General features: G+C 56.1%; 3 protein-coding genes across 8 annotated transcripts; 2 read left to right on the forward strand and 1 right to left on the reverse strand.

Moving 5' to 3' along the window:
• The first annotated feature begins 1,553 nt into the window (after positions 1–1,553).
• Positions 1,554–22,078, forward strand: GTF3C5 (general transcription factor IIIC subunit 5). Of its 5 annotated transcripts, none has more exons than XM_052648316.1 (12): positions 1,554–1,932; positions 9,957–10,176; positions 11,370–11,568; positions 15,479–15,674; positions 16,494–16,598; positions 17,796–17,910; positions 18,123–18,182; positions 18,355–18,435; positions 18,604–18,725; positions 19,701–19,783; positions 20,576–20,718; positions 21,500–22,078. In XM_052648316.1, the coding sequence occupies exons 1-12, from the start codon at positions 1,774–1,776 to the stop codon at positions 21,658–21,660; spliced, it is 1,644 nt and encodes a 547-aa protein (XP_052504276.1). In that variant the 5' UTR covers positions 1,554–1,773; the 3' UTR covers positions 21,661–22,078. The 5 variants fall into 5 exon arrangements, with proteins under 5 accessions (XP_052504276.1, XP_052504277.1, XP_052504280.1 ...); XM_052648317.1 differs by having other exon boundaries at positions 18,628–18,725; XM_052648320.1 differs by lacking the exon at positions 18,355–18,435 and having other exon boundaries at positions 18,628–18,725.
• Positions 22,079–24,490: 2,412 nt separating this feature from the next.
• Positions 24,491–34,009, forward strand: CEL (carboxyl ester lipase). Its single transcript, XM_052649605.1, has 11 exons — positions 24,491–24,835; positions 26,795–26,945; positions 27,023–27,145; positions 27,356–27,553; positions 28,096–28,226; positions 28,382–28,489; positions 28,590–28,707; positions 31,106–31,292; positions 31,783–31,986; positions 33,202–33,399; positions 33,694–34,009. Exons 1-11 carry the CDS (start codon positions 24,491–24,493, stop codon positions 34,007–34,009), a joined length of 2,079 nt encoding a protein of 692 aa, XP_052505565.1.
• A 21,485-nt stretch (positions 34,010–55,494) lies between these two features.
• On the reverse strand, positions 55,495–79,888 carry RALGDS (ral guanine nucleotide dissociation stimulator). 2 transcript variants are annotated; one of them, XM_052647463.1, is made up of 18 exons: positions 79,706–79,888; positions 69,798–69,908; positions 68,374–68,567; positions 67,499–67,558; positions 65,958–66,151; positions 65,444–65,742; positions 64,296–64,511; positions 63,971–64,074; positions 63,432–63,516; positions 62,152–62,220; positions 61,653–61,739; positions 61,166–61,198; positions 60,710–60,831; positions 60,426–60,521; positions 59,957–60,158; positions 59,570–59,812; positions 58,295–58,409; positions 55,495–56,338 (listed from the first exon to the last, which is right to left on the reverse strand). In XM_052647463.1, the coding sequence occupies exons 1-18, from the start codon at positions 79,886–79,888 to the stop codon at positions 56,163–56,165; spliced, it is 2,589 nt and encodes an 862-aa protein (XP_052503423.1). In that variant the 3' UTR covers positions 55,495–56,162. The 2 variants fall into 2 exon arrangements, with proteins under 2 accessions (XP_052503423.1, XP_052503422.1); XM_052647462.1 differs by having other exon boundaries at positions 67,499–67,594.
• Between the last annotated feature and the right edge of the window lie 23,524 nt (positions 79,889–103,412).

A 103,412-nucleotide genomic window follows, 5' to 3' on the forward strand; every position in this document is an offset into this window, starting at 1 on the left:
TGCAATGCAGGAGACCCCAGTTCCATTCCTGGGTTGAGAAGATCCTCTGGAGAAGGGATAGGGTACCCACTTCAGTATTCTTGGGCTTCCCTTGTGGCTCTGCTGGTAAAGAATCTGCCTGCAATGCGGGAGACCTGAGTTTGATCCCTGGGTCAGGAAGATCCTCTGGAGAAGGGAAAGGCTACCCACACCAGTATTCTGGCTCGGAGAATGGACTGATCACAAAGAGCTGTTCGTTAGTTTATCTGAATCCACTTTTGCTTTTTCTGGTCTATTCTCTACACAGCAGCCATAGTCTTTTATAGGCGTATGTCAGATTCTGGTATGTCCTGCATAAAAGCCCTCAAGGGTTCTCCATCGCACTCAGAAAAAGCCAATCTGTTATTACATCCTCTTCTGGATCTGTCTGGCCTATGTCTACCTCTGACCCTTCGTCTCCCCACCACACACACTTTTCTCCCTATAGTTTTTGTCCTTGTAATTCTCTAGAATGGCCCCTGGCCCCTTGGTTCGGGTTCTTCCACACAGCTGCTCACTTAACGCTTCACAACCGGCGCTAAATAACTCTTAAGAAACAAAGGACAGACGCCTGCATTCTGCCCCAGCTTGGGGGTGAGTGGGGGGCACTTCCAGGTTTTCCCTGTGTGGAGGTGGACGAGCACTCAAGGCGCAATTCCCGGGAGTTCCCTGGAGATCGAGTGGCGATCTTAGGCTTCTTCTGGGCTTTCACATGAATATTGAGATCCTGAAAGGCGCGCAGAATGGCAAAAAAAAAAAAACAAAAAAACTAAAGCACAATTCTCTGGCTCTCGCCATTTCCAGATTGAACTCCTCGTGGCCTCTGTCTTCGGAGGGCCATCAGGAGTGGGGTAGGGTTGGGGATGAGGGGTGGGGGTGAGGGTCCCAGCCCCTCAAGAAACCTCTTGAGGTGAACGTCTGGAAACCAATTCATTACTGGGACCTGCCCGCCAAAGACGGAGAAGGCGACGGCACCCCAAGGACAGAGGAGCTGGTAGGCTGCGGTCCATGGGGTCGCGAAGAGTCGGACACGACAGAGCGACTTCCCTTTCACTTTTCACTTTCATGCATTGGAGAAGGCAATGGCAACCCACTCCAGTATTCTTGCCTGGAGAATCCCAGGGACGGGGGAGCCTGGTGGGCTGCCGTCTATGGGGTCACACAGAGTCGGACACAACTGAAGCGACTTAGCAGCAGCAGCAGCAGCAGCAGCAGCCCGCCAAGGAAGACACACAGGAAGTCCGCCTGAACCCGCCCTCGAGCTGTCAGTGGGCGGAATTCGAGGAAGGGGCGGGAACCCGCCTACGAGTGGTTTGTTATTGGCGGAAAGGAAACCGGAAGGAGGGGGGTCGGAACCCGGCTTCCTCTCGACTCCTCATTGGCTAAAAGACTGGGGCCCTCGGGTTCTCATTGGTTAAAGACTCACTGGGCGAATCTTACACGTCCTCCGGGTCCCTCGCGGGTTGGTTGATGAGATTGGCCTCTACCCCGCCCCTCGGTCGCCTCAGCTTATTATTTTACACACAGAGGTAGGGTTCGCGCGGTCGTTTGCCGCCCAGCCTCGGGCATTCTGCTTAACGCCGTCCTGCTCGAAGCCTCCGAGCCTGAGGGAACTCAGGGATATAGACTACACGCGAGCGGAGAAGGGACCCCGGAACGATTCCTTCCCGGAACCATTGAGACGAGGCTTCCAGGAGCGTGTGGAGGGGACGTTCTCCCCTCACACCCCCGGTGGGCCTGACTGGACTGGCAGGGATGGCGGCGGCGGCGGTGGCGGTAGACGCTCGGCCGGGCGCCGCCATCCCGGTGGAGCTGCGGCGCGAGAGGCGCATGGTGTGTGTGGAGTACCCGGGCGTGGTGCGCGACGTGTCCAAGATGCTGCGGACCCTGGGCGGCGAGGAAGGCGTCTCCCGGGTGAGGAGCGGGGAGTCCCCAGGGGAACACTGAGTCGCGGGACTGCGGCTGAGGGGCGAGACCAGCCCGGGAGGGATCTGAGGTTGCCTTGGCAACGGAGCTCCGGTCGGTTCTGGAGCGGCCAGGGGCCGGGGGTCTGATTTCGGGGCTGCCGGGCGTAGATTGATTTCCCCTAGTATCTGAGGGTAGAGGGGCTTCCTTGGTGGCCCAGTGGCAAAGAATCCGCCTGCAGAGCAGGAGACGCGCCTTTCGAAGATCTCTGGAGAAGGAAATGGCAACCCACTCCAGTGTTCTTGCCTGGAAAGTCCCTGGAACAGAGGAGCCCGGAGGGCTGCAGTCCATGGGGGTCGCACCGACTCTTTGGAGTCGGACCGAACGAGCGACACAACAACAGACCTACATGAGGAGGGGAAGAAGGATTATGTTACTAGAGTTAAAGAGTAGTAATGTATGTGTGTTAGGCACACAGTCGTGTCCGACTCTTTGCGACCTCACGGACTGTAGCCCGCCAGGCTACTCTTATGTCCATGGAATTCTCCAGGCAAGAATACTGTAGTGGATTGCCATTCCCTTCTCCAGAGAACTTTCCAACCCAGGGATTGAACCCTGGTCTCCTGCAAATTTGTTCTGCACCAGCTATATTTCTAGGTTCTTTACCTACATTAGCATCGCATCAGAACCCTGCCAGGTAGGGACTGGGGTTGTCCAGATTTTACAGGAAAACTGAAAAACAGCTTGTTCAAGTTCACCCAGCAAACAGTGGAGCTGGGATGAATTCTTTACCTGGTGCAAAGCTGTATGTCAGTGACTTAAATGCACCAGGTCTTGAAGTGTCTCTGTTTTAGAGAGTCCTTCCCTGACTGCCCTTACTAAAGTGGCTGCTAGCAGTTCACCTGCTAATTCCAATCTGAAGTTGTGTTTTAGAGTCTTTATTGTCTGTCTTGGACCCTTGGTTCTGAGATGATCAGCTCTTGTGGGTCCTGGTCTCTCTTGATCACTCTTATAATCTGAACATCCCTAATTGTGCCTGCTTCCAAAATATTGTTTGAATGCATGATTGAATCTTCACAACCATCTAGTGAATTCAGTTCAGTTCAGTCGCTCAGTCGTGTCTGACTCTTTGTGAACCACACAGTCAAACCCTTTGGCAGTCAATAAAGCAGAAGTAGATGTTTTTCTGGAACTCGCTTTTTTGATGATCCACCGAACGATGGCAATTTGATCTCTGGTTCCTCTGACTTTTCTAAATCCAGCTTGAGCATCTGGAAGTTCACGGTTCACGTACTGTTGAAGCCTGGCTTGGAGAATTTTGAGCATTACTTTACTAGCATGTGAAATGAGTGCAATTGTGCGGTAGTTTGAGCATTCTTTGGCATGGACTTTCTTTGGGATTGGAATGAAAACTGACCTTTTCCAGTCCTGTAGCAACTGCTGAGTTTTCCAAATTTGCTGGCATATTGAGTGCAGCACTTTCACAGCATCATCTTTCAGGATTTGAAATAGCTCAACTGGAATGCCATCACCTCCACTAGCTTTGTTTGTAGTGATGCTTCCTAAGGCCCACTTGACTTCACATTCCAGGATGTCTGGCTCTAGGTGAGTGATCATACCATCATGATTATCTGGGTCGCGAAGATCTTTTTTGTATCGTTCTTCTATGTATTCTTGCCACCTCTTAATATCTTCTGCTTCTGTTAGGTCCATACTATTTCTGTCCTTTATTGTGCCTGTCTTTGCATGACATGTTCCCTTGGTATCTTTAATTTTCTTGAAGAGATCTCTAGTCTTTCCCATTCTATTGTTTTCCTCCATTTCTTTGCATTGATCGCTGAGGAAGGCTTTCTTATCTCTCCTTGCTATACTTTGGAACTCTGCATTCAAATGGGTGTTTCTTTCCTTTTCCCCTCTCTTCTTTTCACAGCTATTTGTAAGGCCTCCCCAGACAGCCACTTTGCTTTTTTGCATTTCTTTTCCATGGGGATGGTCTTGATCCCTGTCTCCTGTACAATGTCACAAACCTCTGTCCGTACTTCTTCAAGGCACTCTATCAGATCTAATCCCTTGAATCTGTTTTTCACTTCCACTGTATAATTGCAAGGGATTTGATTTAGGATTTGATTTAGGTCATACCTGAATGGTCTAGTGGTTTTCCCTACTTTCTTCATTTTAAGTCTGAATTTGGCAATAAGGAGCTCATGATCTGAGCCACAGTCAGCTCCCGGTCTTGTTTTTGCTGACTGTATAGAGCTTCTCCATCTTGGCTGCGAAGAATATAATCAATCTGATTTTGGTGTTGACCATCTGGTGATGTCCATGTGTAGAGTCTTCTCTTGTGTTGTTGGAAGAGGGTGTTTGCTATGACCAGTGCCTTCTCTTGGCAACTCTATTAGCCTTTGCCTTGCTTCATTCTATGCGCCAAGGCCAAATTTGCCTGTTACTCCAGGTATTTCTTGACTTCCTACTTTTGCATTCCAGTCCCCTATAATGAAAAGGACATCTTTTTTGGTTGTTAGTTCTAAAAGGTCTTGTAGGTCTTCATAGAACCGTTCAACTTCAGCTTCAACTTCAGCCTTACAGGTCGGGGCATAGACTTGGATTACTGGGATACTGGATGGTTTGCCTTGGAAATGAACAGAGAATCATTCTGTCGTTTCTGAGATTGCATCCAAGTACTGCATTTTGGACTCTTTTGTTGACTATGATGGTTACCCCATTTCTTCTAAGGGATTCTTGCCCACAGTAGTAGATATAACAGTCATCTGAGTTAAATTCATCCATTCCAGTCCATTCTAGTTCACTGATTCCTAGAATGTCAGCATTCACTCTTGCCATCTCCTGTTGGACCACTTCCAGTTTGCCTTGATTCATGGACCTGACATTCCAGGTTCCTGTGCAATACTGCTCTACAGCATCGGACCTTGCTTCTATCACCAGTCACATCCACAGCTGGGTGTTGTTTTTGCTTTGGCTCCATCTCTTCATTCTTTCTGGAGTTATTTCTCCTCTGATCTCCAGTAGCATATTGGGCACCTACTGACCTGTGGAATTTATCTTTCAGTGGAATTTATCTTTTTGCCTTTTCATATTGTTCATACTGTGGTGTTGGAGAAGACTCTCGAGAGTCCTTTGGACAGCAAGGAGATCCAACCAGTCCATGCTAAAGGAGATCGGTCCTGACTGTTCATTGGAAGGAATGATGTTGAAGCTGAAACTCCAGTACTGTAGCCACCTGTTGTGAAGATCTGACTCATTTGAAAAGACCCTGATGCTAGGAAAGATTGAAGGCAGGAGGAGAAGGGGGCAACAGAGGATGAGATGGTTGGATGGCATCACTGACTCAATGGACATGAGTTTGGGTAAACTCTGGGAGTTGGTGATGGACAAGGAGGCCTGGCATGCTGTGGTCCATGGGGTTGCAGAAAGTCGGACATGACTGAGCAACTGAACTGAACTGAACTGCTCATGGGGTTCTCAAGGCAAGAATACTGAAGTGCTTTGCCATTCCCTTCTCCAGTGGACTACATTTTGTCAGAACTCTCCACAATGACCTGTCCATCTTGGGTGGCCTACGCAGCATGGGTCATAGTTTCATTGAGTTACACAAGGCTGTGGTCCATGTGATCAGATTGGTTAGTTTTCTGTGATTGTGATTTTCACTCTGTCTGCCCTCTGATGGAGAAGTGTAAGAGGCTTATGGAAGCTTCCTGATGGGAGAGACTGTCTGAGGGGAAAACTGGGTCTTGTTCTGATGGGTGGGGCCATGCTCAGTTCAGTTCAGTTCAGTTCAGTCGCTCAGGCGTGTCTGACTCTGCGACCCCATGAACTGCAGCACGCCAGGCCTCCCTGTCCATCACCATCTTCCGGAGTTCACTCAGACTCGCGTCCATCGAGTCTGTGATGCCATCCAGCCATCTCATCCTCGGCCGTCCCCTTCTCCTCCTGCCCCCAATGCCTCCCAGCATCAGGGTCTTTTCCAATGAGTCAACTCTTCACATGAGGTGGCCAAAGTACTGGAGCTTCAGCTTTAGCATCAGTCCTTCCAAAGAAATCCCAGGGCTGATCTCCTTCAGAATGGACTGGTTGGATCTCCTTGCAGTCCAAGGGACTCTCAAGAGTCTTCTCCAACATCACAGTTCAAAAGCATCAATTCTTCGGTTCTCAGCCTTCTTCACAGTCCAACTTTCACATCCATACATGACCACTGGAAAAAACATAGCCTTGACTAGATGGACCTTAGTCAGCAAAGTAATGTCTCTGCTTTTGAATATACTATCTAGGTTGGTCATAACTTTTCTTCCAAGGAATAAGTGTCTTTTAATTTCATGGCTGCAGTCACCAGCTACAGTGATTTTGGAGCCCCCCAAAATAAAGTCTGACACTGTTTCCACTGTTTCCCCATCTATTTCCCATGAAGTGATGGGACTAGATGCCATGATCTTTGTTTTCTGAATGTTGAACTTTAAGCCAACTTTTTCGCTCTCCTCTTTCACTTTCATCAAGAGGCTTTTTAGTTCCTCTTCACTCTCTGCCATAAGGGTGGTGTCATCTGCATATCTGAGGTTATTGATATTTCTCCCGGCAATCTTGATTCCAGCTTGTGTTTCTTCCAGTCCAGCGTTTCTCATGATGTACTCTGCATAGAAGTTAAATAAGCAGGATGACAATATACAGCCTTGACGTACTCCTTTTCCTATTTGGAACCAGTCTGTTGTTCCATGTCCAGATCTAACTGTTGCTTCCTGACCTGCGTACAGATTTTTCAAGAGGCAGGTCAGGTGGTCTGGTATTCCCATCTCTTTCAGAATTTTCCACAGTTTATTGTGATCCACACAGTCAAAGGCTTTGGCATAGTCAATAAAGCAGAAATAGATGTTTTTCTGGAACTCTCTTGCTTTTTCCATGATCCAGTGGATGTTGGCAATTTTATCTCTGGTTCCTCTGCCTTTTCTAAAACCAGCTTGAACATCAGGGAGTTCATGGTTCACGTATTGCTGAAGCCTGGCTTGGAGAATTTTGAGTATTACTTTACTAGCATGTGAGATGAGTGCAATTGTGCGGTAGTTTGAGCATTCTTTGGCATGGACTTTCTTTGGGATTGGAATGAAAACTGACCTTTTCCAGTCCTGTGGCCACTGTTGAGTTTTCCAAATTTGCTGGCATATTGAGTGCAGCACTTTCACAGCATCATCTTTCAGGATTTGAAACAGTTCAACTGGAATTGCATCACCTCCGCTAGCTTTGTTCGTAGTGATGCTTTCTAAGGCCCAGTTATAGAGTTTTGCCAAGAAAATGCACTGGTCTTAGCAAACACCCTCGTCCAACAACACAAGAGAAGACTCTATACATGGACATCACCAGATGGTCAACACTGAAATCAGATTGATTATATTCTACGCAGCCAAAGATGGAGAAGCTCTATACAGTCAACAAAAACAAGACCAGGAGCTGACTGTGGCTCAGATCATGAACTCCTTATTGCCAAATTCAGACTTAAATTGAAGAAAGTAGGGAAAACTGCTAGACCATTCAGGTATGACCTGAATCAAATCCCTTATGATTCTACAGTGGAAGTGAGAAATAGATTTAAGGGCCTAGATCTGATAGATAGAGTGCCTGATGGACTATGGACTGAGGTTCGTGACATTGTACAGGAGACAGGGATCAAGACCATCCCCATGGAAAAGAAATGCAAAAAAGCAAAGTGGTTGTCTGGGGAGGCCTTACAAATAGCTGTGAAAAGAAGAGAGGTGAAAAGCCAAGGAGAAAAGGAAAGATATAAGCATCTGAATGCAGAGTTCCAAAGAATAGCAAGAAGAGATAAGAAAGCCTTCTTCAGTGATCAATGCAAAGAAATAGAGGAAAAGAGCAGAATGGGAAAGACTAGAAATCTCTTTAAGAAAATTAGAGATACCAAGGGAACATTTCCTGCAAAGATGGGCTCGATAAAGGACAGAAATGGTATGGACCTAACAGAAGCAGAAGATATTAAGAAGAGGTGGCAAGAATACACCGAAGAACTGTACAAAAAAGATCTTCACGACCCAGATAATCATGATGATATGATCACTAATCTAGAGCCAGACATCTTGGAATGTGAAGTCAAGTGGGGCCTTGCTCAGTAAATCTTTAATCCAGTTTTCTGTTGATGGGCAGGGCTGTGTTCCCCCCCGTTGTTGACCTGCGGCCAAACTATGGTGCAGGTGATGAAGATGATGGCGACCTCCTTCCAAAGGTGCCGTGCACGCACTGCCACACTCAGTGCCCCGACCCTGCAGCAGGCCGCCCCCGATCCACGCCTCCCCGGAGACTCCTGGACACTCCCGGGCGAGTCTGGGTTGGTCTCTCGTGGGGTCATGGCTCCTTTCTCCTGGGTCCTGGTGCACAAGGTTCTGTCTGTGCCGTCCCAGTCTGTTTCCCAGTCCTGGGTAAGTTCTCATGGCTCTATGGTGGGGTTAATGGCGACCTCCTCCAAGAGGGCTTATGCCGCACCCAGGTCTGCGGCACCCAGAGCCCCTGCCCCTGCGGCAGGCCACTGCTGACCCGGATCTCCTCAGGAGACACCCAAACACAGTTCTGTGAGTTAGGTACCTCTATTATGCCCATTTTTTTGGTAAAGACACAGGAAGAAAAGTTGGGTCAAACAAGCCCGTACATAGTACAGAGGGAATTTAAACACATACATGCCTCCCTCTGAAGTCTGAACTCTTAATTCTGTTTCCTCATCCTTTATGAATATTGAAAAGCCTTGAACCTGTCATTGAGCACAGGAGGCTCGTAGAGGCCCAGTCATTCACGTCTTGTTCTTTTACCCTGACTTACTGACTTTACTGTGGCTTTGACAGGATCTGTACTGCTGCTAACCCCAGGGATGTTTGTACCCAGGTACAGGGTGAGCCCTTTGGGGAAAAGACTGGTCAGTCATTCATTCCATTCCTGCTTCTTGTGTACCTATTGTGAGCCAGGCCCACATTTAGGGCCATTTCCGGCACAGCAGTCTAATAGACCTGTTCCCTGGTGATAGGGGCTCTTTTTAACCTTCTGTCCCTAGACGCTTCCTGGATGCCTGCTAAGGGCCAGGTTGTGTCCTGGGTGTCAGGGCGCCAGCAGGTAGGTGACCTTGGCCTAGGGGACGTTGCTCGTGCTTTCACATGCACACAGCTGACACTGTTCCTTCTTAGCCTGTGTGGGACAGGCTCCTGCATGGATGACACAGGTAGTGTGTTTGCCATGCCTTACGAGCCAGGCTAAGCGCCTTGTGTATATGTTCTCTTAGTCATAAGAATCTGATCAATGGGTCCTCCTATTACCATTTTAAGGAGAAGGAGCCAAGGCCTGGACAGGAGGAGTCACACGAGTCAGGGCCAGGTGCTTGTTACTGATTTCATCTCCTTCGGACCTTGAAACATTTGTAAATGAGGCTGAATACTAGGACCTTTTTGGGGCGGGTAACCGTAGACAAGTCGTGCGGCTCCCACTCAGACTCTCCATGGCAGACGCGGGGGTAACACCACCACAAACTACTGCCGGAAGAACGGCGGTTCCCTGTACTGACCAGGCTTTGCTTAACTGGCAGTTATTGTCTCCAACTTTGCTACTTTATAACCTTTTAGAAGAAAGAAAGTGTTAGTCCTACAGTCGTGTCCAAATCTTTGCAACCCCATGGATAGTAGCCCACCAGACTTCTCAGTCCATGAGAGCTCCAGGCAAGAATACTGGAGTGGGTAGCCATTCCCTTCTCTAGGGGATCTTCCCGACTCAGGAATGAACCCCGGTCTCCCACATTGCGGGCAGACTCTTTACCATCTGAGCCACCAGGGAAGCTTTAGAAAGGAAGAGGCTGTCCTCATGTTCTCTACCAGATAAAAGCTGAGATCCTTGGGTTTGGAAAATGAGTCTTTGGGAATTAAAAGCCTAGAACACAAAACAGAAAAAGCCTCCTGGGTCCCCAGCGGGCCTGCACTGAGGGAGGAGCTGCCGCTGCTCGGCTGACCTCCGTGTCACTCTCTCCTTTGGCCTCACCGCAGATCTACGCAGATGCCACCAAGAGGCTGGAGCTTTACTTCCGGCCCAAGGACCCCTACTGCCACCCCGTGTGTGCCAACCGCTTCAGTACCAATAGCCTGCTGCTCCGGATCAAGCGGAAGACCAGGCGACAGAGTGGGGCGCTGGGGCCTGAGGCTCGCCCTCAGGTCACGTACGACATAGAGAGCCTTGGAGTCGTCTCCACCGTCTTCAAATTTCAAGGTAACTGCGAAATGCATTCTTCCTGTGCTGGGTCATTTCCGGGCCCGTGTCCCTCGTGCCTGCAGGGGCTACGTGGATCATCCGCCTGTGAAGGGGCCTGGGCTGTGCCCAGGCGTGAGGGGAGGGCAGAGCGTGGGCTCTGTCCAGGAGGCAGGGTGCCCTCACTCCAGCCAGCAGCTCCCTGTGGGCTCTGGGCTCTTGGCCGCTGGAGTTCTCTGAGACATCTCATGTTTAAAGCCATTTTGCAGGGCCAAAGGAAAAAGTCCACAGGCCTCCAATTTTCAACCCCACCCCCTCCCTCTTATTTTGGGACCTGTGAATCTTGACCGTTGCTGGTCTTGTCTCCCGTCTGAATCCTTCCCTGATCACCTCAACCCCTTGGAACCTCATGTCTTTTGACCTCTCAGCCAACTAGATGTCTCCTGCGGGGTCCTCACAGGGGTGAGGCGTGGGGTAGGGAGGGGAGTCATGCCTGCCTGAGCCTCCCTGGGTCTGCTTGTCTGACAGTGGGGGCCCTGAGCCCCGTGGCCCCCCATGGGGATTCGGGAGATGGTGCTCTTAAAGAGCCGATCCATGCGCACGGGAAGCACTTGGCAGATAACTAATAAGTCTGGAGCGTGTCTGTGGAAGCCGCTGCAGGTTTAAGGCAGAAACTGAAAAAACGAAAGGCTGGAAATGAAGAATAAAAAGTGAGCGAAGACTGAAACAGGCCTTGGGATCCCCACACGGTGGGTGTTCTGAACGTCCGTCGCTGGTGGAATGTGTCTTCACCAGAGAGGGCTGTCCTTCCCGGGACGGGGCCCTCCCCGTGATGCGTTTTCCCCTCTAACTGGGCCGGCAGTTCCCCGCTCAGTGTGTGTCCTGGACTGGCAGCATCAGCCTCACCTGCGGCATGTCTCAGCACGCGCACGGTGCAGCTCATACATTCCCAACCTGGCCTCCATCCTCAGTGTCATGAACCGCCCCCGCCCCCGCCCCGGCAAATAACGTCTCTCCAGATGACTCGGAGCACCCGGGGCCGAGCTCCCAGAAGTGACTCAAGGGGGTTGGTTTCAGCTCCTGCCACTCTTGCCCGGCAGCCTCTCCTGCGAGGCCCCCTCAGCGCCCCTAAGCAGATGTGGGCCTTGTGTGGCAGCTGCCAGCGCCTGGGCGGTGTTAAAGGGCATCTGCCGCCGGTCTGCCTCTCTCCCCAGGGATGTCCGATTTCCAGTACCTGGCGGTGCACACAGAGGCGGACGGCAGGCAGGTGTCCATGTACGACAAGGTGCTCATGCTCAAGCCCCAGAAGGAGAGCTTCTTCCACCAGGACCTGCCACTCTACATCCCCCCGCCCATCTTCTCCAGGCTGGACACGCCGGTAGACTACTACTACCGCCCAGAGACACAGCACCGGTGAGCGCCCCCTCGGCCGCCGCCCCGCAGCATCGGGATCGGGGGGGGGGCCTGTGCTCAGAAGGCTGGACTCTGCCCCCCATGGGTCAGGGGGCCAGGGCAGCCGGCTCTGCTCAGGCCCATGGCCCCAGTGCCTCCAAAAGCAGAGCAGCTGGTGACCAGGGGAGTCAGGAGCCTGCCCTGGTCCCTGCATCCCACCCAGAGCCCTTGCTTGGAGCTGTCCCCACACCATGGAATGTCGATCAAGATGTTGCCTCAGGACTGGAGGGCATTGCCAAAAGTGTGTATGTGAAAGTGTGGAGAGACAGACACCTCCTAACTGGGGGCACTGAGAACGAGGTTGGTTGACTTCTTTGGAGAGCCATCTGGCAGGATTTATTACAGTTTTGTTTTAAGTTTGGCCATACCACGTGGCTTAGGGGATCTTAGTTCCCTGACCAGGGATCAAACCCATGTTCCCTGTAGTGGAAGTACGGAGTCCTAACCACTAGACCACCAGGGAATTCCCCTGCTATGGTGTTAAATGTTCTTTCCAGTTGACCGAGTGGTTCCTCCTGTAGGAATTTATCCCATAGTGATTCCCACCTCAGTGCTCAAAGATACACTGACAAGAGCGTTTCCTGGCTGGTTGTGGGCAGGAAGCTAGGAGAACCTGGTGTAATGGGAGAGCCCGGGCCGGCAGGGGCCTGTGTTCAGGTTCTGGGCCTGTGATCCCACAAGAGCGCCGACCTCCTGCTCCAGCCTGTCCACCTGGTAGCAATAGTGACAGTCCCGTGTCTCTGCATCGTTAGAGAACTGCATGCCTAAAGCCCCTAGGAATACTCAGCACAGTGCGTGCTGGCAGAGTGGTACAGTGGATAAGCAGGTGGCGACCAGTCCGTGAATAGGTGCCATGCAGTTACCTAAATGATGGCCTGTCTGTGCCAGGGAAGACCACACCGCCTGTACCAGAGCCCGGCTCCATGGGCCGACGTGGCTCATGTCCAGAGAACCTCACTAGAGCAGACTGCACGCTGTAAAAATAAACTGAGCGATGACAGAAGCCTGGGAAAACCGGGAAGATTGGGCCCAGGCAGTCATCTCTGGAGGGGCGGAAGGATGAGAACCTTCTTTTCCCTCATCAAATATTTGCATCAACAAGCACTGTCCGCCTGGCAGGGCCCAGGCCTCCCCTTGGAGCTGGGGTTGGAGGGGGCATGACAGGTGGCTCTCTGTGGGCCCATCTGGGGATCTGGCAGGGCACGTGGGGTGAGTAAGTGGGCGGCGGGGGCCAGTGGGCAGGCGTGTGTCTTAAAGGAGACAAGTGGGGACTGGGCTGTTGTGGACCGTGAGTGGGGCATAGAGAGGACTCTTGGGGGTGTGACCTTTGAAACAGGTGAAGGGCAGGTGAAGGTCCGGGGAGGGAGGGCGTACCAGACCCGGGTGCTGCTGCTGGCACGTGCAGAGGACGGGTCTAGGGGATTGTCCCTGAAGCCGAGAGACTGGTGGGTGAGGGTCCTGCAGACCCCGTGGAGGAGCTTAGATTCTGCCCTGAAGAGAGAGGGGAATTGTTCTCTTCCTTTAAAAAATGCATTCTGAGGTGTTCCAAAAGGAGAGGGGGCTGTCTGGATCCCCCACCCACGTCACCAGCTTCAGCCATTAGCAGCCTTCCGCTGCTGGCTTCCTCTCCCCTCCGCCACCCCGGCATCACAGCACACCCTCCAGAAACAAGTCGGTGTGCATCTGCGCCGGAAGAGCTAAGGCAGCCACGGCACCGGCCGCAGATCGAGCGAATGCAACAGCGTCCTTACGTCATCCCGGCCCAGGATGTCTGCCCCGTTGTCTCCAAGGCGACTTGAGAGCCAGGGGGCATCGCCAACTCTCAGGCCTATTGAGCCCATCATCCCACCCCCTCACCCTTTTTTCTGATCACAGGAGTAAACTGTGCTTGTTAGAAAAGACCAAACCTTATAGATGTGTTTAACTAAAAAGAATCAAGTCCATCCCTTCCTGCCGAAAACTCTAGCCTGTGCAGTGACAGTTTTCTGTGCGTATATTATACTAGATGCAAGAGTTTTAATTTTTAAAATGTGCACATCCCTAAGATGTTTTAATTATTTTCCTCCCACAAACACTTTACCCCTGAGTCAGAAACAGACATAAATATGTCCAGGAAGAAACGAGAGCGCGCCCTCCCCTCCCCCGACACTGCTGGCCCTGGCGCTGGCTGGCAGCAGTGACTGCAGTCACTCCCCTGTCCCCGCGCCTCTGGGAGGGGGCCTGGGGTGGGAAGCCAGCTGCCCTGGGACCCACGGGCCCTGTTTTTCTCCTGTGTGGTTTATTGATTTTCCGGCACATGGAAAGAGCCTGCCCGGTCTCCCAGGGCTGCAATTGATTTTTCTGCTCTGCTGACCTTCCTGGATACCGAGGACTGGCTGAGGAGGCCTGGTGTCCGCCTCACTGGCCTGCCCTGGTCCAGGGAGGTTCAACTTCCTAGATGACCTGTGGACCCTTCTCCTTGAGGCAGTTGAGGTGGGGGGAGCCAGCAGAGACAGCCAGGCAGGGCCCGCCTCCCTGCAGCTGCCGCTGGGCCCGGAGGGGCCGCCAGGGGCTCTCCTGCTCGGGTGTCTGGGGCTTCAGGGATGTGTCTTTAAAACTGGACAAATTCGGGGGGTTTCAGATGGAGTCATGCTTTTGAAAAAAGCTACAGCTTCGATCCCGTCTTTATAATTCTGTTTCCCAATGTGAAAAATCACTTTGTTGTTCTTTGTAAATATGCAGATGGTGTGTACTCATGGAAAATGAAGGTGAAATGGAAACAAGATTTAAAAGGGAATAATCCCCTGTGTGACATCCAGGATGTACTTTGAAAAGTACTTCAAAATAATAGAGTGGGTTGGGGTGGAGCCTGGATGGTGTGGAAGTGGCCATGTGATGGCAGTTGTGGGAGCTGATGGGGGGCGTCTGGGGGTCCCTGGGGCTGCTCCCCTGCTTCAGCAAGGCCGGACGCTCCGACTCCCACCACAGAGGGAAGCACTCGGAGCCTCCTGGGAAGTGTTGGCCCCTGTGTTCGGTGCTCATAAAGGTTGCCGGCAGCAGAGCGCTTTTTCTACGTTGTTTGTAGTTGAAGGATAGTTGCTTTACAATATTGTCTTGGTTTCTGCTATAAAAACGGAGCCCTTTTTTAAAAACCTATTTTTATTCTTGGCCGCGCCACGTGGTTTGCGGGGTCTTAGTTCCCCAACCAGAGATGGGACCTGTGTCCCCTGCAGTGGAAGCAGAGTCCTGTTAGCCTCTGTGCTCTGTGGTGAGACTGTTCGGTAGTATCCAGCCTCCCTTCACTGCAGTATCGTTGAGATGCTTCAAGTCAGGGACTCAAGCTCCATTGCAGGCGGCCAGATAGTAGTCGGCGCCATCACCACCTGCCCCCAGACCCCCGCCCAGCCTCCCTGGGCTGGGATCCCAGCTCTGTCACCTCGAGCTCTGGCCCAAGCAGGTCTCCAACCCCCGTGGCCTCAGGGACTTGTGGAAGTTGGGCCCTTGTTATGGGAAGATGGAAGGACCGTTTTGAGGGCTAGATGAGTGATCTGTGATGTCAGTAAGCACAGCCGGCAGAGGATCCGTGGTTCCTGTGCAGCCGCACCTTGGCTGATTCCCCCGCTACGCCTGACAGATGCTGGGCTGTTCCCGGCTTCTCGCTGGCTGGACAGCGCCATGATAGCTCCATGCGGCTGTGAGGTCCCCAGCCTCTGGGACGTTGGGCCCAGCTTCAGAGCCTCCCTGAGCTCTCTGACTCGCTGCCCCTTCGCCCCCGGCGGCACCGAGGTCCTTCCCTCTCCCAGCTTCCAGGGGAAGCACCCAAACGTGGGCCGCCAGTGTCCAGCTGGGCCCACGCCTGGCGCGCTGCCCTCAGCCCTCTCTCTGCCCCCAGGGAAGGCTACAACAACCCTGCCGTCTCGGGCGAGAACCTGATCGGCCTGAGCAGGGCCCGGCGCCCCCACAACGCCATCTTTGTCAACTTTGAGGGGGACGAGGTGCCCGAGCGGCCGATGGAGGCCGCAGTCCAGACATGGAAGAAGGTCTGCACCAACCCCGTGGACCACAAAGTGGAGGAGGAGCTGAGGAAGGTGTGCCTTGCCCCTTGGCCACTCCCTGTTCACCTGCTGGACCCCGTGCTTGTCTCAGACTTGTTTATTAACTCGCGGGAACCATCACCTCCAGATGCCATGTCTAAAGCTCTGCCAGCGCACACCCTACCTTCCCAAGGCTGAAAGTGTTCTTCAGCCTCCTCTGAGGTTCCCAGGGGGTCAGCGCGGTCCAGGCGTGACTGCAGCCCGGAATTCCGGGGTCCCAGAAACTTCCTTCCTCCAGTCGTTGGCCAGGGCACACATCAGCTGGGGCACCTGCTGTGTGCCAGGCCCGGCCCTTCCTCCCCGTTAGAGTCGGCTGGCCAGGCGGCCCTGGGAGGAAGAAGCCTTCTGCCTGGCCCGAGTCACTGGGTCAGGGGACATGGGGCCACTCTTCGGCGCGCAGCCCAGCCTCCCCGTGGCTTGGGGCCACTCCTGCCCTGGCCCTCCTCCACCCCCTAGCCTTCCACAGCCCTCCCCTGGGCTGGGCCGTCCCCAGGGCCTCCTCACGTCCCAGCTCAGGCCTCTGCCCTCTGGGGCTGCTCAGGGTCCTGGAGCTCTGGCCTGGCCCCACTCTGGCCTTTGGCCCTCTGCCTCCCCCGTTACCCTTTGACGGTGCCCCTCGTGGTCCTTCCAGGACACCCAGGCCCAGCTGCACTGGCACATGCTGGGTGCTCAGGCCACTTGCAAGGGAGGGATGAGCTAGCACGCGGCAGCTCCCCGCGGCTGCCCCTCCTCTGGGGCCGGACCCTGCAGGGGGCCCTGGGGCTGGCGGGCAAGCTGCCTGCCCTCCTCTCAGCCTCTGCTTTGACCCTCCAGCTGTTTGACATCCGTCCTATCTGGTCACGCAACGCCCTCAAGGCCAACATCAGTGTCCACCCCGACAAGCTCAAGATCTTGCTGCCCTTCGTGGCCTATTACATGGTAAGGGTCTGCCTGCTGCCCCCCTGGGTTCCCACCAGGGTTGTCCTGATCCCAGCACCCGCTGGACGGCTCGTTACCGCCCCTGCAGAGGCCCTCCTCAGCCTCCGCGGTCACATGTCAGCCACATTGGGGTGACTGTGGGATTCAAGACTGATTACGTAACTTGCAAATAAAGGGATTGTACCTTTTTTAACAGCCTTGAGCTGAGAGCTTTCCAGGACCAGGGGCTGGGGTAAGTGCTGTGTGCACAGCCTCTTCTCTGCTGGCGCAGCAGCAGGGGCGTTGCTCTGGTGAGGATGCTAGGCTCGGCCTGGGGGCTCAACGTGCCAGCGTCCTGCAGCCAGCATGTGGCAGAGCTCCTGGGGGCCCTGACCACGGTGCCACCTGCATTCACTCGTTCTCCCCAGGTCGAGTGGTCTTCAGTGCGCAGCAGACATACCTCAGACTGAGTCCAAGAGGGAATGGAGATGGGGGTGTCATTGTTAAGATTCCCCAGGGGGCCACGAGGAGGCACTCCTGCTGGCCAGGGGTTGAACGTGGGGCCCTGGGGGGCAGGCAGACGATGTGACTGTGATGGCAGGTGGGGTGGGGGGCCTAGACCCGGCCTCACGGCGCTGCCTTTCAGCCTGGGCGCTCTGGACACGGGGCCTCAGAGCCTCCCGCCTGTCAGGACAGTTGTGACGGTTCTCAGGCTCTTCCTCTGTGCCAGGCGCTGTGCCAAGGGCGCCAGGGTCCCCGTCTCCTGTCATTGCTGCTCAGTCGCTCAGTCGCGTCCGACTGTTTGCAGCCCCACGGACCGCAGCACACCAGGCTTCCCTGTACTTTACCATCCCCCAGAGCTTGCTCAGACTCGTGTCCATTGAGTCAGTGATGCCCTCCAACCATCTCATCCTCTGTCTTCCCCTTCTCCTGCCTTCAATCTTTCCCAGCATCAGGGTCTTTTCCAATGAGTCGGCTTTTCGCATCAGGTGGACAAAGTATTGGAGCTTCAGCTTTAATACTCCTTTAATCCTCCCCAGAATGCCCTCTGATTGGAAGACCAAGGTTTGGAAGGGTCAAGTGACCCATCCCAGGAGACAGAGCCACATGTGCGAGCTTGCGGGGCAGGGGCTGCAGAGCCCCACCTGGGCCTGCATCTCAGGGGAGCTGAGAATCAGCCTGAACCTCACTTCGTACCTCCACCCTTTCTGTCTCCAGATAACAGGCCCCTGGAGAAGCCTGTGGATTCGATTTGGATATGACCCCCGAAAACGCCCAGAGGCCAAGATTTATCAAGTGCTTGACTTCCGAATCCGATGTGGAATGAAATACGGTAAACAGTTACTAAAACCCTGGCTTTCCTTTTCCCTTCCTAGCTTTGCATTTGCAGCATTCTCTGGGTAATGAGAGTAGATCCTCACGGAGAGGGTAAACGCCTTCGGCCCTCAGCGGGCTTGTTGGAGACAGGCTAGCGCAGACCCAAGGACCCGAGCTCCCGTCCTGGCCCCGTGGTGCCGCTCTAGTGGTCCTTCTGTTCTTCCACAGTTACTTGCGGCTCCTGCCGTGCAGGCCAGGCATCCGGTCAGTGTCCGTCCCCCGCCTGCGGTGAGTCCCCCGCACACCAAGCAGCAAGACACGGCGGCTCCTGTCTGTCCAGCTCGGGGCCCTGTGCCCTCTCTCAGGAGCCGCCCCTGGGAGCCCTGGTGCACCTGTGGTGCAGGCCGCGCTGTCAGGGGCTCTGCACCCCCTAGCCTGATGTGCCCGCCCTCTCCGGCAGGTTACGCCCCCAGCGACATGCCCGTCAAGGCCAAGCGCAGCACCTACAACTACAGCCTCCCCATCACCGTCAAAAAGACCAGTAAGGGCCTCGGGCTCCCTTGCAGAGCAGGCGCCGGGAAAGAGGGGCATCCAGACTGTGGGAGGGCAGGGGCCTCCCGAAGGGTCACTCCAGGGCCCTGCTGGCCAGCGCACCCCAGGGTGGGAGGGGGCGGTCGGGGGGCAGGAGAAATACCCCCCTGTATTCCAGACCCCTGCCGTGGTCCCCTCGCAGCCAGCCAGCTCGTCACCATGCATGACCTGAAGCAAGGCCTGGGCCCCTCAGGGTCGGCCACTGCACAGAAGTCGAGTCCCAACAAGTACAAGCTCAAGGTGGGCGTCCGCGGGCAGCCTGTCCAGGCAAGAGTGAGGGGTGGGTGGAGCAGCGGCCCCTCCCCTGGGCAGGCCGGGCCCCGCTACCCACGCTGGGCCTCGCCTGTGACATGGGGAGGCTCTGATGGAGGCTGCCCTGCCCTTCCAGTCCCTTCACCCTACTCCCACTTCCCAGCACTGCCTCCAAACACAACTCAGGATGCTAGCCCCCAGGGCGAGGGTATTGACCACCAGGGCACGTCCGTCTCAGGGAGGGTCTTAGAAACCAACAGCCGCGTGCACTGCCCTCTGAGTCAGGCCCTGAGGCCCCTGTGGCCCCCCAGGCAGGGTGAGACTGAGGGCTGTGAGCCCAGAGCCACAGCAGACCACCTGCACCCAGGCCTGGGCCTCCTTAGCACAGCCACTCAGCAGGGCAGCGACGTCCCAAGGCCTGACGTGAGCTGCTCCAGGCCTGGGCAGGAGTCCCCGGCCACAGAGGGCTGGGGCCAGCTATATGCCTGCAGGGTCCATCTCCTCTCTCCTCAGGGTGGAAAGCCGCATCCTCGCCCGAGTGGCCATCCGCCTTTAGGAACCTCATTTTAGGCCGTAGGCTCCACCTCTGGAACTGGTCTGCAGCTCTCCCTAAGATGACCAGTTAGGAGAAGTGAGGAGGCCTCCCTTCAGGGAGGCGCCGAGGCAGAGCCCGACCCCAGTGGGGCCTCCCCACTCGACGTGCCTGGCTGGTCTTGTGGGCAGCTCTAGGGTCCCGGGAGGCCTGGCTGCTTCCACGCCTATCAGCACCGGGGGAATCACAGGTTCTGTCCTACTGACCTGCCCCAGCCTCTGACCCATCCGCCCGCCTGAATCCAGAGAGGAGAGCCAAGCCTTCCAGGTCTCAGAGCTAGCACAGGCCACTGCCCTGAAAGAGCCCCGGGGAGCTGCCCACCCTGGGCCGCTCCCCTGACCCTCCCGGCTCGTCTCGGCCCTCCTTTCCAGGACTCGGTCTACATCTTCCAAGAGGGGGCCTTGCCGCCGTACCGACAGATGTTCTACCAGTTCTGTGACCTGAACGTGGAGGAGTACGTACCTGAGGGGTGCCGAGGCGGGGACCGGGGCACTCGGGTGCAGAGCAGAGGGACTGCCAGGGACCAAAGTGTGCCCTGCCTCTCCTCCCTCTCATGTCCGCCGTGACGCCTCGGGACGGCTGGCCCCTGGGAGCGAGTGCTGCCGGCCCTCCTCGCCCGGGTTCCTGTGGCACCCAGCAGCGGCTTCCTGGGTCCCCTGTGGGCCACCCTGCCCCCAAGCAGCCAGCCGTGCTGGGCGCAGAGCATGGCGCTGGGCTGGGGTCTTTGTCTTCCTCCTCTGTGGCCCGCACTGGGGTTCCTGACATGGTTCCCAGTCCCCAGAGCCGACAGAATCTCAGACATTTTTAACCCAGCTGTTCCCAGTGATGTTTAGAAAGCTGGGGGAAGGGTGCTGGGCTGGAGGGGCAGCTTACCCCAGGTTGGAGTCCGGCGAGTGGCTTTCGAGGAGGCCCTTTGCGACCGTGCTTATATGCAGGACAGCGCTCTGAGTGCTGTTTTTCTGAGCACGCCAGCTCTGCCGAAACCGCTTACTGGCACCTGTGAGCAGAGACACCCCCCCCCCCCCCACCGCCCACCCCGGACCTTTGAGCAGAGACACCCCCGCCCAGGACTTTGAGCAGAGACCCACACCCCAGACCTTTGAGCAGAGACTCCCCCCCAACCTTTGAGCAGAGGACACCCCCCCCAGAACTTTGAGCAGAGACCCACACCCCAGACCTTTGAGCAGAGACTCCCCCTCAACCTTTGAGCAGAGACCCACCCCCAACCTTTGTCTCCGACACCCAGGCTGCAGAGAGTCATTCACCGCAATGACGGGGCGGAGAGCTCATGCACTGAGCGGGACGGCTGGTGCCTCCCCAAGACCACAGACGAGCTGAGGGACACCATGTCCCTCATGATCCGGCAGACCATCCGCTCCAAGAGGCCTGGTGAGAGCCGCTCACCCCGCGTGCTATGGGTGCCCCCAGGCCAGAGCAGGCATCCCTCAAGGACCTGCTCCACAGGAAACCTCACCTGGTGGGAGCCAGGAGCCAGCATCCCCCCCACCCCTGCCCCCGGCGGTTCCCTGAGGCGCTCAGCCCTGGGGGTCCAGGTAGGAGCCGGGCCCAGAAGAGGGGCTGGGGCTGCCCTTGGGGCTGCCACTTCATGCCCAGACCGCGTCCTGCGGCCACGTGTGGGCAGGTTGCTCCTGTCTCTCCTGGGGGGCAGGGGCCCTGTCGCCATGCCCTGCCCGCCCCTCCCCCGGGCATGGGGCGGGGGGTGAGCCCTGTGCTGCCCTGCGGCTCTGACGGAGCTGGGGGAGAGTAAGGGAAAGGACCCCTCCCTGGGGTTCCTTCCAGGCTTGGGGTGGGGGCATCCCAGACCACCGACCCCCACAGAGCTGCCGGGTGCCGGGGCTCTCAGCTTCTCCCAGGATGCGGGCCCCTCTGAGCACCCAGTCGGGGAAAGGCAGCTTGGGCCCACTCCTGCGGGGTCCCCTGGACTCCCGAGCTGCCCGGGGCTGCTCCGGGGAGGTTCCCAGGGCCCTGGGCATCAGTGTTGCTCTGAGGGTGCTGGTTAAATGAGTCCAGGTCCACCAGCCATCTTACTTCCTGGAGCAGCTTCGGACTGGAGCCCCAGCCCCTGAATTTGTAGACAGGCCCCCCGGGGCGGAGCCCAGGGACGGCCGGGCCGTCGTCGGGACACACCCGGCCTGGTCTGTGGGCCCAGCTCTCTTCTCCAGCCCGACCAAAGCGGACAGTGGGAAAGAGCAGCTGACCGGTGAGTCCGGGGAAGACGACGAGGAGGAGGAAGACGAGGAGGAGGAGGAGTTCAAGCCGTCTGACGGGAGCGAGAACGAGATGGAGACGGAGATCCTGGACTACGTGTAACGCAGCCCTGGGCCCTCGGCCGGGCCCCCCGCCCAGGCCCGAAGAGGGGGCCGGGACGCGCCAGGCACCCCAGCGCTGCCTGCAGCAGCCAGCACGGCCCTAGGCAGCCTGTCTGAGGAGAGCAGCTGGGTGCGCTGCCCCTGGTCCTGCCCAGGCTGCCCCCTGGCCCCGGGTGCCTGTGCCTGGCCTCACCAGCCCAGCACCCTGCCCTGCCTGTGGCTGAGACGAGCGGGAGCTGGCGGTGGGGATGGTTCGGCCCGGGAGGGGCTGGCCCGGCTGGGGTCAGACTGGAGGTGAGGGCGGGGCAAGGACCCTGGTCCAGGTCACGGTGGCGAAGACTGTCCTTAGGGTTAGACCCCATCTGTTGGGGTGACCTGGCAAAGGGCAGGCCAAGCTGGAACTGTCCTCATTAAAGACATTTCCCCAAGGAGTCTCAGTGTCTCAGTGTGGGTGTCAGAACCCGAGAGGGGTTTTCTCTGGCCTCGGGGCTTGGGCTCCAGCTGGACGTCATTTGTCCCTTCAGTTGCTTGTTGGTGCCCTGATGCTGGTGATTCTGGGGTGGCTGAGAACAGGCCAGGTGCCCCTCAGCAGGTGGGCCAGGTGAGAGCAGCCTTGGAGGGCACTCCAGCCGCATGCTCACCCTTCCTGTTCCACAAGGATGTGTTGCAGAGGGGTTCCTGGGGATGACACCGTGGTCTCAGCACTGCCTGGTGGGAAACCAGAGGGCAAGCAGGTCCCTGGGTGGGGCTGAACCTACGCTCCTGCGGGGCACACCCCACACGCTGCCCCAGCCAGAGGGGAGCCCGTCACCCTGCCTCAGCCAGAAGACCAGAAGCAGCTCTTCCCAAGGGCTGGCCGGGCTGCTCCCCGCCCCTTACCTCTGCAAGCTTTCCCTCAGGCCTCGGTCCCAGCCGGTGGATCTCAGCTGGGACTCTCGTCCCACCTCTCCTGAGCCATGCTGCCAAGCTCAGACCTCAGGGGAGAGGGTCTGGGTTCTGGCCCCCCACCCAGAAGCCGCCTCAGTTCCTGTGCAGAGCTGAGAAAGGCATGCCTGGGGCAGGCAAGCACCGTGCCTCTGCAGCTCAGCCCCACGGTTCCCAGAGCCTGCCTGCCGTGTGCCGGACTGCACGGCCTTGCCAGGTCCTCGACAAATGCTCAGTGGTTCTCAGCTTAGAAACCTGCATGCCTACGCCACCACCACCACCCACCCCCCCCCCCCCGCCCGCCCTGTAAAGAAGCGTTTTATTTATGGAGAAGAGCAAATACACATGAAAATGCTGCATCTTGTATAAGAAGCCCAGTCACCCTCCACCAGATCTGTTGCATCCACTCCTGATTTCAAAGCCCGCATTTCCAGCTTCGCTGCGCCGTGGCTTTGTTGTGGCACGTGGCTTCTTTCGGTTGCAGCATGCAGGATCTTTAGTGGTGGCATGCGGCGCCTGGTTTCCTGACCCCAGGCTCCCAGCATTGGGAGCATGGAATCAGCCACTGGACCACCAGGGCAATCCCTCTCAGTGTTTCTGTTCTATTTCGTGTTTGTGTTTTGCCGGAACTGTTATAAGGAAATTGGTACTTAAGTGTATGTTTCTAACACATCAAGGTTTTTGTTTTAAAAACACAGTGATGGTGTCATCACACCTAACAACAGCAATTCTGCCTCAGACGTGCCTGTGCAGTTGGGAGACCCCAGTGTCTGCTGGGCCCCTTCAGAGACACGAGTACTGATTGACCGGCAGGTTGGGGTGCAGTCCCCCTCGTCCCCCGGCCTCATTTCTGGCCCTAGTGATGACCAGAAGGACCTGTTTAGCTTGGCGATGATTTGTTTCAACCAATCGCAGTCTTGCTTTTTGCTGCCCAGCTCGTCTCATCTCTGGCCTGAAAACAGCCCCAGGCTGGCTGCTGTGTCCTCTGACATACCATCTGGTCTTCCCAGCCTTCTTGCTTCTGGGCACTGTGATGGTCCAGGCTCCTCCACCTCACTTCCTGTCTTAGACCCAGGCCACCGTTTGCTTTCGGGTGCCCCCGCCTTCCTTGGTTTTTACTGCCACTGAACTTCAAGCACAGGAGGCTTCCCCTCCTCCATAATCAGAGTCACTTCCTTTAGAGCAGATTCTTAGAACTGGAGGGGCTGGGCAAAGGTGTGAGCCAACAAGCTCATCTGTCACTGCCGGCATCCTTCAAACCTCTGCGGCCCAGCCCAGCCTGCACCGTTCCTCTTCCTGGCATCCTAACTCCTGGCTCCCACCTGCAGCCACCCACCCCTCCCACATTTCTCCAGCTTCTCTCCACTCTGCATCACAAAAGATCTGGGTGCTGGAAATGATAGGTGGACAGGCAGATGGACCAACTGTGTTTCTGCAGGTCTCGGTCCTGGCCACAGGCTGGTGGACCCGGGGTCTTTGCTTGGGTCGTCTGTGTGGCTGGAAAGCCCTGCCCTTCCTTTTCCTTGGGGAAAGCCTCCAGGCTGGACTGGAGTCTCGTCCCCAACTCCCACTGTCCTGCCTGGTGACGACCTGGCGCTGCTTCAGCCCTCACCCCCACCTCACACCGTACAGACACCCAGCGCACCCTGGGTGCCAGCCGGGGGCCACACCAGTTGCCTGGTAGCCCGTGGCCAGCTCTGTCCCAGAAGTCACAGACCCAGACCCTGTAAACAGCCTCTGCTGAACTGCAGTCAGGGTACGGGGTCACAGGGAGCCCATTTCTCCGAGGGCAAAAGCAAGGCCTTTGTCGGCACTGTGCACCCAGCCAAGCCCCAGTCCTTGAGCCCCTGCCCTCCCCACTGCCCTGCCATCTGCCTGGGCTCCCAGGTAGGCAGTCACCTGCACAGATGCCCCGTGGGGACCAGGTCACGCGGGAGCAGCGGACCCTGGGAAAGACAGACCATGCCCACACGTGTGTGCGTGTGACCTTGTCCCAGTCCGAGCCCTGCTGGAAACAGCAGCTGTCCCCTGGCCCCAGGTACGCCACCTGGAGTGCGGCCAGCCTGGAGGAAGGACCAATGCCAGGAGGAGGGGAAGGGTCCCTCCGCAGGTGGCTCTGGGCTGGCTCCAGCCCCATAAATACCTGCAGGCCCCGAGGGCAGGTGTCACAGAGGCAGCCGCACACCATGGGGCGCTGGGAGCTAGTCGTCTTGGGCCTCGCCTGCTGCTTGGCAGTCGCGAGTGCGGCGAAGGTAAGCGAGAGCCCAGCTGAGGGGTTAGCCATGGGAGGGAGCCCCCTCTCACCTTCGCTAAGCCAGACCTGGAACCTGGGGACAGGGACCAGCAGGGGGAAGACAGACAGCCACTGGCAGAACCCGACCACCATTGTTAACAGCATGGATGCCTCAGGCTGCCAAATACAGAGTATCTAATTCAATGGGAATTTCACATAAACCACGAGTCAATTTTGGTGTACGTTTCACCCAATGATTAGGACATACACTTAAAAAAATATATATCATTGTTTATTTGAAATTCAAGTGTAACTGGTCAACCTTGCTGAGTCAACCAACTGACCCACAACCCCCCTCTGGCTCTGTTGTCTCTCTAGAGACATCAGTGTGGTCCCCCTTTCCCAGAAGGGGTGACGGGGCCCCAGAGCAGACGAGCGATTTGCCCAACATCACACAGCCACTGTAGCCGAGCAGGAATCTGGAATCCACGTTAGTCCAACCCTGGAGTCCAGTTCCTGGTGTAACCTCCATCTCCTGCTCCTCCAGCACCTGCTTGCTACAGCTTCTCTGCCCAGACACAAGTCAGGAGGCCCAGCCAACCCTCCTGGGGCAGCCAACCCTGCCCACCCTCACTGACCTCTTGCGGGTATGAGCACCCAGGCAGGGAGACATTTCCAGGACGGAGCCAATAGCCACATGCAGATGGTGTGGGTGCTCCAGCAGGGCTCCGGTCGAGGGCCCAAGCGCCCCCCAGGCTGGTCCTTCCACCCCTCAGCCTGCTCTTCGGACCCCTGCTGCCCAGAGCTTCAGGCCTGGTCCTGGGTGCCCTTTGCCACTCTCCTTCTTCTGGGGGCTTCTTTCCTAGGGGCTGAGGGGGACCGGGTTTCCTCTGTGCTGTTCCAGCAGCCAGCGACACCCCTCCCCACACTGCCACCATGGCCAGGGGCCCCACGCCCTGTCCACCATGAGGGGCCTTCAGGCCGGTCTCAGTCACACAAAGCTGTCAACCCCGAGCCCCCCACTGCCCTCTCCCAGCAGCCAGGGAGGCTGTTCAGGAAGAAACGCCTGGAGCGGGGAGGGATGGGAGAGACAGGGGCCCAGCTCCCAGGGCATCTGGCAGGGCTTGCTCCCGGCTTCTTCCTCTGAAGTTCTAGCCCGGCCTGGTACTTTGATCCCCCTGCCCCAGCGAGGCAGGGAGCCCCTCCCAGCCCAGACTTAGATCAGAGGGCGGCTGGGATCTGGGCAGGCCTGGGATGTGAGGCTGGCCCACTCTCACCCCGCTGGAACCTAGCTCAGGAGAGATCCAGAAAGCCCGGACCTGCTTTCCCCCCAGATCAGCGGGGCAAAGCTCTGGGAGAGAAGGGCCCAGCTGGCGCCAGCTCAGTGGGAGTTCTGGCAACCTTGGGTGAGCAGGGGTCTGTCCTGGCTTGGAGCACAGGGGTTGTGAGGATTTGAGGGGACTCAGTCAAGGGGGAGATGGGGGGAGGAGGAAGAAGGGCCTGCTGATCAGGGAGCTCACTGCTGGGCGTGAACAATTCGGCGTCCCTCAGGCGCCAACCACTGCCTGCAGCTGGGCAAGCCAACAGGTCACGAGGGGGATAGTGTTGTCACCCATCTTACAGGCAGGTAAACTGAGGCTCAAGGTCACGGGCAGCCATGGTGAGAAGCCAAACCTCCACCCCACCTGTCCCAGCCTTCTTGGAATGCTTCCCTGAGTGCGGACACATGGCTTGAACCAGCCCCCTCTGAGATTCAGGGAGCAGGACACCCTGGGGGTACAGGTGGGGTGGGATGGGGATTGAACCAGCTCCTCCAGGGATATGAGCAGGTGGCAGGGGTCTCGGTCCCAGATGCAGGTGGGCCCTTCCTTGGAGCTGTCTCGGGGGAACCTCTGGGAACCCGGAGCCTGCAGGGGGGCTCTCCTCCTCCGGGGGCCCACCAGCCAGAGCCCCCCTGAACTCTTCCCTCCCTGCCCAGCTGGGCTCCGTGTATACGGAAGGTGGCTTCGTGGAGGGCGTCAACAAGAAGCTGAGCCTCTTTGGAGACTCTGTCGACATCTTCAAGGGCATCCCCTTCGCCGCCGCCCCCAAGGCCCTGGAGAAGCCCGAGCGACACCCCGGCTGGCAAGGTGGGAGCAGGTGAGGGTGGGCCAGGCCCCGAGGCTGGGGGGCCCACACTCACGCCAGCTCTTCCGGCCGCCCACAGGGATCCTGAAGGCCAAGAACTTCAAGAAACGGTGCCTGCAGGCCACGCTCACCCAGGACAGCACCTACGGAAATGAGGATTGCCTCTACCTCAACATCTGGGTCCCCCAGGGCGGGAAGGAAGGTCTGTTTTCCCCCCCCGACGCCCTCCAGCTCCCCAAACAGCCAGAGGCCTGGCTCCGGCCCCTGGGTTTTGTCTGGGGACCCCAGAGCTGAACTTCCTGACATCAGCACAGATTGGAAGGGGTGGGGGGGATGGGCAGGACATGGGGGGGGTGTGGGCATGTCGGAGGGGTGTATCTGGCATCACGGAGCCTGCTCCCCTCCCCCTCAGTCTCCCACAACCTGCCCGTCATGATCTGGATCTACGGAGGTGCCTTCCTCATGGGGTCCGGCCAGGGGGCCAACTTCCTCAGCAACTACCTCTACGACGGGGAGGAGATCGCCACGCGGGGCAACGTCATCGTGGTCACTTTCAACTACCGCGTTGGGCCCCTGGGCTTTCTCAGCACTGGGGACTCCAACCTGCCAGGTCTGCCGGGGGCACCAGGGGGGGGGAGCCAGTGTGCCGGGCCCCTGAGCGTCCCTCATCCCCAGATAGCTCCCTACAGCCCCCCAGAAAGGGCCCAGCCTCCCATCTGCTAAATGAGGGGGGCTGGAGCTGGACCGTGAGACACAGGAGCCGCTTGGCAGCTGAAGCGAAAGAGAAGAGGCTGCCGGCCAGCTGGCCAGACCCCAAGAGACGTGGGGGTGGGAGCCACTGAGAGACACAGGAGCTGGCACACCCAGGCGGCACCTCGGGGCGGGGCGGGGAAGGACACAGAAGTCCCTGGACAGGCAGGAGGGACTCTGGCCAGGAGACAGCTGAGCCCAGGGCCTCCAGGTCCCCTTCCCCCAGCCTGAGATGCCCCTGCCCCAGCACCCGCCCACCCAGCCTCCTGGGGACACACCACGCACCACCCTGGGCCTGGACAGGGTCTCCACGCCGTCAGGGACAATCTCATCCCACTCACATGGACTGTGTGCCTAATGTGGGCCAAGCCCCCTGAGGAAGCCCCCTCACCCCGCCCACAGGTAACTATGGCCTTTGGGATCAGCACATGGCCATTGCCTGGGTGAAGAGGAATATTGAGGCCTTCGGAGGAGACCCCAGCAACATCACCCTCTTTGGGGAGTCGGCCGGAGGTGCCAGCGTCTCTCTGCAGGTCTGGGGGCCCCTAAAGGGGTTGCTCAGAGGAGTGGGAGGCAGTCAGTGGTGATGGGGAGAAGCAAGGCTGACAGGCGCCGCCGTGGGGGTGTCCCTGGCCGAGCCCTGCGGGCGGGCGGGCGCAGGGGGTGACTGGACCTCTCCGTATTGCAGACCCTCTCTCCCTACAACAAGGGCCTCATCAAGCGAGCCATCAGCCAGAGTGGTGTGGGTCTGTGCCCATGGGCCATCCAGGAGAATCCCCTTTTCTGGGCTAAAAAGGTAAGGGGGGGCTCTGGGGGAGGGGCCTCCCTCCTTTTCACTCTCTTCTGGACCCTGTGTCTGACACCCTGAGCACTGCCTCTCTGTCCCCAACCCCCAGATTGCAGAGAAGGTGGGCTGCCCCGTGGACGACACCAGCAAGATGGCTGGGTGTCTGAAGATCACCGACCCCCGTGCCCTGACGCTGGCCTATAAGCTGCCCCTGGGAAGCACGGAATGTGAGTAGGGGCTGCTGGGGGCTGGGGACCCCGGGGCTCCCCACTGGGCGCTGGATCTCATCCTGGCTCTGTCGCCAGCTCGCTGGCATCCCCGGGCAGCTCGTTGCCACCCCTGCCCTGGCAGCCCTCTGTGGCCACAGCTGGAAGTGGGAGAGGCGTCTTTCCTCTTGTCTTCGGTGGGTCATGACCCCTTGGAGAACAGTTTGGCCCCATCCCCAACCACGCACACATAGGCGATCATTCGTACATGATTTTCAGCAGATTTATGGACCCCAGATCAAGAAAGCCTCTGCATATAGATAAGCATTCATTCTTTCCTCCGCTCATGAGTTCAGCAAACATCTCCTGAACACCTGCTGCAGCGTTCTCCTTCTAGCTCTGCTGCTCTGTATCCCAGGAAGGCCAGGGGGCCCAGTGGCAGAATCCTGCAAGTGTCAATTTCATCAATGCAGGAAGCTGTCATTCTCTCTCCCTCCTTCTAAGGCAAAGTGCAATGCAAACGCCATCGTTTGCATCTGGACCTAATGTGAAGTAAATCATAAGTGCTACGTAAACATCTTGGCCCAAGACGCAGACCAACTTCATATCTGAGAGTTCTGCATGTGGGGAGTCGAGCAACTGCAGATAGAAAACATTAAAAAAAAAATTCCAGGAAGTTCCAAAAAGCAAAATTTGAATTGGCTTCCCGCCCTCCCCGCAACCCCCTGCCCACCCCCAACCCCACTGCAGGGCTTCCCTGATAGCTCAGTAAAGAATCCGCCTGCAGTGCAGGAGATCCTGCTTCGATTCCTGGGTCAGGAAGACCTGATGGGGAAGGGATCGACTGCCCACTCCAGTATTCTTGGGCTTCCCTGGTGGCTCAGCTGGTAAAGAATCTGCCCGTGATGTGGGAGCCCTGGGTTCGATCCCTGAGTTGGGCAGATCCGCTGGAGAAGGGAACGGCTACCCACTCCAGTATTCTGGCCTGGAGAATTCCATGGACTGTATAGTCCATGGGGTCGCAAAGAGTCAGGCACGCAGAGTCGTACACAACTGAGAGACTTTCACTTTCACTACCCTAGCTGCTAAGCTGCTAAGTCACTTCAGTCTTGTCCAACTCGGTGCGACCCCATAGACGGCAGCCCACCAGGCTCCCCCATCCCTGGGATTCTCCGGGCAAGAACACTGGAGTGGGTTGCCATTTCCTTCTCCAATGCAGGAAAATGAAAAGTGAAAGTGAAGTCGCTTAGTCATGCCTGACCCTCAGTGACCCCATGGACTGCAGCCTTCCAGGCTCCTCCGTCCATGGGATTTCCCAGGCAAGAGTACTGGGGTGGGGTGCCATACTCTTCTCCATCACTATCCTAGAATGCCCTGTAACTATTTACATAATGTTTGCATAGCATTTACAATTATTTACATAGCATTTATTTTGCACTACGTATTAAAAGTCATCTAGAAATGATTTAAAGTATATGGGAGGATGGAGGTTTCCCAGGTAGCTCACTGGTAAAGAATCTGTGTGCCAATGCAGGAGACAGGGGTTCAATCCCTGGGTTAGGAAGATCCCCTAGAGAAGGAAATAGCAACCCACTCCAGTATTCCTGCCTGGAGAATCCCATGGACAGAGGAGCCACACACGCATATGTATATGGGGAGATGTCGGTAGATTGTATGCAAATAGTGCACCATTTTATATAAGAGATTTGAGCACTTGGATGTTGGTGTCCTGGTAGCAACAGTCACGGATTTGCAGAAATGTGACTGTGTTTTGTTTTGAGCTGAATTGGAGGGGAAATGGGACACGCCTAATGGGGGCAGGGCATACGGTCCTTTGGGGCCAGTTCAGGGGTCTCACGCCATTTCTGGCTGACACACTGGAATCCGCCACAGAGGTGGGTTCCAGTGCCCCCCAACAGAGAGGGGGCACCTCTTTCTCCAACGGTCCCCTCCAGGATTTCTAGACTTTCCTCCTTCTTGATTTAAGAGAGCAAGAGAACAGGGACCAAAAAACAGAAAGAGAGAGAGAACAGGGAGAGGGCATCAGGTTGCAGAGAGGGAGCAGGTCTGGCGCCTGGACCAGTTCTTCTCGTCCTGGGTGATTTTGTGCCCAGGGAATGCGTGGCAGAGCCTGCAGGCGGTTCTAGTGGTTGCAGTCGGGGACGGGGCACCACTGGAGTCTAGTGGGTCGAGGTCAGGGAGGCTGCTAACACTATACACTGCGCAGGATGGCACCCCCACGACATAGCATAAAGGGGTCAGAAGGTCAATAATGCTGAAGCCGAGGAACCTCGCTCTCCATTAAAGGAGGTGCAGCTCCTTGGTGGCCTCAGGATGGAGTCAGCTCCTGCCCCGGAGGTCTGGGGGAGGCGCAGGTGGGTACCATAAGGTTTGAGAACATGCTGCTGTTCGCCCCCAGACCCCAAGCTGCACTATCTGTCCTTTGTCCCCGTCATCGATGGAGACTTCATCCCTGATGACCCCGTCAACCTGTACGCCAACGCTGCGGACATCGACTACATAGCTGGCACCAACGACATGGACGGCCACCTCTTCGTCGGGCTGGATGTGCCAGCCATCAACAGCAACAAACGGGACGTCACGGAGTAAGCTGGGGAAGTGGAGGGGGTGCGGAGGGGGTGGCATCAGCCGAATGAGGAAGTCGGCGCCATGACGGCGGTGAGGGGCCGTCCGTGACCCTCTGTTGCATCGGTGTTACTGGTGCTCGGTTGCTCGGCCACGTCTGACTCTTTGCAACCCCATGGACTGCTGCACGCCAGGCTTCCCTGTCCTTCACCATCTCCCAGAGCTTGCTCAAATGCATGTCCATCGCGTCGGTGATGCCATCCAATCATCTCATCCTCTGTCGCTGCCTTCTCCTCCTGCTCTCGATCTGTCCCAGCATCAGGGTCTTTTCCAGTGAGTCGGCTCTTCACCTCAGGTGGCCAAAGTACTGGAGCTTCAGCTTCAGCATCAGTCCTTCCAGTGAATATTCAGGGTTGATTTCCTGACTGGTTTGATCTTGCAGTCACAGGGCGGCAGATACCCTCCTGTGGGCAGGGGGTGGAGGGTCCAGTGCCCGTTTGGTGTCTGCAGGGAAGACTTCTATAAGCTGGTCAGTGGGCTCACTGTCACCAAGGGGCTCAGAGGTGCCAATGCCACATATGAGGTGTACACCGAGCCCTGGGCCCAGGACTCATCCCAGGAGACCAGGAAGAAGACCATGGTGGACCTGGAAACTGATATCCTCTTCCTGATCCCCACGAAGATCGCCGTGGCCCAGCACAAGAGCCATGCCAAGTGAGGAGGGTGGGCGGGGGTGGCCCACCAGGGATCCCAAACACCTTCCCAGTGAGGCCTCGAGGCAGGCAGCTCCCAGGAGTCCAGGAGGCCCGGGAAAGCCAGGCTCAGTTCCCACCTGTGCCTGCGCTGTCTGCCAGGCCTGATGGGCCTTGAGAGGGCCCGTCCTCCCAGCCTCAGCTCGGGGGCTTTACTGAACCCTCCTGTGACTCCCGGCCCAGGCCAGGCCTGCACGCTCTCCCACACCCCTCGGCCCTCCCTGTCAGAAAGTCCTTGAGTTGGCCTGGTATCCGCAAGCTGTCTGGAAGGCGGCACCACTGGGTGATATTCTCTGCAGTGGGTTTCAAATTTGACAACTTTCAGAACAAGCCTGCGGCCAATTTTAAACCTTCCATGTGATAATAGCCAACGAAAATGAAAAATAAACGAGGGATGCTTAAAACGTAGGAAGATAAAATTTCACCTAGAACCCAGGTGGCAGAGTGGTAAAGAATCTCCCTGCCAATACAGGAGACACAGATTCGATCCCTGGGTCGGGAAGATCCCCGGGAGGAGAGAATGGCAACCCTCTCCAGCATTCTTGCCTGCAGAATCCCCATGGACAGAGGAGTCCGTGGGGTCACAGAGTCAGACATGACTGAGCACACACGCAGAAATCTAGGATGAAAATTCGGCAATAAATTTGGTTGGAGCTTCCTGTCAGTCGAGGCCAAAAGGAAATAACTGAGGATGCATACTACCTTGCCCCATCAAATCAAGAATACAGATTCATGTGCAGAGAAAAAGAATCTCTCTTGATACTGAATTATGAAGGAAGATGCCTCTATACCATTGGTGGAGGCCAAGTGTAAATGCACTTGAAATTGTAGAATCCATGAAGTCAAAAATTTGGCCACAGTTTTCCTTCTCCTGGGTGAAAAGATCCAGATCCTTCCTGAGTCTTTTTTGTTTTATTTTTTTTAATGTATTTATTTTGAACTTGCTGCATAGTTTGTGGGATTCAGTTCCCCAACCAGGTATTGAACCTGTGCCCTTTGTAGTGAAAGCACTGATTCCCAACCACTGGGCTGCCAGGGAATTCCCCTTCCTGAGTCTTGTGGGAATTGCCCAGACCCTTCCCTACGCCCTCATGGCCTTCCCCTGGGGCCCATCTCTGGGGTGGGCAGCCCCAGGTGGGCGCCCTGCCAACCTGGGCGGTCTTCCCTCCCTCCTCAGGAGTGCCAACACCTACACCTACCTGTTCTCCCAACCGTCCCGGATGCCCCTTTACCCCAAGTGGATGGGGGCTGACCATGCCGATGACCTCCAGTATGTCTTTGGGAAGCCCTTCGCCACCCCCCTGGGCTACCGGGCCCAAGACAGGACTGTCTCCAAGGCCATGATTGCCTACTGGACCAACTTTGCTAGAACTGGGTAAGACAGGGGTGGGGACGGCCTCTGTCCACATCACCCTGCAGGCTGGGGGTTCAGTCCCTGTTCCCTTAAACACTTACCCTCCCTGAGCCTGGGTACTCCGTCCGTGTGAGGCCAAGGGCTCCCGGCTGGGCCCTAGGATGTTCATGTGCCCAACCAGTGCCTGGGAGACGTGGAAGTGCCTACGGGGCAGAGGGTGGAAGACTGCTCAGGTGAGCAGGGGATGGGGGTCTCCAGCCTCCTGTGAGCCCCCTGGCCCCACCTAGCCACCCAGCCTTTTTTCTCACTCTGCAGGGACCCTAACACGGGCCACTCGACAGTGCCCACAAACTGGGATCCCTACACCCTGGAAGACGGTAACTACCTGGAAATCAACAAGCAGATGGATAGCAACTCTATGAAGCTGCACCTGAGGACCAACTACCTGCAGTTCTGGACCCAGACCTACCAGGCACTGCCCACGGTGACCGGCGAGGGGGCCAGCTCGGTGCCCCCCGTGGACAACTCTGAGGCCAGCCCCGTGCCCCCGGTGGACAACTCTGAGGCCACCACCGAACCCTCTGCGGGTGACTCTGAGGTGGCTCAGATGCCTGTCGTCATTGGCTTCTAATGTCCTTGGCCTCCAGGGGCCACAGGAGACCCCAGGACCCACCTTCCCTCCCAAGTGCCTCCTGAATAAAGCCTCAACCATCTCTCTCTGGGGTCTCTTTTTGCTCCCAAGACCCAGCTGGAGGAAAAAGGGGTCTTCAGTTATCACGAGCCCCAGGCGCCCGGCCCAAGGTGTTTCCCTCCATCCGTCAGCCCTCAAGCCCAGGAAGCCATCAGGACCATCCTCTTTAAAGAGGAGGAAACAGGTCCCTAGAAGTGAAGCGTCAGGCTAGGACTGGGACTCAGGTGTGGACCCCCCCATGAAAGGCCATCGTCTCCCAGGTGCTGGGCTCTGCTACCGAGGGTGGGCGGGGCCGCAGCCAAGAGAGAAACTGGGTTCTGCAGGGGGCGGCCGCCTCTGGACCCCGGGAGCCCAGCCACGCCCAGGTCCTCTGGGGCGTGGGGAGAGACCACTGTTCTAACTACAGTCTGGGGGAGAGAATCGGATTCTGCCTCCAGGCAGCTCCACGTCCACAAGGACAGAGCATCGCACTGCAAGGACAGGAGCAAAGGGTGCAAGAGGAGCGCACGTGGGGCTGTGCCCCGTGAGGGCGCGAGAGGCAGAGGGCAGGGGCAGGGCCGTCCCCGCCGCTGGGAATCCGGCCTGGGTACGTGCCCGAGGACATCAGAGCAAGAGTCACACCCAGAGACTCCAAAGCCAGTGCTTGCAACAAGGCCGGGGGCTCCCTCTCTCCCCTCCCCTCGACCATTCTGTGGTCACTGTGGGGTGGGGGTGAGGGGCCAGCGGTCTAGGGTCCTGGGTGGGTGCGTGGGGCAGCAGGACCAGCTGCCAGCCCCAGGCTCCTTCCCTGGTGAGTTCTGCCCCCAAGGCCACAGGTGCGACACCTTGTATCGAGGCCACAGAAGCGGAGCCCAGGACCAAGATCAGCTCTGAAGCCGACTGAGCTAACAAGCTTCTTCCTGGCTCCCCCTTAGGCAAAGATGCCCTCTCCGGTGAGAGCCCTTTAGTGCCGGAACCAATCACCTAATGCCAACCTTCCTGCAGGAATTTTGTCTTGAGGCTCTAAGAATTGGCTATTAACTCTGGAAAGCTGTCGAGTCTTCCCTGATCTGTCAGGAGGTCACTGCACTCACTGTGCCCACTTGATCTCTGCTCCTCGTTCTTAATAAATCCACTCCCTTCGGAAATGCTCTGTGATGGGAAATTCTTTTCCAACCCGCACTCAGACCGCCTCAACACTCGCCAGCCACAGACGGCGGGCTGAGCCTGGGCTGTGAGTCCTGTGGCCCCAGGCAGCAGAGCTGAACAAGGGGCAAACCTGGCCCCCCGAGGAGCAGGGGGCACACCAGCCTGGCCTGTGACCACCTTGTCTGCACTGGGCTCCCTGGTCAGTCCAGGGCTTTCAGGTATGAAAGACTGAGATGCCCCCAGCGTGGGCTCTCCTGAGGCCCGTCCCTACTCTCGGCCGATGGAGCCAAGGATGCCATCTACCTGCCCTCTGCCACAAACGAAGTGTTTGTACCTGCGGGGTGTGTTCTCAGGAGCCTCGTCGGGCTCCTGGGACGTGGCACTTCCCTCCCTCGCTAGGGGACAGCTCAGCTGTGCCTGTTGTGCAGGAACTCATGTCCCCGGAGGGCTGGGCCACATCAGGGTGTGTGCTCAGCCCCCGCGCTGCGCAGACATGGCCAGGCAGAAGCGAGCCTGGCCGTGTGTCTGGGTGACACGCCTGCAGCTGTGGGGACACCTTGTAATTCATCGTGCTCTTGCCTTCCAGGCCTTCTCCAGGCCGTGAAGCAGAAAATACCTACCGAGGTGCAGGCTAGAGGCCAGTCCAGGGTCCTGGAGTCTCCCTGCTGGGCCAAGAGATGACCCTTTAGCTCCTATTAGGGTGAAGCCTGGAAGGGACACGCGGGGGAGCTCCGGTCAGAGCCTGTGCACCACCCTGATGAGACGTGGTGCTTCGATATTTCATGGGCAAGGCTGTTCCCGAGCGTGCCTGTGTGTTGGCAGTCTTGGGGGCATCCCCTGCCCCCTATGCCTCATCTTTCAGTCTTCCCCACAGAAAAGGGTCAAGCCTCCCATCTCCCCATGACATAACCACAACATAGACTTGGACAAAGAACGCAGCCATCCTAGGGGCTGCAGCTTGAAGGGCTTCAGTCCAACTGCCCTTCAGGATAAAGTTGGTATCAACACGATTGCATTTGTAACTGGTGATTGTGCGAGACGGTGGACCTCTGAACAACACGGTCTCTGACTCTATATCAGCCAGAGAAGGGCAGTGCAGGGGTCCTTCACTGGCAGGAATGAGCCCCATTATCCTTGAGAACCGGCGCTCACCCGGGATTTGTCAGATGACAGCCTTGATGAGTGGCCCCCACGTGCCTGACATGGAGAGGCACGTGGCCTCCTAGCGAGATCCTAGGTGAAAACAATTGTCTGAAGAGTTGCAGAGGACATACGCACACCTATGGTTAATTCATGGTGATGTATGGCAGAAATCAAAGCAATATTGTAAAGCAACTATCCTTCAATTAAAAATAAATAAAAAAAATTTTAAGTTGCAGAAACCCTAGAGTTGCTGGAAATCCCAGCTCACAAGGAGACAAAATGCTTAAGGAATAAGGTCCAGCTGTGGCTTTAAGAGCTGCATCAAAAATACTTGCCCCAGATGTGAAGTGAGCAGGGAAAGGAATTCCAAGGTGAGAGACAGGGATTCCAGGAGGTCAAGGGTCAATCATGGGGCCCCAGAATTGGGTGAGTGCAGATCTCCCCCTGTCCATATTCCCTGGCTGATTATCGACCCCCTGGCCTGCTTCCTCTCACTTTTTGATGTTTACAATTTCTCCCCACTTAGTGCTGATGGAATTCCAGACTTAGACCTTGAAATCTACGTGGTTTCCATTGTTCTGGTTCAGTCACTAAGTCTTGTCTGACTCTTTGCAACCCCATGGACTGCAGCACACCAGGCCTCCCTGTCCATCACCAACTCCCGGAGTTCACTCAGACTCACCTACATCAAGTCAGTGATGCCATCCAGGCATCTCATCCTCTGTCGTCCCCTTCTCCTCCTGCCCCCAATGCCTCCCAGCATCAGAGTCGTTTCCAATGAGTCAACTCTTCACATGAGGTGGCCAAAGTATTGGAGTTTCAGCTTTAGCATCATTCCTTTCAAAGAACCCCCAGGACTGATCTCCTTTAGAATGGACTGGTTGTGTCTCCTTGCAGTCCAAGGGACTCTCAAGAGTCTTCTCCAACACCACAGTTCAAAAGCATCAATTCTTCGGTGCTCAGCCTTCTTCACAGTCCAACTCTCACATCCATACATAACCACTGGAAAAACCTTAGCCTTGACTAGACAGACCTTTGCTGGCAAAGTAATGTCTCTGCTTTTCAATATGCTGTCTAGGTTGGTCATAACTTTCCTTCCAAGGAGTAAGCGTCTTTTAATTTCATGGCTGCAATCACCATCTGCAGTGATTTTGGAGCCCCCAGAAATAAAGTCTGACACTGTTTCCACTGTTTCCCCATCTATTTCCCATGAAGTGATGGGACCGGATGCCATGATCTTCGTTTTCTGAATGTTGAGCTTTAAGCCAACTTTTTGACTCTCTTCTTTCACTTTCATCAAGAGGCTTTTTAGTTCCTCTTCACTTTCTGCCATAAGGGTGGTGTCATCTGCATATCTGAGGTTATTGATATTTCTCCCAGCAATCTTGATTCCAGCTGTGTTTCTTCCAGCCCAGTGTTTCTCATGATATACTTTGCATATAAGTTAAATAAGCAGGGTGACAAGATACAGCCTTGATACACTCCTTTTCCTATTTGGAACCAGTCTGTTGTTCCATGTCCGGTTCTAACTGTTGATTCCTGATCTGCATATAGGTTTCTCAAGAGGCAGGTCAGGTGGTCTGGTATTCCCATTTCGTGAAGAATTTTCCACAGTTTATTGTGATCCACACAGTCAAATGCTTTGGCATAGTCAATAAAGCAGAAATAGATGTTTTTCTGGAACTCTCTTGCTTTTACCATGATTCAGCGGATGTTGGCAATTTGATCTCTGGCTCCTCTGCCTTTTCTAAAACCAGCTTGAACATCAGGAAGTTCACAGTTCATGTATTGCTGAAGCCTGGCTTGGAGAATTTTGAGTATTACTTTACTAGCATGTGAGATGAGTGCAATTGTGCGGTAGTTTGAGCATTCTTTGTCATTCCCTTTCTTTGGAATTGGAATGAGAACTGACCTTTTCCAGTCCTGTGGCCACTGCTGAGTCTTCCAAATTTGCTGACATATTGAGTGCAGCACTTTCACAGCATCATCTTTCAGGATTTGAAACAGCTCAACTGGAATTCCATCACCTCCACTAGCTTTGTTCGTAGTGATGCTTTCTAAGGCCCGCTTGACTTCACATTCCAGGATGTCTGGCTCTAGATGAGTGAGCATGCACTTGTGATTATCTGGGTCGTGAAGATCTTTTTGTACAATTCTTCTGTGTATTCTTGCCACCTCTTCTTAATATCTTCTGCTTCTGTTAGGTCCATACTATTTCTGTCCTTTATCGAGCCCATCTTTGCATGAAATGTTCCTTTGGTATCTCTAATTTTCTTGAGGAGATCTCTAGTCTTTCCCATTCTGTTCTTTTCCTCTATTTCTTTGCATTGATTGCTGAGGAAGTGTTTCTTATCTCTTCTTGCTATTCTTTGGAACTCTGCATTCAAATGGGTGTATCTTTCCTTTTCTCCTTTGCTTTTCGCCTCTCTTCTTTTCACAGCTATTTGTAAGGCCTCCCCAGACAGCCATTTTGCTTTTTTGCATTTCTTTTCCATGGGGATGGTCTTGATCCCTGTCTCCTGTACAACGTCATGAACCTCAGTCCAAAGTTCATCAGGCACTCTATCTATCAGATCTAGGCCCTTAAATCTATTTCTCACTTCCACTGTAGAATCATAAGGGATTTGATTTAGGTTATACCTGAATGGTCTAGTGGTTTCCCCTACTTTCTTCAATTTAAGTCTGAATTTGGCAATAAAGAGTTCATAGTCTGAGCCACAGTTAGCTCCTGGTCTTGCTTCTGCTGACTGTATAGAGCTTCTCCATCTTTGGCTGCAAAGAATATAATCAATCTGATTTCAGTGTTGACCATCTGGTGAAGTTCATGTGTAGAGTCTTCTCTTGTGTTGTTGGAAGAGGGTGTTTGCTATGACCAGTGCCTTTTCTTGGCAAAACTCTATTAGTCTTTGCCCTGCTTCATTCCGCATTCCAAGGCCAAATTTGCCTGTTATTCCAGGTGTTTCTTGACTTCCTACTTTTGCATGCCAGTCCCCTATCATGAAAAAGACATCTTTTTTGGGTGTTAGTTCTAAAAGGTCTTGTAGGTCTTCATAGACCCGTTCAACTTCAGCTTCTTCAGCGTTACTGGTTGGGGCATAGACTTGGATTACCGTGATATTGAATGTTTTGCCTTGGAGACAAACAGAGATCATTCTGTCGTTTTTGAGATTGCGTCCAAGTACTGCATTTCGGACTCTTTTGTTGACCATGATGGCTACTCCATTTCTTCTGAGGGATTCCTGCCCGCAGTAGTAGATATAATGGTCATCTGAGTTAAATTCACCCATTCCAGTCCATTTTAGTTCGCTGATTCCTAGAATGTCGACGTTCACCCTTGCCATCTCCTGTTTGACCACTTCCAGTTTGCCTTGATTCATGGACCTGACATTCCAGGATCCTATGCAATATTGCTCTTTACAGCATCGGACCTTGCTTCTATCACCAGTCACATCCACAGCTGGGTATTGTTTTTGCTTTGGCTCCATCCCTTCATTCTTTCTGGAGTTATTTCTCTACTGATCTCCAGTAGCATATTGGGCACCTACTGACGTGGGGAGTTCCTCTTTCAGAATCCCATCATCTTGCCTTTTCCTACTGTTCATGGGGTTCTCAAGGCAAGAATACTGAAGTGGCTTGCCATTTCCTTTATGACCCACCCATCTTGGGTTGCCCCGCGGGCATGGCTTAGTTTCATTGAGTTAGACAAAGCTGTGATTAGATTGACTAGTCTTCTGTGAGTATGGTTTCAGTGTGTCTGCCCTCTGATGCCCTCTTGCAACACCTACCATCTTACTTGGGTTTCTCTTACCTTGGACGTGGGGTATCTCTTCACAGCTGCTCCAGCAAAGCACACCCGCTGCTCCTTACCTTGGACAAGGGGTATCTCCTCACCACCACCCGTTCTGACCTTGAACGTGGGATGGCTCCTCTAGGCCCTCCTGTGCCCACGCAGCCACCACTCCTTGGACGTGGGGTAGCTCCTCCTGGCCACCGACCCTGGCCTCGGGCAGTGGGTAGCTCCTCCCAGCCGCCGGCCCTGATCTCGGGTGGGGGGTAGCTCCTCTTGGCTGCTCCTGTGCTGTTGCAGCCTGGCACTCTTGGCTGCCACCCCTGACCTCAGACGCAGGGTAGCTCCTCCCGGCCGCTGCAGCCAAGTGGAGCTACCCCACATCCGAGGTCAGGGGCAGAAGCCGGGAGGACCCCATGCCCGAAGGGAGCTGTGATGGTGCAGGAACGGCCAAGAGGAGCTACCCCACGTCCTGGTGGTCTAGGGGCTAGGATTCGTCACTTTCACCACTGCGGCCCAGGTTCGATTCCCAGTCAGGGAAGGTATGGTTTTGTGACTTCCCTGGTGGCTCAGATGGTAAAGCGTCTGCCTACAATGTGGGAGACCTGGGTTCAGTCCCTGGGTCGGGAAGATCTCCTGGAGAAGGAAATGGCAACCCACTCCAGTATTTGTTCCTGGAAAATCCCATGGATGGAGGAGCCTGTACGCTACAGTCCATGGGGTCGCAAGGAGTCGGACACGGCTGAACGACTTCACTTTCATGACATAAAATGCTAATTTTATAAACATTTATTGAAATATTAATTAGATAATAAATCAATGTTATATTTTTAAAAGGATGATTCAGTGCCATTAATTCCACTCACACTGTTGAGCAACCATCACCCCAAACAGAAACTTCATACTCATTAAGCATTAACTCCCCATCTTCCCTCCGCCCCCACCCTTGGTAATCTATTCTCATTTCTGTTCCAATCAATTTGCTTATTCCAGATGTTTCTTACAAGTGGAACCTGTGTTTTCAAGGCCATCCATGTTGTAGCATGAGTCAGAACTCCATTCCTTTTTACGCTGAATAATATTCCCATGCATATTGTTGGCATACAATTGTGCGTGGTATTCTTTTTTCAAGTCTTTCTTCTTTAAAGATTTATTGATTATATTTGGCTGTGCTGGGTCTTCTGTTGCTGCATGTGGGCTCTCTCTAGTTGCAGAGAGCAGGGGCTACTCTCCAGCTGTGGTGGGTGGGTTTCTCATTGCGGTGTCTTCTCTTGTTGCCAAACACAGGCTCTAGGCACACCTGGCTTCAGCAGTTGCAGCACGTGGGCTCCGAAGTTGCAGCTTGTGTGCTCTGGAGCTCAGGCTCAGCAGTGGTGGAGCACAAAAACTTAAGTTGCCCCGCGGCATGTGGGATCTTCCTGGACCGAGGATCGAACCTATGTCCCCGGCATTGGCAGGCAGATTCTTAACCACTGGACTGCCAGGCAAGTCCTAGTATTCTCTTATAACCCTTATTTCTGTAACGTCAGTGATGATACTTCCACTTTCATTTCAGATTTTAGTAATTTGAATGCCGATTTTGTCAATTTTTCCCCCAAAGAATCAAGGTTTGGTTTTGTTGACTTTTCTCTATTTTCCTATGTTCCGTTTTGTTTCTCTCCACTGTCATTTTATCATTTTCTTCCTTCAGTTAGCTTGGAGTTTCGTTTGCTCTTTTTCTAATTCTTTAAATGTATAGTCAGGTTACTGATCTGAAGACTTATTTTTTAATGTGGGTGTGGAAAGCTGTAAAATCCCCTCTTTGCACTACTTTTTCTGTATCCTGTAAGTTTTGTTATGCTTTGCTCTTGTTTTCATTTGTCTCAAGGCATTTTCTTTCTTTTTTAAAAAATATTTGTTTCTTTGGCTGCGCCAGGTCTTGGCTGCAGCCCTCAGATTCTTTGATCTTCCCTTGAGATGTGTGGGAGCTAACTCCCTGACCAGGGATCAAACCTGGACCCCCTGCATTGCGAGCCTGGAGTCTTAACCACTGGACCACCAGGAAAGTCTCTGAATTTGCATTTTAAGTCACACAGGGAAAAAAGGTACAAACAAAAGTGCAACAATAGCGGCTTTTAGAATTCCCAATCGGTTACTTCTCCTAGCGTTCTTTACTTTTTCACATGGCTTTGAGTTACCGTCGAGGGCTTTTTCATTTGGCCTAAAGGGCTCCCTTCAGAATTTCTTGTAGGCACAACTATTCATAACAGACTCCCTTAACTTTGTTATCTGGCAACATCTTGATTTCCTTTCATCCTTAAAGGATAGTTTACTGGATATAGAATTCTTTTTCTTCCAACATTTGAAATATGTTATGTTATGTCAGGGAATGTTTAACAGGAGGATTCCTATGTGCTGTTTCTCAAAAACTCTCTGTTCCTTATCAGTTCCTATTCCAAGAACAAGTAGAGCTGCACGCAGCTCTCAGGACTGAGATCATGAGAAACGGTATCTGCGTGGATTCCTTTCAGTAACTCCCTTCAATGACTCTTTTCAGCGTCAGCGACCTTGTATGTATTACACTATCCATATTGTGGCTATTGATAAAATTTCATCCTGTGTAATAGCTGAGTAATCATCTTACTAAAGATATATAAGCCTGCATTTCTGCTAATAAAATACCTTTGCTCCATCAGAGCTTGGGTCCCCATGCCTTTCTTTCTCTCTCTCTCTTTCTTTCTTTCTCTCTCTCTCTTTCACTTTCTTATTGTCGACTCCGGACCGCCAGGTTCCGGTCCATTAAAGGACCCCAACAAGTGGCACCCAGAAACAGGGACCCTGGCATACGTGGCATTTTGGCCGGAGTGACTCACGGACCTATTGAGGTCGTTAAGTACTAAGACACGGGTCAAACGGCTGAAAAGCCCCATCATTTCTCTACTTTACTTCACATTTGTTTAAAGCTCAGGGACTCTTGGTTTTGTGCCAATGACTAGAGACTTGCTTTCAAACAGTGGTCAATTTTGATTTAGAAATTTGGCACCGGGTCAAAGGAAACGTTGAACGAGCCACCAAACAGGGAAAAAATATTCCAGTTGATTTCTGGCCCCTATGGGCTCTCATTAAAGCTGTAATTCTGCCATTTCAAGGTAAATTCTAACCCTCTCAATATTCAACAACAGATAGAACACCTATTACATGAATATAATTTAAATGATAAAACTTTACAAAAAGCCCAATTAAAACAACATAAAATATTTCAAAATTTTCTCACTAATCCTATCCTGGCTACTCCAAATTCTCCTCCTCTGCCAACAAGCACAACTCCAAAAGTCTCTCCTTTGCTAGAACCTAATAGTTCTGATAACAACTCTCCTGAGACACCTTTTGACACCAAAACCGGCAATACTTTTTAGATAACAGTAAGTCCTCAACACAGACTCATATTTGCCAAAAAATCAGCACTTACTCACGCTCCTCCACGGCAGAGGCTCTCTGAATTACTGGCTTTGCAATCACAAATCTCTGAAGTCGATGGTTTCTCTGCCTTTCCAGTTTTAAGAAATCCTGATGCTCAAGGACACATAATACCTCAATATGACAGTATTAATCTTCTTTACATGCAACAAATGAAACGGGCTATAATTATGTATGGCCCACATTTGCCTTTTACTAAAGAGCTTCTAAATGTTGTGGCATCTTCTACTGGAAACTTTACTCCCTATGATTGGCGAACTTTAATAAAAGCTCCCCTTAAGCCAGGAGAATATCTTCAGTGGACCATGTGGTTTCATGATAAAGCCAGAGATCATGCTAACAAGAATGCTCGAGCTGGCACTCCCCAAAACCAAATTACTTTTGAAATGTTAACTGGCGCCAAGCAATTTGATACCAAAGAAGCTCAAATACAATGCCCTCCCTTATTATATGAACAATTAAAAACAGTGGCCCTTCAAGCTTGGGATCAAATTACTCCTCAAGGAGAGCCTACAGGTAGCTACACTAAAATATCACAAAGACCCAACGAAAGTTATGCTGGTTTTCACTTTCATGCATTGGAGAAGGAAATGGCAACCCACTCCAGTGTTCTTGCCTGGAGAATCCCAGGGACGGCGGAGCCTGGTGGGCTGCAGTCCATGGGGTCGCACAGAGTCAGACACGACTGAAGCGACTTAGCAGCAGCAGCAGCAGCAATAAAAGTTATGTTGGTTTTTTAGCTAGACTAGAAACTGCTATTTCCCGTACTGTAATCGGAGAAGAAGCCAAAAAACAGCTAGAGAAATTACTTGCTTATGAGAAGGCAAATCAGGGATGTCAAAGAGCTATGCTCCAATTTGTGAGACTGGGACTATTATTGATTATTTGAAGGCTTGTCGCAATCTAGGATCAGAATCTCAAAAGATGCAAATGCTAGCTGAGACAATGGCTATTGCCTTTAGAAAGGGAAATGAAGGATGCTTTACATGTGGAGATAAAAACCATTTAAGAAGGCTAATAAAAAACCTCCAAGAATGTGCCCTCACTGACGTAGAGGAATGCATTGGGCCAAAGATTGTAAATCTAAATTTGATATTGAAGGAAAACCTATTCCAGGAAACTCCAAACAGGGGACACCCCCAGGAACCCTACAACAAAAACCGGGGGCAAATTCTATCTTTTCCTTCAAACCCTCAACATCCGGTAGTGCTGCTGTCGATATACCAGCCCTAAATGATTTTTTCCTTTACCCTCAAGCAGTCCGTTCTAGAATACCTACCGGACTTTTGGGGCCCCTGACCCCACAAACCATCGGTCTTTTACTTGGCCAATCTATTTTGACCTCTAAAGAAATTGCTGTTCACCCTGAAGTAATTAATACAGATTATAAAGGAAAGATTCAAATCATGATGTCATCTCAGATTCTATGGCAATTCAGAAAGGGGGACAAAATTGCTCAGTGACTTCTTTCGCCTTACATTTCTATTAACTCCTCTAATGATGTACACACAGGCAGATTCAGCAGTACAGATCAAAAACAATCCTTAGGGACATCATTGGTATCTGAATATGCCCGACCAAATATAAATATCAAAATTAATGGTAAAAGATTTTCTGGTCTCCTCGACACTGCATCTAATATTACTATTATTTCCAAACATTTATGGCCCAAATCCTGGCCTATACAAAAAATCTCTTGCCAAATTGCAGAAATTTCTCAAACCAAAGTACAAGAAATTTATCAAAATGTTCAAATCTATCCATATGAAGGACCAAAAGGCCAGCCTACAACATTAAGACTTTATGTGATAGATGCACCCCTTAATTTAACAGTAAGGACTTACTATGCAATGGCAAACTCAGATATACACTCCACATTTTTCTAGGGGCCACTGCTCATTTAGCAAACAAAGCATCGATTAAAATAACTTAGAAGAATGACGAGCCTATTTAGACAGAGCAATGGCCCCTTATGAAAGAAAAATTACAGGCTACTAAAGAACATCTGGTCCCATCACTTCATGGCAAATAGATGGGGAAACAGTGGAAACAGTGTCAGACTTTATTTTGGGGGGCTCCAAAATCACTGCAGACGGTGATTGCAGCCATGAAATTAAAAGATGCTTACTCTTTGGAAGGAAAGTTATGACCAACCTAAATAGCATGTTCAAAAGCAGAGACATTACTTTGCCAGCAAAGGTCCGTCTAGTCAAGGCTATGGTTTTTCCTGTGGTCATGTATGGATGTGAGAGTTGGACTGCGAAGAAAGCTGAGCACCAAAGAACTGATGCTTTTGAACTGTGGTGTTGGAGAAGACTCATGAGAGTCCCTTGGACTGCAAGGAGACCCAACCAGTCCATTCTAAAGGAGATCACTCCTGGGTGTTCTTTGAAAGGACCGATGCTAAAGCTGAAACTCCAATACTTTAGCCACCTCATGCAAAGAGTTGACTCACTGAAAAAGACCCTGATGCTGGGAGGGATTGGGGGCAGGAGGAGAAGGGGCGGACAGAGGATGAGATGGCTGGATGGCATCACCGACTCGATGCACTTGAATTTGAGTAAACTCTGGGAGTTGGTGATGGACAGGGAGGCCTGGCATGCTGCGATTCATGGGGTTGCAGAGTTAGACACGACTGAGTGACTGAACTGAACTGAAAGAACTTATAGACACACAATTAGAATTAAAATATATTGAGGAATCTTGCTCTCCTTGGAACTCTATTTGTGTTGTAAAAAGAAATCTAACAAATAGCATCTCTTAACAGACCTTAGAAAAATTAACACATCTATGAAACCCATGGGTGCATTACAACCAGGGATCCCATCACCTACTACTATTCCTCAAAATCGGCACATTATTATTAATGATTTACAAGATTGCTTTTTAAATATACCTTTATACCCTTTAGCCATGAAATTAAAAGATGCTTACTCTTTGGAAGGAAAGTTATGACCAACCTAGACAGCATATTGAAAAGCAGAGACATTACTTTGCCAACAAAGGTCCATCTAGTCAAGGCTATGGTTTTTCCAGTGGTCATGTGTGGATGCGAGAGTTGGACTGCGAAGAAAGCTGAGCACCAAAGAATTGATGCTTTTGAACTGTGGTGTTGGAGAAGACTCTTGAGAGTCCCTTGGACTGCAAGGAGATCCAACCAGTCCATCCGAAAGGAGATCAATCCTGGGTGTTCTTTGGAAGGAATGATGCTAAAGCTGAAACTCTAATACTTTGACCACCTCATGTGAAGAGTTGACTCATTGGAAAAGACTCTGATGCTGGGAGGGGTTGGGGGCAGGAGGAGAAGGGGCGGACAGAGGATGAGATGGCTGGATGGCATCACCGACTCGATGCACATGAGTTTGAGTAAACTCTGGGAGTTGGTGATGGACAGGGTGGCCTGGCGTGCTGCGATTCACGGGGTTGCAAAGAGTCGGACACGACTGAGTGACTGAACTGAACCGAACACCCTTTAGACTGGGAGAGATTCACTTTCTCTCTCCCTTTTCTTAATCATATCGGGCCTCATAAAAGATTTCAATAGACTATGTTACCTCAAGGTATGCTTAACAGTCCTACTCTTTGTCAGAATTTTGTAGCCAAGGCTTTACATCCAATGTGACGGCAATTCCCTTATGCATGTATCATTAACAATATACTGTGACTACAAATAGGAGGAATGATATTTTTGACCCTGAATGGCCATGATATTCTTTAGACTCCAGAGAAAACTGATCAAAATAAAATCTTTTTTGAAATTGCAAAACCGGTTCTTCTTCACATGCAGTTAGGAAAAGGTTAACTTGTTAAAATACTTTTTTGGAGCTCCAATTCTCCCTGGGAAACAAAAACAGGTCTAAGAAAAAAACCTAAAGTTAACTCTTATCATGTCCTTGGGATACACAGCCCACTGTATCTGGGACTCCAGCCTTAAACAAATCGGTGGAACTCCAAAAAAAAAGGCAAAAAGATATTGTAAATTTCAAGCGGAAAACTGTGCCTATCTAAATTTATCTATGTCTCAATGTCTGTCTTTGTTTTTGAATAATGTGAAATTAATGAGCTCTATTGAAATTCAGGTCACGTGAACTGAAAAATATTCAATATTAAATATAATGTTTCAGTTCAGTTCAGTTCAGTCGCTCAGTCGTGTCCAACTCTTTGCGACCCCATGAATCGCAGCATGCCACACCTCCCCGTCCATCACCAGCTCCCAGAGTTCACTCAGACTCACGTCCATCGAGTCGGTGATGCCATCCAGCCATCTCATCCTCTGTCGTCCCCTTCTCCTCCTGCCCCCAATCCCTCCCAGCATCAGAGTCTTTTCCAATGAGTCAACTCTTCACGTGAGGTGGCCAAAGTACTGGAGTTTCAGCTTTAGCATATTTATTTAAATATAAATATATTTAAATATAATTGTTTACTAATCTAATTAAGACATGTCTTAAGTCATCAATATTATGTAATACTTTTATTATGCCTAGGTTTAAGGTAAACTTAAGGCTTCCATGGTGGCTCAGGTGGTAAAGCATCTGCCTACAATGTGGGAGACCCGGGTTTGATCCCTGGGTTGGGAAGATCCTCTGGAGAAGGAAATGGCAACCCACTCCAGTACTCTTGCCTGGAAAATCCCATGGACGGAGGAGCCTGGTAGGCTACAATCTATGGGGTCGCAAAGAGTCAGACACGACTGAGCGACTTCACCTATTCACCTAAGGTAAACTAAATTTGTCAACAAAAGGGTAACTCTTTATATATAAACATATAAATGAGATGAAAACTTTAGATAAACTCTATTAAAATAATTATATTTTAATAAAATAATCTATTATTATAATCTATTATTATAATCTAAAATAATCTCTTAGGTTTGGGGTAACTTAAATTTTTAGACTTGTACTAAACTAAATAATAAAAGTTTATTAAATAGCTAGGTCATTTCCAAATAAAATAAGATTTTAAAACATTAATTACTGAACATTAACTTCCTCTTACAGAAAGTTTTTCTTACAGAGATTTTAGACTATTAATAAATATATTATATATATTTTATATAAATATGTTTATTAAAATAAATATATAATAAACATATTCACCAATCTATAAAATGCTAATATACAAGACACTTCATGGTTGCTAAAGAAAAATAAGATGTATATTTTTAATATAAAGGTATAAGGTATAACAAATAAAATGATAAATACAAAAATATAAAAAAGGTTTATAACAAATGAGAGAGAATTTTATGGCACATGGATGTAACTCATTGCCCTGAATTTTCTTCCTCTTCCTTCTTACATGTCGATACAAATTCTTCTTGTAAATGGGCCACACCTCTCCGAGGTGAAACTACACGATATGTTATAACCCACCTGTTAGCTTACTTTGCAATAAAGAGAACACCTAATTCTATAAAAACAGACAATGGCGCTGCCTATATTTCTAAGCAGTTCAAAAAATTTTTATATTCATTCTCTATTAAACAGATTATAGACATTCCTTATAATCCATAAACACAAGACATAATTAAGCAAACACGTTACACACTGAAACTACAAATAAAAAATTAAATATGGGGGAAAGCCCAGGAATATGTTTATCTTCCTTACCCAGAGCAGATTTACTAGATTCCAACACAATATATTTTTTAAGCCTATAACTATTGTTTTTTTTTTTTTAATCTCAGTACAATTTTATTTAGGTTGTATTAGATAAAATTATCTTAGAGTATACTAGATGGTGAAGGACACGGAGGCCTGGCACGCTGCACTCCATGGGGTCACAAAGAGACACAAGTGGGCACCTGAACAATACTAGAAGCAGGGCTTCCTCGGCGGCGCTAGCGGTAAAGAACCCGACTGCTAATGCGGGAGACTTGCTGCTGCTGCTGCTAAGTCGCTTCGGTCGTGTCTGACTCTGTGCGACCCCACAGACGGCAGCCCACCAGGCTCCTCTGTCCCTGGGATTCTCCAGGCAAGAATACTGGAGTGGGCTGCCACTTCCTTCTCCATATAACTATTGTTAATATAGCTTTATTTGTTTTAAATTTTTTAAACGTCCCGCAAGGAGATATTTTGACAAAAGCAGAAAAACATTTCAAGACAATGCAGGACACCTCCCTTCCTTTGCCCATTTGGTATCAAGACAGGTTAACTAATCAATGGAAATCTAGGAAACTAATCTTTCAGGGAAAGGGGTATGCTTGTATTTCTCCAGGTGGAACCAACGGACTCACATGGCTTCCTCTTTGGAAGATTTGACCTCAGGGGGCCCCCGGCGTTCAAACTAGAGACGAAACAACAAAAACCCCAAGAGGAAGAAATTCCAATATGAGCCGTGGCGACTTTAAAAATTTCCCAAAACCGCCGCACTCAATGTCCTCGACCTTATGATCTCCCTACTTGGGGACAGATAAAAACCCTTACTCATCAAGCCGAAAATCTGATTTCTCAACAGGGAATGCCTCAGAATCCTGAAAATATTTTTGTCGCTACGCTTGCTTTGCTTGTTTTTGCCTCCCCCGCTCAGGCTGATGTGATTGATCACACTTATTGGGCTTATATACCTAACCCCCCTCCCTTTTATTGCAGGTTATAGAATGGACAGATAGACGACCAATCATATCCACTAATGACTCAACATATATACCCGCTCCTTGGAGCTTGGAGGGCCCCTCTCATCCTGAGGAAGAAGGAAGACTAATTAACATTTCTGTAGGCTATGAAATCCTTCCTTTATGCATGGGTCCAACAAAATGATGTATTAATGTCAGTCGACAAACATGGGCTTTCGTCCTGCCTCCAAAAAGGAACCTCCACACATTGCTTGGATTATCTATTGCCCTTTCTTTGTCCGTGAACCATGTTTATACTACTGAAACTTTAGGGAAAGAACACTATGCAGAGGGTTTACCAATGAGACCTTTAAATATACTCCTGTTCTTTGGGACAAATGTCAGGCCAAATCAGGAAAATTAATGTTTGTGGCTAATCATACAGTTGTCGATTGGGAACCCCATGGTATGTGGTTATCTAACTGCTCAGATGATATTAACAGCACTGTGTGTGATTATGCTACTCAAATAGCGTAGAAGGTTGCTAACACTACAATGGAGCATTACCGTGACAGAGGACTTCTTGGGTGGCTTGATGGTGGAATGGCCCCCCTCATCCTCGAATCGTCCTTGATAAACAGATTGGGCCTGAACAATGGGACACCTGGAAACTTGCTGCAAGCACCGAAGAACTTGGGATTTGGCCCGGACATTTCACAGGGACCAATCGTCGTCATTATTTCTTTCGCTATAATCAATCATATTTTATACATGCCTATGTTCCACTTTCTTTTGTTCTAGCTATAGGAAGTTTACGATTCAATAAGACTGTACATTCTGTAACTTGTATAAATTGCAAATTAGATACTTAACTCTTCTGTTTCCTTAAGAAATGAATCCCTTTTGATTCTTCGATCTCGACATAGTCTGTGGTTACCAATAAATCTCCAGCGGCCCTGGGAAGAAGGCCCCACGGCTGGACTTGCTTCCGAGTTACTTACTAAACTGCTCCGGTGATCTAAACGATTCGTTGCATGGCTGGTTCTTGGCATTTTGGGATTAATAACTGCACCACTGCTGCCGTCACTGGCGTTGCTTTACAAACCTAAATCCAAACACGTAATTTTATCCAAAATTGGACGAAAGATGCTCATACTATGTGGGCCTCTCAGGCTCTAATACATGAGGGTATTCAAGATGAAATACAGGAACTAAAAACAGCCATCAAATGGGTTGGAGATCAATTAATAGATGTACAAAAACAGGTGATGTAAAATGTGATTGGAGTTCGACTCAATTTTGTGTTACTCCTGTTCAATTCAATAACAGTGCCTACAGCTGGGAAGAAATCAAATCTCATTTACAAAACATACATGATAATGCCTCTCAATGTACAATGATTACAAAAAAAATATCTGAAACCTTTTCTAAAAATCTGTCCTCTTCCACTAATTTGAAAACTTTAGCTGAACAACTAGCTGATCAATTATCTAGGCTAGACCCATGCGGATGGTTTCAAAACATTACTCATAGCATCGGGTCTGGACTATAATTTTGGTGATTGTCTTGACAATTATATTTGTCATTTACCATTGCCTTCATGCAAAGATTGTTAAAACTAAACAAACTCAAATGGTCAGAACTGTTTTTTACAATTATAAATAAATAAGGGGGAACTGTCAGGGAATGTTTAACAGGAGGATTCCTATGTGCTGTTTCTTATAAATTCTCTGTTCCTTATCAGTTCCTATTCCAAGAACAAGTAGAGCTGCACGCAGCTCTCAGGACTGAGATCATGAGAAACAGTATCTACTTGGATTCCTTTCAGTAACTCCCTTCAATGACTCTTTTCAGCATCAGCTACCTTGTATATATTAGACTATCCATATTGTGGCTATAGATAAAATTTCATCCTGTGTAACAGCTGAGTAATCATCTTACTAAAGATATATGCCTGCATTTCTGCTAATAAAATACCTCTGCTCCATCAGAGCTTGGGTCCCCGTGTCTTTCTTTCTCTCTCTCTTTCACTTTCTTACCATTGACTCCGGACCGCCAGGTTCCAGTCCATTAAAGGACCCCAACAATTTCACTGCCACCTGGTTGCCATGGTTTCTGATGAAAAAAAATCAGCTGTTAATCTTACTGGGGACAGTCCTTCCACAGGACTGTTTTCTTTCTTGATGCTTTCAAGATCTCCTCTTTGTCTTTCAACAACTGTGTTGTGATATGTTTTGCGTGGCTGAGTTTATCTTGCTTGGAGTTCACTGAACTTCTTAGTGCGTAGATTTATGTCTTTCATTAAATCTGAGATGTTTTCAGCCATTATTTCTTCAAATAATCTCTTATTCTGGGACTCTCATTATGCACATGTTGTTACATTCGATGGCGTTGCCAAAGTCCCTTGAGTCTGTTCAATTTTCTTCCCCCTTTCTCCTTTCTGCTCCTCAGACAGAATAACTTCAATTGCGGTAACACATTACTGACCAGGCGATTTTTGCCAAAATGAACACCCTTGGCTGGTGACTTGTCATGTAAGTGTGTACTGAAATGTCTCCAGTCAATAAATGTTCAGGTTAACAAAAAATATATGAATACTTCTCTGGTCACGAGTTGTTGACTTCAAGTTCACGAATTCTTTCTTCTGCCTGCTCAAATCTGCCAGTGAACCCCTCTAGTGAGTCTTTTCCAATGAGTCAACTCTTCGCATGAGGTGGTCAAAGTACTGAAGTTTCAGCTTTAGCATCATTCCTTCCAAAGAAACCCCAGGGCCGATCTTCAGTTACTGTACTTTTCAGCTCCAGAATCTCCATCTGGTTTCTCTTTGGAATTTCTACTGTAAAATTGCATGCATTTAATTTTTGGCTGCACCGGGCCTTCTTCGCTTGCTCGGGCCTTTCTCTCGCTGTGGCGAGCTTGGGTTCCTGTCCGCTGCAGGGCTCAAGCCACCCACTGCAGCAGCTGCGCCCGTTGCCGAGCACAGACTCTAGGAGTGTGGGCTTCAGCACACGGGCGTGGGGGTTTCGGCACACAGGCTCTGTGGCTGCGACTTGTGGGCTCCAGAGCATGGCCTCGGCAGTTGTGGCACATGAACTTGGTTGCTCCGCAGCACGTGGGAGCTTCCTGGGTCAGGGATCAAACCTGTGTCCTCTGCATCGGCAGGCGGACTCTTACCCACTGTACCACCAGGGAAGTCCCTATCATTTCTACCTTTTTACTAAATCCCCACATATTCTTACATTGTCCTCTTGATAACCTTTAGTTTCTTGTCTATGGTTTCTTTCAGCTGAGCATATTTAAGAAAGTTCACTCAATGTCTGTGATTATTTTAATATCTGAGCCTCCTCAGGTATCAGTTCAGTTCAGTCGCTCAGTCATGTCCGACTCCTTGCAATCCCATGAATCGCAGCACGCCAGGCCTCCCTGTCCATCACCAACTCCTGGAGTTCACTCAGACTCACGTTCATCGAGTCCGTGATGCCATCCAGCCATCTCATCCTCTGTCGGCCCCTTCTCCTCCTGCCCCCAATCCCTTCCACCATCAGAGTCTTTTCCAATGAGTCAACTCTTCGCATGAGGTGGCCAAAGTATTGGAGCTTCAGCTTTAGCATCATTCCTTCCAAAGAAATCCCAGGGCTGATCTCCTTCAGAATGGACTGGTTGGATCTCCTTGCAGTCCAAGGGACTCTCAAGAGTCTTCTCCAACACCACAGTTCAAAAGCATCAGTTCTTTGGCGCTCAGCCTTCTTCACAGTCCAACTCTCACATCCATACATGACCACAAGAAAAACCATAGCCTTGACTAGACAGACCTTTGCTGGCAAAGTAATGTCTCTGCTTTTGAATATGCTAGGTTGGTCATAACTTCTCTTCCAAGGAGTAAGCATCTTTTAATTTCATGGCTGCAGTCACCATCTGCAGTGATTTGGGAGCCCCCCAAAATAAAGTCTGACACTATTTCCACTGTTTCCCCATCTATTTCCCATGAAGTGATGGGACTAGATGCCATGATCTTTGTTTTCTGAATGTTGAGCTTTAAAGCCAACTTTTTCACTCTCCTCTTTCACTTTCATCAAGAGGCTTTTTAGTTCCTCTTCACTTTCTGCCATAAGGGTGGTGTCATCTGCATATCTGAGGTTACTGATATTTCTCCCGGCAATCTTGATTCCAGCTTGTGTTTCTTCCAGTCCTCAGGTATAGTTTCTGTCAAATTCCTTTTTTCCTGTGAACAAGCCCTACTTTCGGTTTCTTGATATGGTCTGTGATCTGTTGAGAACTGGATGTTGAGTGTTATAACTTGGCAGCTCTGGAAATCAGATTCTTCCCCTCCTCAGGATTTGCATTTGTTGCCTGAGGGCTGCTGTTTTCCATTTCTGCGGTCACTTTCCCCAACTGTTCTTGCAAGACCGGTATTCCTTGCTGTGTGTAGTCACTGCCTCTTCTGGCCCCTTTTCTCAGGGGTCAGCGTGTGTGACCTGGCACAGAGTTCCATAACAGCTGAGGTTCAGCAGCATCGCCTTCCTTCGAGCACTCTCCTGGGTGTCGTGCCTGATAACATTCCTGAGCCCCCAAACTGTTGATTCTGATAGCTTTCCCCCAGCTTAATCGTTGTTTCCGTGGAGAGACTGCCCCTCACTCCATCACTTTCTGTTGTGCCCAGCTGCAGCTGACTCTTTGCAACCCCGTGGACTGTTGCCCTCCGGGTTCCTCTGTCCATAGGACTTTTTCAGGGGAGAATACTGGAGTGGGTTGTCATTTCCTACGCCCGGGGCTCTTCCCAACCTAGGGATTGAACCTGCGTCTCCTGTGGTTCCTGCACTACCGGCAGATTCTTCACCTTCCGAGCCATCAAAATGTTATTTTTTAAAACACCGGAATTTCATAGGTTGTCACTATGCCATGTGAAAGCACTTCCAAATTCAAATACCAGGGGTTCTGAGCAGCTGTCTCAGCGTGTGGCCCAGTGTAATGATATTGCAGTGAATATACGGTCTGTGAAAGGTGAACGTCTCTGTTTCCTAGAGAGAGCCTGAGAAGGCTGGCCGGCCCTTCTTGCTTTTCCTGCGCAAAATGGACCAATAACCCGGCCAGATTTCCTACCTGAACACAGAACGTGAGAGTCTGTCTCATTTACACGAGCACGGGCCCTGAAAAGAACAAATTTACCACAACTCTCAGGCTATAGTAGAAACAGGATTTTAATATAAGATTCAAGTCTAGCATTTACTATTTACAACAAATAAATATTGCCCCTCCCCAACTGGTAAACATTTTCTTTTTTCGCCTTTTATACAAATATTCAGTCCCCCTCCCTCCCCCCATTCCTCCTTTTCCCACTAACCCCCGTCTCGTGTGGTCTCGTTAAGCCCAGGATGCGGCGGTGAGTAGCACGTGCAGGGTCAGGAGATCCAACACCAGTGGGACTCAGCCGAGACCATCCTCACTCACCAGTTAGAGCCTGGTCCGTGAAGGCGGCCTCTCTCTCCCGTCTCCCGGCGGAGGGCTGGAGTGGGCAGTGGGTGAGACCCTCTCGCCTTCAGTTGGCCCTGATGATGGAATCTTTGGTGCAGCCTGAGACAAGGCCAGAATGGTGGGAGGAGAGAACTGCAGTGGTGAGACCCGGTGAGCAGTGGGTGCCCTGGGGGTGCCCGTGGGCACGGGGGCAGTGGTCCACACCTGGGAGGGTGTGTGGGCGGTGCGCAGGGGGCCGGGCCCGGCGGCAGGCAGGGCTCGGTGCCCACTGGCCACACTCCTTGGCAAAGGTTCAGCTAGGCCTCCGGCTCCAGACAGCAGAAGGCACCTAAGGCAGCGGGTGGTCCATGGGAGGCCAGGTCAGCCTGTCGGCAGAGGCGTCAATCCCGGCCGCGGGGGAGGTCTGCGGTGAGACTGGAGTCTGGGGGTGGCCTGGGCTGGGCGGGTCGGGCAGAGGTGTCCGCCTGGCCTGGCTCACCAGTCTGTAAGTGCTGAGTTGCCTGGCTAGCCAGACCCTGGAAAGGGCAGCTCTGTGGCTGGCAGCTAAGGGCCGGTCAGAAGATGCCCTTGGCAATCTTGAGTCCCTTCTGCTTCATGCGGGGGAGGGTCGAGCTGGCTCCATGTCTGACCTTTGTCCCCTTGGTGAAGGTCCGTTTCTTTAGGACAAAGTCATAGTTGGCGGTAGAGTTCATGGCATAGAACACGTTGGCGTTGTCAGGGATCTTCAGCTCTGGTCAGGAAGGGGCAGAGGGTCAGCTGGGCTTACGGGAACCCCACACCACGCACCACTTGAGAGCCCCAATCAGGGGCTCTGATTACCCCTGCCCGAGGGCACGCCTGATCCAGAGACATGAGGCGCCCCAGTGCGACTCCAGGGCTACCCAGGACCCCTCTTAATGACACCTGCCTGGGATGTTTTACTGAGGCACCGATGGAAACCAACGACTCTTGTTTAAAAACAGGCTCTGACTCCAGAAAGCCAGCCTGCAGTTGGCAAAGGGTTGTCCTGTCCTGTCCCCTGCTGCTTCCAATGAACAGGATTCTCCAGGTGGAGTAAGTTTTCCAGAACCCAGACCACCTCCCCTGAAACCCACCCAACTTAGGACAAGGCCTCTGGGGTTCTGTGAAGGGCAGGGTTTGCCCCTGGCCCAGAGCAGCGTTGCAGGGAGGCCTCCACACCCCCTGGGCGCCAGGATCTCAGCAGGCAGCTGCTCTTGGCTCTGCTTCCCACCCTCCCCTCTGCCTTGAGCCAGCTATTCCCCACAGCTAGGCTGGAATGTGTGCTCTGGGCTCCATGGTATGGCTCTTACTCTGGTCCTTAACCTGGTTAGGCCTCAGTCTTCCTTTTCTGTAAAATGGGTGAGTCCCACCCACCCTGTTCACCTCACCTAAAATGGTGCAAGGAAGTGAGATAGGATTTAGAAAATAACTTCCAGGGACTGTGGCTGAGATGGTAAAGAATCCACCTGCAGTGCAGGAGACCCAGATTCGATCCCTCGGTCAGGAAGATCCCCTGGAGAAGGGAAAGGCTACCCACTCCAGCATTCTTGCCTGGAGAATTCCATGGACAGAGGAGCCTGGCAGGCTACAGTCCACGGGGTCACAAAGAGTCAGACACGACTGAACGACTAATAACACTTTCTAGGGACTGTAGGGGTCATTGCTAACTGTCGGTAACGGCTGTGCGTGGGCGGTCAGCTCATGGGAAAGATGGTAAGAGTGGCGACAATATTTGCAGCTCTGGTGTGTTGACGGCACGCGTACATACGTGAGCATATAACCCGCATACACACGGATTAGCTCACTGCCTGTTTTATCTCGGGATGGGAACACGGGCACAAAGGACTTCAGTGAGTTGCCTCCCAAGGAGGTCTCCGAGTGGACGCTGTCTGGCTCCAAGTCTGTGCTTGCTCACAGTCTTTTCCCATTTCCCCTTTCTAGAATACCGAGCTGTTTCCCCGTAGTCTCTGTGTGCAGCATCTGCTACGAACTCTAACCTGTGTTCTCTCTACATTCCCCGAAATTCCAGCTTCCAAGGTGATGGGATTGGAAGGTGGGGCCTTTGGGAGGCCATGAGGTCACGAGGGTGGAGCCCCATGAAGGGGATGTTTGCTCTTATAAAAGGGATCCCCAGAGAGCTCCCTACCCCCTTCCACTGTGTGGGGACACCAGGAACCCAGAAGAGGGGCTTCACCAGAACCTGACTATGCTGGCACCCTGACCCGGGCCTCAGAAGCCACCGCGGTAGTATTCTGTTACAGCAGCCAGAGCAGGCTCACACAGGGTCACGGGCACGTGGCCTTTCAGAGTCGAGGCTCTGGTCCTGGCTGGCAAGGTTCTCTCTGAAGGACACACTTTCCATCTCAGCCAGAAAGTGCCTCTTCGGACGGCCTGTGGGCTCAGCCATCTGGCTGCCTGCCCCAGGAGAAAAGCCTTTTCTCTCCCTTCTTCAACAATGCCAGCGCTGATCGGGTCTGCCACTGACTGTTCAGGAGCAGGGAAGGGCATGAGACAGGGCCCAGTGGCCAGCAGGGGCCATAGGGAGACCCTAGGCAGGTCAGTGTCTGTACAAAACCCACTTTGACCCCAGTGGGACCTTCTGGGGTGGCAGGCCTGGGGCATGGTGACTCCCCCCGCCCCCGGCTTCTCCCCCGCTCCAACACCCACCCGGCCGGCCCTGACTTACTTCGATCATCCGAAATAACCTGCACCAGCTCATAGTCTTCGGGCTCGTCCTCATCCAGGTTGTGTTTGTCCATGGCCTTGCGGATTACAGCCGGAGCCTTGTCTTGGCTGGTCACCTGGACGGAGCAGGGGACGGGCCGTCAGGGCAGGGGTCTGGGCTGGGCCCTCAGAGCTGTCTCAGCACAGTGCGCACGGCTCACAGCCTCTGGCCGGGCGCCGGGTCCGTGCAGGTCACACCGGCTTCTCCTGCTCCTCTGGGGAGGCCTCCATGTGATGACGAGGGGTCTTTCCCAATCACTCTTGCCCCCCATTTCCTTCAAGCCTGCCCCCTCCTGCCACACCATCTAGGGAAACCGCCTGCCCCTGGGGGGCTGCCCCCCTCAACCCTGCCCACCCAGGTCAACAGTATCCATGTGGTCTGGGTACAGACAGCATCTGGTCCCGCCCTGGAGGGGAGAGGAGGAGCTGGCCGGATGCCCAGTGGCCGCCTCCGTGCCAGGCCTGCATGGCCTGCAGGCTGTAGCGGTGGACAGCGTGGACCCCTGCTGCCTTGATCCCGAGGGCCAGATCACAGGCAGGCCTTGGACACAGGGTCACACAGGTGACAGTGTTAAAAAGGGGCACCTGACCCAGTGGGGGTGGATAGGAGGGTTGTGGTGGGGGTGGTGTGTGCAAATGGCTTATCAGCAGCCTGAATTCTGGAGAATGAGGAGTCCCCCCAGTGACCGCCCCCTAGTACACACAGTGTTTGTGGGCGACTCCCGCTGGCTAGATGTCAGAACTTCAAATTATATCCAGTGTCTGAGACTGCCGGCACCAGCCTGGTGCAGCCCCAGCAGCCTCCTAACTGGCCTCCCTGCCCATCCCCCAGGGAGATGAGGGGGTCCCTGCTGGTCCTCCTCTGCTCCAGCTTACAGGGGCTCCCACCTCCCTCCCCCCAGGTGCAGGCCCCTGACACTCCCCTGACCCCCTGACTTGTCCCCCAACACTGGTTCCTTCACCCAGGGCCTCCTGCTGCTCCCCTCAAGCCCCAGGCACATGCCCCTCCCCAACTCAGACCCTTTACCACAGAGGCCCTGCCCCGCTGCTGCTGAAACCCCTGGTCCACTGCCCCCAGCACTGCTCAGCATCGGTGATCAGCACTGGCCTCTTTAGTCCTGCATCTGGTTGACCCTCCGTCCTCCCCACCCCCACTGGGAGGCCAGCTCCAGCAGGGGGCAGGGATGGCCACGGCGGTCAGTACGGGTCTGCTGCCCGGGGCAGCCTGCCAGCTCACCAGGATGCTCTTGTACATGTTGCCGTTGTCCACGTCCAGGCTCACCCGGATGATGCAGGAGTCGCCCACCTGCTGGTTGTAGAGGGGCAGCGAGGAGCCGTAGCTGCAGACCCCAGACACAGAGCGCTTGTGGGTACGTGTGCTGGCCACGGGCGTGGTGGAGGCCGAGGAGGAGGACGTGCTGCTGGAGGCTGAGCTGATGCCGGAGGTCTCCGGGGATGACTGGGAGGCTGACTCCCAGAACTGTGGGCAACGGCACGGTCAGCAGGTGCCCCGGGCCAGCGTCCAGCGCGGGAGGGGCTTCTGGCATGGAGTAGGGGACCTTGGCCCTGGGAACCAAGGGCTGGGAAGGGCTGTTGGGGAAGTGTTGGGGCGAGGGGTGGTCACCTTCTTCTCCTGGCCGTCGGGGGACTCTGGGACGAAACTCATGTTGATCTCCTCCACGTCGGAGCTGGAGGAGCCGGCCGAGTGGACGCTGAGTGCGTCAGCAATGTCTCCACTGCTGAGGTAGGGGCCGTACCTGAGTTGGTCACAGGACTTGGAGTGGCAGCTGCCGCTGGTACTGAGCTCTGCGCTGGGGGCCTGGCGGCTGCACAGAAGAACTAGCTTACTGTCCTGCCCCCTACCCTCTACGCCGGGGGCTCAGGCAATCACCCCATGGGCTCAAGCCTCCAACGGATCATTTAGCATCAACCCATTTCACAGAGGCAAAAACTGAGGCCGAGAGAAGTGAGGCAGATGGCCCCATCCCAGGGCTGTAAATGGAGGAGCTGCGATCCCAGTGCCAGCTGTCTGGATCTCCCCTCGAAGCTTCCCTCACCCCAAGGGAGCCTTCCCCCACCACCTGGGCACTCACTCGCTCCAGCGCTTGACGATGGCCGTGTTCTTCTTGACCTTGAGGGTGTTGCTGGCCGACTCGGAGGGGGGCTCCAGCTCGCATGACAACGTGTAGCTACAGGACAGAGCAGGGCCATGAGCCTACCAGAAGCCACACCCGCGGCTCTGACCCTGAGCCTGTCCGGCAGATGGAGTCCAGCGCCCCGACCGTCATCAGTGGCAGAGCCCAAGGCTGACCAGGACCCCAGCCCACAGGCTCTCGGGGGTGCCCGCCACGCCCCGCGAGCTCCTGCCTGCGCTCACCTCTCAGCCTCGCTGAGCCTCTCCATGGCTCGGAACCAGGCCCCGAAGTGCTCTTCGGGCGCGATGCTGTAATTGTTGCAGGCTGACTGGAGCAGCTTGATCTGTGCGATCACTTCGAATTCCTGGGGGCCAGAGGGAAGGATGGGATGCTGATGGCCGGGGCGGGGTGGGGTGGGGTTGGGGGGTCAGGCCTGGGACAGCCTCTGGGTCCCCTCTTCCCACCTTGTCCTCAGAGCTGGGGTTAAACAGCACCCCCCTCCCCGAAGCTGTTCTTGACTCGACTTCCTGTCCCACCCTCCCATGGGAGAAGCTCCCCCACCGTTTCTGTATCTAACTCTCCTCCAAAATGTAACAGGTAGGGGGATGGTGGAGCCAGGTTTCTAATCAGGTGGGACTCTGACCTCCCTACCCCCCTCCCAACACCTGCCCCTTTCCCGTGAGGTTGCGGCTGCTCACCTTCCTCCTCTTCTCGAAGTTGATCAGTCTCCCCTGCAAAGCAGACAGCCAGCATCCATCAGAAAGGGTCCCCCTCGCCCACGACCACTCCTTCTCCCCTGCTCCGGCTGCGCTACCCAGAACAAACACCAGGGGGCAGCGCAGCACATAGCTGGACCTGGGTGGGATCAGGGCGGTGGCCCGAGGCTCTGGGTCTGGGGACAGCTGGAGAGACTGAGGCCCAGGGCAGGAGGGCCCGGCTACCCTGTGCCCCACTTGAGGGCCCAGCCTCTTTCTACCCACAGCCACCGCCTGAGGGAGGGCTATAGCCTGCTCACCTTGCAGCCCCGAGCCCCACCTGCTGGCACCAAGCTCTGGTCACCCATTGCTAAGAAAGGCAGGTGTCTCCCGGACACAGGGGCGGCTGGGGGCTCTCGTGAGACGAGGCACGCGCTCTGCTGAGAGTGCAGGGCCTAGGACCCCCAGCCCAGCCCCTGGGCGCACTCACATACAGATAGTCCTTCATGGCCGTGTCCAGCATCACTAGATCCGTGAGGAATGTGCCCAGGTAGGGGACGGTGCCCTGGATGACACCCTGTGACATGGGGGGTGGGGAGGGGCTGATGAGTAAGGCCCAAGGCGCCTCTCCCCCAGCCCCACCCAGGCCCCCACCTGGAGCACCCTGGGCACCTTTAGTCATCTTCCCCAACCCCCCTCCCAGGGTCCACAGACCCCAAAGTCCCTCTAGTCGCCTTCAAGGCTGGTATTTGGCAAATCCCCCGATCACACAGTTCCTGGCCCCTGACCCCTATCCCCACCACCAAACAGCACTGAGCCCAGCTCTTCCAGGTCCCTGCTCTGGCGGCTACAGTCCCCTGGGACACCAGCTGGTCAGGACATCACCAGGGCCCGGAGGGGGTCTAGCTAATGGGCATGTCCAGCAATGCAGCCCCAGGAGGGGAGCTCAAGGGGCTTCCCCCGCCACCCTCAGCCTCAAGCAAACTCACCGCCTCTTTCGGGCGCCTCTGGGCTCGCTTGGGGTTCATCTCCAGGGTGGCAAACTTGGATGTCCCCTCCTGCAGGGCCAAGGACAGCGTCGGTGAGGCCTCCTGCCCTGTCCCCCCGCTTACATCACCAGCAGACCGACCTCGGCCTTGGTCACTGGTGCAAACGCTCCAGCCACCCCAGCACAACCAGCTTCTAGAACTGCACCCGACCCAGACTTCACGGGGGTGGGAACCTGGGCCGGCAGCCTGGCCTCCCCGAGCCTGTCTCCTCATCTGGAAAGAGGACTACACCCCTCCATAGGGTCTCCCAGGATTTGGGCCACACCCCCATCACCGGTGCTGCCCACCCCATCTCCCTCATCTTGGAAGGACTCAGAGGAGAGCAGGAATCCTGCCACACACACCCCTGCCCCCTGCTGCCACCCTCCAGGGACCAGGTCCTGGCCCAGAGCTCAGGCGGGCCTTGGTGAGAGGGACAGGGACTCGGTGGGGCCTGGCTCGGGCGGGGTGTCCGCCGTGCCAAAGGCTCCACAGCCACCTGGAGCCCCTCTGGACGTCTACTGCACAGAACTCCGCCCTCGCCCACTCCGGAGGGGTCTCCTGGGTGCCACCTCTGACAGGGGGAGCTGGGGCAGCCACTTTGCTTCCCCTTTTCTGTGGAAGCTTCTGTGGAGGGGCCCCGGTGAATGCAGAGACCCCTTGCACTTGTCTCCAGGCATCTGGGGTATTTGTCATCGCCGAGAGGCCCCATGGTGAGAATCCAGGAAGTGTCCCCAGGATGCATTGGCAGGGTCTGCCCTGGGGCAGCATGAGGCCTCAGGCAGCTGCACGCTGCCAGCCCCCAGGCCCACCTCCCCGGGCCAGCTCACTGGGACCCTGGGCTGGGAGCCCCTGCAGCAGGGTCCCTGGGCGGGCAGGGGGCTCGGCCCTCGGGGGACAGTGCAGACTGAGGGGCAGCAGTGCCTGGCTTCCTGGGGACAGGCTGGGCTGGGGAGGGAAGAGACCCGCAGCCTGGATCCCAACTACCCCTGGGGGGCGCAGCTGAGTGTCTGGGGGTGGGGGGAACCAGCGCGGACCCAGGGGACTCTAATCTCGCCCTTCACCCCTCCAGAGCTCTGCAGCAGCCCTGCCCCACCCCCTCCAGGGCCTCCTGTCCCCAAAGTGCCCCCGCCCCGCCACCGGCCCATGGACCAAACAGATCCCAGGAGGAGTTTTCCCAGAAACTTCCAACGGGAACGGCAGCACCCCCACCCCAGCCCAGGCCGTGCCCCCTTCTCTACCTTGATGAGCAGTTCTCTGCTTAGGGAGTAGTTGTTCTCATCAGAGAAAATCTCCGACAGCTTCTGAAAGACGCGGAGACTGTCCCTGGCAGAGGAGAAAGTGGGGAATGATGTGTGTGTTGGGAGTGGTGTGGGGGCAAAAACATTTGAGGACCCAGAGACCCTCTCTGCCTGCACGGCAGTGGTTTTCAAACAGGGTTCCACTGGGCGCTAAGGGCTCCTCGCGCCTGGGGAGGGTCTCTTGTGGCTCACCAGGGCCCCCCGTGGCCATTAGAGCATGGGGCGCTGTGTTGATATTAAGCGGACAGAATTGTGTGGCTGTGAAATAAACACAGAAAAGCCTCCAGTGAGGCTCAATCCAGTACCCGGCAGAGAAGGAAACCAAGGCCGGAGGCAGAGCCGCGGGCCTAAGGCCAGTGGGCCCTGGGGGACCCGCCCACAGGAGGCCGCATGTTCTGGCAAGTCCCAGGCTCACTGCGGGCTGGCCCCCAAACCTGCGGGAGGGCCCTCGGAGCCCCTCTGGGGAGAGGGCTGCCCACCTGGAGACCTCTTCCCACGTCTTCTTCAGCCGGTGGATGGAGTTGCTCTGCAGGGCAGAGAGGATGGCGTAGAGGGAGGAGAAGTTCTTGAGGACTCGGCACTCCTGGGGGGCAAGGGGACAGGCCATGAAGGGTACCCAGCTTCCCTGCTCCAGCTTTGGTCCCCTTCGGCGGGGAGCTCCCTCCCGGAAGAGACTGATGCCTTGGGAGGCGCTCCTGGGGCCCCGCGAGTAACGCCAACCCCCCGCCCCCACCAGGGGGAAGGTCTGAACTCAATCCCGTGGAGAAAAGGGGTGGGTCCCCGGGCCCTGGAGGGCACGCGTACCCTGGCCACCTCGATCCAGTGCTCCACCACCCTGGCCCTGTGGCGGGCCGACACGCTCCGGTCCCCGAGGCAGGTGGTGATGACGCAGTTGGCCACGCTGTTGAACTGGGTGACGGTGGCGCGGACGGTGGGGGCCAGGTGCTCCTTCCCCTTCTTGTCCCGCTGGGACCAGATGGAGCCCAGGCAGTGGTAGGGGACCACCTTCTTGAACAGCTCCTGGGGGGAGGGGCAGGGGGAGGGTTACCCGGCTCTGCCGCACCCCAGGTATCCCCCCCCCACCTCCCCAGGGTCCCCGGTCAGAGCTGGGAGCTCAGGAAGCTGGGGAGGTGGTGCGGGGGGTGGGGGGAGCTGACTTGGGGAGTGAAGTCTCAGGGTTTTGTTCCCCGTTGACTGTGGGCGTCCAGCACGTCAATGACCCAGGATGAAACTGGCAGGAGCGAGCTAGCTGGGCCTTGTCACCAGCCCATCCTGAATCGTGGCGCCAGAAGAGGCTCACGCCTGCCCAGACCAGCGGCATCTTAGCCTGAGGTCGCGGCTCGGGCCTGCCCCCTGTGCGGACGCACCTTCACCTGGGCGCTACAACCGCGGCCTTTGCTGCAGCAGACCCAGGGGGTGGTCCGTGGAGCTGGCCGCACCTCAGCGAGCCCTCCTGTCCCCTCCCAAGGGGGTCAGACCCCACCCAACTTCCGACTGTTCCACCCAGTGTCATCCACAGTCAATGGATGAGGAGGGCAGGGTCCCAGGTCCACAGCCTGGAGGGCCACCAAGGCCTTGGGGCGAGGAAACTTGCCCAGGTGACACATTTATAATGGTGGCACTGGAACTTGGGGCGGGACGCCTGCTCTGGGCTTCCCTCATAGCTCAGTCGGTAAAGAATCTGCCTGTAGTGCAGGAGACCCGGGTTTGATTCCTGGGTGGGGAAGATCCCCTGGAGAAGGAAATGGCAACCCACTCCAGTATTCTTGCCTGGAAAAATCCCGTGGACAGAGGAGCCTGGTGGGCTACAGTCCATAGAGGTCACAAGAGTCGGACACGAGTTAGTGACTAAACCACCACCAGCTGCTCTGGACGGGGCCCAGAGGGTCTGGGTGGCAGAGGCCAGAGGAAAGGGGTGCCCATGGTCACCCTTGCCGAGACAGGTTGCCTACCGCATCCATCAGCGTGAACTGCTCCGCCACAAGGTCAGGAGGGAACGCCAGGAGATGGGGCTTCTCCTCCTCAAGCCCGTTCTCTGCAGCCACGGGCAAAGGCCAGGGGGGCTCTGGGGCTGCAGCCGGATCGAGCTCTAGAGTTTGTGAGAGAGCCGGCTCGAGCTCTGGAGGCGGCGTTGGAGCTGGCGTCGGGGCTGGCTCTGGGGCCAGTGCCGGAGCGGGCTCGAGGTCTGGGCCTAGTGTGGGCTCTGGCTCGGCAGCTGGTTTCAGAGCTGGAACTGGAGCTGGGGACAGAGCTGCAAGAGGAGAAAAGGTCAGTGACACGCCTGCCCTTCCAAGACAGAAAGCACGCCCCTGCCTTCCAGAGAAGCCTTGGCCCCAAAGCCCACAACAGGATGTCATCCCTGATGGCGGTCCCCACGCAGGCACTCGGAGGCCAGTCTCTGCTCCCAGCCCAGCAGCTGCCGTGGGGGCGCCCCCCTGAATCCAGCGCCCACCCCGCCCTCCTTACCCTCCGGCTCTGCCTCGCCAAGGTCCGCGTGCTCCAGCTGGGCCAGGAGGAGGTGGGCCCGGCGCTCCAGGTCAGAGCCGGGCATGTTGAGCTGCACATAGGCCACCAGCTGCCTGAGGCAGGGGAAGTCGGGGGGCTGACAGAAGTCCTCCGAATACTGGTCCAGCCAGGTGCCCAGGATGGAGGAGATGGCACTGGGGGCGGGCAGCAGAGTCAGGGCCTGGCCTTTCCTTCGTCTCGACCCTCCCCTGGCACCCCCTGGGGGCCGGGCTTCTGGGCTCGCCCCGCCCATCTGGACGCCAAGGCCTGGTCAGCGTGGGGGCTGGCAGTCACGGCTGGAGGGAGCCCTCCGTCCACAGTGACCACCTCTCCCTTCCTGGGGGAGCCCGACTCACTCCTGTCTGCCCCCACCCCCACTCTGGGTCCCCCCCAACTCTGGGCCCCCCACCCTACTCTTGGCCCCCACCCCCACTCTTGGCTCCCCACCCCACTCTGAACCCCCCACCCCACTCTTGGGCCTCCCACCCCACTCTGAACCCCCCACCCCACTCTTGGGCCCCCCACCCCACTCTTGGGCCCCCCACCCCACTCTGAACCCCCCACCCCACTCTTGGGCCCCCCACCCCACTCTGAACCCCCACCCCCACTCTTGGGCCTCCCACCCCACTCTGAACCCCCACCCCCACTCTGGGCCCCCCCACCCCACTCTGAACCCCCACCCCCACTCTTGGGCCTCCCACCCAACTCTGAACCCCCCACCCCACTCTTGGGCCTCCCACCCCACTCTGAACCCCCGCCCCCACTCTGGGCCCCTCACCCCACTCTTGGCCCCCCACCCCACTCTGAACCCCCGCCCCCACTCTGGGCCCCTCACCCCACTCTTGGGCCTCCCACCCCACTCTGAACCCCCGCCCCCACTCTGGGCCCCTCACCCCACTCTTGGCCCCCCACCCCACTCTGAACCCCCACCCCCACTCTGGGCCCCTCACCCCACTCTTGGCTCCCCACCCCCACTCTGGGTCCCCCCCGACTCTTGGCCCCTCACTGCACTCTGGGCCCCCCACCCCACTCTGAACCCCCCACCCCACTCTGGGCCCCCACCCCCACTCTGGGCCCCCGCCCCCACTCTGGGACCCCGCCCCCACTTTGAACCTCCCTCCAAAGGGAATTGCAAGAGGCCAGGCTCTGTTCCTTGGTTTGGCCTGGCTGTGCTGCACACAGTAGGTGCTGCATAAACATGGGAGGGAGGAGGGGACAAGCAGAGCACCCTGCCCAGCCATCATGAGCCTCCTACACCTGAACTTGCTCTCAGGACCCAGCTCTGAGCCCCCTGCCTCCCCTCTGCTCCCTGGGGACCCGGGACCCCAGCCAAAGCCCTCCAACCCCTTTCATCCTGCAGAAGCGCCCAGACCTCAACATTCCAGCGGGAATCACAAGATGTGGGGGAGCCAGGGTTCTGCCCAGGCCTCCCCAGCCTCAGCCCCCGCTGGACCCCAACCTGTAGACGGGAGACCCTCCCACCAGACCTGAGGTGCACTCACTTTCTGAGTTGGTCCTGGGGTCCGCCGTCCTCGCTGGAGTAAGGAAGGATGCACCCGTATCTAGAGGAGGCCGTGAGGGCGTCACATCTACCGTACCTGCTATGACGTCCAGCGTTACTGGCTGACCCCCCGACTCACATGGAAGCCCAGGAGGGCAGGATTCTATCTGCTCCCTTCCCTGAATTAAGCCAAAAGCCCAGAAAAGTGCCTGCACACAGTAGGTGCTTCATACAGATTTGCTCAATGAATGAACCCCAACCAGCACTTTACAGACACCTGAGTGGCCTGGGGCCTTCTGCCAGCCTCCAGCGATCCCTGCTCTGGCTAATCCAGGGGGGACCCCAAGATAGGAGGGGACCCCAACATAGGCTCCTGAACTTCCTTTACAAATGAGAAGATGACTCCGCCCAAAGGCTGGAGGCAGAGAGCTTCTTCATGGGGGAGCGTGAAAGCATTAGTCGCTCAGTTGTGTCTGAGTCTCTGAAACCCCGTGGACTGTAGCCCGCCAGGCTCCTCTGTCCATGGGGTTCTCCAGGCAAGAGTACTGGAGTGGGTAGCCACTGCCTTCTCCAGGGGATCTTCCTGACCCAGGGACTGAACTGGGTCTCCCACATTGCAGGCAGATTCTCTCCTGTCTGAGCCACCAGGGAAGCCCCTTCACGGTGGAGGAACACCTTAATTAAAACCACACCAACCCTCAGCAGCCCTTTCCACAGGGCCGGGCGTAAGGCTGCTAATCTGACGGTCCTGCCAATGCTGTGAGGTTAGGCCTCCGGCAGCCTGCTTTCACAGGAGCAGACTGAGGCTCAGAGAGGCAAGGCGACGCTCCCAAGACACACAGCCAGTGGGTGGGCAGGGAGGAGCGGGGCGCTCACCTCTTGAACAGCAGGTCCAGGACCTGCTGGGTGGTGGTGAAGGCTCGGTAGGTGCACAGGAAGATGGTGACGTAGGAGAGGTCGCTGCCCTGGAAGGCGGGCACCAGGTGCTCCACCAGCTTCTCCAGCGTGCCCGCCTTCACGGTGCGCACCTTGCAGGTCTCGTAGAGGTTCAGGGCCGACTCATTTTCACACTGGGGCGAGACAGAGGGGAAGGGATGGTCAGCTGCAGCACTGTGGCCCGAGGGGCAGGCAGGCGGGGCGCTGGAGCTCAGAGGAGGTCCCAAGTGCTCGGTGGCCTCTGGCTGGAGATGGGAACGTGAGTGCCCCGAACGGAACGAGGGTCTCAGCTCACACTGGAGGTGGGGATGATGAAAAACAACTCCTTGAGGTCATTCTATTAGCTGAGTAGTGGTCGTAGCACGTCAATATGAGTATCATCCCCATGAGCTCTGGCAAAACAGACTCATTCTAGGGGTGAGAAAACAAGAGGCTCATCCCCCGGGTACCAGAACAGTATGTCTGGACACAGAGGCTGTAGGGGCAGCACTGGGGAAACGGGCGCAGAAAGGAATTCAGCCCAGGTCCTGGGCAGTGAAAGCCTGAGTTGCAGTGGCAACCGGCCTCCCTTCTGAAAGGCTGTGCGTCCATCAGGCCCCTGCTCCGACCTGGAGGGGTTGTGGGGCTGGGCTCCCTCACAGTGACTGCAGAGAACCACATACAGTAGCCTGAGCCCTTCGGGTTTTTTTTTTTTTTTTTTTAAAGCCCTATTAAGTCAAATGATGTAAGCTTGGAGAGGTGTGGATGGGCGGTCAGGCTGATGGCCACCCGTGATAGTGCTGGGCAGGGCCTTCCCTAGCAGGCCAGTGGTTAAGACTCCACGCTTCCAACGCAGGGGGCGCAGAACCAACCCACCCGATTGGGGACCTAAGATCCCGCATGCCTGCCGCGTAGTGTGGCCAAACAATAAAACAGATCAATAAAGGTGGACACCTACCAATTATCCGCAATAGAAAAAGAAAAAGAAAAAACTGGGGCAAAATGCGTAAATAATCCCTGCAGGGTAACAACTTTGGAGAACAGGCCCCCTTTAGACAGTAGATTTCCACATATATGCCGGTATTTACTTACTCTCTTCTTGGGTTAGTGCAGCAGTTCACTAAACTGACTGCTGCCCCTTCTCGCCTCGTTAAAGGCGAGCCATTCCTATAAATTGCCGGTCTTGTTCTTTTTCCGAACTTTGCCTTCTCTAACTTGCTTACCCTACAATCCCAGCCTAACATGAAGGGAAAGAGTATGAAAGTGTCTTTTTGATGTTTCACACAAATAAGAGAGCAGTGAACTGTGGACTGGGCTGTGGGGGGCAGGGTTGGGGCCCAGATCCCTGTGGGAGGCCCCGGGACCCCAGGCCCTCCCGCACTCACCCCGAGCCAGCGCTGGCCCTTGCTGGCGCCGTGGTGCACTTGGATCTTGCGCAGGGAAATGGAGTAGATGACCCCGTTGACCAGCTCCTCGCCAATCTCCTGTGTGGAGCTCTGCAAAGACAGTGCCCGGCCGCCGGGCAGGGGTGTCAGCCTGCCTGGCTGTGCGGTGATGGTGGAGGTGGGGGGTAGGGGGCAGGACACCCGCGTGCCACCTTCTGTTCCCGGATGAGGCAAAGGGGGGTGGCCACAGGGACCTCCCGTCCAGAATGGAACAGGATAACAGGGGTGGGGCTGGGGACTGCCCTCGGGGCTGCTGGCACTGCCCCCAGCCCCCGTGTCCTCACTCCGCCAGCCATGGTGACTGTGGACAAGATGCACCCACCAAGGTTCCAACCGCAGCCTGCTCCGGCCCTGGGTGCCCCCCCCCGCACCAAGACGAGAACGGTTCCTGGTCATGTCACAGGTGAGTACACCGCAGCGGAGGGAGATGGGAGGGACCGCCCGTCCACAGGCACACCGCCATGGGCAACTAAATGGCAGACCGGGGAACCAAGGCCCTGATTCGGCCAACTGCCCCTGGGGGCTCTGGTCCCTCCCCGGGGGCCCCCCTCCACAGCTAACCCCTGCCCTGGAGTCAGCGCCCCGGCTCTGCGGCAGGTGCGGGCATCCTCAATGGCCACAAACCGAGGCGCCTCCTTCCCCTTCTGCTCATTCATGGCCTCATGCCTCTTGGGCAACCAAGGAGTTCCCAGTTCCCTGACTGCCATCTGCATGGGCACAGCATGAGAAGGGTGACGCTGCTGGCATCCGGGCTAGCGCCCGGACTTCCACAGAACCGCAAACCACGGGACTTGCCCTGGGCCAGGAGTCGGGGGTGGGGCCATCTGGCAGCTCCTGGACCCCGGGCAGAGAGGCCCTTGTTTTAAAAGGTAGCCACCCCTCCCGCGGGGCAGACAGGCTTTGTGGGGGGGGGGCTTCACCAAGGCCTGATCGAGGCCTTGGTCACTGCTGACCTGGAGTCCACGCCATCTCCTCTCCCACTGCTCCTGACCTGGGATGAGGCGAGCTTGAAGTGGGGGAGGGTGGAGAGCGGGGCAGGGGCTAGGAGCAGAGACAGAACTCTTGAGTTTAGGGAGGTGCGGGGAGGTGCTCGCTGACACGGGGCCATCAGTCACAAGGTCAACGCCGGTAGCCTGGATCTCAGGTCACTGCCCCCGCTGGGGGTGGGTGTAGAGCTCAGAGCAGGCCCAGTGAAAGCGCTGACTCAGCCTGGGCCCCGCCAACAGCCCTTCTCTAAAGCCCGCTGCCTCGGCTGGGGCCCTGGGAAGGAACCAGGTGCCCAGGGTCCTGTACCCCCAGACATCAGTGCCCCCTGGGCTTAGGGCTGAGGTGGGCGGGTGGCTGGGCCTCTCACCTCCTACCTCCAGGGCTCTGGGAGGGTTCTGGGAGGCCTGGAAAGCCATCCTCCGGAAATCCACTTCCTCTGACCTGAGGCCGCCCTCCCACTCCGGGCATCGCACCAACGGGAAAGCCAGGGCAACACGCTGGGGCTCCCGGCCCTTCGCTTCCTCCGAAGAGAGAGCCAGGCATTTCTGGGAAGTCAGCGGGGAACCCACAGGCGGAGGTTCCCTCAGCCTGAGCACCCCCTCCCACTCCACACACCCCCACAGCCCACGCTGGAGGAGGTCCAGCCCTGCCATCCGGAGGAGAAATCCTCCGTCCTGAAGCAGAAAACAAACCCCAGACGGACGCTTACTGTCCTCCCCAGCCTCACACATCCCTCCCCCGCCTAGAGGAGGCCATGGTGCTGGGTGACGTCAGGGGCCTGCCATCCACCTGCCAGGCCAGGGCCCTGTCCACCCACCTCTGCGTCTCCTCTGGGGCTCTCGAGGGGGGTGAGGGGCGGTCTGGGACTGCCTCCCACAAAGGCTGCCACCCACCCTGGAAAGGCCTGTTCCTCCCCTGGGGATTCCAGACGCTTCTGGTCCAGCTGGGAGCCAGACAGTGTCCTGAGCATGCAAATAGCCAGCAGTCGCCAGACGTGCCTGCCAGAGGGCACTGGACTTGAACGCTGAGGGTGCCCACCCGGCTCCAAGTGGGGCTCCAGCAGGGACCGCTGGACAGAAGCATCCCCTGGCCAGGCCGACCCCCAGGGAGGCCTCGCCGTTCCCCAGGCCGGTCCAAATAGCGGCTCCGCAGTGAGTGAGCCACGGGCTTGGTGGCAGCCGAGCAGCTGGCCGGCCCTGCCCGGGATTCATGTAATCCTCCAGCCCTGCCCCCACCCGAGGGGCCCCCTCCCGCCAGCCGGGTGGGGGGCGGGGCAGGACGCTGACAGCCGCACAGGCTACCCACCAGGAAGGCGGGGCCGGGGGTGGGGGATCACCCCCTCTCCCCCCGTCGCACAGATGGGGAGCTGCACCAGCCCCACGGAGCCCACCCCCCCGCCCCCCCCGCCCCGTCCCCCTCACCGCCACCCCGGCCCTTCACAGCAGCAGCAACAAGAAAAAAAAAACACACCAGATCGTCCAAGCAGCGCAGAAAGCAGGCGCCATTTAAACCAACTATCGAGAGACAACGGAGCGGGCTCCCAAGAGAGCTGCAGGGTTGGGGGGTGGGGGGAGCTGGGCACAAAGCGGTCGAGCGGGGCATCGGCTGCCCGCTCCCACTGCTCTTCCAGGGCCAGAGAAGGAGAGTGGCCAACAGCGTTTGCCCATGGGACGCTCTGGGGCAGGAAGGGCAGGGCCCTGGTCCCAGCATGTGACCCAGGCTGATAGCAGGCAGCGCACTGGCGTGGGAACTGGGAGCCCATGTGGGCGGTACCAAGCCCACCATCCGCCCCCCCCCCCCATGCTCTGGCTGGGGCTCGGGGCGCAGGGGGAGGGAGTGGGCAAGCGAACAGCAGATGCCCTGAGGGGAGGTGTCCATAGAGTTGCCCAGAGCTCTTGAAAAAAACTGAAAGTGCTCAGTCGCTCAGCCGTGTCTAACTCTTTGTGACCCTGTAGACTGTAGCCCGCCGGGCTCCTCTGTCTGTGGACTTTCCCAGGCAAGAATACTGGAGTGGGTTGCCACTGCCCTCTCCAGGGGATTTTCCCAACCCAAGGACTGAACCTGCCTCTCTGCACTGCAAGCAGATTCTTTACCGCTGAGCCACCTGGGAAGCAGCGGAAAACAGTTCCACGAGGGCGGCCGTGTCCTCAGAGGACAGCGCCTCCCGTCCTGCCCCAAGCAGGCACCCACAGACGTGTCCCCGGGGCCCCTCGGGACCCAGCCGGCAGCTGCCCAGTCTTCTACCACCTGGGTCTGGAGGGAGGGTAGTGAGATACTGCCAGGCCCCGGTGAGCAGAGGCCGGCAGGATGGGCACCAGGGTGCCCCACAGCAACCCCTGACTCCGTCCCTCAGAGCACAGCCCAGAGGCTCAGGGACAAGCAAACGGCTGGGGTGGCGTATGTTAGGGCACCACCTGATCAGCCTTCTCAGGGTGATGGGCAGCAAGGTGTCGCGTCCCCAGCTGACTGCAGGCCGAGCCCTGAGCCCCTCAAGGCAGAAAAAAACAGGGATCAGCCAGGAGCTGATTCCACCTGTATTTCAGGCTAGACCCGCCGGGACCCACTGGGCCTTTCCCAGCCATCTCCTGCAGGAAGGCGCTCATGCCTGCACACGTGGAGGTGGCCATTCTCCCACCCTGGGGACACCTGCACTCCCGTTCACCTGTTCATTTCTGGTGGAAACTACACCAGAGCCACGCAGGGCCTCCAGATCCATGGATGCCTCTGGCTGCAGGATGCTCCCTGCCCCAGGGGACCTGGCCGATGGGGGGAGGCAGGTGGAGAAGGAAGGCTTGAACCCACACCACAGTCTCCCTGTTCCCCCGACCCCCGGGGGGCGGGGGCTGCACATGGAGAAACCTGGTCTCGCTCAGGTCAGGCTGGGTGAGGGGCGTGGTGGTGGGCCCCACATGCACAAGCTCATTGCTCAGGGGCCTCATGGCACCCTGCTGAGGGCCACTGAGCCACAGAGGTCCCCTGAGGCCCTCAGCACCTGCAGCCCTGGGCACACAGGGCCCCTCTCCAGCGCCCACCGGGCCCCGGGGTGCTGTTTCTCCTGCTGGGCTCTGCTCCCAGCTTGACTGAGTCCCGCAGCCCCAGGCCTCAGTGAGCCTGTCTGAGAGAGGGGCCAAGGGCAGTAGCACTCAAACAGGATGAGGCGGGCGGGTCATGAGAAGGGGCAAGTGTGAGGGAGGGCCAGCCAGGCATACAAAGCGCCCAGGGACGGGGCGTGAGGACACTGTTATTGGCGAGTTAACGCGGGACACGGGGCGGGAATGGGAGAATTGCCAGCCGCCCCGGGAACCTGGGGGAGGGCAGGTGAAAGGGACGGTGGGCCATTCTAAAAGTGCCAGGAAGAGGGAACCAGGCCTGCGGCTTTCTGACCTCTCAGCCTTTTGTTGGAGTGCCTTTTGTTGAAAAACACAAGAGCAATCAGCATCAGAGGCAGCTGCTCTGCCTTCCTGAACACAGGCTCCTGGGTTTGAAGACCAAGTTGCACACCCATTTTACACAGGTGGAGGCCGAGGCCCAGGGGAGACGGTCAAGGGACCTGGTTCATCTCTCAGAATGTGTGCCCAACAAGGCCGGGAGAACGAAAATGCCAAGTGTGCGCCACCCTCCCGGTGTGCAACAGGGCCTCGCCCTCCAGCCTGCCCCTACCTCAGGTGGGTGGCCTGGGCCCTGGGCCCGAATAGAACCCTGCTGAGGGTGGATGGTCAGTGCTGGATAGAGGTGAGCCACACTCCCGGTCCCCAGGAACCACACCCCAGAGGTGGCCTTGATTGGGGGAACCACACGAGGTGCCTGGGTGGCAGGGCAACCAGGGAGCTTAGTGACCCCAGAAACTGGCATTTGGGGACCGGCTTGGGCTGAGCCCCACAGAGGCTGACCCATCTTCCCAAGAACCTTCCTGGCCAGCTTGAGCTTCGCTGCTCATCAGCACTTAGAAGAGAAAGGTGCTTCCGGGGGAGGAGGGACCAGACTCCAGGCTGGCCTTGCCTACTCAGGACCGGCTCCAGACTGTCAGGCCTCCAGGGACCAGGCCTGCAAGGGGGCCTGGCTGGTGGCAGCAGAGGGGAGGGGCGCCTGTCTGGGGCTGGGAAAGTGCCAGGCAGAGCTGGCTGACACCACCACCACGGGCCACAGCATCCAGCACGTGTGGGCATCTCCTGGGTGCCACGCCCCTCGTACACCTGTCACACGTAATCCTCCTGACACCTCACTTGTGGGTGGGAGCTGATCTCCGTCAGGAGCCAGGAAGAGGCAGCCAGGGCAGGACTGAACCCTGGCTTGGGCCTCTGGTGTCCCGTGAAGACGCCCTCAGGCCTCCGTGCGCCACCTGGACTGTAGCTGCCACAGCCAGTCACAGGGTCCACGTGGAGTCCAGCCCCTGCTCAGACAGTTGCTGGAGGGAGACCAGAGATGGGACAGGCCTCTTCAGATCACACAGCAGGTGCGGGGGGTGCACAAGGGCCCAGCGCCCTCAGACCCCCACCTCTCCACTGAGATGGGTCTGGCCGGGGCCCCTATTGTGGGATGGCCAAGGCAGCCACGGTCCAAGCTCAGCTGCAAGAACCTGGCCTGGAAGCACCACGCTGACCAGGCTGGCCAGTATCCTCCCAGAGCCCTGGGCACAGGCACTCCCCTGGCACCTTGTCAGACAACACAATGGTGGCAGGCATGCCTGGCCAGCCCTGACACGGTGCCAGACACTGGTGGGGACCACTTTGTCAGGCTGCCTGTCTTGTTCAGGCCTCGCCAGAACCCTAAGCAGAGGATGGGGCATCAAACCCACTTTACAGATAAGAAAACCAAGGTTCAGGGAACGCGAGCAGGTCGAGGGCTGTGAGAGGCTGAGCCAGGCTTCCAGCCCAGCTCTCCTCCCTTCAGAGCCCAAGTCTGGTCCAGCCTACGTGGTGCTGACCCCCGGGTCAAAAGGCCAACATCATGTCTCCAGGTGAGACCACAGAGCTGGCTGTGCCAGCATCTGAGGCTTCCCAGGGGAGGGGGGGATCAAAGAAAATGTTGGGCCACACCTGCTCCCAAGAGCTCCTCAAACCCCACACCCTGCCAGGCACCCCTGCCCGGCTCCCCTAGCACCATACCCTACCCCCCCCGCCCCCCGCAGGCTGGCCAACAGATGGAGACTGGGACCACTTAGAGACCCCCTCCTACACCAGGCTGCAGGTTTCAACCCCCACCTCCACAGCACTCGTTTGGGGACAGTGACTTCGCTGGAGCCACAGGTCCAATAACGCAGCGCTTGTACGTCTGGGAGGCTGGGCAGCATGGTGCCACGCATGGGGACCATCCAGGCAGCCGGTCCTCGACTGCCTGGGTGCAGCCTCCTGAAACCGCCCCACTGGCCGCTTGAGTGCTGTGGGTAGCCCGTGCTAAGACCCCCTCCAAAAGCTCCTCACCAGCAGTGAAGACGGGGCCTGCAAACAGCTAACTGCTACAAACGGCTAACTTCCAGACTGGGCACGGGGCTGACTCCTCCCAGTGCTGATCCCCACCACTCACTCCTGCTCCAGGGCCATCCTGGAGCCTCCGGGAAACGACCAGACCAGTGGTGAAGTCCCTCCCCCAGATAAGGAACAAAGACAAAGACGCAGTACCAGCCAGACGGGCCCCCTCCTGCCTCTTCTCCTAAGGAGGAAAGCAAGATGGGAAGTGGGGGGCCCAGCAGGTGGCAGCTGGTCAGTCCCCCTCTTGAACTTGACAGGCTCTGCAGCTATCTGAGGCTGTCCCCTTGGAGCCTACCAGGAAGCCTGCTTGGAAGAGGATGGTACACAGGCTTTTGCACACACACACAAACATACACACACACCCCTTTCGGATCATGCCTCTTGGCCTGAGGCTAATGAGCCCTGGGGGTTAGACTAGAACCCTGCACACCCTGAAATCCAGAGAACAGACATGGGGAAGGAGGCGGGGAGGCTGGAGGGAGACAGGTTTCCCCCTCACATCTCTGAAGCCCTCCTCCTTTCATTCCACGCCCACGCTGAGCTCAGGGCTTCCAGGCTTAGTGCCTAGGGTCAGAATCCCGCCCCTGCCACTTACTGGCAAGTTTGTGCAACTTAGTGCCTTGGTTGTTCCATCTGTTAAATGGACGGCAGGCGATCGTGATCCCAAACAGACGCCATGCGTGCACACTGCTCAGTGCAGAGCCTCCCACCAAGTGCAGCCTCATATGAGATGTTATTTAAACTCTCAGGGTCCAGCTGTGGGCTTATTTCTTCCGTGAAGCTCCTCCATGTCTTTTGGCCCAAAGCACTTTCACCTACCTCTGGTTTCTAAGCACCCCTGCCCTTCACTGACCATGGGGGCTTCTGAGCTGCCTGGGCCTGGTTCTTGCCCCTCCGCAGCTCCCCCAGCCTCCAGAGACACTCGTAATGATCTCCCCCTGAACTCAGACCCGTCCTTCTCCAATCCCCGTGGGCTCTTGCACACAACGGCGCCCAGCAAAGAACACGACCCAGGTTCAAATCTGGGCTGCACTCTCGCTGGTTGCATGTATTTTCAAGGACTCTACTTCTCTGAGCTCCAGAGTTAATCACTCAGTCCAGCTCTTTCTGATCCCGTGGACTATAGCCCGCCAGGCTCCTCGGTCCATGAGATTCTCCAGGCAAGAATACTGGAGTGGGTTGCCATTCCCTTCTCCAGGGGATTTACCCAACCCAAGGATCGAACCAGGTCTCCCGCACTGTAGGCAGATTCTTTACCGCCTGAGCCACAAGGGAAGCCTTCTGAGCCTGGCACGTAGTCAAGAGGGCTGGTCAAAGTGAGCTCAGATGAGGGAGTCATGTCTGCAGCCAGTAGGTGCTCTGGACTCTGGGACCCATCCCCGCCTGGCTGAGTTGGTGGCCGGCATGGAGACGGGGGCGCGAGCCCAGGAACCTCCACGAAGCACGGAACCGTGCCGGCCGAGCTGGGTCAGCAGTGGCTTGGCTCCGAATCATGATGACGAGCAGATACCCAGATGTGTGAGGACATCTGGCAGCCCCAAGAGGGAAGGACGGGGCGGAGGCCTAGTAGGAAAAGGGGGCCTGGGGAGGAAACAGAAACTGCCTCGTGGTTTCCAGACAGGACAGGGACCACAGGCGGCCGCCTCAGCTCTGGCAGGCCACCGCAACCAGGAAATTAGCTGCGGGGGGTGGAGGGGGGCGGTGTTGGCAGGAGGGACAGGGACTCCCCACGCCCTCCCCCAGCTCACGGTAAATGGTCATTGTGTTTGGTTTCCGGCAGTGGCCTTCTCTCCTGCCAGGACCCTGGCTTTCCTGCACTAGCCAGAAGCTTCCCCTTTGATATCTAAACAGCGGCGGCGGCCTGGAGGCCAGTGCTGGGGCCAGAAGGGAGAGACGAGAGGGGGCGAAGGCAGGCAGACCCCCGGGCAGGGGCAGGCCTCAGATCTGCACTCCCCCTCGGTTCCTTGGGGATACAGATGGATAGGGGGAGGGAGGGAGGAAGGAGAAGCAGCCTGGCGGCCTGCCCCTGTGAGTGCGCCGGCCGGACCCTCCAGCACACAAAGCCCAAGAAGCTGCCAGACATAATGAAAGTCAGATGAGCGCTGGGCTGGTGTCAGGGCTCCCGCCCCCACCCTCCCAGGGGTCTCGGTCCAGCTGCCAATGAAGACCAGAGCTGTGGGTGGATGAGGGTCGGGGAAGAGGCCTGGCCCTGCCACCCGCCAAGCTCACCAATAAAGGGTCTCCCAGGCCTGCCGTCCTCCCACCAAGAGCTCCCTCCCCCCTCTCCCACGCTGTACAAGATCCGCTTTATCCTCCCATAACTATGCATCCAGACCCTGTCTAGGCACTGGGGTCACACAGAGAGAGGCCCAAGACTCAGGCTGGCAATTACAGCTCACTGGGGCCTAAAGTAACGACGTGGGGGATACCAGCATGGGGGATCAGGACCTCCACTGAGCCCTCTGACCCAGGAACAGCCTCCCTCCGTTTAGGCGCCAGCCCCCCCGATTCTGCTACCTTGGCCCCAGGCAGGGGGTCAAGAGTCAGGTGCACAGTCAGGTGGGAGGAGGGGGAGGGCACTGCTCCCCATGACCCACTGGCCCCCTCCTCCCAACACTGCACTAGAAACAGGAGTCCAGCCCTCACTGAGGTCCCGAGAGGCACACCCCCTGCTGAATCCTACCCAACCTTCACAAATTCAGGGTGGAAGCGCATTTTCTAATCAAGCAGCAGGGAGTCACCCCTCCATCTGAGAGGCCCTTGCCCCATCCTCCCCGCCTGGACACCTGGCCCACAGGTTGGGGGCCTGTCTCCCTCCTCCCCCCCCCCCACCCTTTTGACCAGCTCTGAACATCAGAGTCCACTTCTGCCCTCCAAGGGGGCTGCCTGGAAGGCCACTGTGGTCCCAGCCACCCCTGAGGATTCCCGGAGGCCACCGCCCTAATCACTAGTGCACCACCTGCGTTTCGAAGCCAAACCGCCTAAGCAGGCCCCCTAGCTGGCCACAGGGATGAAGTACGGCCCAGCCCTGCGGCCGGGAAAGGCAGACTCAGAACAGACGAGACCGCCCGCGGGAACACGTCTGCCCGGGTTGCAGGGGCAGCGGAGCGGCCAGGCACTGGGACGGAGCGAAGGGTCCCAGAGCCGGATCTGGTCCCGAAATTATTTTGCCCGCCGGGCGGCCGCCCCTACGCCCACCTGGCTGCCCTGGGGGTGGGCGCAAGGACGGGAGTTTCTGCGGAAGGACTCTCCCCCCGCGCAACTCCTGGGCTGGGGGGTTGGTGACCACCACCACCATCGCCACCGCCACTCGCGGTGGGCGATCCGCTAAGCGCGCTGCGTCCCCACCCACTCCTCGCTCGGCCGAGCGCCGGGCCGGCGAGGCTCACCCACCTCCAGGCGCGGCAGGTCAGGGTCGAGCTGCGTGAAGCTGTGCAGCACCACCGGGCAGCTGTCGGGGCCGCCCACCTCCAGGCGCACGGCGTCCCACACGCTGCGGCTCCGCCTGGAGCCCGGAAACAGCGACTCGGCGCCGCCCGCAGGCCCGGCCGCCTCGGCCCACATGCGCTGCACCATGGGCGGCTTGAAGTGGCGCGGGCGGCCGGCCGGGCCGCGGGACCCGGGGCGGCGCGGGCGCGGGGCCGGCCCGGCGCGCAGCGGGGGCGGCGGCGGCAGGCCGCGCGGCTCGGCGCTGCCTGCGCTCTGAGCGCGCCAGCCGGCCCCGCGGAGGTCAGGCCGGGGGCGGGGCTGGCCTCCGGGGGCGGGGCCTGCGGCGTTGAGGGGCGGGGCTGGAGACGTCGGAGGGGCGGGGCTGGAGACGCTAGGGGGGCGTGTGCGCGCGCGCGTCCCCGCCGCGTGTTGCTGGCTGTGTCTTAGGGAAGAGCACGTGGGTGTGTGTGTGGCGGGCGCGGGCGCCGTGCACGGGTTGTATAGGTGTGTGGGGTACGCGTTGACCTGCGGCCAAGCAGTGGGTGTCCATCTGCGACAGACTCCAGTTAAGCCCCTCACTAGGTCTGTGACCTAAGACAAACTACTTAACTTCTCTGAGCTTCGGGTTCTTCAGGAAGATCACAGCTGATAATCGCTGTATGGCACGCTCTCAGCCAGGTGCCTGTACCTGGCTATGTGCTCCTGAGTCCTGGAGTCAGGACCGGGTCCTCCCTGCACCCCTGTATTTGGCCGTCCTGAGGGTCAGGATTATGACCAACCTAGACAGCATATTAAAAAGCAGAGACATTACTTTGCCAACAAAGGTCCGTCTAGTCAAAGCTATGGTTTTTCCAGTAGTCATGTATGGATGTGAGAGTTGGACCATAAAGAAAGCTGAGCACCGAAGAATTATTTTGAACTGTGATGTTGCAGAAGACCCTTGAGAGTCCCTTGGACATAAAGGAGATCAAATCAGTCCATCCTAAAGGAAATCAGTCCTGAACATTCATTGGAAGGACTGATGTTGAAGCTGAAACTCCAATACTTTCGCCACCTGATTGTAAGAACTGACTCATGTGAAAAGGCCCTGATGCTGGGAGAGGTTGAAGGCGGAAGAAGAAGGGGCCGACAGAGGATGAGATGGTTGGATGACATCACCGAAGCAATGGACATGAGTTTGAGTAAACTCCAGGAGTTGGTGATGGACAGAGAGGCCTGGCGTGCTGCAGTCCATGGGGTCGCAAAGAGTCGGACACAGCTGAGCAACTGAAGTGAACTGATGGGTCAGAGTATGGTGCTGGGGGAAGGGCCTCTGCCGGGGCTATCTCAGCTGTAAGGCTACCTGGAAGAGGTACCAGCAGAAAGGAGATGGAGGAGGGGCAGTCAGGGGAGTAAGGGGGAAGAGTCCACACTCAGCATGACCAGCTTGGGGGTCCACATTCAAGAGTGAAGGGTCACGAGGGACTCAGGCCAGCCATGCACCTGCCGCTAGCCTGGCTGGCTAGGACCCCTGGAAGCTTGAGTACTCAGGGTCTCCAGGTAGCCTGCCCTTGAGGATGCTGAGGGCTGGCTGGGGAGCCTCAGCTGCTCTTTCTAGAAACCAGTGAGAACGTCCCTCCCTCACACCAACACACTGCCCAGGCCTGCCCCGCCTGGCCTCAGCTCTCAGCCCTCTCAGCGGTTGGCGGTCTCTGTCAGCAGCCCTGGCAATGCCACCCACCTCTCCAGAACTGGTTCCGTACCACTGGGCCTCAGTTTCCCATCTGCAAAACGAGGGGGCAGGTCCGGACTCCTCAGCCCATAAACATATCTGGCTCACCCACCCTGAGCCCCGCACAGGTATCCATGGACAGCGGGCCCCACCCACTCCCTCTGACCTGTGTGCCCACCAGATGTGCAGCGTACATCTGCAGCAGGTGCATGGTCCTCCCTCAGGCACAAGGAAGGCTTTGACAAAGACCCACGGAAGACAGCCTGAGGACTTCTATTACAGGCATTAAAAACCTTCATGCCATGAAAAAGCATGCATATATGCATAACCGAATCCCTTTGCTGTACACTTCAGAAGTTAAGATAACATTGTAAATCAACTCTGCTTCAATAAAATAAAATTTTAGAAAACACTCATGCCCTTAGATACGACAACCTCACTCTTAGGAAGTAACCTTAAGAAAGCATTCAGAGTGGGGATGTGGATTTCCATGTACTGCTCTGGATGTATACTACTCTGCCAAAGGAATTACAGGCCACAGGGCCTCAGACAGTAAAGAATCCTCCTGCATTGCAGGAGTCGTAGGAGACATTGATTCCTGGGCCGGGAGGATCCCCTGGAGAAGGGAACGGCAACCCACTCCAGTATTCTTACCTGGAGAATTCCAGGGACAGAGGAGCCCAGTGGGCTACAGTCCATGAGGTCACAACATGACTTAGAAACTAACACTTTCACTTTCAAAGGAATTCACTCTGTGCAGGCTCACTGACAAGACCCCGTGTGCCATGACCCACCACAGGAGGACCGTCACACAGGGAGTTGCTGTTCAGTGGTTCAGCCGTGTCTGACTCTTTGTAACCTCATGGACTGCAGCACGCCAGGCTTCCTTGTCCTTCACCGTCGCCCAGAGGGAGATGCTCAGCTATGAAAGTGAAAGTGAAAGTGAAGTCGCTCAGTCTCTTTGTGACCCCATGGACTATAGCCTGCCAGGCTCCTCCGTCCATGGGATTTTCCAGGCAAGGATACTGCAATAGGTTGCCATTTCCTTCTCCAGGGGACCTTCCTGACCCAGGGATTGAACCGGGGTCTCCCACACTGCAGGCAGACTCTTTACCATCTGAGCCACCAGGGAAGCCCGCAAGTCAGAAACCCAGGCTACAGCACATGCTTTCAGAAGCTGACATTACACGTGTGCGTATGACTACAGGGACCCACTTTGCCAAAGTAATGGTGGTTATCTCTGGGCAGTGCTACACATATCTTAAGTCTCAGAATTTGCTAATTTTTCTAAAATATTCTAGTAATCACACATACATAATAATAAACACTGGGTTTTGTTTGTTTGCTGATTTTGTTTTTAAAGCAAGATTTGGCTTGGAGCAGAGATCCCAAGAAGGCTGTCTAGGAAGCCCCAGGGGAGGGTGAGACAGGTAGGACATGTATGTTCAGAGAGGAATGAGGCTCTCCAAGAGAAGTGAGGGCTGACCTCTAGGCCGGACACTGCCTCGGGCTAGAAGCTTCTCTCTGAGTCAGTCTCTCAGAGCCTGGGGAACTAAGCACCTGACTGCACTCACTTTATCTCTTCTGGGTTCCTTTTATCTCTTCTCTCCCAGGGAGGGGCCTGGCAAGCAAGCTTCTGCCCACTTTCCAGCTGGGAAAGAGGCCCACAGAGGCCGAGTGCCTTCTGAGTGCACCAGGTTCTCTGACCCTGAGTGCACCAGGCTCTCTGACCCTGAAGGTCAAGGGGACTGGGGTGAGGGGGCCCAAGCCGAGTAGAGAGGCGAGGACAGGGCGCTCCATCACCACACTCACAGCAGCACAGCTGGCGGGGCTGCCTCCCATCCAGCTGCCCAAACGTCATCTGCTCGGGGCAGGGGGGTGGTTTCCTCTGGTTGGTGTCTGTCTGATTAGCGTCTGTCCCCCTCCCTGCCTGTTTGCCCCTGCTTTGGGGGTCTCCTCCTGGGTCCTGAGAAGCTTGCTCACTGCTCCAGCTGCCTGCACACACACACACACACACACACACACACACACACACACACACACACACACTCCTAGTTCCCAGGGGTGCAGTGTAGTACAGAACCCGGCACTGAAATGCCTGGGTTTGCAGCCCAACTCCACTCCTTTCTTACTGTGTGGCCCTCCCTTCTGGCCAATGCCCACCCCCACCCACCCTGCCCCCCTCAAGTCACCGTATTTCCAAGTCACAGCTTTCTCCCATTTAGCAAAGGGACAGCACAGGCAAAGCGCCTTAACGGGGGCTAAGAAGGGACTTCCCTGGTGGTCCAGTGGCTAAAACTCTAAAACTCTGTGCTCCCGATGCAGGGGGCACAGGTTCGATCCCTGATCGCAGACCTGCCACAACTAAGACCAATGTGGCCAAATAAATAAATATTTTAAAAACCAAACCAAACCAGGGACTGAGAATCACCGGGCACCTCGCACGTGCAAGGCCCTCTCCCCAGCCCTCAAGCACCTTGTCTCACGATGTTCTCTCAAAGCTGCCAGGGAGACGTCTTCCCAAGGGCAGGGCAGCCCTAAAGAGAGGGAACCGGCACTGCAGGTACTGCAGGGAAGACCACAGAGCCACCCAGGAAAGTGCTCTTGCTGAAAACCTAACCTGAATCCAGCCAGGCCTCTGCGCGCAGAGACCACTGGGGGAATGACAGGGCGCAGAAGAGCACGTTAAACACACACGAGGACGCACCCCGCAAATTCCAGACTCTGGGAATCTTCGCAGGACAAACCACCCAGTTCCTTCAACAAATACATTTCAGGGGAAAACACAAGGGAGAAAATGTAGATTAAAATAAAGGTGTGACATGCAACCAAATGCAACATGTGGATTCTGGGCTGGGATTCGAACAGGGCAACTGTTTAAAAAAACAAAACACACACACACACACAAATACAACCTAAGGAACAACTGGGATGATTTGAACACTACTGGGTATCTGTTTGAGCAAACTCTGGGAGACAGTGAAGGACAGGGAAGCCTGGCATGCTGCTGTCCACGGGGTCGCAAAGAGTCGGACACGACTGAGTGAGTAAACAGCAACTGGCTCTCTGATGATAGCTGACATCGTTTTTTGGATGTGATCATGGGATTTTGCTTACTATTAGAGTAACCTATTGAAGTATTGACGGCCGGAGCCGTGTGCCTGAGGTCTGGTCAACGTGGTCCGTGGTGGGGAAGGAGGGTCCACAGAGAGGCAGCAAGAGCAGCCCCGCAGGGGGATGAGGAGAGCTGCGTGTCTTTACGCCATTTTCTCCACTTTTGTGTTCTGGGGAAATTTTCATAATAGACGTTAAGAAAGAAAAAGGACACAGTTTGTTTCAATTCATCCTCTAATGCTGCTGAGGCTCCATCAGCCCTGAAGGGAGGGCAGCAATCCCCAGACCTGGAGCCCACCGCAGTGATCCCCACCTGCTTCACCACTTCCCACGCGCCTGTGGCTCTCAGAGCATCCAGACAACACAATGGCCCGATGCAGTGGGCAGAATCGGAATCACGAGGCTCAGATGGGGCTTGTGACCTCAGGTCAGTCTGAAATCGAAGCTCTGCTGACCTAGGCCCTTGGAGGGTCTGCTGGGAGGGAGACACGAAGCTGTGTATAAAATGCAGGGTTATATGAATGCGGGTCGCTCCCTGCTTTCCTGCTCCTTCTCACAGCTCATCCCATCCTAGCCGTCCCAGGTTTCTAACCTTTCCCTGGGGAGGGGGGTGCACCCGTCCCTCCCTGGAGATCACAAGGAGCCCTGGATAACATCGCTGTACAGACCGCTCCTGTAATCAGGATGCTCCCTGCACAGGAAGCCTAAAAGACAGGTTTTGAGCTGACAGCCAGGAAGAGAACCAGGCCAAACCTAGCCCACATGTGTTTTGGTTGGCATGCAAAGTGTTTTTCAATTTTTGAGCCAACAGTAAAAGGTCAGGTGACTTCATATAAAAGTCCCCATTTCTGGCTGCTCCCATAACTTGGGACAATCCAGCCACACCGGGTCTGTGTCCCCATGTGACAGGAGGCTGGGTGGGAGCTGACGGACACTTTTCCTTTGCAGCTGGGCCTTGTGCCCATGGGTTTGCCCCAGACCCCACTGGGCCTCCCATCACTCCCTGGCTCACAGGCCCCTCAGCAGCCGCCTTCAGTTTAAGAGACAGGTGTGCTCAGGCCAAACCTCTGGGGCCCCTTTCCCTTCCTGCTATTATCCAATCACTGGTGCCCAGACATACAGCAGCCAGAGGGTTCTTGACCCTTCAAAGCTCGCACCCACCCCACCCCCCGCAACCTCTGCCTTCAGACGAAAGACCAACTGCTTGGTGTGAGCTCAGCTGGTATCTCTGGGGTCCTCTCTCATGATGCCCAGGGAGGCTCACACAGAAAGGCTGCAGTCCCCAGAGCTTCAAGCCCTCCTCTCTCTGCCTGGCCCATGCTTCCCACTTTTAATCCACCCCTTTGCTTGGCACAAGGTCCCAGGGAATGGGGTTTGGGCCTCGGGTGCCACTCCAGGTACCTGGTGGCTCAGAGCAAGAACTGGCTAAAGGCCACATCCAGGTGACAAGGGTCTTGGCCATCACCTCCTCCAACTTCGGTCACGGTGCCGAGGGAGCTGGTGACCCAGTGAGGGACAGGAGTCAGGGACCCAGACTCAGTTTGAGCAAGCTTCGGGAGTTGGTGATAGACAGGGAGGCCTGGTGTGCTGCAGTCCATGGCGTCACAGAGAGTCAGACATGACTGTGCGACTGAACTGAACTGACCCAGACTCAGGTCAGGCCTTGCTGGAAAACCTTTCATCTCTCACTGAGTGGGTGGAGGTCACCTGGTCTGTCTTTTCTGATCTATATTTAGAGTCTGGGGAGTTCACGGATGGGGCGTGGCCTGGCCAGGCTCCTTAATCGTTTCCCTGACCTGATGTCACCATTCCTGGCTGCCTGGGTCCTGGGGTGGCCCTCTGTGGGCAGGTGAGCACACACCTTGGCAGGAGGTGACGCACCTGGGCTGAGTGTGGGAGCTGTTGGCACAGCGGGCCACCTCCTCCGCCTCTGGTTCCTGGGAACTTCCAGGGACGGCCTCCTCCTCGGGGCAACAAGGAGTCCCCAGGGGCTGGAGGCCAAGCTCAGAGATGGTCAGGAGGCAGGACATGAAGCTTCCAAACAACCAGGAGACCATCCGGGGTGGAGGGGTTTGACATCATTACCCCAAATCTCTGACCTCACAGGGCGTTGCTGTCCCAGCGTGAGCAGGACAAGATGAGTCAATGCCCGGATCTGTGGCAACGGCCCAGGACTTGGATTCCAGCATTCTGGACCAGCCATGAGTTGGCTCCCCATCCTCCCCTGGAGAGGGGTGGGTACGGCCCCCCGACTCTGACTTTCAGGATGCTGGGGGTGGGGGGCACTCAAGACGAGCACACATGACGTCCAGGGTCTTACAGAGGAAGACCAAGGGCCACTCTGCTAACTGTCCTCCACTCCCAGAGCGCTCAGGGCCCAACACCCCTAAAGGCCACCTGTCCAACAGGTGCTGGGCGCAAGGTGGGGGTGCAGGAGAGGAGGGAGGAAGAGAAACAGAAGGGGGAGGGACTCCCGTGGTTAAGACTCCTGGATCCCAATGCAGGGGGCACGGGTTTGACCCCTGGTCGGGGAACTAAGATCCTGCATGCCGCATGGGGTGGCAGGGAAAAGGAGAGGACATAAACAGGAGGAAATGGCCACTGAGACTTGCAACTGAGCCCGACACATGAGAACAGAGAGAGATCAGAGAGGCAGGGTCTCGTCCCTTGAAAAGCCCACACTGACCGGCAGACTGCTGCACCCAGGGCGGAGGAGGGGGCCTGCAGGTTTGGGAAACTCTCTTAAAATGCAGAGCCCAGGTCTGTATTTGGGTCCCTGCTCTGCACCTTCCTAGCTTCAGTTCCCTCTCCCAGAGCCTCAGTTTCTCCATCAGGAGGATGGAGATAATAGTAAGAATAGTAACACCACTACCACTTGGCTCTCAGGGGAGCAGAAGATAAAACGGTGCACAGAAGCTTTGTAATCTGAGAAGAATCACTCGAACAGGAGCCGCTAAGACAATCCCAGCCATGCCACCCCGCCCAGGCGGGAGCAGGGAGACAGGCGGCCAGCCGGGTGGGCATACACGAGTATCAGTGGCAAGCAAGCCTCCTCCCCACCCCACCCCCCACCCAGCCGCTTCACTCACATCCATATTGGGAGATGGAGCCTCTCCAGGCAATTTCCAGCCAAACTCCTTCAACCAGTTCTGATGGGAGGGGAGGAAGTCGAGGGCGCCGGCCACAACCTAGAAGCACCTGTTGCCCTGGAAACTCACCTCAGTGGCGGGTGCCGGCAGAGGTGTCTTCGGCCAAGATGTGGGGCTCTGGAGGGCAGCGTGGCGGGCGATGGCCCACCTCCTGGCAGTCACCACAGAGACACAGGCGAGGAACACCCAGCCCTTCCTGCCCCTGGGCTCGGCGGGCCTGGCTTGCCGGGCCATCACAGGGAGGCGGGTGGGCCTGGGATGGGCTCCCGGGGAGGCCCTCTGCCAGTCTGCCTGCCCGTCCGCTGGCCCCAGTGGAGTTAGGCTCCCGAGTACCTAGGCCTGGCGTTACCCGCGTGGCTGTCATACCTGCTCCTGTGACAAGCAGGGCCAGGAATTCCTGCTCCTACCAGGCTGAGGGCCAGCCAAGGGCGGGTGGACTGTCCCAAGCCCGGCCAGTAGTTCCAGCTCAGATCTGCTGTCTTGCGGGGAGGGCCCAGCTGTGTCCCCAACACCCTGAGGCCCTGTCCTCACTCCCCCTGCTTGGGAGAAAAAAATCACCACCCAGGGACAAGTCACAGAGATCAAGACAGCTCAGCCAGTGCAGCCACCAGCCAGGAGTGAGTCCAGCTGGGTGCTGTGGGGCACAGGAGACCTGCCTGAACCCCTCTGTTTCCTCTTAAGCCACTGTCTCATTTTGGAAGCCTTCCCCATCACTCAGCCCTCAGAACTCCTCCACGTCTGCCACCTAGACATGGGATTTAATTTTAAATGGCCGGGACCAACCTAGGGTTAGCAACTGTTTATTTTGCCAAGTAGGGTAGTTAAAAAAAACCCAAAAAACTGTCACCATCATCATTATCATCATTTCAGAAAAGATCCCCCAAAAGTAACTAAGAGGGCATACGATCAAAAAAGAACAGGCGGTCACTAAATGAATATATTTGGCTTCAAGGCAAACTCATGACCTTGTCTCCATTTCTCTCATTTTGCCACAGACCAGACACTGAAACCTATGAGTTGAGTCCAACATACCCATTTGACAAATGGAAAAACTGAGGCCGCAGGGAGCAGGGACTTGCCCAAGATGTCATAGGGAGAGTCCGGGTCCTGTGTCTGTGCACACCTCTGCAGAGCCCACATATGTACCTTCCCTGCCTCAGCGTTCAGAGCCCAGATCCCCACAGCTAAAGATACCAGTGTGACCCAAAGGCTGGGCTGCCTCCTTACCCTTCTCGGGCCCTGGTGGGCGGCCGGCTGGGCACACAGGATCGCGGGGGCCGAGAGGAGAGGGGGGTGGACCGGGGCTCCGGAGCCAGCCCACAGGCACATCAGGCCCCCAGTTCCTGGAGGAGAGGCAGGGGCCCAGACTGCCTGCCTGGCGCCAAGCCCTGCCTCTCCAAGCTAGCTAGCATTTCACATCCTCTTCCGGTGGCTTTGGGGGCGCAGGGGACCCAGCAGAGGAGGCTGCTCAGAGCCGGGGAACCGAGACCTAGTTCCTGCCCTCATCTGACACTGCCTTCCTCTGGGACAGGCACGTTCCTCTTCTCTCTGAGCCTCACTGTTTCTGATCCGTTATGGGAGGGGGTGTGGTATACAGAGGTTTTCAAATTACAGTTTCACATACCCCAACCACACCGTTGGAGCAGGAGAATTTCCTTCATGGAAGGATGCCCTGGACGGGGGAGCTCTGCAGCAGGGGTTCTCTAGGGCAGAGGTCCCCAACTTCTTGGTACGAGGGACCGATTTCGTGGAAGACAGTTTGTCCACGGACTGGGGGTGAGGGGTATGGTTTGGGGATGATTCAAGCATGTTACATTTACTGTGCACTTTATTTCTAACCTGAGGCCGCCGCTGATCTGACAGGAGGTACTAGTCCACAGCCCGGAGGCTGGGGACCCCTGCTCTAGGGGATGTGGGTGGGCATCTGGAGGTGGGTGGGCTGAGGGGCAGGGGGTTCCAGGTAGGCCCTGAGGCTGCAGCCTTCCTGCCCCCCCCCACACCCTCCCTCATGCCTGCACCCAGTATGTGTCTCCCACATTAAAACTCCTCCAAAGGCTTCTGTCCAACCCACAAAAGAATTCAGAGTCCTCGCTGTCCCTGCCTCAGACTCCTCTGAGTCAGCCCTGACTATTGCCCCAAGCTCACCTCCCCTCGGGCCCCCTGCTCCTTCTCCCCAGCCACCTTGGCCCTTCTGCTCACAGAGACACTTAATCTGGACCTTTGAGAAACAGCAGAGGTGACTGGGCTCTCTGTTAGCAGCTCTGGGACTCTGGGCCAGTGACTTAGCGGCCTTGGTTTCCTCATCTGTCAAATGAGCACAAGGACACTGCCGGATTCGACAAGAACTCAGCACAGGCCTGGTTTCTGGGCGACACTCTGATCGTTTCCCATGGTCATGCGCCTGCCCCGGGGCCTGGCACTCAACACACACTCCGTGGATGTTGGCGGAGATTAGCCCTGCACCGGGGGTACCACGGCCTGGCTCTGCCTCCAAGAGCAAGCTCCAGAGGACACTCTGAGGCCTGTTGGGTGCTCAGCATGCAGCCCTACAACCGGGTCCCAGGGGATAACTTGGAAACGTTTGTCTAAAAGCAGCAAGCATGCACTGGGCACCGCAAGGCAGCCCTGGTCCCACAGAGGTGAGGCCAAGAGAGCTGGCAGACATGGTCTGATCTACCTTCCTGAGGACAGGCTGGCATAGCAGGGCTCCCCTGAGTGCTCAGTCTTGTTGGGGAGAAGCCCCGGGCAGGCCCCAGCAGGACCTGGGTGAGGTGGGGGACAGCCCTGGGTGGGGGGCGGGGCCCTGGGAGGACCTCACCCTTGGCCTCTCTCTGCCATGTTGCCAGTTGACTGGTCGTATGACCTCGGGCATCCCTTGATGTGGTTTGCCTGCCCTGGACGTGGACCAGTGAGCTCTCCCCAGCCTTTGGAACAGTGGGTGAAAAAGGAGACCCGGGCCCAGTGCCCGTGGCAGGGATCAGTGGGCAGTGTGGGGACCAACAAGCCTTTCCAATTGTGTGGACACATTTGGGGGTGAGGGGGAGAGCGTCCAGAGGCCCTTGAGGAAGCGAGGGTGGGGTTACAGGAACCAACAGGGAACAGGCTGCCCAGTGAGGTATGCCTGTGTGTTCATGCCTTAGATTCGACAGGCATTTATTGAGCGTTTTCCCTGGTACCAAGCTCCGTGCCAACTGGCACGTCTACCGCCCATGGCTCCTGAGCGCTCTTCTCCAATGACCCCAACCTTCTGCACAGGTCAACCTGGCCTCGGAGCCATTTAGGCCATTCCTCTGCGAGCTAGGCCAGGCCCAGGCAGGGCTGCCGCAGAGCAGTGGGCCCCGAGCCGCTCGGAAGGCCGAGGGCCTGAGTCACAGGCTAGGGGGCAGGACAGGACCAGCTGCAGGCAAGAAAGGCCGGAGCCCCGAAGAGGCGGGGCCTGGTGCAGGGCGGGGCGTGGGGCGGGGCCCGCCCACCCCGCCTCCCACCCGCGTCGCAGGACGGCAGAGGCGCCTTTGTTCCCTGCCGGTCTTGTGTCACCACATGGCCCATCCCATCACTGTCACAGCCTGGAACGGAGACCGGACATGGAGGGCCAGGGCTCTGGGGCTGGGACGGTTAGGGGCGCTCCACTTGCAACACCGGCCGCCCGCCCAACACTTTTCTCCACCTCCATCCCCGTGCCCCTACAGTGCATGGAGCTCCGGGTGGGCGGGGCTTCGGGGGACATTCACACCAGCCCTGAGATGCTAACCTGCCTCCCACACTTGTCCCAGGACACCGTGGGCACGTGACCTGCCGTTAGCGCTCTGCCCACGATGCAGGTGGCCCCAGAATAAGGCACGCGGCCAGCCACACACGGAGCTCAGACCGACAAAACCCCACTGGTGGACACGCGTGTACGCACAGACGTGAGCGCTGAATTCCGCTCTTGTGGGGGGGCAGGGATTCCAGGGTGGAGGGAGGGGGTCCTGCTGCCTCCTGCATCTGGGCATCCCCTCCAGGCTCAGGGCGGGGGTGGGGGCGGGGTGCAGGCCTCGGTGTGAAACGCACTGTTTATAAACACTGCTGGGCTGTCGCTAGGCGCTGTGACTCAGAGCCAGAGTGGTGACTCCTCTTCAGGCTGTTTGCTCAGCACAAACATCCTGTCCAGGAAGCAGCCAGCAGAGGCCCAGGGCCAGGTTTTCACTCCTCTTTCCTGCAGGCTCCTGACTTGACTCCGGGTCCTGCTGGGGGTGGGGGGCAGCCCCGGTTCTCCTCCCTCTCGTTTCTGGGAACCCTAAGCACATCATCAAGTCACTCAACAGACGGTCACCACCGGCCTGGCTCTGCAAGGTAGGGGTGACGCTGCAGCCATGCACGCCACTGACTCAGCCCCCCAAACCGGGAAAGGGGCTGTGGTCCGGGGCGGGGGTTCCCTCCAAGGCAAATGCCCACATTTAGAAGCCTTGCAGGCAGAAGCAGCTACTGACGTCCCCCTAGTCCCAGCCCAAACCCCAGAACCCAGCTTGGCCCTGTCCCTGGTGCTCCTCAGTGGGACAAAGCACCTTTGCACTCAGCGTTTGTGAAACAGATGAAGCCACTGTAATTATACTCTGTTGTAAAACTGAGACAATTGAGGCCCAGAGAAGGCAAACAAGTTGCCCGAGACTACACAGTGGGTCAGTGCCATGCCCAGGGCTATGCCTGGGCCTGTCAGGTCCCCAGGGCAGCCTGCTTTCCTCTGTTCAGTTCTGGGTTAAAGTGGATTTGTTCCTGGCAGCACAAGTCCAGCTTGGCGCTGCTGGGCCCCTGTCAGCAGGGAGGATGGTTGGTCCCTTGTATGACGTCCAGCTTCATGTCCTTCTCTGCCTCCCCCACATCCAACTTCTAAGCCGGAGTCAGGGGTCCACCCCGCCTCCCCCTCATCTCTGCTGTTCACTGATGTGCCAGTGTGGGTATCGTTTAACAGTCACAATGTATGAGGCAGGTTTGCAGGTGAGCAGCTTGGGGCCAGAAGCTCAGAGACAGCTGCAGACTCACCCAAAGCCACACAGCAGGCTGGCTTTTGAGGCTGGTGTTCCCAAACTGCTCTCAGCTTTTTCTAAGAGCTGAGGATGATTCTGCTCTTATTTCCACCGGCAGGGGTTCCTCTTTAGAGGAGGACCATCAGGGGCCAGAGCCTCAGAGTGACTTGTATGAAAGGTCACATGCCTTAACGGGGAGGCTCTGTCCCCTCTTCCAGGCTGGGGAGAAGTAAGGGCCTGTCAGAATGGCAGAGCCCTAGGAAGAAAGGCAGAGGAAAGTGAAAGTCGCTCAGTCCGACTCTGGGACTCCATGAACTACACAGTCCATGGGATTCTCCAGGCCAGAATACTGGAGTGAGTAGCCTATCCCTTCAGCGGATCTTCCTGACCCAGGAATTGAACCAGGGTCTCCCGTTTCCTGTATTGCAGGCAGATTCTTTACCAGCTGAGCCACCAGGACCGCAGAGGGGGCGGTGCTTATTTTGGCAGCTGAGGCTTGGCCCCGCCCCAGGCGGGACAGTAACCCCGCGGTCGGCTGCTCTGATTACTGATTCACCTGCCGCAGGGCTCCCCTGCTCCGGCTGCCCATCCGCTGGCCCACTGAGTCACACAAGTTGCCAAGAAGCCAAGAATCTGAGAATCCGGGCCTTGCCCCAGCCGCTCCCACTGGCTTCGTGCCCAGCAGGATCTAGCTGGGGCTCTTCGCTAGTGGCTCAGACGGTAAAGAACCCACCTGCCAATGCAGGAGACTGGGGTTTAATCCCGGGCGTGGGAAGATCCCCTGGAGAAGGGAATGGCAACGCACTCCAGTATTCTTGCCTGGAGAATCCCATGGGCAGAGGAGCCTGAAGGTTAACGTCCATGGGGTTGCAGAGTCGGACACGACCTAGTGACTGAACAATGATGGGACTGGAGAGCTGCAACTCTGAATAAGGAGGAGCTAAGAAAGTAACATTAATAAAATGTCAATAAAAGAACCATCCGCTGTGGGATTGGTTTGTGTCCCCCAACTCAGTTGGGCTCTAGCTCAATCTGCCCCGTTCGCCCCTCATGCCCAAGTGGCTGGAATGATGCCTGGCCCAGTCGATCGGTAGATGGATGACTATGTCACTCACACACGCACGCACACACCATCACAGGAGCACAAAAGATACTGGTGTTCTGAGCATTTTTTAGTTCTTTCCTCTCTTAAAAATTGGAATGGGAGTGAGCTCCTTGAGAGCAGGGAGTCTGTTCCCCTGACATATTGATGCCTAGAACGGTCCCCTGGCACACTATGGGCTCTCAACAAACACTCCCTGGTCCAGGTGGCTCCTCCAGCTTCCAAGTTCCAGGACTTGAAAATATTCAACAGTTCGGGGCCACCTACTTTGTTCTGGGAAGATGACCAGGAAAGCTTCCTGGAGGAGGCAGCAAGGCAGGAGAGGCACATGATGGACGGTAAAGCAGAAGGGCAAGTCCCTGTCTGCCAACCTGTTACTAAATTGTTTTCCAGAGAACACAGCTGGGAGCGGAGATGGGAGGCAGGGCCGGTCAGAGGAGTCAGAGCAGCAGGTCAGCCAGGTTTTCCGGGAAACAGGGGCCTGGAGGTTCCCAGAAGCCCACCTGCCTGGGGATATCGGTTGGGGGAGGTGGGCAGTCAGTTCAGCTCTGGTTCAATCTGGAGATTTTTTCCTCATTCCTGAATTCCCTGCTCAGTAATGATTCTTGGGGAATGGAACTCTGCTCACCGGCTACACAGAGTTTGCTTTGCAGTGGTCTAGCCATGAAGAAGCCCCTTCCCGAAGGGAAGCCAAGCCTGTGGGGCAGGAAGCTGAGCCCACAGTCAAGCCCCTGTGCCCAGTGCAGCCTGGTCACTTGGGAGCTTCAGGGCCAGGGGAGGCAGGACAAACGGGCTCTTGTGGTGAGAAGGCTGCCCGCCGTGCCAGGGACACTGCGTGCCCGGTGCCACCACCCACCCTGCCACCCGCCTGCGGGGGGCCAGGGCTGCCCTTTCAGAGGGGACCTCTTGAGCTGTCCCGGCCTCTGGGAAGGACCTGGAGCTCCAGATGGCTGCCAGGAGGTGGCGGGGGGGGTGCCCGCTGCCCTCTTTCCCACACTTCTTCTCCAGCAATGGAGTTCCTGCCGGCCGTGGGGGTGGCAGGGTGAAGACGCCTTGGGTTTCCAGGTTCTGGGGCTGAGCTGCACAGCCTCTGTCCCACTCTCCTGCCACCCACTGTCCCTCTGCCCAGCCCTGGACTTTGCTCCTTCCTTGGTATCTCCCACAGAAGGCAAGACGCCAGGGCCTTCCCTCTCGACCTCCGCCTGCTCATACCTGGGACTGGCGAGAGGGCATCAAGGGACCAGGTGGCCTCCCCTGCCGGGGGACTCTCCACGAGCTGGACAGGTCTCCGTGCAACTGCCGGGCGAGAGCACACCAGCATGTGCCGGGCGTGGGCCAAGCACCTTAGAGCCCTGTGAGCTGGTAAGCTCACCTGCCCGTTTAAAGATGAGAGGCCGGGGGGTCTGGCATGAACACTCAGGCCTCCTCACGGCCAAGGCTCGGGCCTGGTGCTTTGAACAAGCTAGATGCCTGCATGCGTGTGCACACGCTTTCTCAATGCACGCTCTCCCTTCCCCAGGCACCTGTCGTGTGTCTGCACACGTCCTTTCACACATGTGCTCGCTCAGCTACCACCGGGTTGACACATGGTCACATATTCACTCAGAGGCTGGGGAGGCTCCCAAGGTACGCAGGTGTAAGACGGCACACCCAGGCCCAGGACCCTCGCCCTACTGGCAGACGCCGCCACCTTGTGCCCCCAGGCCTGGAAAGCACACTTCCGCAGGGACGCTCCAAGCCCACTCCTGGCAGGGTGAGTGAGAGGGGAAGGAGGCCTGACCCTGTGCAGGGATTTCCTGGACCCAACGGGCTGCGGAGGAAACTGCTCTTGAAATCCTGGAGCACTGCCATCATCTGCTGCCAGTCCAGCCCTTCCACACCCGGCACTGCCCACCTGCCAGCTCCCAAGCCAGCCAGGACTTCAGGCCAGGTGGACTGCCTCGCCCTTGAACTTCAACTCCCAGTAACTAGAAGATCAAAGGGCAACCTCCTGGTCAGCATACCTTATGATAGGGTGGGGTGGTGGAGTGCTGGAGGTCAGAGGCCTGGAACACCAGCCTCAGGGAGGAAGGCCATCTCACCCTATGGCCTGGGCAACTGTCTCAACTTCTCGGGCCCCCTGTTTCCCCACCTGGAAATACGGGTGAATTCAAGTTGGGGCCCTGCCTCCAGCTGCTCGAGGGCAGTCACGGCTTGTCCACACAGCCAATGGACCACGTGGCCACCTGCCTTCCTGGAGGGGAAAAGACATCTCCTGCCACCTATGGGCTTCCCAGGTGGTGCTAGCGGTAAAGAACCCACCTGCCAATGCAGGAGACATAAGAGATGAGGGTTCGATCCCTGGGTTGGGAAGATCTCCTGGATGAAGAAATGGCAACCCACTCCAGTATTCTTGCCTGGGGAATCCCATGGACAGAGGAGTTGGTGGGCTATAGTCCCCAAGTTCGCAAAGAGTCGAACACGACGGAAGCGAGTGAACACGCACATGCACGGCACCTGTATAGGGCTTGCTTGTGCCTGGGCCAGAGGCTTCACACACTCTGACCTCCAGGAGTCCACAAGGTGAGACTGCCAGGACACCTAAGGGTGGAGGGACCCATCTGCCTGGATGCTGCAAACCCTAGCCAGTCTCCCTGGTTCTTGCCTCCTCTTGGAGGACGCAGCAAGGCAGGAGAGGCGCATGAGGGATGGTAAAAGCAGAAGGGCAAGGCCCCGTCTGCCAACCTGTCCCTAAGATGCTTTCCAGAGAACGCAGCTGGGAGCGGAGATGGGAGGCAGGGCCAGTCAGGGGAGTTGGAGCAGCGGGTCAGCCAGGTTTTCCGGGAAACAGGGGCCTGGAGGTTCCTAGAAGCCCGCCTGCTTGGGGACGTTGCTCAGGAAGGCAGCCTTCCAGGGCCTGAGTTACCCCAACCCAGACTTCTCTCTCCCTTCTGACCTCTAGACAGCCTCACCTCCCAATGCCCAGGGGAGTCAGGGCCTTCCTGATAGATGGCGAGGGGGATGGTCCAGGCTGGGCTCCCCCACCCTTTGCCACAGCCCAGACAGATGGGAGTGGACCCCGGCAAGAATCTCTCTGGAATGGAGTCAGGCGCAGGCAGCCCTGGGGCTTAAAGAGCGTCCTCTGCCCCTCCCCTCCACCACATTCTCACTCTCCCAGTTCTGAGCTGGACAGTTACTGGGAAAGGGCCTCCTGGGACAAGACCGGTGATCAGGGGAGACTCCCAAGAGGGGAGGAGGTGGATGGCGGGGGTCGGGGGGGGGGGGAGTTCTTGGGCTCAGGGCCACTCACTGGCCAGAGGACTGCCCCTCCCCATCCCAGCTCCACACAGTCAGGTGGGCACATCTGGACTGACCGGTGGTACCAGAAGAGGCCCTATGCCTTCTCCAAGCCAACCGGTTCTGGATCCCCAAGCCAGAAAGTGGGGGAGGATCTGGGGTGCCCCCAGACCCCGGGGTGGGACCCTCCGCCTCTTACCCTGAGAGGGCAGTGGGGCGGGGTGAGTAGGAGAGCCCAGCGGCTTCAATTCGGTAAACGGCGCTCCCGCCCGGGGGCAAAACCCAGGAGGTGGGCAGCGTCCCCGCCCTGTGGTTCCCTCCTGCCCCTCCTCCCGGGCCGCCCGCTGGGCCGTGGCTCACCTCATCCGCCCGCGCGCCCGGCGGCGGGACCACCAGCATGAACGCGGGCAGAGGCGCGCCGCCCGCTCTCGCCGCCAGGCCGGCCGCGCCCCCACGCCCCGCTCCGGGCACAACCGCCGGCGCCCCGGACCCGGGCCATTGTCTGCGCCGCCCTCGCCCCGCCCCCTCCTCCCGCGGCGCTCCACAGGGCCGGGGGTGGGGCTGGGCAGTCGAGGCCAGGATGGTCAGGACCCCCTACCCCGCGCGTAGCCCGCACGCCCAGCACATTACCGGGTACCACCGGGGCCTCCCCCAACTCCGGCGGTGGGCACGCCCCCTCCGCCTTTGACAGATGCGGCCAGGGGGGCACAGATGGTGACGGCTTGAGGTCACTTAGAGAGTGCATGGACCCGCTCAGACTAGGATGCTGGCTCCCTGAGGGCACCCAGAAACCCCTGTGTGTATGGGGGTGGGGGGCGGTCACCAGCAGTCCCATCCCTCACTGCCCTCCCCAGAGAACGTCTGAGGGGCTCACACCCTGCCCAGCTCCCAACTCCAACCCCTGGGTGGCCTGGCCCCAACCAGGCTCCCTCCATTCCAACACGCCCTTCTGTCCTGGGGTCAGGGGCTCCATCCTGGCCAGACACGGCCCTTATCCATGGGCTTGGCTCCATTGGACACAGGATCAGCTCCCACAAAGTAAAGCGTCCCATGGGAGGCCCACAGGGCCGGATTGTCTTCCCTCCCCACGGCACCCCCGTGTCCTCACACCAGGGATTAGTGCCGGTTCCAGGCCACTCGAGGCTAAGCCCTGAGCTGGGGTACAGACACAGGTGTCCGTCTCCAAAGCCAGTGGCCTTCCCCACAAGGCCGCCTGCCTCCCCTTGAGCATGGAGATGGATGCAGGTGGGCAGAGGAAGAAGAAACGGTGGCTGGCCTGGTCCTGGCCCCTCACCCTCCCACCCCAGGGCCCCAGAAGTGGCACAATTGACGCACTGAATGGTGAACACAGAGATACAAGGGTAGATGGGGCTACAGATGGGGAAACTGAGGCTAGCAAGAAGGGGCATGCCAGGGTCACACAGCCAGTCTCAAAACTGGCCCAGAACCGAAATCCCCTATTCCAGAGGCTCCACCTACTGCCCCCCTCCATCCACAGCCTGCCTGGCTATCCTGCTCCAGGCTAGCTTGCTCATGGTTTCAAGGTTGCAAGGGGTACAAAGCATAAGGCGCCGTGCTCTCCCCAGCTCTGGCTGATGCCTGGTTCCATCCACTGTGCCCTCTGACCTTGCATTTTATGACATTCTGCTACCATCAGCTGTCACACAGGTCTCCAGGAAATGGACGTTGCTAGGGGCCAGGCCTGATGCCAGATGGCTGGCTGGCAGGCTGGGGTGATGGGGAGGGGGGGAGAAGGCTAGGGTTTCCCTCAGGAAAGCTCAGAGGGTGAAGCTGCTGGGTGGAAGTAGAGGGTGGTGTGGGTCAGCCACAAAGAGTAGCTAAGGTGTACACACAGGCCATGGGAAAGCCCCGGCCCTGAGCCTTCCTGCAGGCAAGTATTTTGGGGACCTGCAGTTGCCAAGCGACTGCTCCAGGTTGCCATGGGAACTCTTTCTCCCGGGGCTTATCATTTTTAGGGGGATGCCCTCTTATCTCCACCTCCCTCTCCCTGGCTTGGCTGCCCCAGGAGGATTCAAGTTCCCCAAACCTCATTCGCCCCCTGCCCAGGGAGACCTCCCAGCCATGACCCTAGGAGAAGATTCTTTGAGGTTCAAAAACCCAGAATCCTGAGAAAATGCAGAGCACAGAGTCCAAGGCCTTCATTATAGTGGGGAGAGGGCGAAAGGGGTTCATTAGCTCTGTTTACGTCTCTGCTCCGGCTGTTAACCACCACCTTGGGGCCGGCCCTGCCCTGACCGTTGGGAGCCCACTGTAATTGGAAGGAATTTGGCCCCAGCACCCACACCCAGCCCCTCCCAGGCTTGTCTGCATGCAGAGACGTGCCCCTACCAGCCCTGCCGCCAGCTGGCTGTGGGAGCCCCCTTGGACTTCCAGGGCCTCAGTTTCCCCAACCATCAGTGGCTATGGCAGACGAGCCATCCTGCAGATAGAACGACGTTGTGGCCAAAGCGTGGGCAGAGGGAAAGTGCCACGGGCTGGCTGTCGTTAGCAGGCACACGTCCTGCGACGGATGGAGGTGTGGGGTCACTCCACGGAGGGTTGGCCTCATGGCTAGTGTGCCCCTGACGGCAGAGTGGCCAGCAGAGCCAGGTCCCCAGGCTCCCGGCCCAGAGCCTTCCCCATGGATTTATCACTTGCCCTGTCCCCTGTCCCTGCGTTCTTCCTCTACAGGGTCTTATCCCCTTGGATGGGAGCCAAGGTGCTCCGTGCGAGCCAATTGCTCAGCTCTGAGTCTCCATGGATAAGGATCTACTGTGTGAACCAGTCAGTGACCCACCGCCAAGGGCTGTTGGCCCCGGCCTCGTAAGATTCAGAAGCACCCAAGAGCCGCGGTAAGAGATGGCTTCCATTTCCCAGGCCAGGGCCACGCGGGGCACTTTGCTGCATCTCACTGATGCCCGGTGATGCCCACTCTCCCTCGGGGAGCCCAGAGCCCCTGCTTCGCAGCTCCAAAGGGAACGCCCAGCTTTGTACAACAGGGCAGAACCCCCCCAGGTGGGCAGCAGGAAAATCAACGCAGCATCGCCTCTTCTTTGGGCAGGGTCTCTGGGGAAGGGGCTTCTCCAGCCGCCACCTGCATGCCCATCCATCTCCGTGGTTGCCTTCAGGGTCCCTCTCCCCCCGCCCCCCTCACATCTGGGACACACGGTCCCTGGCCCTGCAGTAATGGGAGAACTGTCTGGAAACCGCCAGGGTAATCATAGCCGCAGGGGCCCCTGCGAGCAGCTGAGAACAGCCGGCTCGGCTTGCAGGTAAAGCAGGAAAAATGCAGAACTGACAACCCACGTGGGTCTGACCCGGGCCGGGCTCACTGGCTGCCCATCCAGGTCGCCAACCAGTCACTCCCCTGCGGCCCCGCCCTGTTTGGTTTCCTCCACCGTGCGTCACCCCTGAAATGACTGCGGGCCTGGTCTGTTTACAATTTTGAGCGTGTCGTCTCCTCGCAACTACAAGGTGAGACCTTTGTCTCTGTCGTGTGGCCACTGAGGGTGGCCACCAGCAGGGCACGGTGCCACCTGCTGGTGCTGTGCCAGGACGCCCCCAAGCCGGGGAGCTGGGCTGTCCCTGACTGGGCACCCCCAGGCTCCACTCACACCCCACAGCCCTGTGCCGGGGGCCACATCCTAGAGACCTGATCAGACCCAAACGCTCCCCCAGCCCTGCGGACATGTGGGAACCTGGCCTTCGGGGGTAGGATCACTCCAATGCCCTTGTCCTGTGTTCCCACAACATATAAGTTGGAGTCCTAACCTCATGCACCTGTGAATAAGACCTGATGTGGAAATAGGATTTTTTAGAAGCACTTAAAAAAAATTTTTTTTTTATTGGAGTATAGTTGATTTAAAATTTTGTGTTAGTTTCTACTTACTGTACAGCAAAGCGACAATTTATATTGATACATATACACATATTCAGGCTTCCCCAGCGGCTCAGTGGTAAAGAATCCGCCTGCAACGCAGGAGACTGCGGTTTGGTCCCTGGGTCAGGAAGATCCCCTGGGGATGGCATGGCAACCCACTCCAGTTTTCTTGCCTGGAGAACCCCATGGACAGAGGAGCCTGGCGGGCTATGTAGTCCCTGGCGTCACAAAGCATCAGACATGACTGAAGGGACTTGGCACACATATACATACATTCACTCTTTTTTAGATTCTTTTCCTGTACAGGCCGTTACAGAGTACTGAGTGGAGGTCCCTGTGCTATGCAGTGGGTTCTTATTAATAACCTACCTTATGTATGGTTGTGTGTATACGTCAATCCTAGTCTCCCAAGTTATCCCTCCCGCCGCCTCCACCCTTGGTAACCGTAAGTTTGTCTTCTACATTGGTGATTCTGTTTGTGTTTTGTAAATAAGTTCATTTGTACCATTTTTTTTTTAAGATTTCACATATAAGTGATATAGGGCCTTTGCAGATGTGATCAAAATGAGGTCATTCAGGAGTGGGCTGAGCCCTAATCCAATGGCCAGTGACCTTATAAGAAGACAAGACTGAAGACTGGACACAAACACACCGAGGAGGCCAAGCGAGGACAGAAGCGGACTTTGGAGGGGTGTGCTTACAAGGCGAGGAACATTAAGGATTGCTGACAACCACCAGAGGCTGGCAGAGGCGAGGAAGGATCCCCCTTCTAGAGGCTTCAGAGGGCCTGGTGCTGCCGACACCTTGATTTTGGACTTCTGGCTTCCCGAACCAAGAGACTATAAATCTCTGTTGATTTGAACCACACGGTTTATGGTACTTTGTTACCGCAGCCACAGTAAACGAATACACCTGGCTCCTGGGGCCAAGCCATCTCTCCGCTACCCCGGGCCAAGTGCAGCCAGGACACTCTACAGATGCCAGACCCAGGCATCACCCTCACATACAGCATCACATTCCCCTCCTCAAATCATCCCTGAACACAGGGCATCTCCTTCCAGAATGAATACCTCTCTGCACATCCACTGCCTCGGTGAATCCCACCAATAACCCATAAATAGTTTCACAGACGGACCCACCCTGGCTGAGACCCCAGCCCAGCCCCCTGGTCCCAGACACCGTGAGATGGTTGATGTGTGTCCCTGTAAGCGCCCAGGGAGGGGGGATTCTGTCACATGGCACAGACCGCAGGATACCCTTCCACCTCTCGCCCTGCCCTCCTCTCTGCCCTCCACCCACAGCTCTCAGCCACGCTGGCCCCTGTCTCACTTCCTCTCCGGCCAGCATGTCTTCTGTCTCCAAGTCTCTGCATCTCTGACCTTCTTCCAGACTCCTCGCAGAGTGCGCAAGGCTGGCGCCTCTTGTCCTTCTGGTCAAGGCATCAGTGTCACCATGGTGGCCTTTTAGACACCACCCCCCACAGGGGTTCTTGACCCTCCTTCTGGGACCCTGACTCATTTCCCAGGAGCACATGCTGTTCTCTCTCCCATGGATTCACTTTCCTGCTTTTTGTCCATCTGCCCTCTGAGCCGTAAGCTCCTAGGTGAATGCCCGGGGCACAGTCGCTGAATCTACAGAGGATCTCAGAGCCCCCTCCTGCCTCTGGGCCGCTCATATTGCAGACGTGGAGTCTAGTATTAAAAGCTGCCTGTTGGGTGGGAGGCAGCCGGACTCCCCGGGGTCCCTTCCCTGCGCCAGTCGCCACCACTGAGCACTGTGGGCACAGCCCGCCCCCTCGTGATCAGCCCCAGCACTGCAGCCCCAGACAGGGAAAAACCAGAAAACAAAACACACACCTTTGTTTGGGTGTAGTCAAGGCAGCGGCTCTCTCTCCCTCACAGGGGCAAAGGAGCCGGACCGGCTGGCTCCAGGGGCGTTGTGCAGGACCTCAGAAGCTGCCCTTGTCTCCCTGTTTCCCTCCACTGTCCTGGTGCCCAGGTCCCTCCGGAGGCCTCCTCATTCCAGCCGGGGGTAACTAACTCCACCCCCTTCCAAATGAGGAACCCCAGGTGCCAACAGAGATGGCACTTTGCCCCTGGAAGAGTGATCCAGGGCTTTGCCTTCTTCTGCACCACCCAGGTCCCTAGCACTCCAGGCTGCCACGTGTTCAGAAGGACCTGAAGGGAACAGATAGTATTTTCCAAGGACTCAGAGCACAGTGGGTCATGGACGGAGAACCAAGGCCAACAGACTCTTCTACAAGCTGTAGAACCCTCGAGATCACCCCAGCCATGCACCCTAAATTACAGCGGAGTAAACCGAGGACTTCTCTCCTGTAGCTCCCTCTCCGCTACGAACCTCATCGTGGCTCCAGGTGCCCAGAGCAGTGGATGCAGGACCCCAGAAACTGTCCTCTCCAGGCTGCTCTGGGGATGC

This window comes from Budorcas taxicolor, chromosome 11 (genome assembly GCF_023091745.1).
Source record: "Budorcas taxicolor isolate Tak-1 chromosome 11, Takin1.1, whole genome shotgun sequence".
In the NCBI taxonomy this organism is placed as follows: domain Eukaryota; kingdom Metazoa; phylum Chordata; class Mammalia; order Artiodactyla; family Bovidae; genus Budorcas; species Budorcas taxicolor.

Coding starts and splice junctions, on each gene's coding strand:
- GTF3C5 (XM_052648316.1), top strand. CDS start 1,774: ATGGCGGCGGCGGCGGTGGCGGTAGACGCTCGGCCGGGCGCCGCCATC. Junction 11,569..15,478: donor CGCCCAGAGACACAGCACCG/GTGAGCGCCCCC, acceptor CTCTGCCCCCAG/GGAAGGCTACAACAACCCTG. Junction 20,719..21,499: donor CATCCGCTCCAAGAGGCCTG/GTGAGAGCCGCT, acceptor CTGTGGGCCCAG/CTCTCTTCTCCAGCCCGACC.
- CEL (XM_052649605.1), top strand. CDS start 24,491: ATGCCCCGTGGGGACCAGGTCACGCGGGAGCAGCGGACCCTGGGAAAG. Junction 28,227..28,381: donor GTGCCAGCGTCTCTCTGCAG/GTCTGGGGGCCC, acceptor TCCGTATTGCAG/ACCCTCTCTCCCTACAACAA. Junction 33,400..33,693: donor ACCAACTTTGCTAGAACTGG/GTAAGACAGGGG, acceptor CTCACTCTGCAG/GGACCCTAACACGGGCCACT.
- RALGDS (XM_052647462.1), bottom strand. CDS start 79,888: ATGGTGCAGCGCATGTGGGCCGAGGCGGCCGGGCCTGCGGGCGGCGCC. Junction 61,199..61,652: donor CCATGAAGGACTATCTGTAT/GTGAGTGCGCCC, acceptor TCTGCTTTGCAG/GGGAGACTGATCAACTTCGA. Junction 58,410..59,569: donor ACATGTACAAGAGCATCCTG/GTGAGCTGGCAG, acceptor TGCTCCGTCCAG/GTGACCAGCCAAGACAAGGC.